We start from the raw sequence: 128,307 nt of genomic DNA, 5'->3' as shown, positions 1-128,307 counted from the left end.
GGAAATAGCTCCAGGTTTGCCACTTATCTTCAGGGTGGAAATGATTTCAGGGGACATAGGATGCAATGCATCAAAATAAGACTTCATGCATAAAGGTGCTAAGATTGTTTAATAATGTGGAAACTAAAGAGCTACAAAAACTGTTCCCTTAAATGTTTTGACTATTCAGCATTGAATTCAACTACAGAATATAGACATATGTATACATAGATGTCCTAATGATTTGAAGCAGGATTGAAAAATATGTTCATGAGCAAAGCCAAAACTTTAACTAGCTATTCACATAAGAGGTCCATAGACAAGGTGAAATTTCTCATCCAGTAACTGTAGTCCTATTAGTCCTTACATAAGTCTCTGGAGCTACTGTATAAAATTACTTGAGTCCCCTCACGTCCTGGTCATGTGAGATCTGTATCTGAAAATTATAAATACCATTTCCAAATGCATAAACACACCAGTTCCTGATGTGCTATGCCAGTTCACAGCACTCTGTAATCTGGGTAAGGAGGGAACACATTGTCATTTATATTGTTATTTATTTTATGGATTACATGTAATGTTAATATTACAATCCATAAGTAATGTAAAGACAATCTAAAATAATAATATATTACATATCACAATGCACAGTGTCCATTATATTACATAATATTTGTAGTGTTCATTTCATTTTTGCAATTTAAGGACATCAACCCATGATGTCGATGGGAAACGTAACATATGTGAAGGACTTTTTCATTGTTGGCTTTCCTGGACTTCACCCTAACTCCTGTGGCCTTGTATCAGCAGCTATGTTTTCTGTTTATGTGTGCACTTTGACAGGGAACGGAATATTTCTTTGTCTGTTTGCAACGGAAAAAAGTCTCCATAAACCTGTATATTATTTCTTTATAAGTCTAGTCATTTCTGACGTACTGTTCAGCACAAGCACTTTACCAAAGATCATTGCCAGATACTGGTTCCAAGCTGGGACCATTTCATTTTTAGGTTGTTTTATTCAGATGTATTTAGTGCATTACTTTGGCACAGTCACTTCACACATACTGGCACTAATGGCCATAGACCGATATGTAGCAGTTTGTTACCCACTTCAGTATCACAATGTTATGACAAACAGAAATGTATTCATTCTGAGCCTGGTGGTCTGGACTATAGCTCATTCCTGTCCCCTTATGATGGCCATTCGAGCTTACCCTCTCCCTTATTGTGGAGCCAACACCATTTTGCACTGCTACTGTGACCACGTCTCAATTACACGACTTGCGTGCACTGACAGAACTCCATATAGTTTTCCAGCTTTTGTTTTTGCCATGCTAGTATTGCTGGGATCTCTTGCCATTATTGTCTTCTCCTATTGCTGCATTATTGTAGAAGTCCTAAAAGTCTCGAGTGCTGGTGGGCGACTGAAGACTTTCTCTACTTGTACTTCTCAACTCATCATAATTGCTCTATACTTTATACCCAGGTGTTTTAACTATGCGGCCGCCTATAGTGGCATCACTTTTAATCCTGATTTGCAAATAGCTATTGTCACATTGTATAGCTTGCTGCCTCCTGTGATCAACCCACTTATCTACTGTTTGAGGACACAAGAGGTGAAAAAGATTTTGATAAGGCAATTACAATGGAATCAAGTGAGCTTGCTGTGATATGTCTGTGTAAAAGTAAATCTTTGAGTAGATAATCAGCTTTGTTAATTTGTTAATTTTATAATGAAAGCTAGTTTTGACCATCTTTACACTTGGTATTAAATGCACCTTTTTCTTGTAGGTTGTCTGCATCCCAGTGTATTTATAAAATGTACAGTCATGCACAAAGTTAGCACATCCAATGTCCAACATTTTGTTGATTTTCTGCATGAGATTTCTTTAGTGCAGAGTATCTATTTATTAACTGATTTTAAGATTTAAAAAAATATATATAACCATATCTTTCCACATTTTGTTTTTTTTTCCCAGTGTGCTAAATTCAGGAAGTAATCAGTAATTGTGCATTAAAATTTGCAATTTATTTTTTTCTCTGTAGAGGATAAGTGAACTCATTTTCACTTAGACAGTCAACAAAATGTCATTTGACAAGGGCCGCCCAACCCTTGTATATGACTGTATGACAGATTTGTTTATAATTTGACTAAGAAATATGGAAACAGAGCTTGATGCAGTGGCTACTGTTAAAGAAGCAGAAACAGATGCGATGGATGACTTGATGATATATGTTACTTTGTTTTTCTTTCAATTTTTTAACACTAATCTAATTGGACTTAATATGTGGTGAAGATGAACTGTGTAGATTCAACTGTATCTAAATCTGGTCCTTCAGGTCTGAAGCTACAAAAAAAGAGAAAAGAACAAAAAATATACTCTGGTAATTCAAGTGCCCTACATTCAAGAGGCAAAATGTAATGTGTTCTGCATAATTAAATGTTGTGAATTTAAATGGGTCCAAAACATATCACATTTGCAAATGAAATGGGTTAAAGAGGAACATGTGGAGATCAGTATTATTTACAATGATAATAATTATATTAATATCCGTCCAACATTTTACACATCTCTTATTATCTAAACAGCTATGGCTTATATACCTAATACATTTGAGCCTTCTTGCAACAGACCCTGCAGTCTTATGTACATCACAAGGCATCAAGCACCAAAACTCACTTTACGCAACATGAAAAAACTTTATTAATTTATAAGAAATGGTGAAGTCCCCATATGCATAAATATGTTTGTTTTTTTATTTTTTTGCTCTAACTTATGAAGGCAAAGCTGTGTTCCATGTTAATGACCCCTGCTAAGACATTGACCTTCATTTCTGGATTCAGGAGTCCCTAACTAAGGTTGTTGCCATGACATTATGTAAAAGACTTCATAATCAAAGAATATTTTATTTCCAGTAGTTAATGTTAACCAAAAATGCTATAAATAAATTTGTGAGCTGACTACATATAAATAATATAATAATGTATAAATAATATAAAAATAACTATAAATGAATAGCTTCATTTACATTAGTCAGGGAGGTTAATATACTTACATTAGTAAGGCCTTCCACCCATTGACTGCTGGGATAGACTCCAGCAACCCCGAGACCCAGAAGGATAAGCGGTTTCAGAAAATGTTTGTGTGTGTGTTTATGTGTATGTGTGTGTGTCTGTGTGTGTGTGTGTGTGTGTGTGTGTGTGTGTGTGTGTGTGTCTACATTAGTAAGTCAATGTAAAGAAAATGTTTTTATTGACCTATTCATCATAACATTTTCACACAGTGTAAAAAGCAGCTGGTATTTACTAGTTTAGTTTAAAAACTGAAAAATAACAAAATCTGAGGCAAGGTTTTGTTCCAACAGTGACAGTGTATTGTTGTTAATCGCAACAAAACTTGAGGGTTCAGGATTTAGATAGGGGGCTGTGTCAGATGAAAACAGCCTTTTTAGCTACAATAAATAACATTCCTACTCGATAATGTAGGCCTAAAATCTCCAAAATGATAAACTAACCTAAGGAGTGGTTTCATAAATTTTACATAGGCTATTTGTAGGCATAATATCATTAAATAGGTTAAGTGAGTTTGCAAAGCTTTTAGACCCTGCAGCTTAGTTTGTATTGATAGGGACATGTACTCACATACATAGGCAGAGGTGGGTAGAGTAGGCTAAACCTAAACTACTAGGTTTTTGGGTAAAATAAAGTATCACGTATACGTAAAAATGTCTTTTTTAAAAATAACTTGAAGTGTAGAAGTACAGATGTATCAGTACTTCACAACCTAAGTACTAAGTAACTTATAACACTACAGTGGAACTTCTTAGAACATCCAGCATCTCTCAGCCTAGAAACTGAAGATTGTTAATCTCTATTCTTCTCTTTTCTGGATCTAGAATAAAATGCTAAAGCTCTAAGGTTAGAGATGTGACCAGTGTCAAGGCAGTAAAGATGCAGCTACCAACAAAACATAATTTGATGTAAATGTACGACTTGATGTAGGACAGTGACTGTTACAGAATCACCATTCTTAAGTTCATAATCTTATCCAAACTCCAGATAAGTGAACAGTATTACAGACAACCCCACAGGTGGTTGTCTAACTTCTGTTTTAACTGTCAGTTTATATAGTTTTTAGGCAATGGTAACAGGCAGCGTAGTTCATTTGTAACGTGCCGAACAGATTCAGATGCTTTCAGAGATAAAATACAAAGTAGGCTTTACTGGGATCTTCACAGTCCACGGTCGTCGTCATAAAACATGCATGGGTGAATTCCAGAAAACAGATCAGAGACAAAATCACAAACATAGCACAAGGCAAACTGTCCCTAAAGGGAAAGGCAAAAACATGGTCAAAATCCAAAATCAGGCAAACAATCCGAAGGGCTAGGCAAAAAGGCAAAGTCAAAGAACAAAGGCAAAGGTCATACCCGATATACATACAAAGAAGTAAACGCTCAGTAGGTCACAGGAATGGATGCAATACCTTGCAACTTCCCTATTCTAAAGCCTGGGCTTATATACTAAACTAGTTTAGTCATATGATCAAGAACACAGGTGACATTAGTAAGTATTCTGGAGAGCGAGAGCACAGATAGGAGCGCTCAGTCATGTGATGAGTCAGGTGACCTGAGTTCTGGGAGTTTGAGTCCGGATAACTCTTATTGTTTGTCGGCTGTTTTAAAGTCATGTGATCTCCCACTTGGAGAATGCGTAACAGTACGCCCCCCCACAGAGTCCTGGGTAGCCTCGGAACGAGACCAACCAGGACGACCACCACGTCCACCGCCGGACTTCCGAACAGGGGCATACCCAGAGCTGCCGAGGCGCTGCAGAAGGGCTCTGCTTACGCAGATCCCTCAGACGAGCTGGGAGTGAGCTGGAGAGACCCTTTCTCGGGCAGCCCCTAGGACGAGGAGCAGGCTTGTCTGGGTGACGACTGTGAAATTCAGATAAGATAAGATAATCCTTTATTAATCCCACAACGGGGAAATTTGCGGTGTTACAGCAGCACAGAAGACAGAGCAGCAGGAAATATACAAACAATATATAAAATAGAATAAATAATAAAAATATAAAGATATATGTATATGTACAAAAATTACAAGAAAAATATACAAAGTATTAAATTTAAATTTAGAAATGTAGAAATGTATGTATTGTAGTGAGTATTGCACAGTGAATAAAATAGCAAATAAATAAACAGTAATAAATGGAGAAATATTGCACTTGACATAATTGCACATAATGGTGGTAAACATATTGACAGTGATTCGCAGTGAATATACTATGCATGGTGGATTGAGATATTGCACACAGTAAAGTGCTGTGGCAGTGATGTTGAGAGTTCTTGCACATGGAAAGTAATTGTAAACTACTGTCTACTGAGTGCCGTGACTGTTATAGAGTCTGACAGCGGCTGGGAGGAAGGACCTGCGGTATCTCTCCTTCACGCACCGCGGGTGCCGCAGCCGGGCACTGAAGGAGCTGCTCAGTGCTGTCAGAGAGCGGTGCATGGGGTGGGACAGGTTCTTCAGCATGTTTGTTAGTTTAGTCCTCATTCTCCTGTCCCCCACCACCTCCACTGGGTCAAGAGGACATCCCAGGACAGAGTTGGACTTCCTGATGATCTTATTCAGTCTCTTCCTGTCAGCAATGGAGATGCTGCTACCCCAGCACACCACTCCATAAAAAATGGCTGATGCCACCACAGCGTCGAGTGAAGGTCCTGAGAAGTGCCCCCTGCATGCCAAAGGACCTGAGTCTCCTCAGGAGATGTAGCCTGCTCTGGCCTTTCCTGTAGAGGGCAGCTGTGTTGTCAGTCCAATCCAGCTTGTTGTTGAGGTGAACACCCAGGTACTTATAGGACTTCACAATCTCAATGTCCATTCCCTGGATGTTCACAGGCACTGGAGGAGAATGTTTGGACTTGCGGAAGTCCACCACCAGCTCCTTGGTTTTTCCTGCGTTGATCTGCAGGCAGTTCCTCTGGCACCATTCCACAAAGTCCTGCGTCAGTTCTCTGTACTCCCTGTCGTCTCCGTCTGTGATGAGGCCGACGATAGCAGAGTCGTCAGAGAACTTTTGCAGGTGACAACTGGCAGAGCTGTACTTGAAGTCCGCAGTGTAGAGGGTGAAGAGAAAGGGAGCGAGGACAGTTCCCTGTGGAGCCCCCGTGCTGCAGACCACCGTGTCCGACTCACCCTGGGTCCTCACATATTGCGGTCGGTTAGTGAGGTAGTCCAGGATCCAGGTGGTGAGGTGATGGTCCAGGCCCATGCACTCCAGCTTGTCCTTCAGCATTGTGGGTTTGATGGTATTGAAAGCACTGGAGAAATCAAAAAACATGATTCTCACAGTGCTCCCAGCATTCTCCAGGTGAGAGAGAGAGCTGTGTAGGAGGTGGATGATGGCATCCTCCACTCCAATGCCAGGTTGGTAGGCAAACTGCAGTGGGTCCATTGAAGAGCTCACCAGGGGGCGCAGGTGGACAAGAAGCAGTCTCTCCAGGGTCTTCATCAGGTGAGATGTCAGCGCCACCGGCCTATAGCTGTTGAGGTCTTTGGGGTGTGGGGTCTTTGGCACTGGCACCACACAGGATGTTTTCCACAGCTGTGGGACTTTCCCTAACCTCAAGCTGAGGTTAAAGATGTACCCGACCACGTCACACAGCTCGTTCGCACAGGTCTTGAGAAGCCTTGAGCTGATGGCATCTGGACCTGCAGCCTTCCTGATCTTCATCCTCCTGAGCTCACTTCTCACCTGGGATGATGTGAATGTGAGGCTGGAGTAAGGGAGAACAGTGCTGGGATGTATGTCAGCAGGAGAGCCGTCTGATGGTGGCTGTGTGTTGAGATGAAGGGGGGTGGGTGCAGGAGAGGGGGGAGGGCCAAATGCTGGTAGTGCCAGACAGGGAGAATTCAGCAGTGATGTGCCTGTGGTGGGGGGAGCGGGCGAGTGATCAAACCTATTAAACAATAGATTGAGTTCATTCACCCACTTGTGGTCCCCCACAGCCCGGGAGTCGGGCTTCTTGAGTCCAGAAATAGTTTTGAGGCTATTCCAGACTCCACTGACATTATTCTGCTGCAGCTGGGCCTCCATCTTTCTCCTGTAGCTGGCTTTCCCCTCCCGGATCTTCCTTCTCAGCTCCCTCTGCACAGATCTCATCTCCTCCTTGTCACCTGATTTAAAAGCCCTCTTCTTCTCTTTCAGGAGGGCCTTTATATCAGGATTAATCCAGGGTTTGTTGTTGGAGAAACACCGAATGGTCTTGGTGGGTACGGTATTCTCCACACAGAAGTTGACATAGTCCGTTATGAAGTGTGTGAGGCCATCAATATCTTCCGCATAAGGATCACACATCTCCTCCCACAGTGTTGTGCTGAAACAGTCTTTCAAAGCCTCTTCAGACTCTGCAGTCCATTTCTTCACTGTGCGGGTGATGGTTGGTTCTCTGTGTACAAGTGGTTTGTACACAGGCAGAAGATGAACCAGGTTGTGATCTGATCTTCCGAGGGGAGGGAGGGGTAGGGAGTTATATGCCTCCTTTGTATTGGCATAAAACAAGTCCAGTATTTTATTGTCTCTGGTGTGGCAGGTGACATACTGGGTGAAGGTAGACAGTGTTGAGGATGGAGAAGAATGGTTAAAGTCCCCAGAGATCAGGAGGAGGGCCTGTGGGTGCTGGGTCAGAATCCTGCTCACAGCTGAGTGCAGGACGTCACAGGCAGCATCAGCGTTAGCAGACGGAGGAACGTACGCAGCTATCGCGATAGCATGCGAGAATTCACGTGGCAAATAGTATGGCCTCATGCTAACGGCTAACAGTTCAATGTCCTTACAGCAGATTTGCTCTTTAATAGAGATGTGTCCAGAATTACACCATCTATCATTCACAAATACTGCCAGTCCTCCTCCTTTCCTCTTACCGCTCTCCGCTGTCCTGTCCGCCCGTACGAGGTGAAAGCCATCCAGAGAGACGAGTGTATCCGGAGTTAGCGTAGTTAGCCAGGTCTCCGTAAACAGCATGACGCTACACTCACGGAATTCCCTCTCGTGCCGGGTCAGCGCCGCTAACTCATCTATCTTATTTGGAAGAGATCTCACGTTCCCCATGATGACAGAGGGAAGGACTGGTTTGTAGCGTCTTCTCGCACGGCGCTGAGCCCCCGCCTCTTCCTCCTCAGCTCGCGGGGGATCTGGGGTCGCTCCCCCGGGAGCGCCGCTGTGCCACTCAGCGCTATCAGCTGATCCCTGGTGTAAACAAAGAGATCCCGCCGGGAGCACGCTGGATCCGCTCTCGCGTGTGAAATGCACGAGAAAAACAACATAAAAAGAAGCGCAAACTTCACAAGTTTAATGTCCATGGTGTACAGACAGTGTGAAAAGTACACAGGTTTACAAAGTACTATAAAAGAAAGGAAAATAAGAGAAAAAAGCTCACGGTGAGCAAGAGCTGCTGTAACAGGCTGCCACTCGCGCGGCGCCGGAAGTTTGACCTCTACGAAGGCAGGATCCTGGATGTCCCTTGCAGGTACCCAGCACTGTTCCTCTGGGCCATATCCCTCCCAGTCTACCAGGTACTGAAGAAGCCTCCTTCATCTCCGGGTGTCCAGCAGCCTACGGACAGCGTAAACTGGTTCCCCTTCTATCACGTCCAGCGGGGGTGGCGTGACGTCCGGAGAAGCCTCGTCCAAAGGCCCTGCAACAGCAGGTTTAAGCAAAGATAAATGAAACAAACGTGAAACATATATATAGAGGGGGCTAAGTCTAACCTATAAGTGACCTCATTGATTCTTTTAACTACTTTGAAAGGACCTATGTATTTGGGTAGAAACTTCTGGTAGCCCGGAGTCTCATTCCTGTGACGGTCAGCTTGTTCCTTGTTCTGTCGCAGTACCTGTTCAGTTCTCTGATGTGTCTGCTCCCACACTTGTTCACTTCTTCGCTTCCAGGAATCGACGGCTGGAACATCAGAGGAAGCCCCGGTCCAAACATCAGAGGAAACTGGTCCATATCGGGACCAGTCTGAGGGATTCTCGAGACAAAAGATACGTAGGAATTTACCCAGTTCCTGATTCATCCTCACACTGGCCATTAGCTTGAGGATGATACCCTGAGGCGAGGCTAATTGATACTTCAATACTCTCAAAGAAAGTAGACCAAACCTGAGAGGTAAACTGTGGTCCCCGGTCTGACACAATGTCCTCAGGTATCCCGAACAAACAAAAAACATAACTGAACATGGCTTCTGCTGTCTGGAATGCACTAGGAATAGACGCGAATGGTACAAATCAGACACCTCTAGAAAAACGATCAATAATAGTGAGTATGGTAGTGTAGCCTTGTGATTCTGGTAAGTCTGTTACAAAGTCTATGGCCAGATGTGACCAAGGTCAATCAGGTACTGGTAAGGGGACTAATTTGCCAGCTGGCAAGGATTTGGATGTCTTACATTGTGAGCATGTAGAGCAGGAAACTACAAAAGTATGTACGTCCTTCTGCATAGACTCCCACCAATATTTGTGTGATAACAACTGGCATGTCCTGGTCTCTCCTGGGTGGCCAGAGGTGATAAATGAATGGGCCCAAGTAATAAGCTGTGTGCAGAAAGAACTGGGTACATAGGTTGTCAGGAGGGCAGTGGCTGGGAATGGCTACGTTGGCTAACTCCCTATTAATGGCTTAATCTATTTCCCATCTAATGGACGAGATTGACACACCTCAGGAAGAATGCAGGTAGCTGGTTCGGGAACTGTCTGGTCATCTTGATAAATATGAGAGAGAGCGTCTGCTTTAGTGTTTCTAGAGCCTGGTCTGTAGGTAATGTTAAAATGAAAACGGGAGAAAAACAGGGACCACCGGGCTTGGCGTGCATTCATACGTCTAGCATTACGTATATATTCTAAATTTTTGTGATCTGTCAGCACCAAAGAGGGATGATTTGCCCCCTCAAGCCAATGTTGACATTCTTCTAAGGCTAGTTTTACAGCCAGTAACTCCCTTTCTCCTATCCTGTAATTTCATTTGGCAGGCAAGAGTTTATGTGAAAAAAAGCTACTGGATGTAATTTAGGAGGATTCCCTGTGCGCTGAGACAATACAGCCCCTATCCCTGTCTCAGAGGCATCTACTTCTACTGTGAAGGGTTCAGATGGATCTGGGTGTTTGAGAATAGGGGCATCTGTAAAAGCTTCCTTTAAGGTCTGAAATGTGACCTCTGCTTGTTCTGTCCACTGTAACTTCTTGGGACCACCTTTGAGTAGGAAGAGGAAGTAGTAAGAGGTGCTGCTATAGTGCTAAAATTTTGAATGAACCAACGGTAGAAATTAGCAAACCCTAGAAACCTCTGCAATTCTTTCACGGAGGACGGAGTGGGCCACTAAAGAACTGCATTTACCTTTTTGTCATCCATAATGACTCCTTGTGCGCTAAAACATACCCTAAAAAGGAAACAGATTTGAGATGAAATTCACATTTTTCTCCCTTCAAAGACAAATTGTTATCCAGCAATCGTTTCAAGACTGACCGAACATGTTCTACATGTGTGTTTTTATCAGGCGAGTATACCAGGATGTCGTCCAAGTATGCGATAACATATTTACCTAACATGTCCCTAAGGACCTCATTGATGAATGCTTGAAAGACAGAGAGGGCGATAGAGAGCCCAAAAGGCATCACCAAATATTCGTAGTGCCCCTAGTGGTCACAAACGCAGTCTTCTACTCGTCCCTTTCCTTGATGCTAATCAAGTAATATGCACTCCTAAGGTCTAATTTGGCGAAATATCTGGCTCCCTTGAGTTGTTGACTAATGGAAGAGGATAGGGGTACGAATGATACGATCAATAACACGGGTGACATTAGTAAGTATTCGGGAGAGCGAGAGCACGGATAGGAGCGCTCAGTCATGTGTTGAGTCAGGTGACCTCTCGGAGAGTTCTGGGAGTTTGAGTCCGGATAACACTCGTTGTTTGATGGCTGTTTTGAAGTTATGTGATCTCCCAAAGGATTCTGGGAGATCGAGTCCGAATTCAGCAAGGCACTTGGAGAATGCATGACATCATTACTAGTATGATGACATTACATTTATTAATGTTGCAAAATGGTTCAATTGAGACACTGCAGTCATGATCTCCACCATCCCCTCTTATGTGTTAATGTTGATAAACACTCATCAGATTAAATATGGCAGTGATGGTGATGGTTTGTCTGTTTATTAGAAAGGATAACATTAGCGTGACCGGTTGAAGTGTTTGAGAAATGGAAGCTGAAACTAATATTAATAATCTCTTACTGCACTTTACGTTTGTTTTTACCTTTTTACCTGTAACTTACAACTTTAACATTATTTTGATTACGTGTATGTTTCAGCTGTGCACAGATCATCAGTTGCTTGGTAACAGACATAACAGTTGATTACTAATTTCAGTTGCATAGGTTATGATTTCCTGGCTTGAGATAATGTGCTGTAAGATTTCTATATTACTTCTGTATACATAATGCTGTAATTTCTATATTACTTCTATATTAAGATAAGATTTGTTTCTGTAATATGAATTTGTAAAAAAATCTTATTTTGACATTTATAGTGAGCTTAATTTACCTTGGATTATCCATGAACTTTGTAGCAACAGCACTCAAAAAGGCTGAAGTTGCTAAATTAGCTTAGCTATAAATAGAACGTAATTTAATATAATTGACGAAATTTTCATAGTCATGAGATGCTAGTACTGCTACGATCCCTTCTGCCACAGACCTCGACTCTTCTCTCCTGAATTCTCCTCAGCCTTCTGCTTGCTCCTTCAGCTGACACAGCCCAGCCAGCATCCAGCTGAAATCTGTTTTCATTGTACCTGCTGCTCTGGGTAGTGTAGCCTCGATAGGATCTGCCCGCCCGGCCAACTTCCTCAGCTACACCTTGGCAGCTCACATGACTCATGCAACTCCACTCTTTCCCTCACACCTGCAAGCCTCGTCCTCCCGGCACCCCTGACCTAACTGCGACCAAACACAAACCACCAGCGCATTTTGTGGGATAAATCGCTTCACCTGGACTGAATCATTCCACTTTGTCTCAGCTCCACGAGAGGTAACCAAGGCTTGCTCTCTGCAGCCATTGCTCAACCATGCAGGCATGTAAACCATGTGAGGCCACCACTGTGTTGATGCACACCCTACGCAATGACATCACCGTATCAATGCGCATTTCTACATGACATGACCTCATCAACAGCTATTCCAAGTGACATAGGCCACCATTTCTCCACTGTTGTTCTTTTTCCTCCATCATGTTGCTTTCTTTTTTGCCTCTTTCCTCATTTTAATCTACCGCTGTACTCGCTAGCATATAGCTGAAATTCCAGTCTGTCCCATACCATGCCTCACATCTATTTAATAGGATGCACTGCCTTCTTATGTTAAGCCTTTTGCTTACTAGTTTGCCATGTCAGTTTATCTGTTGTATGTTGTGAACTTACCTAAATCACTAGTTTTAATCTCGCTGCATGCCAAGCTCTTGGCAAAAATTGCTTAATCAGTTCTTTTGTCTGTAGTGTTCACTGCCAGTGTACTGTTGTTAGCATTAATTGATCTTGATGACTTAACTCCTTCAGATATTTTGTATTCTATGATCCATTGCATATTACATTATGTTTTTACTGTTGCCTCACTGCATGACTGCTCGACCTACTGATCTTATCTTTTCCTATAGTCAACTCCTTTGTAGCACCCTTCTTCATCCCCAGTCCTCCCTTTCCATCTCACTTCTGTCTTCCTTTATCCCTCAACACTCCCTTCCCTCTGCCTTCATCTCCGCCTTCATCTCCACTTCTTTTCTCTCTCTACACCCTCTCTTTACATCCCATCCTCTCTCTCTCTCATTTACCCCTTCATCCTCATCCTTCGCTCATTACCCTTTTCATCCCTCATCACTTACCGCATCTTCAACGCTGTCTCTACCCTGCCATCCTATCCACGCGACTCTCCATGCATCTTCCAGTCCTCTCTGGTCCACACTCATGGAACCTTCTCTTGTTCCACCTCTGGGATGGCTCTATCATTTCTCACATGACGCCACCACCCTTTGTCCCTGGCTGCCCTACCCCTAGTGCTTGACTCATCACTTCCTCATTCCTGCACCCATGGAGCATCCAAGCTGTTTGCAATACCCCTCCACTGGCTCCATAAATCTGCCCAATTTGCACCTTTGAATTCCACCTGCCATGGCCTGATGCTCTACATCTCCTGTAACCTCAATCTGCAGAACCTCAAGACAAGAACTTACACCTTCTCCATGCCCTAACCCTCTTGTGTCTTCTCATTATTGAAACCAGTGAACCTCACTATCTGGAGTGCCTCAATCCATGTGTGTACTGTTTTGTAGTTTCCTAAGCTTGTCCTCTCTCCCATCTACTGGGACATCATTTGACCCATTTGACTTCCCTTCTAGACAAAATGCATCACTGCACATTTTCAGCCCCTGGAGGTGCACCTCCAACTAGGGCTGAAGAGGAGTTGTACTACTCAGAAGTAATCATACACCTACACACTGTGATGCTGTGAACATGATTCATGACCTCTGGCACAACTGAAGGGTAGACTGGCACATTATGCTTCCACCCAAAAACAGTGGATATGATGGTCTCTTTGGCCAATAGGCATCATCACATAGGCAAGCCATCATTCAGCCCAGCTTTCAGCTACAGATTGCCTCCACCCACTCTTACTGGTGCTACCAGAATCTGGAACTACATCATTACATTCTCAAGCATCAAACAGTCCCTCCTGATAAGTGATCCCATAAACTTTGCCACTCACAAAGTGTGGGACTGGTCACCATTGTCCTTTTAGCATTCTCCATTCCTAAATGTCAACCCCCATTAGCTACGGTTTTCAGATTTTACCACAGCAGCTCTCCTCCATCTCACATCTTATCTTGTTGATCTGCCTCAGCGATCCTGCTTGCTGGCTCCATCTCTCATCGTCCCACATCCGATGCTTCACCATACTTCCAAATAATTTTTCTTCTCAGGTTTCTCCTCTGCAACAGCTCAGCTGAGCTCAGCTGCACCTCTTTTTCAACGACGTCCACTTCTTCTCCCCCTGGGTCACCATTGCATCTCACCACAGAGGAACCCTTTCAGTTTTTATTCCAAGCTGTTTTGGAGCATTTCTATTGGCCCATTTGCCATGACATTTTTATACAATGTAAAGGGCAGCTGCTGGTCTTAAAATCATGTCAAAAAAAATAAAAATGGCAAAAAATAAGATTTTTTTTTCATGTTGGATGCACCAAAATTAGAATAAGCACATGAAAAAAAAGAAAAACAATAAAATTACTGGAAACAGTAAATATGTTGTCCTTGTACTGTTGAGAGCTTAAAGTCATCAAAACATGAAACTCATTTGATAAACATGATTAACTGTTTTTAAATCTGGTCCTGTAAAGTAAACAGAATTAGTTGTAATCCATGATTCTCTGAATAATATTAGTCCCCCTTTACCTTGTTCTACAATGGTCAAGACCCACCACTGAGCAGATATTGTTTGGGTGGTGGATCATTCTTAGCAGTGAACTGGCAATGCATTAACATTGGATCAGACACAGCAGCCACTAATAGAGTGCCAGGTGCTTTAGCCAGATCAACATTTCTTCAGTTTGTAAGTTAAAATGTGCATATGTCTACTATACATGCAAGATTTATGTGGAAATAAAGGGCACAAAGGACATAAATTTCAGCTTTTTATCCATTCAGGATGTTTTTGCATTGTGTAGAAACAAAATATTCCTTATGTACAGTTAAAAATGAAATGACAATATATTTCTACATTGTACACATTAGATTACTTGTGAAATCATGTGAAAAGGGGATATTTGCACCAATCAGACGCCAATCAGGGTCTTATGTTGTCCATCAAATCAAAGCTAAGTCAGAAGTCAAAGCTCTTTGTTATCATTTGCACAAACTGCAATGGAATTCTTACTTCAACAGCATAACACAGTGACAATCCAATACGTAATGAATACTAAACAGAATTAAACACAAAACTGAACAACATTATATGAACCCATTTATTTAGTACATGTGGCAAACCAGAATAAGGCCTTCATTTTACCATAAATAGGTATAAAACACCTTTCTGATAACGCTCATTTCTGCATCTGTGAGAGGATCCAGAAGGCCTGGATTTTTAGAAATAAACACATTATTAGTGTTTGATTCCACTTCCTAATTATGTTAGTTGTTAATCTGACACATTAGGCCTTCCATTCTGCTCCTGAAGTCCTAACCAATTGGCTAATAACATACCTCATATAAACTCTGTAAATATTACATTTTTTGCAGAGCTCAAATAGAACAGGCATAATGATTATATTGAACCAGTAGAGAATTTGCATGTCTTATTTTAATGTATTCTGATTTTGGATTGTTTATTTATGAACAATATATTTCACAAATCTGAATTTCTCAGTTAGCCAGACAGCTTAAGCCAGAAAAAGAAGAGTGCGCAATATGAATTTTCCTTTGTTCTTTTCCTATTGGACAATTCTGAATTTGGGCTTAAGTTATCTGGCTAAACTGAGAAACCAATTCTGGTGTCCAGTCCTCTATCAATGAATATCCTTTTATTTTGTATTAGGCCAATCATATGTCACTCTACTCAGTTTCCTAATGAAATTATGCAATATTTAGATGTCATGATAGAATTCACCTATTGTGGTTTTGTTGAAGTACTATTACAAAAGTAGAAACATTATGGAGGAGCTGATAGAGTGTCTGTCATCAAACTGAGGCCTTTTGATTCAGAGAACATAACTAATTACCATATCATGGCATCTTTACCATAATATCATGGTCATTATATTACATTACAGCTGTTTGCTTTTGATAGAGTTTTAAAAAAAAATTAATCATGACCACTATTTACAATTATTGGTCACTTTGTAAGCAACAACATCAGGGCTTTAGGAAATAGCTCCAGGTTTGCCACTTATCTTCAGGGTAGAAATGATTTCAGGGGACATAGGATGCAATGCATCAAAATAAGACCAGCACTGTACCTTAATGGAACACTCCAGTGTTTTGCAGTTTTTCTACCACATCTGCGGTGTATGGTCAATATGGACAATAATTTCAAATTTCTCTGTTTATAGTAAAAGAACAGAAAACCTGTTGACTTGAAACACAATTATAATAGAAGCCAATGAGAAGATGCTTCATGCATAAAGGTCCTAAGCTTGTTTAATAATGTGGAAACTAACAGAGCTACAAAAATTGTTCCCTTAAATATTTTGACCAGTCAGCATTGAATCCAACTACAGAACATAGACAAATGTATACACAGATGTCCTAATGATTTGAAGCAGGATTGAAAAATAGGTTCATGAGCAAAGCCAAAACTCTAACTGGCTATTCACATAAGAGGTCCATGGACAAGGTGAAATTTCTCATCCAGTAACTGTAGTCCTATTAGTCGTTACATAAGTCTCTGGAGCTACTGTATAAAATTACTTGAGTCCCCTCACGTCCTGGTCATGTGAGATCTGTATCTGAAAATTATAAATACATTTTCCAAATGCATAAACACACCAGTTCCTGATGTGCTATGCCAGTTCACAGCACTCTGTAATCTGGGTAAGGAGGGAACACATTGTCATTTGTTTTGTTATTTATTACATGAATTACATGTAATGTTAATATTACAATTTATAAGTAATGGAGAGACAATCTAAAATAATAATATATTACCTATCACAACGCACAGAGTGTCCATCATAGTCCATAATATTTGTAGTGTTCATTTTATTTTTGCATTTTAAGAACGTCAACCCATGATGTCGATGGGAAACGTAACATATGTAAAGGACTTTTTCATTGTTGGCTTTCCTGGACTTCACCCTAACTACTATGGCCTTGTATCAGCAGCTATGTTTTCTGTTTATTTGTGCACTTTGACAGGGAACGGAATATTTCTTTGTTTGTTTGCAACAGAAAAAAGTCTCCATAAACCTGTATATTATTTCTTTATAAGTCTAGTCATTTCTGACGTACTGTTCAGCACAAGCACTTTACCAAAGATCATTGCCAGATACTGGTTCCAAGCTGGGACCATTTCATTTTTAGGTTGTTTTATTCAGATGTATTTAGTGCATTACTTTGGCACAGTCAATTCATACATACTGGCACTAATGGCCATAGACCGATATGTAGCAGTTTGTTACCCATTTCAGTATCACAATGTTATGACAAACAGAAATGTATTCATTCTGAGCCTGGTGGCCTGGGTTATGGCTCATCCCAGCGCCTTAATGATAGCCATTCGAGCTTACCCACTCCCTTATTGTGGAGCCAACACCATTTTGCACTGCTACTGTGACCACGTCTCAATTACACGACTTGCGTGCACTGACAGAACTCCATATAGTTTTCCAGCTTTTGTTTTTGCCATGCTAGTATTGCTGGGATCTCTTGCCATTATTGTCTTCTCCTATTGCTGCATCATTGTAGAAGTCCTAAAAGTCTCGAGTGCTGGTGGGCGACTGAAGACTTTCTCTACTTGTACTTCTCAACTCATCATAATTGCTCTATACTTTATACCCAGGTGTTTTAACTATGCGGCCGCCTATAGTGGCATCACTTTTAATCCTGATTTGCAAATAGCTATTGTCACATTGTATAGCTTGCTGCCTCCTGTGATCAACCCACTAATCTACTGTTTGAGAACACAAGATGTGAAGAAGATTTTGATAAACAAATTTCAAAGGAAACAAGTGAGCTTGCTGTGATATGTCTGTGTAAAAGTAAATCTTTGAGTAGATAATCAGCTTTGTTAATTTGTTAATTTTATAATGAAAGCTAGTTTTGACCCTCTGCGCGCACACACACACACACACACACATTTTCTAAGCTGCTTATCCTTCTGGGTCGTGGGGGGAACTGGAGCTTATCCCAGCAGTCATTTGGCGGATGGCAGGATACACCCTGGACCGGTTGCCAGTCCATCGCAGGGCAGACACACAGACACATACATTCACACCTAGGGGCAATTTAGCATGTCCAACTGGCCTGACTGCATGTCTTTGGACTGGGAAACCCATGCAGACACACGGAGATAATGCACACTCCACACAGAAAGGACACTGGTCACCCGGCAGGGAATCGAACCCAGGCCCTTCTTGCTGTGAGGCGACAGTGCTATCCAATGCACCACCATGCTGCCCCCACCTCTATACACTCGGTATTAAATGCACCCTTTTCATGTAGGTTGTCTGCCTCCCTGTGTATTTAAAAAATGTACAGATGTACAGTCATGTACAAATGTTTGGACACCCCATGTCCAACATTTTGTTGAATTTCTCTGTGAGTTTTCTTTAGTGCGGAGTTTCTATTTAAGACTTTAAGATTTATTATTATTATTTATTTTTTTCCCAGTGTGCTAATTCCAGCAATTACAGAGTAATTGTGCGTTAAAATGTGCAAAAGTTTTTTCTCTGTAGAGGATAAGTGAACTCATTTTTACTTAGACAATCAACAAAACGTCATTTGACAAGGGCTTCCCAACCCTTGTATATGACTGTATGACAGATTTGCTCATAATTTGACTAAGAAATATGGAAACAGAGCTTGATGCAGTGGCTACTGTAAAAGAAGCAGAAACAGAAGCAATATGCATTGAACACAGTAACTTGAGGATAGATGTTACTTTGCTTTATTTCAGTTTTCCCATTTTTTAACACATCTATTTGGGCTTAATATGTGCTTGAAGATGGACTGTGTAGAATCAATTGTATCTAAATCTGGTCCTGCAGGTCTGAAGCTACAAAAAAAAAAAAGAACAAAAACTATACTCTGGTAATTCAAGTTCCCTACATTCAAGAGGCAAAATGTAATGTGTTCTGTCTGTGCATAATTAAATGATGTGAATTTAAAATGGTCCAAAACATATAACCTTGGCAAATGAAATGGTTAAAAGAGGAATGTGTGGAGATCAGTATTATTTACAATGATAATAATTATATTAATATCTCTGTCCAACATTTTACACATCTTGTATTATCTGGAAAGCTATGGTTTATATACATAATACATTTGAACCTTCTTGCAACAAACCCTGCAGTCTTATGTACATCACAAGGCAACAAGCACCAAAACTCACTTTACCCAACATGGAAATACTTTATAAAAGTATAAGAAATGGTGAAGTCCCTATATGCATGAATGTTTTGCTTTCCCTTATGAAGGCAAAGCCAAGTTAATGACCCCTGCCAAGCCTTATGACCCTCATTTCTGGATTCACCCTCAGGCTTAGGACATTTTTAGATTAGGAGTCCCTAGCTAAGGTTGTTGCCATGACATTATGTAAAAGACTTTATAATCAAAGAATATTTTATTTCCAGCAGTTAATGTTAACCGAAAAATGTGAGAAATAAATATGTGAGCTGAGAGAATATAAAAATAACTATAAATGACTAGCTTTACTTACATTAGTCAGGGAACTAAATAATGTTTAAATAATATATTACATTAGTAAGCCCTTCCGCACAGTGACTGCTGGGATAGGCTCCAGCACTCCCCGTGACCCAGAAGGCTAAGCGGTTTCAGAAAATGTGTGTGTGTACATTAGTAAGTCAATGTAAAAAAATGTTTTTATTAATAAAATCATCATGAAACTTCCATACAGTGTAAAAGGCAGCTGGTGTTTACAAATTGGTTTAAAAAATGAAAAATAACAAAATCTGAGGCAAGGTTTTGTTCCAACAGTGACAGTGTATTGTTGTTAATCGCAACAAAACTTGAGGGTTCAGGATTTAGATAGGGGGCACTGTCCAATGACAACATCCTTTTCAGCTACAATAAATAACATTCCTACTCGATAATGTAGGCCTAAAGTCTCCAAAATGATAAACTAACCTAAGGAGTGGTTTCATGTATTTTACATAGGCTATTTGTAGGCATAATATCATTAAATAGGTTAAGTGAGTTTGCAAAGCTTTTAGACCCTGCAGCTCAGCTTGTATTGATAGGGACATGTACTCACATACATAAGCAGAGGTGGATAGAGTAGGCTAAACCTAAACTACTACGTTCTTGGGTAAAATAAATTATCAAGTATAAGTAAAAGTCTTTTTAAAAAATAACTCAAAGTATAGAAGTACAGATGTATCAGTACTTCACTACCTAAGTACTGAGTAACTTATAGCACTGCAGTGGAACTTCTTAGAACATCCAGCATCTCTCAGCCTAGAAACTGAAGATTGTTAATCTCTATTCTTCCCGTAATGTTATGACCATCCAGCATTTAATTCAACGAGAGAACATAGACACATGTATACATAAAGGTCCTGATGAGTTGAAGGAGGACTGAAAACTAGATTTATGAGCAAAGCTACACTTTAACTGGCTAGTCATATAAGAGGTCCAAAGACAAGGTGAAATTCCTCATCCAGTAATTGTAGTCCTATTACTTCATACATAAGTCTCTGGAGCTATTGTACAAAATTAACTGGGTCCCCTCACGCCCTGGTCATGTGAGATCTGTATCAGAAGAATACAAATAAATGTTCCCAGATCATGGGCACACCAGTTCCTGATGTGCTATGCCAATTCACAGCACTCTGCAATCTAGGTAAGGAAGGAACACATTGTTATTTACTTATTTTATTAATTACACGTAATGTTAAAGTATTACAGTCTGTATAATGTTTGTATTTTAAGGACGTCAACCCATGATGTCGATGGGAAACGTGACTTTTGTGAAGGACTTTTTCATTGTTGGCTTTCCTGGACTTCACCCTAACTACTATGGTCTTGTATCAGCAGTTATGTTTTCTGTTTATGTGTGCACTTTGACAGGGAACGGAATATTTCTTTGTTTGTTTGCAACAGAAAAAAGTCTCCATAAACCTGTATATTATTTCTTTATAAGTCTAGTCATTTCTGACGTACTGTTCAGCACAAGCACTTTACCAAAGATCATTGCCAGATACTGGTTCCAAGCTGGGACCATTTCATTTTTAGGTTGTTTTATTCAGATGTATTTAGTGCATTACTTTGGCACAGTCAATTCATACATACTGGCACTAATGGCCATAGACCGATATGTAGCAGTTTGTTACCCACTTCAGTATCACAATGTTATGACAAACAGAAATGTATTCATTCTTAGCCTGGTGGCCTGGGTTGTGGCTCAGTCCTGCCCCCTAATGATGGCCATTCGAGCTTACCCTCTCCCTTATTGTGGAGCCAACACTATTTTGCACTGCTACTGTGACCACGTCTCAATTACACGACTTGCGTGCACTGACAGAACTCCATATAGTTTTCCAGCTTTTGTTTTTGCCATGCTAGTATTGCTGGGATCTCTTGCCATTATTGTCTTCTCCTATTGCTGCATCATTGTAGAAGTCCTAAAAGTCTCGAGTGCTGGTGGGCGACTGAAGACTTTCTCTACTTGTACTTCTCAACTCATCATAATTGCTCTGTACTTTATACCCAGGTGTTTTTATTATTTGAGCGCCCAAATTGGCATTACTTTAAATCCTGATTTACAAATAGCTATTGTCACATTGTATAGCTTGCTGCCTCCCATGATCAACCCACTAATCTACTGTTTGAGGACACAAGAGGTGAAGAAGATTTTGATGAACAAATTTCAAAGGAATAAATTAAGCTGTGATATGTCTGTATAAAATTAAATCTTTGAGAATATAATCAACTATATATATATATATATATATCTTGCTTATGCTGTGAGGCGACAGTGCTACCCAGTGCACCACCATTCTGCCCCCCCTCTATACACTCGGTATTAAATACACCCTTTTCATGTAGGTTGTCTGCCTCCCTGTGTATTTAAAAAATTTACAGATGTACAGTCGTGTACAAAAGTTTGGACACCCCATGTCCAACATTTTGTTGAATTTCTGTGTGAGTTTTCTTTAGTGCTTTTCTATTTAAGACTTTAAGATTTTGAAAAATAAATAACCATAACTTTTTCACAGGCCACATTTTATGTTTTATTTTTTTCCCAGTGTGCTAATTCCTGCAATTACAGAGTAATTGTGTGTTAAAATGTGCAAAAGTTTTTTTCTCTGTAGAGGATAAGTGAACTCATTTTCACAAAACGTCATTTGACAAGGGCTTCCCAACCCTTGCATATGACTATTTGACAGATTTGTTCATGGAAACAGAGCTTGATGCAGTGGCTACTGTTAAAGAAGCAGAAACACAAGTGATGTGTATTGATCACAGTGACTTGAGGATAGATGTTACTTTGCTTTTTTTCAATATTTCCATTTTTAACACATCTATTCGGGCTTAATATGTTCTTGAAGATGGACTGTGTAGAATCAGCTGTGTCTAAATGTGGTCCTGCAGGTCTGAAGCTACAAAAAAAAAGAAAAGAACAAAAAATATACTCTGGTAATTCAAGTGCCCTACATTCAAGAGGCAAAATGTAATGTGTTCTGTCTGTGCATAATTAAATGATGTGAATTTAAAATGGTCTAAAACATGTAACATTTGCAAATGAAATGGGTAAAAGAGGAATATGTGGAGATCAGTATTATTTACAATGATAATAATTATATTAATATCTCTGTCCAACATTTTACACATCTTGTATTATCTGAACAGCTATGGCTTATATACATAATACATTTGAGCCTTCTTGCAACAGACCCTGCAGTCTTATGTACATCACAAGGCATCAAGCACCAAAACTCACTTTACCCAACATGAAAATACTTTATAAAATTATAAGAAATGGTGAAGTCCCCATATGCATAAATAAATGTTTTTTTTTTCTTTTTTCTCTTGTGAAGGCAAAGCCAAGTTAATGACCGCTGCCAAGCCTTATGACCCTCATTTCTGGATTCGCCCTCAGACTTTGGATATTTTTAGAGTAGGAGTCCCTAGCTGTTAATGTTAACCAAAAAATGTGAGAAATAAATTCGTGAGCTGACAGAATATAAGAATAACTATAAATGACTAGCTTTACTTACATTAGTCAGGGAACTAATTAATGTTTAAATCATATATTACATTAGTAAGCCCTTCCGCACAGTGACTGCTGGGAAGAAGGCTAAGCGGTTTCATAAAATGTGCGTGTGTGTACATTAGTAGGTCAATGTAAAAAATATTGGTATTTTTAAATCTTGATTTGCAAATAGCTATTGTCACATTATATAGCTTGCTGCCTCCTGTGATCAATCCACTAATCTACTGTTTGAGAATACACGAGGTGAAGAAGATTTTCATCCATCCATCCATCATCTAAACCGCTTATCCTTCTGGGTCGCAGTGGGGTGCTGGAGCCTATCCCAGCTATCATTGGGCGGAAGGCAGGATACACCCTGGACAGGTCGCCAGTCCATCGCAGGGCAGTGAAGAAGATTTTGATAAACATAAATTAAGCTGTGATATCTCTGTATAAAATTAAATTTTTGAGAATATAATCAACTATATATATATCTTGCTTATGCTGTGAGGCGACAGTGCTACCCAATGCACCACCATTCTGCCCCCCCTCTATACACTCTGTATTAAATACACCCTTTTCATGTAGGTTGTCTGCCTCCCTGTGTACTTAAAAAATGTACAGATGTACAGTCATGTACAAAAGTTTGGACACCCCATGTCCAACATTTTGTTGAATTTCTCTGTGAGTTTTCTTTAGTGCAGAGTTTCTATTTAAGACTTTAAGATTTTGAAAAATAAATAACCATAACTTTTTCACAGGCCACATTTTATGTTTAATTTTTTTCCCAGTGTGCTAATTCCAGCAATTACAGAGTAATTGTGCGTTAAAATGTGCAAAAGTAGAGGATAAGTGAACTCATTTTCACAAAACGTCATTTGACAAGGGCTTCCCAACCCTTGCATATCACTATATGACAGATTTGTTCATGTGTATATACAGTCGTGCAAAATTTGAACATCCCAGGTGAAACATTTTGTTAATTTTGTGAGTTTTCTTTACTGCAGAGTTTCTATTTATTAGCTGACTTTAAGATTGAAAATATAATCATAACTTTTCACTGGCCACATTTTATGATGGTCTGATCTTGCAGTTTTGGAGCTACAAAGATTGAAATCAGAATAAAAAAAAAACAGATAACAAAAAATACGCTCTGGTTTTTCAAGGGCCCTACATTCAAGATGCAAAATGCAGTGTCTTCTGTGTGAGCATAATTTAATAATTTAAATTGGAAAACTATGTCCAAAAGATATAATATTTACTAAAGAAATGGGTATAAGAGGAAACTGTGGAGATCAGTATTGTTTATAACAATAATAATTAAATTAATTACACATCTCATATTATCTGAACAGCAACAGCTTTTATACCTAATGCATGTGGGCCTTCAACTTCTTGCAACAAACCCTGCACTCTTATGTACATCACAAGGCATCAAGTACCATAATTTATTCATTTCCATTAGTCAGGGAAGTAATTGTTTAATATAATAATAAATTTAAAAAAATGTTTATTATTATTCATCATGAAACTTTCATACAATGTAAAAGGCAGCTGGTATTTACAAATTAGTTTAAAAAATGAAAAATAACAAAATCAGAAATGCAAGGTTTTTAGATAGAGGGCAGTATCAGATAACAACAGCCTTTTCAACTACAGTAAATAACATCTCTAATTGGTAATGTAGGTCTAAATTCTCCAAAATGATAAACTAAGCCAGGGAGTGGTTTCTTTTCTTTTACATAGGTAATTTATAGGCATAATATGATTAAACAGGTTAAGTGGTTCTGCAAAGCTTCTAGACCCTGAAGCTTAGTTTGTATTGATAAGGACATACATATACACATAGGCAAAGGTGGGTAGAGTAGCCTAAACCTGTACTTGGATAAAATATTGACGCAAGTATACATAAAAGTGCCTTTTAAAAGAAGAACAGTACAGGGGTATCAGTACTTCACTGCTTAAGTACTGAGTAACTTACAGCACTGCAGTAGAACTTCTTAGAACATCAAACATCTATCAGCCTAGAAACTGAAGATTGTTGGGCTCTATTCTTCTCTTTTTTTGATCTAAAATAAAACGCTAAAGCTCCAAAGTCAGAGATGTGACCAGTATCCACACGGTAAAGATGCAGATACCAACAAAACATAATGAAATTAATCACAAAAAAGGAATTAGAAACTAAATAAAATTGACAAATATAAAAAGTAGATTCCTTTACTTACTAATATACTTGAGCAAATGTAAAAGTATTATGATTTGAAAAAACTCAGACAAGCACAAATCTATCAATATTTTCTTATCTTGATAAGAAAAATCTAGATAAGAAATCTTATCTGTTTGGTCACCATGACAACTTCAGTGAAGACGTAGACCCAATCCCATTTCACCCCTTTCCCCTATCACTTAGCCCTAGTTATGAGAAAACAGTAAAACTGGTAAAAGAGAGACAAAAATGTAAGTGTTTTCTACATTAAACAATACAATAACCATTGTATTGTCTTAGTTTAATGTTGTTTCAATGTATTTTGGTCCTTTTCTTAATAACAAGCATAAAAAATAGCGAATAGTATGCTGATGTCTCAGTAGCTAGCTAGCTAGCTAAATTACCCGCTTCACACCTTAAATACTCCAGCAGTATTGACGCCTGAAGCGCCAGAATGGAACTGCTGCTCCATTTAAGGTGGAACTGGAAAATTCAAACAAGAAGCTGGTGAATAGCTGACTTCAGCTTCATATCACTGAATACTTAGGGGTGGGCAATAATAAATAATTGTCACACCCTGCTCTTTGAAGGCATATAATGCCCTAAATGTAACTATAGCCCAGCAGCGAGGTTGCTGAACTTTACCCTTACCTACAGAGCACTGCTAGTAGCCTGTTAATGAAGTAGTGTTCTGAGGGTCCCATTTCGTAGGGGATAATTTCAACCATTACCTATTCTAACTCAGTTCCAAGGGGCAAGGTGACACCCGAAAACAAGGTGTAGGGGGATAAATAAGAAATGGGATTAGACCTTGATGTAGGACAGTAACTATAACACAATAACCATTCCTAAATTCATAATCTTGTCCTAACTGCGACCAAGCACAAAGCACCAGTGCATTTACCTGGACTGAATCATTCCACATTCCACACGCATTCTACACAATATCATGTTGCTTTCTTTTTTATCTCTTTCCTCATGTTTACTCACTGGTGATGGCAGCGGGCACAGACGCAGTTGCTCTTCGCTCTTCAGCTTGGAGCTTCTTAAGTGTGTTTTTTGTTTGTTTGTTTGCTCGTTAATGTTAAGTTCAGCCATGCGAAAAATAGTTACAGCTGATTGTATATTTTAAACATAGGATATAGATGCAGCCAACCAAAAACAAACATATTTCAGCGGTTGCACAACAAACTGGAAGAGATAGCCGAAACACTGGGCTCTCCGTGGATTGTTATCAGTGGTGGTAAACAAAGTAAGTAAGTAAGTAAAGTTTATTTATATAGCGCTTTTTACAACAGGTGTTGTCACAAAGCAGCTTTACAAGGAAATGAGCACCTTGAGAGGAACCAGGACTCAGAAGGGGAACCCATCCTCCTCTGGTCAACACCGGATAGTAAACATTGTTACAGCAAAGAGGGCGGTGGAGCCACAGAAAGCAAAAGCGCAGATGCCAGTCGGGCATACTGGCTAGGCTAAAGAAACAACCACACAAACCACCTCATCCCAGAATACTTCTCACCAACACCCGATCTATTACCAACAAAATGGAAGAACTACGACTACTGATTTCCATCATAGACTGTTTCATTATACTAATAACGGAGACGTGGCTCAACTCGTTTATACTTGACACTGCTGTGGAGCTAGCAGGCCGCACAGTATTCTGCTGGGAGAGAAGCAAAGACTCTGGGAAGACCAATGGTTTTGGGCTTTGCATATACACTGCCTGGCCGAAAAAAAAGTCACACACTCTAAAATTTCATTGGACCGCCTTTAGCTTTGATTACGGCATGCATTCTCTGTGGCATCATTTCCACAAGCTTCTGCAATGTCACAACATTTATTTCTGTCCAGAGTTGCATTCATCTTTTCCCAAGATCTTGTATTGATGATGGGAGATTTGGACCACTGCGCAAAGTCTTCTCCAGCACATCCCAAAGATTCTCAACGGGGTTCAGGTCTGGAATCTGTGGTGGCCAATCCATGTGTGAAAATGATGTCTCATGCTCCCTGAACCACTCTTTCACAATTTGAGCCTGATGAATCCTGGCATTGTCATCTTGGAATATGCCCGGGGCATCAGGGAAGAAAAAATCCATTGATGGAATAACCTGGTCGTTCAGTATATTCAGGTAGTCAGCTGACCTCATTCTTTGGGCACATAACGTTGCTGAACCTAGACCTGACCAACTGCAGTATCCCCAGATCATAGCACTGCCCCCACAGGCTTGTACGGTAGACACTAGGCATGATGGGTGCATCACTTCAGCTGCCTCTCTTCTTACCCTGATGCGCCCATCACTCTGGAACAGGGTAAATCTGGACTCATCAGACCACATGACCTTCTTCCATTGCTCCAGAGTCCAATCCTTATGCTCCCTAGCAAATTGATGCCGTTTTTGCCTGTTAGCCTCACTGATAAGTGGTTTTCTTAAGGCTACACAGCCGTTTAGTCCCAATCCCTTGAGTTCCCTTCGCATTGTGCGTGTGGAAATGCTCTTACTTTCACTATTAAACATATCCCTGAGTTCTACTGTTGTTTTTCTATGATTTGATTTCACCAAACGTTTAAGTGATCGCCAATCACAATCATTCAAGATTTTTTTTCGACCACATTCGTTCCTCGAAGATGATGTTTCCCCACTGTCCTTCCACTTTTTAATAATGCGTTGGACAGTTCTTAACCTGATTTTAGTATTTTCAGCAATCTCCTTAGATGTTTTCTCTGCTTGATGCATGTCAATAATTTAACCCTTCTGAAACAGATTAACATCTTTTCAATGACCACAGGATGTGTCTTTCGACATGGTTGTTTAACAAATGAGAAGCTACTCACTGCATCAGTTAGGTTTAAATAACTTGTTGCCAGCTGAAACATAATCACCCATGCAGTAATTATCCAATGGGAGGCTCTTACTTATTTGCTTAGTTAAATCCAGGTGGTGACCTTTTTTTTGGCCAGGCAGTGTATGTAAATAACAAATGGTGCATCAGTGCCAACATCGTAGGCAGCCATTGCTCTCCTGATCTGGAGTATCTCATGATCACATGCAGACCATTTTACCTACTCGGGAGTTTACTGCTGTCATTATTACCGCCGTTTATATCCCATCGGATGCTAATATAGCGTACAGCTTCATGCTAAGTGCTATTAACTCAAATCAGAACAAGTACCCTGATGCTGTACACATAATTGCCAGAGATTTCAATCATATGGACTTAAAAGTAGATCTCCCGAAGTTTCACCAACACATTAAATGTGAAACTACGGGAGAAAATACTCTGGACAAGGCCTATTCAAACATCAACAATGGCTATAGGACAACAACACTACCTCACATGGGACAATCAGACCACTTATCAATACTTATCACCCCTGCATACACTCCAATAAAAAAGAAAGCTTCATTAACTATTAAAACTGTCAAAGTATGGCCAGAAGGAGGCTCTGCACAGCTCAGGGACTTTAAAAGGACACACTGAGATGTTTTGAGGATGAGGATTTGGAGGATACCATGACTCAGAAGAATCCATGCAATATGATTAGTCACGTCTGTCTCCAAAAGAAAGACTCTGACGATTAAAAGAGGGCCTGTGCTTGTATTGTGGTGGTGCCGGTCATCTCATTCAGAATTGCAGGACCAGGCCACCCAAAAAATCAGTGCCGACTCCTGGAAAGCATGTGGAGAATACTCCACATGCTAATGTGGTAAGTGTTCCCACAAAGTGGTTGGTTTCAAAATCATTCTTTTTACCATTTCATCAGGTCTCTTTTGTTGTTTCAGCCCTTATAGATTCCTGTGCTGAGGGGAATTTCATCCATGCCCGTTTGTGAAACAACTCCAGAACCCGGTGGAGACCCTGAGAACCTTGTTATGAGTGGCAGCATTGGACAGAGCCCCTGTAGGACTCGGAAATATCTCATCAAAGACTAAAGGAGTGCAACTGGAGACCAGTGCCACTCAAAGAGAACTTCTTTCCTTTCTGATTCTAGAATCTTCTGAATTTCAACTGATCAACTCTTCTGAATCTTCTAAATTTCAACTGATTCAACTGAATTTCTACCCTGTCTAGAAAAGCACAACACTACAATTTCTTGGTCCGATCATGAGTTATTACAATGGTCTGAGTTCTGTTACCAAACCTGTCTTATTACCCCCATGGTAGCTGTCAGATCCACTTCTATTGAAAACCCCAATACAGAAAACTTCACACAAATTCCTCCTGAATACAGAGATCTCATACGCATGTCTTCAGTAAAAGTAATGCTACCAAATTGCCACCTCATTGACCCTATGATTGTGCCATCTTGTAGATAATCCTGTCCTTCCAAAATCTAAAATTTACTCCTTAACTCAGGAAAAAGAACGAGCCGTATAGATATATGGATATATAGATTCAAGAGGCCCTAGATCAAGGTTTCATTAGACCTTCCACATCACCTGCGGCTTCTGGTTCCTTTTTTGTAAGAAGATTGGGGTCTTATTCAGATCACTAAAACTTATCCTTATCCACTTTCTCTTATCCCTGTAGCACTGAAACAGATGAAACGTGTGAAATACTTTACGAAGTTGGATTTAAGAGGCACTTATAATCTAATTAGGATTAAAGAAGGGGATTAAGGAAGTGGAAGACAGCCTTTGTGACCACCAGGGGGCACTATGAGTACTCTGTAATGCCTTTTGGGCTCTCAAATGCCCCTCAGTCTTCCAAGCATAATCATAAACAATGTTCTGAGGGACATGACTGGGAAATTCGCTATACCTTATATTGATGATATACACATGTACTCTTCTGATCTTGACACTCATATCAAACATGTACAATTGGTTCTACAATGGTTGCTAAAAAACAATCTTTTAGTGCTAACCAATCACAAAAACCTAGAGTATTTTCATAACACTAAACAGCTAAATGCTCGCCAAGATCGTTGATCTCTCTTCTTTTCCAGATTTAATTTTAATACCTACTACCCTGGGTCCCAGAATATTAAGGCTGATGCTCTGTCTAGAATGTATCAGGAAATTGTAGTTGAAACCAATCAGTCCAACCATGAACCTATTCTTTCAATGTCACTGTCTCATCCATCCATTGGGAGATAAATGAGACTTCTACGGCCTTAGAAAATACCCAAATACCCTGTCAGTGCACTTCTGACAAGATTTATGTCCCCAACCAGTTCCACAACTGTCTAATAACCTGGGCTGATTTGTACCTCACTACGGGTCACCCGGGTGTAATGCGCACCCAACAGTTCTTGTCCAATTGTTACTGGTGGAATATATGACCAAAGACGTTCATACATTTGTAGCATCCTGTTCCACCTGTTCTCAGTGCAAGACCCCAAAAACTGCCTGCTGGCAAACTTGTACCCCTGCCTGTACTTGCTAGACCATGGTCACACATAGCTCTGGATTTTGTTACTGATCTGCCTGAATCCCAAGGTTTTACCACTATCCTTACAGTTGGTGGATTGATTTTCACGCGGTGTATGATTCATACCTTTTGCCTCACTCCCCACTGCCTTTCAAACCGCTGAGGCTCAATTCAACCAAGTTTTTAGCTTTTTTGGCATCCCCGAAGATATTCTATTTGATCGATGTCCATAATTTACTTCACAAGTCTGGCCTACAAGTCTGGCCTGCATTGTTTGAACATTTACATACTTCCATTAGTTTAACATCTGGGTATCACCCGCAATGCAATGGGCAATGTGAATGTGTCAATCAAGAATTAGATAAATTCTTATGTATGTTCTGTCATAACAACCCAACAGACTGGTCAGGTTATCTCATATGGGCCAAAATAGCTCAAAATTCCTTAATTAGTTCAGCTACTGGTATAACCCCTTTTTATTACATATTAGGCTCTCAGCCCCTCTAGCACCATGGACTGGTATGACTTTATAGGTTCCAGCTGTTGATGCCTGGATGCAGCGGAGTGAGATGGTCTGGGAAGAGACACACTAAAGTATCAATGTTGCCATCCAGCGAACAAGCAGACTGTTGTAACGGGTTTTGCAATTTTTAATATTATTATTGCTAGAACCTTATGTGAGGGTGTGGGGTAACCTGGATTTATTTGAAGTCTACAGACCAGGGCAAGAGAGAGAAACACTCGCACCAAGGATGTTTCAGAAAAGGGAATTTATTGGCTAAATATCAAACTACTTTGGACTACATTCAATGATAAACAAAACAGAAAATAAAACCAGAAAACAAAACAAAACAAAGTGATAGTAATGAAAGACAAAATAGCTCGAGTAAGTTAGAGTGATTCACGGCTAAATGGCATGAGGCAGTGTGGTTTGGGAAGTCACTTGGGAGAGCCTCTAGATAATTAACCTAAGCATGGACGGGAATAACTATATGGTTGGATGTACCTATTAAAATTCTCTTATTAAATAAATTGGTGTCAGGGCCTTGACTGCAAATTGATGGAACCAGCTTACGTTGGAGTCGGGGGCTGACTTCAGGAGGGGTCGTCTCAGGACAGACTCGATCGAAGGCTGGAGCTCACGCGGTGGTTCCTCTCCTCGCTGGGCATGGATGCTGCGTCCCTGTGCGGGCACACGCCTTTCCGTCAGTGATTGGGCGGTGGCGTCTCGTGGCCGTCTGATGGTGGAGCTTGAGCAGCCTTTCGATGGTCGATCTGTTCACAGATCAGTGCGTGGCTCTGGGTGCAATGCTGGGTCTCCGTGGCGTCAGAACCGCTCCCACTCCGCTGGCGAGGTTCAGGTTGCAATCAGGGTTCTGAGGCTGGTGATACTAATTTAACTAACTACCTCTCTTTAGCAGAATCAAAAATTATGGATATATTCTCCCTGGCCAGACAAGAAATATCCACCTTCCTTCTCTGAGGGTGTTTAAACTTAAGGTGTGTAGATGAACAGGCAAGTTACAAAACAAAGGTTTCAAATCTGAAAATTTAGCATTCTAATACTTCTGACCTGTCTTTCTGATAAAGGCCGGCAAAATTTAGAAACTTAGCTATACTCTTGTTGCGAACGCAGGAATCTGAACTGCACCACCGAAATTTGCGGTGCACTCTGGTTTTGCTCGGCTAGAGGCCCTACCCTTTGGAGGTGGGGCCAGAGTGCTGATAAGTTCTCCTCACCTAAGGTTAACTAGCTACTCATTGTTTCCAACTCTGATTGGTTGTGCATAATTTTAGGAATGCCTTCCCCAGAATCACTGCCTCCTTTGTTTCAGCTAGTTTAAACAAAGAAAAAGAAACATTCCTATATCATCAAATAGGTTTAACTTTCAAAATCAAGGAATGAACAACTAGGATATTCAGGTATGTTTCTAAGAGAGAGAGTTTAACCCTTGTTACCTGATACACAACACATGTCAAAGAACACAGGTAATATTTGCCTATCATATCTGAATATGACCCAATGCATAAAAAAAATAAAATCGACAATAAGGAAAAGAACAAAAGAAGAAAAGAAAAGAAAACCACATTCAGGATACATATTGGTCAATGGTCTAAACTCATAGCAGTTAAATGGTTGGGTCTGTCTGTTATCAAAGTTATACTCTATGTATTTCTAGCACTTAATAGTAGAAAAAGATACAGGTAATATTTAGGTACTACACAACAATAAGATTAATACAACAAGTAGTATTACTTACAGATATAAATGTTGATAATCAAGCAGACAAAGCAAGAAGTTTCTTGGGTTCATTATAAGCACAAGTCCTTACGGTGTTGATGTGGTAATTCATGATTTCACCCCTTGGGGGTGCGATGGGTCCATGCTTGAGATCCCTAGGGAATTTAGAAAATTGAAATTTGCTGTCCAAAGTGTCGTATGAGTTCCGTTCTTGGTATGTCTAGTTTAGTTAAAAAGAGTTCTAACGAATGGTTGCAGTTTGGAGTGGACATACACCTTAGAAATGTACTTTCTGTTACTTAAAGATAAAGTTGTCCACAGGACTTTGGAGGGCCATGTGGCCAATATTCCAGGGAGGTGTTGCCCCCTGGGTCGAGGGAGAGGGGTGCTGGTTCTTGGTTCAGTCATAAATTTTGAGAGGTTGAGGGTTGGGAGTGTTAAGTGACAGATTTACACTTTCAACTCCAGACTTGGAGGGAAGTAGAAAACTCCAGCCTAAGTATATCGGCCCCTTTAAAGTACTTAAGAGGATGAATGAAGTGACATATAAATTAGACTTATCTCTCCATTTTAGAGTCCCCCGTTCATTTCATATATCTCTTTTGAAACCTGTTGTTTCAGGGCCTTTGGATGAGGCTATGCCAGAAGTTGTGTCACCCCCTCTGGAGGAGACAGACGGAGCCCCTGTGTATGCTGTCTGTCAGCTGCTGGACTCCCAGAGGCATGGAGGAGGCATGGAGGAGAGATCCAGAACTGAGGAGTAGTGTTGGGTGTCCGTCCAAGACATTCTGGATCCTGGCTTAATAGTTGATTTTCCTAATCAGCATCCGGAGAAGCCTGTTCCTCATCCTAGGGATGGACTCCGTAAGGTACCCCCTAGCTCACTCCCTGGTGGTCCAGGTGGTTTTCTGTATTTTTGGACTTTGCCCTTTTTGCATTTCCTCTCTGGAATCTGTTTGCTGATTGTTATGTTTGTTTATTTGTACTTTCTGTCTCTGTTAGATTTGACCTTTACCTGTTACCTGACTATGATTTTGGATCATGATTTCACAAGTAAAGCTTTCTTCCCTTTTTTTGTCTGCAAGCATCTGAATCATTCTGGCACATTATGGAGGAGTACACTTCAACTGTACTTTGTTATATTAAAACTGTGTTGATAATGTCACTGTTGACAGATGTATCAGACTTCACTCAAACCAGAAACCCTGGATGACAAAGGAGGTCAGTACACTCCTGAAGGCTCAAAATTCTGCCTTTAGGTCCAAAGACAAAGCCCTCTACCACGACGCTGGAGCCAAGCTAAGGAGAGCCATCAAAGGTGCGAAAGCAGACAACAAAAGGAAGATTGAGATCAAAGACTTCCTGACTAATCGCCACCAGAAGGTTACACTAGGTTCTCAGTGCTCCTCCACCCTCACTCTCAGCACTGATGTTCCTCAGGGCTGCATACTCTTCAATATGCCCTCTACACCCATGACTGCACTCCCACTTACCCCACCAAACCATCATCAAATTTGCAGATGACACAACAGTGGTCATCTGAAAACTTGTTGACTTGAAACACAATTACAATAGAAGTCAATGAGAAGTTGAGAAGGAGCTAAACTTGTTTAATTATGTGGAAACTAATAGTGCTACAAAAACTGTTCTCTTAATGTTATGACCATCCAGCATTTAATCCAATTAGAGAACATAGACAAATATATACATTAAGGTCCTGATGAGTTGAAGCAGGATTGAAAAATTGGTTCATGAGCAAAGCCAAATCTCATAAGTCTCTGGAGCTACTGTACAAAATTACTTGAGTCCCCTCACGCCCTGGTCATGTGAGATCTGTATTGAAAAAAATATAAATACATTTTCTTAGAGCATGGGCAAACCAGTTCCTGATGTGCTATGCCAATTCACAGTGCTCTGCAATCTGGGTAAGGAGGGAGCACATTGTCATTTACTTATTTTATTAATTACTTGAAATAATTAAAGTAATGGAGAGACAATGTAAAATAATAATAAATCACCTATCACAAAATATTTTATAATGTTCATGCACAGAGTATCCATTACATTCCACAATGTTGGTATGTGTTGATTTTATTTTTTGCTTTTTAAGGATGTCAACCTATGATGTCGATGGGAAACATAACATATGTGAAGGATTTTTTCATTGTTGGCTTTCCTGGACTTCACCCTAACTACTATGGACTTGTATCAGCAGCTATGTTATTTGTTTATGTGTGCACTTTGATAGGGAACGGAATATTTCTTTGTTTGTTTGCAACAGAAAAAAGTCTCCATAAACCTGTATATTATTTCTTTATAAGTCTAGTCATTTCTGACGTACTGTTCAGCACAAGCACTTTACCAAAGATCATTGCCAGATACTGGTTCCAAGCTGGGACCATTTCATTTTTAGGTTGTTTTATTCAGATGTATTTAGTGCATTACTTTGGCACAGTCACTTCACACATACTGGCACTAATGGCCATAGACCGATATGTAGCAGTTTGTTACCCACTTCAGTATCACAATGTTATGACAAACAGAAATGTATTCATTCTGAGCCTGGTGGCCTGGGTTGTGGCTCATTCCAGTATTCTGATGAATGCCATTCGAGCTTACCCTCTACCTTATTGTGGAGCCAACACCATTTTGCACTGCTACTGTGACCACATCTCAATTACACGACTTGCGTGCACTGACAGAACTTCATATAGTTTTCCAGCTTTTGTTTTTGCCATGCTAATATTGCTGGGATCTCTTGCCATTATTGTCTTCTCCTATTGCTGCATTATTGTAGAAGTCCTAAAAGTCTCGAGTGCTGGTGGGCGACTGAAGACTTTCTCTACTTGTACTTCTCAACTCATCATAATTGCTCTATACTTTATACCCAGGTGTTTTAACTATGCGGCCGCCTATAGTGGCATCACTTTTAATCCTGATTTGCAAATAGCTATTGTCACATTGTATAGCTTGCTGCCTCCTGTGATCAACCCACTAATCTACTGTTTGAGAACACAAGAGGTGAAGAAGATTTTGATAAACAAATTTCAAAGGAATCAAGTTAATTCACCCTGATGTGTCTTTTTAAAAATATAAATATTTAGCATTTTTCTTTCATGAATTAATGAGACCTTGCTTAGGCCATCTTTGCACTTGGTATTAAAAGCACCTTGTCCATAACAGTTGTCTGTACATTTAAAAAAAAATACAGGTATGGAAGTATATCTGACTTAATTATGATTTGACTGGGTTGTTCTGTTCCTGTTAAGGATGCAATCTACTTATGATGCCTGGCTAAGGTGGACATGGCATATAAATGAAACCAAATTTAATTCTGCGCAGAATAACCAAAATATGGAAACAGAGTTTGATCCACTGGTGAAATGGGCAGGCATAGAAGGACTGTGTATTAATCACTATAATTGGATCAGACCTAAATAAGGATAGTTCCTAATGCATTGTGTGGAGAGGGCCTAATATTTTCCATTCTTTAACATGTCTAATAAGACCCAATGAGAAAATAAATTGCTGAGTAGAATCAACTGTATATAAATCTGATCCTGTAAATCTGGAGCTGCAAAGACTGAATTCAGAATAAAAGAACAGAAATCATGTCCTGGTTGTTCATTTTTTAGATACAGCACCATACATTCATGATTAAAATTGCAATATTTTTGTGTAAGCAAAATTAAATTATGTAAATTAAAAAAGGTTTGTCCAAAACAGCTATGTAAAAGAGGAAAGTGTGGTGATCAATATTTTATAATAAGATAATAATATTATCATCTCAGTTTAACATTTTACGTATGTCATATTATTTCACAGTCTGTGTGAGTAAAAGGAAGAAAATAAAAAATGATCAAAACCTCGATTAATTAAGAAATCTGTTTGATAGGATTTGTGAAAACTGTCTTACTTGAAGCTGCTTCGCTAGACAGACTTCTGATCCACAACTTCTATTTATCCAAGTAAACTAAGCCAAACAATGGCATACTATTAACACCACAAAAAACACACACACACACACACAAAGCATAGCTTTGTCTTTTAACTTTTTTTCTCATCTTCTCTATTTTTTCAATTGTTCAGCTCCAGATGGATACAGTGTTTTCTGAGACATAATTTACAAGTTGCTCTTTTTCCCCCTCACTTGAGCAATTTAGACAACATGATGTTACTGTAATAACCCAGAAGTTGTTAGTAGGCTGCCTGGCAGCCACAGGCCCTAAGCATCTGCTTATGTTACTTATTAGGCAGAACCAGCATTGCCTTAACTGCTTGTAAACAATGAGTACATTTTTACATGCATTAAATAATTTGAGAACTGAAGAAAATCTGATTTTATAAGTAATTTGTTCAAAGCATTTACATACACTTAGGTAATCAGATAATGGGAAAACTCCAGGCCTACACAAGTCAGGCAATAATTGGATTTCTAGTGAAGTAAATGTAATATAAATCACAAATGTTATGCTGTGGCTTTTTTATTTAACATTGCATAATTTTTGTGGAAAATATTGTAGCATCAGCACAGAAAAAGATGCAGAAAAGAGTGCTCTTTTATTTTGAACACAACTGAGGCAGATAAATGTGCAGCCAGTGCTTAGAAACACAAGGACGGGATAATGCAAGAGAACATGACACATGGGGAGATACCGCCAACATACTGTAAACCCACAGTCCTTGGTCACATTTACATTAATTAGCAGTGCTACCCCAGTAACACAGTGTATTAGCAACAACAGCAACAAATGTCTTTTTTTACGCCTCCTGAGAGCCACTTTGAAGATTATATAAGAATATAAGAACATTTAAATCTTTTTATTTTGTCAAGCATGTAGCTGGTTTCAGCATCACTCCAAAAGTGTTTTGTTGCCATCTCACAGATGCTGTTGCCATCTTGCCGTTTCCTGGACAGTAGTCTGTTTTTGCTCATGCATAGATGGAGAAAAATGAAAGAAATCAGAGTAAGGGTATACATGTGCTAAAAAACCTGATTACCAAGCTAAAATCAAGGCAATATTGATTGGATTATTAAATGCAAGTAATCACACTCACTGATACAAATGTGTTGTTATGGTGATTTGTTTCACTTGTGAAACATAACTGATGAATACAATTTAAAAAATGCTGTGTCAGGAAAGCAGTTTTAAAATACACTTCATTTGTACTGTGGTATTACATTATTATAACATTGTGACATTGGCTCAGAAGAAAACGAGGAACACATAGCGCATATAGGCAGATGCTCTTTTATTTTGAACAGTACATCAACGGACAGTGAAACACCCCGCCCCACATGGTGGTAACAAAAGCCTGGCAAAGTTGCATAATGCTAAATAAAAACCACCTGGTGGTTTATTGTCAACAGGTCAGTAACATGATTGGGTATAAAAAAGCAACCCAGAGTGGCTGAGTCTTTCAGAAGTAAAGATGGGGAGGGGTTTACCACTCTGTGAAAGACTGCATGATCAAACAGGGCAACAATTCAAGAATAACATTTATCAACATAAAATAGCAAAGAACTTTTGCTTTTCATCATCTACGGTACATAATAACATTAAAAGATTCAGAGAATCTGGAGAACTCTCTGTATGCATGGGACAAGACCAAAAAACAGTATTTGCTGGCCATGATCTTTGGGCCCTCAGGCAGCACTGCATTAAAAACAGACATGAATCTGTAGTGGAAATCACTGCAAGGGCTCAGGAACACAGTAATGGTAAAATTGGTAAAAATGGAAAATGGTAATACAAGAGGAAAAGTGTCCTGTGGTCCGACAAATCAATATTTAAATTCTTTTTGGAAAACCTAGACCACTCAGCTCAGTCACAGTTAAAAAGCCAGTATTCATGAAGGTATAGGGGTGCATTAGTGCACATGGCATGGGTGATGTGCACATCTGTGAAGGCACCATTAATGCTGAACGATACATACATGTTTTGGCAACATGTGCTGCCATCCAGACAACGTCTTTTTCAGGGAAGGCCATGATTATTTCAGCAAGACAATGTAAAACCACATTATGCATATATTACAACAGCATTGCTCCATATTAAAAGGTGCTAAACTGGCCTGCCTGCAGTCTAGACCTGTCACCCACTGATAACATTTGGTGCATTATGAAATTAAAAATATGACAAAGGAGACCCTGAACTGTAGAACAGCTGAAATCCTATATAAAAAAACAGGAAAACATTAACTTTCAAAACTACAGCAGTGTCTCCTCAGTTCCCAAATGCTTACAGAGTGTTGTTAAAAGAAGAGGTGATGAAACACCGTAGTAAACATGTGTCTGTCCCAACTTTTTTGGGACATGTTGTTGTCAAATTTAAAATGGGTATGTATTTTTCAAAAAACAATTAAATTTCTTAGTTTCAACATTTGATATGTTGTCTTTGTACTATTTTCCATTAAATATGTGGTTTGCATATCATTGCATTCTATTTTTATTTACACCTTCTACACAACATCCCAACTTTTTTGGAAATGGGGTTGTACTTCTGTGAAATGAAATGTCCTGTAAGGAACTCAAAGAAGAACAACTGCTATACATTAATTTAACTAACCTGGCAAGGAAACGGATATTAATATTACGTCAAGTAAAAGCTGGTCTCCAGAGTCACGGGAGAGCATTTATATCCTGATGTTTTGGTGAGTCGTCTTTAGTCAGATACTGTCAGGAGGGGCCTCAGAGTTCTCATACTTAGAAAAATTACTGCTACTATTTAGCATACATGAAGGCAAGAAAGCATTGTTTTGACACCTTTTGATTAATGGTAAGCCTAACTGTTCATGGTTTATAACATTTTATATTTTTTGTGTTTCTACTGTAACCGTTTTTAAGATAGAAAATCTGAATACATGTATTACCATGCCTTTATTCTTTTGTTTTTAAATCACATATTAGCTAGGATATAATATTATGACTGGCCTCAATTTTCTTCACTATAGCTGTATCTAATGGCATCAGGATACATGACCCAACATTCTGTTTTCTTTTTGCAATTGCAGTAAAAACAAGTGTTGTATCGAGTGGTTTTGAAACACTGTGGAGAACATGGAGCCATATGTCAATTCAACAACTTTTACCGAATTCTTCCTTCTTGGATTTCCAGGAGTTCTTCCAGAATATTATGGAGCAGTTGGAACTCTTCTTCTCTTCATTTACCTCATACTTGCAGGAGGGAACCTGTTTATTATTGTATTTGTGGCTTATGAAAAGAGCCTCCAAAAACCAACCTATCTTATCTTCTGTAATCTTGCTGCAGTGGACTTTGCTTTTGGAACTGCCACAATGCCCAAAACCATTGCAAAGTACCTGCTTAAAGATGAAACCGTGCCATTATATACCTGCTTTGTTCAAATGTTTTTCATCCATTACTTAGGGAGTGTCACTTCTATCCTTTTGCTAATAATGGCTATGGATCGATTTATCGCCATATGTAATCCTCTCAGATACCCAACTCTGGTTACAAACTACTCTGTTACAATTGTATGTGTAGTGTGTTGGGTGATTCCAGTCTCTTGGATGACAGTGATAGCTGTGCAGACCACAGCTGTACCATTCTGTGACTCCAATGTAATAACTCAGTGCTTTTGTGACCACAACTCGGTAGCTAAATTGGCCTGTGGTGACTTAAGGGCTTCAAGGGTGTTTTCCTTTATTATGGCTATGTTTGTTCTGTTGGTCCCCCTTGCTTTTATCATATTTTCCTACATAGCGATCATCCTCACTGTCTTAAAAATATCTAATGTTCAAGCAAAGTACAAAACATTCTCTACATGTAGCCCTCAACTTCTTATCATATGTCTTTACTATCTGCCCAGATGTGCTGTCTATATTGCTGATTTGAAAGTTCAGATGAGCAATGATGCTCGCATTATGATCAGTATGTGGTATAGTTTGTTTCCCCCATTAGTCAATCCAATTATATTTTGCTTTAGAACAAAGGAAATACGAGAAACTTTAATAATGACATTAAGAAAAAGGAAGATCAGTGATCAACTGAAAGCTGCTTTTAGCTGAACTAAAAAATGAAACTTTTGAGTATGTTATACAGATACACTGGAAATAGTTTTAGATTCCTTTTTCAGATGTTTATCTTTTTTGATAGCTTTTACAAACACAAAAAAAACACTTTCCATTCAGTTAAATTTTGCCCTATCTTTGTTCAGTCTGAGTGCTGCCATTTGTCTTTTTTCAAATATTTGACAAATCTCTGTTATTTTTTGTCTTATTGATTTTGAATACAATAACAATATTTCAACATTATTTCAATACGTGATGAGCAATTCATAGACCTAGGCTTGTGAGACCACGTCTGTAAATTGCTCCTCAAATTTTACCCTGCTGAGGTTTTAAATCAATAAACCTGCCACACATTCTCTGTCATTTACAGAGTTGTTCCAGCTCCTTCTAGATCTTATCTGAGCCTGTATCAGTTCAGTTTTTTTATAAACATACCTTCCCAAGTCTAATCTGACCACTCCAACTGTTCAGGAACTATAATGTCTCCACCTCAACACTAAAATTGTCTCTGTTTCTTTCACTCAATTCCTAAATCTACTTTAACAATTTTGAAATTTATTTGAGTGAATTAGTTAAATGATGTAAAATGATTGGGCTGCACTCTTTGTGCTAGCATTACCTTTTCAAGTCATTACAATCAATTGGAAAGTCTACTGAATTATTGAATACTCATGAATTTGAACAGTACTGTGATGAAGCTAAGGCTGCATGGTTGGGGCCTTGCCTGTATGCTCTTTGGCATTTTGAGTAGTCACCAATACCCTTAAAAATCTTGTTTAATAACCTTTTAATAATATATATTCTGTAAAATTAAACAGTGATAAGTTGCATTTGTGGCCATAGTCAAATAAAGTAAATCACTGGAATCACTGAAAATTTTTTTCTAGTATACAAACCACATTATAAAGTGATATATCATTGTTGTCAGACTGAAACCTCACCTCTTCATTTTTAAACACCAGCTACCCTTTACATATCGTGGACATTTCATGAAGATTTCAGTAAACAGAAATGAAGATACAAGATTTAGTTCAGTCAGCAATAATATAAAGTGAATATAAAATGAAGAGAAGTAAAAAAAAAATACAATCCCATTTCCAAAAAAGTTGGGATGCTTTGCAAAATGTAAATAAAAACAAAATGCAATGATGTGCAAATCATTTAAACCCTACGTTTAATTGAAAATAGTACAAAGACAACTTATCAAATATAGAAACTGAGAAATTTTATTGTTTTTTGAAAAATATAAATCCATTTTGAATTTGATGCAAGTAAAATGACCCAAAAATGTTGGGACAGGAGCAACAAAAGTCTGGGAAAGTTGTGTAATGCTGAAAAAAAAAACACCTGGTGGTTTATTGGCAACAGGTCAGTAACATGATTGGGTATAAAAAAAGCATCTCAGAGAGGCTGAGTCTTTCAGAAGGAAAGATGAGGAGGGGTTCGCCACTCTGTTAAAGACTGTGCAGGCAAATCGTGCAACAATTCAAGAATAACGTTTCTCAAAATAAAATAACAAAGAACTTTTGCTTTTCATCATCTACAGTACATGATAACATTAAAAGATTCAGAGAATCTGGAGAAATCTCTGTATGCAAGGGACAAGACCAACAACCAGCATTTGCTGCCCATGATCTCTGGGCCCTCAGGTGGCACTGTTTTAAAAACAGACATGATTCTGCAGTGGAAATCACTGCATGGGTTCAGGAACACTTCTGAAAAACACTGTCTGTGAAAACAGTTTGTTGCTGCAAAGAAGAAACCATACATAAACAGGATCCAGAAATGCTGCCACCTTCTCTGAGCTAATTTAAAATGAACTGAAGCGAAGTGGGAAAGTGTTCTGTGGTCCAACAAATATACATTTGAAATTCTTTTTGGAAATAATGAGTTTCCAAAAAGTGCTTGCCATAGCAGGCCAAGTTGCTTATAGGAACTAATGGGAGTCAGCGGCTATGATTTCAGATTTAGTGTTTGTGTGACAGATGTGTGAGTGCCACTCTTTCCAACATTGCAACACTGCAACAATGTTCAGCATCGGCAACACTGACATACTGTTGCTTTGTAAAGTAAATGGTTACTATGATGCAGAGTAGCTTCAAATACATCCACCCAAATGCTGTTTCCGTGAAACGAAAATTGCCTATAGGCATCCTGTGTACAATTTGCTGTAGGCCCACAATACCTACTAACTGGGCTGTAGACCCACACTAACTCAACTAAAGATACAAAATCTGGAAAAAAAAAAAAACCTTTCATTCATCCATCCATCCATCCATCCTTCCATCCACCCATCCATCATCTTTAACCTCTTAATACAACTGTCACGCTTCCCTTCAGCTCCCAAGCCGAGCAGAACTCCAACTCCCATGATGCCTCTGACTCCTAACCAGAGTCATGTGACTTACCCACGTTCCCAATCACCCGAATACTGATTGTTTGCACCTGTGTCCCAACCTATTTAGACTCTCATGTTGTTCAGTTCTCTGCCGAGTTTTGACTAGCCATCTAGCATTACAAAGCGTTCATTGTCTGTTTGATTTCGTGTGTTTTGACCTTTGCTTGTTTGTTACTTCGAGTTTTGCCTCTCCCTTTTGTACTCTGTTTTGCCGGTTTTGGATTTTTGCTTCATTATTTGACTATGTGTCTTGGTATGCCCCTCTACTACTTCTGTTTTTTGCTGTTGCTGACCTGGACTGTTTTTGACTACCCCTTCGTGCCTAAGCCCTTTATTCAAAACTCTCATTTTAATCTGCGAGTGTCTGATTTCTGTCCAGTCCTGACAGAAAACTCGGCCACCATGCAGACAGCAGATTTAGATACTGTTAAGACTGCCATAGCTTCTCAGGGTCAGCTACTGGGTCAACACTAGCAGCTCTTGTCCCGCATGGCCCAGTCAGTTGATGAGCTCGCTCAACAGCAGAATCTCCAGCAGCAGCAGCTATCTCAGATACTGGCGAGTATTAAAGACCTTTCTACCCATTTGCAAACCAGTAGTTCTAATGTTATGCCGGCTACTGTTTCAGCTACGGTAAACCCCGTAAGTTCGTTTCCAGTCTGTAAGCCGGAGTCATTTGATGGTAATCCTGATAAGTGTAGTGGCTTTCTGTTACAGTGCTCAGTGTTTTTTAGTAACTCACCACCAAGCACAGACCAAGCTAAGATGGCTTTCGTTGTCTCCTGTCTTACTGGCAAGGCTTTAGACTGGGCTACCGCTGTTTGGGAGAACGTCCATAGAAAAACTTTTTCCCAGTTTTTAACGGAATTTCGTCAAGTTTTTGATCACTCTGCTGAGGGAGTCTAATGGTGAATTGCTCCTGGCTTTAAGGCAGGGCAATCGCTCCGTTGCCTCCTATGCCTTGGAGTTTCGCACGTTAGCTGCAGGAAATGGGTGGAACGAACCAGCTCTAAAGAATGTTTTTCGTCATGGTTTAAATCCTGAAGTTTTGACTGAACTAGCCTGTAGGGATAATGAACTAGCGTTGGAACAATTGATCTCTCTCTCTATACGCTTGGATCAGCTTCTGAGCAAACGCCCCAAGAGATGCGTTAAGCAACCCAATCCAGCAAAAACTACAGTCCAGAACGTAGTTTCCATTCCAGTACCCAGAGTAGGCCTGCCTACTGAGCCTATGCAGTGTGATTCATACTGGCTGTCAAGGGAGGAACGTCTCCATCGGCTCCATCGTGGTCTATGCCTTTATTGTGGAGGTTCAGATCACGTTCGGCGTGACTGTGGACTGTGTCCACACAGAACCCAGGCGCCAACCCCAGGAAAGTGGGTGATGTGGTGAGTATTCCCACAAAGGGGTTGGTTTCCATGTCATTCTTTTTACCTGCCTCTGTATGCTGCCAAAAAACATCTATTTGTGTTTCAGCTTTGATCGACTCCGGAGCCAAGGGTAACTTCCTTCATCAGGACGTCGTTACCCACCTCAACATCCTTGTCAATCCGTTACCTCATAAGCTCACTGTCTTCGCCCTTGATGGATTCCCCGTGGGACAATCACCCATAACACACAAAACCAAACCCATACTATTACAAACTAGTTTCCTACACAAAGAGACAATTTCATTCCTAGTCCTCCCATCCTCCGATTACTCGCTCATTTTAGGTCTACCCTGGTTAGAGGAGCACAATCCGGTCATTTCATGGTCGCAGCATGACATATTATCTTGGTCCCCTTATTGTTTAGAACACTGTCTACTTAACCATCAAGTCTCCGTTAAGTCTACTACCATAGAAAGTCCCAATAGTTCCACACCTATTAATGTTCCTGAGGTGTATTCTGACCTGATCGAAGTTTTTAGTAAAGAAAAAGCTACGAAGTTGCCACCCCATCGTCCATACGACTATGCTATAGACTTGATAGACAATGCTTCTCTGCCCAAGTCTCGTATATATCCTCTTACTCATGATGAGGAACATGCCATGGAGGAGTATATTGAGGAAGCCCTCGCACAAGGCTTCATACGCCCATCTAAGTCCCCCGCTGCTTCTGGCTTCTTTTTTGTGAAAAAGAAGGACGGTGGATTAAGACCCTGCATTGACTATCGTGCCCTCAATGATGTGACAAAGAAGTTCGCTTACCCCCTTCCCCTGATCCCAGTGGAACTTGAACAGCTGAGAGGTGCACAATATTGCACAAAATTGGATCTACGCAGTGCCTACAATTTAGTCCGTATCCGAGAGGGAGACGAATTGAAAACTGCCTTTGTCACCACTAGGGGGCACTACGAATACCAGGTCATGAGCTATAGATTAGCGAACGCTCCGTCAGTGTTTCAGTCTTTCATCAATGATGTTCTACGTGATATGTTGGGTACATTCGTCATCACTTACATTGATGACATCCTGATTTTCTCTCCTGATCTCAAGTCACACATCCAACATGTACGCAAGGTGTTACAGCGTCTGTTAGATAATAGTCTCTATGTTAAAGGTGAAAAATGTGAATTCCACCTCCAGTCAGTCTCCTTTCTGGGCTATGTAATAAGTTCTATGGGAGTGGTTATGAGCGACCACAAGGTAGAGGCAGTCACTAGTTGGCCAGTCCCAAAGTCAGTCAAGGAACTATAACGTTTTCTGGGTTTCGCTAACTTTTACAGACGTTTTATCCGCGACTATAGTTCCATTGCAGCCCCTCTTACTGCTCTTCTTAAAGGTTCTCCCAGGAAACTTGCATGGTCGGTTCAGGCAGACGCTGCTTTTAACAAATTAAAACACTCCTTTACCACAGCTCCTATCCTGAAACATCCTGACCCTGACTCCCCATTCGTTGTCGAAGTCGATGCATCTGACACTGGGGTGGGAGCTGTGCTGTCTCAACTTAGTGGAGATCCGCCTAAGCTCCATCCTGTTGCTTTCTACTCTCACAAGTTATCGCCAGCAGAACGTAATTATGGGATAGGTGAGAGGGAACTTCTGGCAGTAAAATTAGCCTTGGAAGAGTGGTGTCACTGGTTGGAGGGGGCTGCACATCTGTTTCAGGTACTGACTGATCATAAGAACCTAGAACATCTTTGCACAGCTAAACGTATGGACTCTCGTCAGGCACGTTGGTCTATTTTTTTTCTCTCGATTCAGATTTTCTATCACCTATCGCCCTGGTAACCGTAACACAAAGGCTGATGCTCTATCCAGAATATTCCAGGAGGAGAGCAGGGAAGAGGTTCAGGCAGAGGCAGAACTTATTCTTCCACCCTCAGTAACAGTAGCACCCATTCGTTGGGAACTTGATGAGGAGATAGAACAGTCACTAGCTAACATACCCACACCTGAGAGATGTCCTGAGGGTAAATTGTATGTCCCAGAGTGATTTAGAGACAGTTTAATCACATGGTCTCATTCTTCTTTAACTTCCGGTCATCCTGGGGAGACGCGTACACAAAGGCTCATTTCAGCTCGTTACTGGTGGGAATCCCTCAAAGACGATGTACATAAGTTCGTAGCCTCTTGTTCTACATGTGCTAAATGTAAAACTCCCAAGACGTTACCCGCAGGTAAACTCATGCCATTGCCTGTTCCAGCTCGCCCATGGTCGCACTTAACTTTAGATTTTGTCACAGACCTACCTCCTTCGGAGGGTTTCACTACTATTCTCACCATTATCGATCGTTTCTCTCGTAGTGTTAAGTTTATCCCATTTCCATCCCTACCTAGTGCTATGGACACGGCTCTTGCCCTGTACACTCACATTTTTAGACATTTCGGTATTCCCGAGGATATCCTGTCTGACAGAGGTGCACAGTTCATGTCCAGGGTTTGGAGGTCTTTTTTCGAGCATTTGGGTGTGAGTATTAGTCTCACCTCTGGTTATCACCCTCAAACTAACGGTCAATGTGAGAGGACTAATCAGGAATTGGGAAAATTCCTCCATTTGTATTGTCATAAAAACCTTAGAAACTGGTCCCAGTATCTTCTATGGGCAGAGATGCCCAGAACTCTCTAGTTAACTCAACCATTGGTATTACCCCATTTCAGTGCGTCCTGGGTTATCAACCGCCCTTAGCACCCTGGACAGCCACTTCGTCCGAGGCCCCCGCAGTGGATGAATGGATGCGACGGAGTGAGGAAATATGGGAGCAGACCAATGTATGCATTGAGGAAGCCTTGCGACATTACAAGGAGCAAGCCGACAGACACCGTGGTGAGACTCCCTCCTACCAGCCTGGTGACCGGGTGTGGCTTTCGACCAGGGATTTAAGGTTTGAGGGGGGCTGCAGGAAATTGCAGCCCAAGTATGTTGGTTCATATCTGGTTTCTGAGAAAATAAACGATGTTACTTACCGATTGGAATTGCCTGCTCAGTATCGCATGTTCAATGCTTTTCATGTTTCTCTCCTCAAGCCTGTTGTTCCTGGTCCGCTGGAGGAGGTGCTTCCTGGTGACTCGCCACCCACTCCCGTTGAGATGGATGGTTCTCCTGTGTACGCCGTGCGTGAGGTGGTCGCCCTCGTTCTGGGGGGGGGTACTGTCACGCTTCCCTTCGGCTCCCAAGCCGAGCAGAACTCCAACTCCCATGATGCCTCTGACTCCTAACCAGTCATGTGACTTACCCACATTCCCAATCACCCGAATACTGATTGTTTGCACCTGTGTCCCAACCTATTTAGACTCTCATGTTGTTCAGTTCTCTGCCGAGTTTTGACTAGCCATCTAGCATTACAAAGCATTCATTGTCTGTTTTGATTTCTTGTGTTTTGACCTTTGCTTGTTTATTACTCCAAGTTTTGCCTCTCCCTTTTGTACTGTTTTGCCGGTTTTGGATTTTTGCTTCATTATTCGACTATGTCTCTTGGTATGCCCCTCTACTACTTCTGTTTTTTGCTGTTGCTGACCTGGACTGTTTTTGACTACCCCTTCGTGCCTAAGCCCTTTATTCAAAACTCTCATTTTAATCTGCGAGTGTCTGATTTCTGTCCAGTCCTGACAACAACTAGGGTTACAGTAGCAGTTGGGAGAGGAGAGAATCCCAGACAGGAGGGAGAGGAGAGAATCCCAGACAGGCTCCTCCTGGATGACTGAGCTTCTCACCCTATTAAGTAGAGTGTAGCCTGCCACCTTATGAAGAAAGCTAATTTCCGTCCCTTGTATTCGTGATCTCATTCTGAAAACAGAACTTGACCCAGTAAATATACTGAAAAGAGTGGGAACAGAAGCACAGTGTATTGGTCATTGGGATCATGCATCTGGAGGCTGCAAGAAATGCCTAAGTGGTGGCCAAGTGTAGCATCAATTTTGCCCAAACTGGTTTCTGTCCCGTCGGACAGAAACAGGACTTTCTCCTCCTGGGTGCAGCAGAACTCCTCACAACTCAGAGCATCAAGTCCAGAGATACTGGGGGTGATGACAGCAGCAGCAACACTCCTCTCAGGTGCCTTCCACTTTCTCTGTCATCCACTGCATCATTGATGCTTGGCCTACTACACCCATGGGCAGGTGTAGTTGGCCAAGAGGCTGCTTCTGGAGAAGTGAAGGCTAAAGCGAGACCACCCTTCACTTATTTAATTTCATAGTTGACTGCCAAAACTTTTACGATCAGATAAACAGCACTTAAAGCTTTCATATTTAAGAGAACATCAAGCTCCGCTCTTGCTTCAGATCTGAAAAAAATCCACAGGTGCTTCTGTCCATCCTTCCACTGTGAGAAGACAACTCAATGCTATGAGCCTGAAAGAAGGTGTAGCTGTCAGGAAACCCTCACTGAGAAATGAAAACAGGCAAAAAATAAGAAATCTTTAAATCAGACAAAAGAGCTTCCCAAAACTAGACTGCAGTATCATGGAATATGTTTAGGATTACATGGACTGTGAAAAAATCCCTTAAAACTGAATCTATATCTCTGATATTCACACAGTACTGTATCATTTTCATTTTGATGAACACAAATTTGAACAAAAAAGTGATCCTGCTTACTTTATTATTTGTTGCTGTACAATTCAGAAAAAAACATAGCATTAATACACAGCTATTTTAGCCATCTGTGAAATTGGGGCCAAACTGCTATTATGCATTCAGGTGACTGTTTGAGGACAGGAAACAAGAAAAGTACATGATGTAGTAGCAGGTCTCTAGTGTCATGACGGAGCATTCATAAACTGATGCTTGTATCAGACTCTCTCAGTTCTGTCAGAAGGAGCCTCAGAGTTTTCATACTTATTAATGCTTCTAGAAAACTACAGCTACTATTCAACAAACATGTAGGCATGAAAGTGTCCTAGTCTATTTACATACATAACAATTCAAATTCTACAAAATTATATAGAGTTATTTTATTAAGCAATATTGCTTACATCAGAACACTTTACCCAACTTTTGTTTCCTTTTATTTTTTTACAATTGCAGTGAAAACACAAGTGTTTTTTCAGCTGGTTTTGGAACACTGGAAAACATGAACCAATATGCCAATTCTACAACTGTTACGGAATTCTTCCTTCTTGGATTTTCAGGAGTTCCTCCAGAATATTATGCAGCAGTTGGAACTCTTCTTCTTTTCATTTATGTCATACTTGCAGTGGGAAATGTTTTTACTATTGCGTTTGTGGCTTATGAAAAAAGCCTTCAAAAACCGAGCTATCTTATCTTCTGTAATCTTGCTGCAGTGGATTTTGCTTTTGGGACAACTACAATGCCCAAAACCATTGCAAAGTACCTGCTTAAAGATGAAACTATAGCTTTCCATTCTTGCTTTATACAAATGTTTTTTGTCCATTATTTAGGGACTGTAACATCTTTTCTTTTGTTAGTAATGGCTATTGATCGATTCATCGCCATATGGAACCCCCTGAGATATTCTACTCTTGTTACAAACCATTCCATGGCAATTGTATGTGTAGTGTGTTGGGTGATTCCAGTCTCTTGGATGACAGTCATAGTTGTGCAGACCACAGCTGCACAATTCTGTGACTCCAATGTAATAACTCAGTGTTTTTGTGACCAAAACTCGGTAGCTAAATTGGCCTGTGGTGATTTAAGGGCTTCAAGGGTGTTTTTCTTTTATTATGGCTATGTTTGTTCTGTTGGTCCCCCTTGCTTTTATCATATTCTCCTACATAGCGATCATCCTCACTGTCTTAAAAATGTCTAATGTTCAAGCAAAGTACAAAACATTCTCTACATGTAGCCCTCAACTTCTCATCATATGCCTTTATTATCTGCCCAGAAGTGCCGTCTATATTGCTGATATAAAACTTCAGATGAGCAATGATGCTCGTGTAATGATCAGTATGTGGTATAGTTTGTTTCCCCCATTAGTCAATCCAATTATATTTTGCTTTAGAACAAAGGAAATACGAGAAACTTTAATAATGACATTAAGAAAAAGGAAGATCAGTGATCAACTGAAAGCTCCTTTTAGCTGAACTAAAAACAAAACTTTTGAGTATGTTACACAGATACACTGGAAATATTTTAGATTCCTTTTTCAGATGTTTATACCTGTTGAAAAACACATGGCAAAATACATGTTAGGAAAAAAAAAACACTTCTCATTCAGTTAAATTTTGCTCTATCTTTGTCCAGTCTGAGTGCTGCCATTTGTCTTTTTTCAATTATTTGACCAAAACTCTGTGTCTTATTGATTTTAAATACAATCACAATATTTCAACATTTTTTCAATATGTAATGAGCAATTCACAGACCAAGGCTTGTGAGACCACGTCTGTAAATTGCTCACTAATGCAAGCAATATGATCCAAAAATGTTGGGACAGGAGCAACAAAAGGCTGGGAAAGCTGTGTAATGCTAAAAAAAAACACCTGGTGGTTGATTGGCAACAGGTCAGTAACATGATTGGGTATAAAAAAGCATCATAGAGAGGCTGAGTCTTTCAGAAAGAAAGATGAGGAGGGGTTCGCCACTCTGTTAAAGACTGCAAGCAAATAGTGCAACAATTCAAGAATAATGTTTCTCAAAATAAAATAACAAAGAACTTGCTTTTCATCATCTACAGTACATGATAACATTAAAAGATTCAGAGAATCTGGAAATAATGGATGCTGTGTCCTCCAGGCTAAAGACCACTCAGCTTGTTATCAGTGCACTGTTCAAAAGCCAGTGTTCATGATGGTATAGTGGTGCATTAGTGCATATGACATGGTTGATGGGCACATCTGTGAAGGCACTATTAATGCTGAATGATAGATACATGTTTTGGTAACATATGCTGCCATCCAGATGACATCTTTTTCATGGTAGGCCCTGATTATTTCAGTAAGACAATGCCAAACCACATTCTACATATATTACAACAACATGGCTCTGTATTAAAAGAGTCTGGGATCCAAACTGACCTGCCTGCAGTCCAGACCTGCCAACCACTGATAACATTTGGCGCATTATGAAATGAAAAATATGACAAAGGAGACCCCGAACTGTTAAGCAGCTGAAATCCTATACAAAGTAAAAATGGGAAAACATTTCACTTTCAGAACTACAGCAGTGTCTCCTCAGTTCCCAAACACTTACAGAGTGTTGTTGAAGAAGAGGTGATGAAACACAGTGGTGACCATGCCCCGTCCCAACTTTTTTGGAACATGTTGTTGGCATCAAATTCAAAATGTGCATATATTTTTCAAAAAACAATAATATTTCTCAGTTTCAACATTTGATATGTTGTCTTTGTAGTATTGTCCTTTAAAAATATGGTTTACATGATTTGCATATCATTGCATTCTATTTTTATTTACATTCTGCACAGCATCCCAACTTTTTTGGAAATGGGGTTGTAGATTGAAGAAAAATCACCATAATGGTAGTCTAACTGTGTGTTGAATGTGAAATTACATGAGAGATAGTTTATTCATAATTGCTCATAGGAAGGTGCTCTCCATTATGCCAATTGCACAAAGTACCCAGCTCCACATCTCAGATACCACCACCAGTCCTGCAGCGAGTCCACTTACTATCCCTCTCTTTCAATCCTGGCAGGGGTGCAGGCGGCAGTGATGGGGAGGTGGCACAACAGGCTATCTTTCCCTCTAAGCTCAGGTGCTTACACTGCCGTTAATGACAGCCAGCTGATGCTGATCTGGCATTGGCAGCATGGGTGCAGAGAAGGGGTAGAAGGATAGGCAGCAGCATAAAGGATGGGTAAGCCAAAAGCTCACTTGTGAGAAAAAGGGACTGTAAAGTCTAGAAGCCATGGAAAGGTGGCCAGTTTCCATTTCATTTTCTTTGTGTTTTTAATGTGAAAATAAAATAGAACGCTTGCTACAGACTTCTCTCTCATGAAACGAAATAGCTGTAGGCATCTGTGTACATTTGCGTGTAGCCACAATATGTACTAACTGGCTGTAGACCACACTAACTAACTAAAGATTACAAATCCAAAAAAAACAACACTGTTCATTCATCCATCAATGAGAAGGCAATAGTAGTATTATGGAATATGTTTGGGATTACATGGACTGTGAAAAAAAGCAAATCTTCTAAAACTGAACTTATATCTCTGATATTCGCACAGTACTGTATCATTTTCATTCGTGATACACAAATGTTTAGTGATCATGCTTTCCTTTATTATTTGTGATACTGTACAATTCAGCAAAAAACATAGCATTAATACACAGCTATTTTATGCCATCTGTGAAATTGGGCCAAACTGCTATATGCATTGCGTGACTGTTTGAGGACAGAAAACAAGAAAAGTACATGATGTAGTAGCAGGTCTCTAGTGTCATGACGGAGCATTCATAAACTGATGCTTGTATCAGACTCTCTCAGTTCTGTCAGAAGGAGCCTCAGAGTTTTCATACTTATTAAGGCTTCTAGAAAACTACAGCTACTATTCAACAAACATGTAGGCATGAAAGTATCCTAGTCTATTTACATACATAACAATTCAAATTCTACAAAATTGTATAGAGTTATTTTATCAAGCAATATTGCGTACATCAGTGAACACTCTACCCAACTTTCGTTTTCCTTTTATTTTTTACAATTTCCAGTGTGTTTGACACACGAGGTTTTTTCGCTAGTTTGGAACACACTGGAAACATTGAACCAATATGCCAATTCTACAACTGTTACGGATTCCTCACTTCTTGTATTGTCAGGAGTCTTCCAGAATATTATGCAGCAATGTTGGACTCTCTTCTTTTCATTTATGTCATACTTGCAGTGGAATGTTTACTATTGCGTTTGTGTCCTATTAAAAAGCCTCAAAACCGAGCTATCTCTGTCTTCTGTAATCTTGCTGCACAGGTGGATTTTGCTTTGGAACAACCACACAATGCCCAAAATCAGTGCAAAGTACCTGCTTAAAGATGAACACTATAGCTTCCATTCTTGCTTTATACAAATGTTTGTTTGTCCATTATTTAGGGACTGTACATCGTTTCTTTGTTAGTAATGGCTATGAGCGATTCATCGCCATATGAAACCCTCTCAGATGTCTATCTCTCTTGTTACAAACCATTCCATGGCAATTGTATGTGTAGTGTGTTGGGTGATTCCAGTCTCTTGGCTGTCAGTGATACTTGTGCAGACTGCAGCTGTTCCCTACTGTGACTCCAATGTGATAACCCAGTGCTTTTGTGACCAAGTCTCAATAAGTAAACTGGCCTGTGGTGATTTAAGGCCTTTAATATTGTTTTGCTTTTCTATGGCTATGTTTGTTCTAATGGGCCCCCTTGCTTTTATCATATTTTCCTACATATCAATCATCATAACTGTCTTAAAAATGTCTAACGTTCAAGCAAGGTACAAAACATTCTCCACATGTAGCCCTCAACTTCTCATCATATGCCTTTACTATCTGCCCCGATGTGCTGTCTATGCTAATGATGTAAGAGGTCAAACAAGCATTGATATTCGCATTATGCTCATTATGTGGTATAGTCTGCTTCCCCCGTTGGTCAATCCAAATTATATTCTGCTTCAGAACTAAAGAAATACGAGAAATTTTGATGATGAAAATAAGAAAAAAGAAGATCAGTGGTAATCAGGCAGTTTCTTCAGGAGGAAAGATGCAGTAGCAGTACAGGATGTGTAGTTAGAAATATTTTTAGCATTTAGAATTTTCTTTTTTCTTGAAACTTTATGATAATTTTGTGATTTTCTCATAAATTGGCAAAATACTCTCATACATATATTTATTCCTGTCAGATATCCAGTCGGTAAGCATATTAGTTCTGACAACATGTTTACATTAAATCAGTAAAATGTCACTGACATAATGCAGTGAAATCTCTTATTTCTGATAAGAAATAACATGAGCGTTCTGCTCATGTTATGGAAATTTGTCCTATTACCATGATGACACAAAATTGTGTATTCACAGTCCCGGCCACAACATTTACAAAAACTGACGGCAGGCACAGGTTAGTCATGTCTGTAAATTTATAAAAGGGCTTTAAAACACCAGTTTGATCTACATTATATGTCTATATAATAAATATGCCAATGTTATAAAAAATGTAGTGTTACTGATGACACAATTGATTTGAGAGTCTAAGATTATGAAAAACTGATGAAAGTTTGTGACGTTTTAAATTAGTCTTACAGTCAAGTTTGGCTAAAGCTTTCCTGTTTATGCCTGAGTTTTGGAGTATGTCATCAATATATGTATTTGTTTTCACAGCATGAAAAGAAAGGAGAGAAACATAATTTGTCTATCATAGCCACCTACTCACAGTAAACAAAAACTGCTGCCATGAGGTTGTTTATGTTGCCATGGTACAATGACTGCGATAAAAAAAAGTACGTAAAGTCCTGATTAAACTAAGAAATGCATTTTTTAGAGCTTTTAGCTCCATCTCACTATTTTTTTTCAAATCTGCTTTTGTTAATGGCAAAGTCACAAACCTTTCAATATGTATAATATGATATATGCCGATACATACAGATCAAACAAAAATAGAGAGGATAATAGTAAATTGTGTAGTTTTGAGTTTCATTTTACTACATTTTACTGATGATCTAAATATTATCATTGGTTGAATAAAGAGTTTGAATGATATTACATTGTCACTGTAATTATTCAAGAGGATATTTATTAGTATTGCGATGTCATGTGCTTTAGACGAATTCTCTTAATTGAGCTGTCTGTGAGACAACCACCGCTTAGCACTGCTGAAATGGCCAAGACAGCAAGCAGGTTACTTTTAGCCATGCATTTTCCATTCCCGATAGATACTATAGACACATCTAACTTCCTTACTGCCTAGCACAACAAGGCACAAATAACACACAAACACACCTTTAAGCTAACAACACAACTTCTTTACAACATAAAAGGTCGTTTTCTGAGAGTGGCACGTCCCAAGAGCCCATGACTTCTTTGCATGGCCAACAAGCAAGCAGCAGGGTGCTAAACTCCATGAAACCCATGGTGGTTCTTTAACACACTCATCATATTCTTTCCTCATTAACTTTTATAGTTCAAAAGCTACATACATAAGGTGAGTGTCATATGACAGATGTATTGTTCTTCTTTTCATTCATAAGTTATGGACATTTGATGAGATTTGGCTTCAAATAAGCCATGTCCCATTATAATGAAGTATGAAATATAAATTATGATTATAAATATTTATATTATAGGCAAAATTGAACTTCAACCAACATGTCCAAATCATACATCAAATAGGATTATGAACATGTACATCTTTTGAACATGTACACCTGCCCAAGGCATCACTTGAGGGCTGTAGTCAACGACACTAGGTAGCACGTTGCCAAACAGCAGCGGTGACAGCTGCAGTCCAGCTGTTATGCTAGGCAACCACTTGCACCTGCGCAGGAGGACACTACCCATGAAGGTAGACATGCACATACACACAACCCACCCTCCTCAGACACAATTTACGCTTTGCAACTCAACTGAACTAATAACAACCATAGCAGCAACCATAACAACTACAACAAATATACGCCACTTTGCATGGCCACACCCCTTTAGCTCCCTATGGCAGCATGGCCTGTGGTGGACGTCTCAATAAAAAAAAATCTACCAGTGCTTCATAGGTTCTATTTTGTAAGGTACAAACCTAAATACAAAAAAGTAGATAAAAATGAAAAATAAAAACAGAAAGCAGTAATTTGTAAGTTGTCTTTTTATATTCAGACTATTTGGAAATGTTATATTTTTGTTGGAAAAACTACAAAGAAGAGAGATTTAATATTTTACCTTTTTGACTTCACTGATTTTTGTAAACACAGGCCAATTCCAAATTTAAAAAAGTTAGGACAGGGGCAATGTAAGTTTAGGAAGTTTGTGGAATAATCAAAACCAAGACCAAAACCAAGATCAAGACCATTCTTAATTTGTTTGATTTCCAGTTAAAACAACCACTCCGTACAAATTATTCATTCTATATTTCTGAGGAGGTTAGATGTAAGATAATCTAGTTGAATAAAGAAGGGGAAGGTCAAAGAGAAATAAGCAGTTATTTCTCCATTAAAAGATAGAGAGAAAATTATTTTTCTGTCCTTTTTCTAGTTTTCTGTTCTTTTCCCGACCAGGGTCCTTTCTGTGTGGAGTTTGCATGTTCTCTCCGTGTCTGCGTGGGTTTCATACGCCGCGAATGGACATCTGGTTTCCTCCAACAGTACAAAGACATGCAGTCAGGCTGATTGGACGCACTAAATTGCCCCTAAGTGTGAATTGTGTGGATGTATATGTCTGTCCTGTCTGTCTGTCTGCCTGCCCTGCGATGGACTGGCAACCTGTCCAAGGTGTATCCTGCCTTCCGCCCATTGACCGCTGGGATAGGCTGTAGCAACACCCCCCCATGACCCAGGAGGATAAGCGGTTTAGAAAATGTGTGTGTTCTTTTTCCTTTGTTTTAGTTGTTATTCATTGTTAAACAGAATGCTGAAGGGTTGTTTTTGGGACGGCCACTTATGCTCTGTTCCTGCGGTTTGAACAATAACAGCAAATTGCATTTTATGCCTTCTTAAGGACAGAAACAGAACACTCAATTACGACATCAACGCTGGTCTAACTCTGGACGCTTTTAGGACAGGATTCAAGTCTCTGAGAGCATCCACTTCTCTCTTGGGGGTGTGGACATTTAGAATGTAAAGCTTTGGTTCCAAAAACTGGTCTTTACACTGTGGTAAGACGAGGCTGGAAGCAGGTGTACTGAGAGGTCTCTGTTTAATAAAACCGTCATTAATTCTGCGAACCCTGAATATGTGGCAAGATCAAAGGTTTACTTCAAACTTTGTCATTGAGCTTAGTACAGGTACAGAGACAATGAAATGCAGCATCTAACCAGAAGTGTAAAATACAGTGTTATTTTACATATAAAGTGCAAGAAAGTAACCGGCAATTGTAAATATAATATACAGATATACAGAATGAGTGGAGAGAATGCAAATATAGGTAGGGTGTACTGTCAGAGCAGCATATGTAAAATTATAAGTATGCAGAGAAAAAAAAGGTGCAGTAACTGTGTGACAATATGAATAGTGCAGTAATAGACTGTACGAATGTGAATAGTGCAATAATGCTAGAACATAAAGTACAGTAAAAGTGCATTGAGTGCAAAGATGCAGTTAAAGTGGCGGTGTGGAGTTCAGCAGGGTCACAGCCTCAGGGAAGAAACTCTTCCTGAGCGTGCTACTGCGGAAGTGGTGGCACCTGTAACACCTGCCAGATGGGAGGAGCGTAAAAAGTCCATCCTTGATGATGTTCCTCGCCCTGCCCAGGCAGCGCTTATAGTAAATGTTCTCTAAGGTGCATAACTGGGTACCTGTGATGCGTTGGGCAGTTTTTACCTCCCACTGGAGCGCTTTGTGGTCAGATGTGGAGCAGTTGCCGAACCACAGTTTGTGAGTACTGCTGTACTATTGAGATGCAGTTTGTGAGTATGATCTCAATAGTACAGCAGTAAGAGTCGACCAATATCCTGAGACACAGGTGAGCTTTCTTGAGGCTCTGTATAAAATAAAGGTGCTGTTGCACCTTTTTGACCATGATGGAGGGGTTTAGGGACCTGGTGAGGTCATCCAAGATGTTGTTTCCAAAGAACTTGAAGCTGAGACACACTCTACCTCAGCTCTGTTGATGTAGATGAGGGAGTGTGCCTGTCTCCTAACCCTCTTAAAGTCCACTATCATCTCCTTGGTTTTCAGGGTGTTGAGTGCCAGTTTGTTGTCGTTGCACCATGCATCCAGGTGCTTCCACTCATCCCTGTAGGCCATCTCATTGTCACATCTCATCAGACCTATTGCCGAGATGTCATCCGCAAACTTGATTATGGAGTTACAGCCATAAACAGGAATACAGTCACGGTTGAACAGGGAGTACAGAAGAGGGCTCAGCACACAGCCTTGTGTTCAGGGTGATGGGGGAGGAGAAGAGTTTGTATAACCTAACAGACTGAGGTCTGTCAGTCAGGAAGTCCAGAATCCAGTTGCAGAGAGATGTGCTGATGCCAAGCTGGCTAAGCTTTAAGATTAGGTTGGAGGCTTCACCCTGTTAAATGCTGAACGGAAGTCAATGAACAGCATTCTGAGTTTTGACAGTCCAGGTGGGTCAGTACAGCTTGGAGTGCTGTAGAAATGCCGTCCTCCATTGACCTGTTGCAGCAGTAGGCAAATTGGTGTACTTAGAGATGATGGAGGTGAGTGCAAAAGGGCGGAAGACATTCAGGGCTAAAACAGTCGAATGCTTTGGCACTGGCACAATGGTGGCAGTATTGAAGCAAGTTGGGACAACTGCCTGGGCCAGTGACAGAATGAAAATGTTTGTGAAGACCCTGGCCCACAGCTTAGCACAGGCTTTAAGTGCACGACCAGGTACACCACCAGGGCCAGCTGCCTTTTATGCATTCACCTTGCTCAGAGTGTGACAGATATCTGCGGTGGAGAGTGTAAGTGGCTGCTCAATCAGGTGGTAAATCTGTTCTCAAGATCACCTTATTTCCCCTGTTGAAGCAAGCATAGAAGTGGTTGAGCTCATCAGGGAGTGAGGCACAGTGCTGGTGGTTTGAAGTCAGTAATTGCTTGTGTGCTTTGCCACATACGTTGGGGGTCAGAGGAGTTGAAGTGCTCTTCAATCTCCTGTTTGTAACAGTGTTTAGCCTTTGAGATGCCCCTTCTGAGGTTGACTCTGGCTGAGCTGTAAGCCTCCTGGTCTCCAGACCTAAAGGCAACATCTCTTCCTTTGAACAGGAGGCAAACCTCTCTGTTCATACAGGGCTTCTAATTAAAAAAGGTTTTTATTATTTTGTGAGTTGTCACTCTGTCCAAACAGCTGTTGATATTTTCCAGGACAGAGTTGGTGTAAATGAGAGTCTGTGGCTGCCTGGGTTGCAAACACACTCCAGTCTGTGTGCTGGAACTGTTGCTGAAGAAAGGAGTCAGCCCCTTCCATCCAGATCTTGACAGATCTTGTATTGAGTTTCACACATTTGATGACTGGGTTGTACTTGCGGAACAAGACCAAACAGAGGTGGTCAGACTGTCCCAGGTGGGGAAGGGGTGTGGCTTTGTAGGCGTTAGCCACACTGGTGTAAATGTGATCCAGTTTTTTGTCCCCTTCTGGTGCAGGCAACATTCTAGTGAAACTTTGGAGGTACAGATCTAAAACTGCATTGATTAAAGTCCCCAGCGACAGCAAAGGCTCCGTCTGGGTGCACAGTTTGCAGTTTGCTAATAGCAGCACAAAGATCTTTCATAGCCACATTAGCATTAGTGTCTGGGGGGACATACTGCAGCAGCAACAATGCAGGTAAACTCGCATGGAAGATAGAAGTGTCTCCACTTAATAATCAGAAACTCTTAGATCAGCAGATCAGTGGGCATCAACAACGACAGAGTCTGTGCACCAAACTTTGTTTACATAAATGCAAACACCACCACTGCACCTCTTACCCGAAGCTGCAGCTGACTTATCAGCTCTGAAGAGAGTGCGCCCCTCCAGTTCCACCACGCTGTTAGAGACATTGCTGCTTAGCCATGTTACCGAAAAAAAAAACCATGAAACTGCAGTCCATAAGCCTTTTGTCTGTGAGGGTTCAGATCTTTAATTCATCCAGCTTGTTCACCAGAGACTGCACATTGACGAGGAAGATGTTAGGTAGCACTGGCCGTTATGGGTTTAGCCTTAGCTAAGCACGCATGCCTCCGTGCTTACCCTGACTTTGTTTACAGTCTTGACACCAGCGCCAGGCTCTTCCACTCGCTATGAATGGCTTGTTTGGTCTCAGTGGCCTGATCAGCTCCGGAGGTAGCTAGTTGAAGTCGACGGGATGGTGTGTCTGTCTGTCATATCTGAAGTTTCGGAGATAATTTGGTAAATAAGCACTATAATCGCTAACACTGGTAAGACACTGAGCCTCATGATGCACACATGCCACCATCGTGGTCGATCAAAAAGAGACTCCAAAAAAACATGCAAGACCCAATAGACTGCCAAAACTTTTACCATCAGATAAATAGTACTTTCATTATTGACAGAAAGAAGAAAATCAAGCTCCACTCTTGCTTCAGATCTGAAAAAAAGTGTTTTTGTCTATCCTTCCACCGTGAGAAGACAACTCAGCGTTATGGGTCTGAAAGGATGTGTAGCTATCAAGAACCCTTTACTGAGCAAAGAAAATAGACAAAAAAAGAAGAAAATCTTTAAATCAAAGGAGCTGTTGGTGTTCTCAGAACAATGGACTGACCATTGTAGGTTATCTCTGATATTCGCACAGTACTGTATCTTATTCATTTTAATGAACATGAATTTGAACATAAAAAGGTATTAAAGCCATTTCTTGTGATGCTAATTGGATCATGCTTACTCTGTTTGTTGCTGTACAATTGAGAAACAACATAGTTTTAATACACAGCTATTTTAGCCATCTGTGAAACTGTGTTCTTTTAGTGAGCTTGAGGCCGAACTGCTGTTATGCATTCAGGTGACTGCTTGAGGAGAGAAAAAAAGAAAAGTACATGATGTAGTAGCAGGTCTCTAGTGCCATGACGGAGCATTCATAAACCGATGCTTGTATCAGACTCTCTCAGTTCTGTCAGAAGGAGCCTCAGAGTTTTCATACTTATTAATGCTTCTAAGAAACTACAGCTACTATTCAACAAACATGTAGGCAGAAAGTATGCTATTATATTTACATACATAATGATTCAAATTCTACAAAATTGTATAGTTATTTTATTAAGCAATATTGCTTTTAATATATCATCATATGTTTTAATTTAATATATCTCATATGACTCATATTTGCAACAATATATATATATATTATATATACATATATATCTATATATATATATATATCTATATATTAATATGATGGCATCAGAACACATGATTCAACTTTTGTTGCCTTTTATTTTTTTACAATTGCAGTGAAAACACAAGTGTTTTTTCAGCTGGTTTTGGAACACTGTAAACCTGAACCAATATGCCAATTCATGACAACTTTTACGGAATTCTTCCTTCTTGTGATTTTCAGGAGTTCCTCCAGAATATTATGCGGCAGTTTGGAACTCTTCTTCTTTCCATTTATGTCATACTTACAGTTTTGGGGGAAAAAAAATGTTTTTACTATTGCGTTTGTGTCCTATGAAAAAAGCCTTCAAAAACCGAGCTATCTTATCTTCTGTAATCTTGCTGCAGTGGATGTTGCTTTTGGAACACTCACATGCCAAAATCTTGCAGTACCTGCTTAAAGATGAAACTATAGCTTTCCATTCTTGCTTTATACAAATGTTTTTTGTCCATTACTTAGGGAATGTCACATCTTTCCTTTTGTTAGTAATGGCTATTGATCGATTTATTGCCATATGGAACCCTCTCAGATATTCTACTCTTGTTTACAACCAATCCATGCAATGTTTAGTGTAGTGTGTTGGGTGATTCCAGTCTCATGGTTTGTATCGATACTTATGCAGACTGCAGCTGTTCCCTACTGTGACTCCAATGTGATAACCCAGTGTTTTTGTGACCAAATCTCAATAAGTAAACTGGCCTGTGGTGATTTAAGGTCTTTAATATTGTTTTGCTTTTCTATGGCTATGTTTGTTCTAATGGGCCCCCTTGCTTTTATCATATTCTCCTACATAGCAATCATCATCACTGTCTTAAAAATGTCTAACGTTCAAGCAAGGTACAAAACATTCTCCACATGTAGCCCTCAACTTCTCATCATATGCCTTTACTATCTGCCCAGATGTGCTGTCTATGCTAATGACATAAAAGGTCAGATGAGTGTTAGTACTCGCATTATGCTCATTATGTGGTATAGTCTGCTTCCCCCGTTGGTCAATCCAATTATATTTTGCTTCAGAACTAAAGAAATACGAGAAACTTTAATGATGAAAATAAGAAAAAAGAAGATCAATGGTGATCATGCAGTTTCTTCAGGAGGAAAGACACAGTAGCAGTACAGGATGTGCAGTCAGAAATATTTTTAGCATTTAGAATTTTCTTTTTTCTTGTAATTTTATGATAATTTTGTGATTTTCTCATAAATTGGCAAAATACTCTCATACATATATTTACTCCTGTCAGATATCCATATTAGTTCTGACAACATGTTTACATTAAATCAGTAAAATGTCACTTACATAATGCAGTGAAATCTCTTATTTCTGACGTTCTGCTCATGTTATGGAAATTAATCCCATGACCATGTTGACACAAAATTGTATATTCACAGTCCCAGGCACAACACTTACAAAAAGGCAGGGTTAGTTGTGTCTGTAAATTTATAAAAGGGCTTTAAAACACCATTTGATCTACATTATATGTCTGTATAATAAATACTCCTATGTTATAAAAAATATAGTGTCACAGATGAAACAATTGATTTGAGAGTCTAAGATTATGAAAAACTGATGAAGGTTTGTGGCATTTTAAGTTAGTGTTACAGCTAAGTTTGGCTGAAGCTTTCCTGGCCAGCTAATATCACCTAATTATCTAATGTTTAAGCTTGAATTTTGGAATATGTCATCAACCTATGTATTTGTTTTCACAGCATGCCAAGGAAAAAAAACTTACAAAAGAAAGTAAACAGAAACTGCCGCCATGAGGTTGTTTATGTTGCCTGGTACAATGACTGTGATATAAAAAGTACTTGATTAAACTGAGAAATGCATTGTTTAGAGCTATTATTTCCATTTTACTATTTCTTTTAAATCTACCTTTGTTAATGACAGTCCCAAATCTTTCTGTATGTACACTATGATATATGCAGACACCTACAGTCTAGCTCCTTGAGCAAAAAAAAAGAAAAATATAGAAAAGATAGTAAAGATAGTAAATAGTAAGTGTGTCATTCTGTTTTATTTTACTACAATACATTTTTACTGATGATTTAAACATCATTGGTTGAATAAAGTGTTTGAATGATATTACATTGTCACTGTAATTATTCAATAGGATATTTATTAGTGTTGTGATGTCGTGGCAAAAAGGGAGGCATAGGAAACTGCAGTTTAGACAAATTCTCTTTATTGATCATTCGAGAACCACCGCCCAGCACTCCTGAAATGGCCTAGACAGCAGGCAGGTCACTTTTAGCCATGCGTTTTACATTCCCAATGGACATACAGACACACCTAACTTCCCTACTGCCCACCACAACAAGGGACAAATAACACAAACACACCTTTAAGCTAACAACACAACTTTTTTACAACATTAAAGTCTCTCGCTTAACGGGAGTAGCGCCTCCCAAGTGCCTGTGTATGGCCTCTCTGCATGGCCAAACAAGCCAGTAGCAGGGTGTTAAACTCTGTGGAACCACTGGTGGTTCCAAAATGCACTCATGATATTCTTTCCTTCATAACTTTCATATTTCAAAAGCTACATTCATAAGGTGGGTTTCATATGAAAGCATAAAAAAGAAAGTATATGTAGATATAGTATGATGTTAGTATAAGTTTTGGACATTTTTAATATTAGGCTTCATGTCCCTTCAGGCAATCATGGAAGTGATGACGTACTGATGTCATGTCTTATATGGTCATGAAGGGTGGGCCTTTATCTTTATATGACACCACCCATGAGGCTCTAGACCAATAACATACTGAGGAATAGGACTCAGTACGAGAAACAGAGAAAGCAAATAAGAATCCAGAATGCATTTGGATAACAGTATTTGAAATTTTGTATGATTATAAGAATTAAACTTAAGTGTAATCTTTTTGATTTATTGTTGACATGCCTCCTTGCAGTCTGGCTGAGACTACAGCCAACAGGGCTCCAATTCCCAGAACTCCTTGCTCTATCTCATGACTATGGACCTCACCGATCCACCTTTCATTTGTCAGTTAGTTTAGTATATAAGCCCGGGCTTTAGGAAAGATCTTTTGTGAAGTATTGTCGCCTATGTGTGTACTGAGCGTTTCACCAGTGTTTCTGACTGCCTTCTTGTCAGAAACACTTCTTGACCTTGATTCTTGCTGTACCCTGTTTTGAAGTTCTGGTTTTCAACTTTCTGCTTTGGTTTATCAACTATTATTGTGGACAACCCCTTTGGCATTAAAGATCTTCACTCAAGCCTCTGCTGCGAGCATCTGGTTCCATCTGCCACCGTTACAGGATACTTCACCATCATGCAGATGGCAGACATGGAGGCTGTGCAGAAGGTCCTGAACAATCAAGGTCAGCTCCTGGGCCATCATCAGCAAGCACTGGCTGATGTCACTCAGTCAGTCAGCAACGTGACTCAACAACAAGCCAAGCAGCAGGCCCAGCTTTCCCAGATCTAGCTAGAATTAACAACATCACTGCTCAGTTGCAACACCTCACTATTTCCACAACAACTCCTTCAGCTACGCTGCTAACAACCCAGTTTCAGTGAGTGAGACCCCTACATTTGATAGATCCCCTGAAAAATGTAGAGGATTTTTGTTACAGTGCTCTATGTGCTTCAGTAATTTCCCCTCTAGTACAGACTAGGCTAAGATTGCTTTTGTTGTTTCACGGCTTTCCGAGAAAGCTTCAGACTGGGCTACTTCAGGATGGCCTTGATTACAAGATTTATCATGTGAGGCAAATTTCTGAAAGACTTTACCACTGTGTTTCATTATCCTCATGAGGAATGATTCAATGGACAACTAAAGCTGAAGCGAGGTAATTGCTTGGAATTTCATACACTAGCTGCCGGAAGTGGTTGGAATGAACCAGCACTCATTATAGCATTTAGAAACGGACTTACTTATGATGTGCTAACAGGACTAGCTTGCAAAGATGACAATCTGACTCTTGACCAGCTCATAGAACTCTCTATTCGACTAGACCAACTACTTCAAAAAAGACCCTTGCACAAAAGTTCTCCCTTTACTCACACAATCATCAGTTCCTATTCCAGTCACAGCACCAGTTCCAGATTCAGTTCCAGCTCCAGTTCCAACTCCAGCTCTAGGGCAAGTGCTTGTTACCGCTCCAACTCCCATTCCAGTTCGGCTCCAGAACCCATGCAGCTCACCCATGCAGGCTGTCCAGAGAGGAGAGGCTTCGTCGCCTTTATGGAGGTCTGCACATGTCTTGTGGCACAGCTGGTCACGTTCTACGTGACTGTCGGGCTCATCCACACAGACCTCAGGTGCCAACCCTAGGAAAATGCGTGGTGAGCTAATGTGGTGAGTGTTCCCACAGAGGGGTTGGTTTCAAAGTCTTTCTCTTTGTCATTATAGTGCTAATCAAATATGGAGCTGAGGGGAACTTCTTTCGTTCAGATGTGGTCAAGTCCAAGATCTCCAGACACTCAACCCACGCAACTCCACGCTGGATGGAGGACAAGTTGGATTGGATCCCATTTCCTTTGTCACTGAACCTGTTCAGATAGAAGCTAGTTTTCTACACAAAGAACTCTTGCCGTGTCTAGTTATAGACTCCTTCGAGCTCGCCATGATCTTAGGTCTTCCCTGGCTACAAAAATGACCCGCAGATCTCATGGTCCTCCCACAATATAACAGTTTGGTCAGACTATTGTAACTCAAATGATCTCACGTTCCCTCTACTTAGAGTCAGTTCTACCACCACTGAAAGTACAGAAACCACTCTCACTACACAAACTCCCCCTGCATATTCTGACCTACTAGAAGTTTTCAACAAAAAGAACACCACTAAGCTTCCCCCTCACCATCCGTGCGACTGCTCGATAGATATCACAGAAGGTGCCACATTGCCTAAATCTTGTGTGTATTTGCTAACACAAGAAGAGGAGAAAGCCATGGGGGAGTACATCCATGTCCCCTAGCCACTTCAGGGTTCTTCTTTGTTAAAAAGAAGGATGGAGATCTTAGGCTTTGTATTGACTATCAAGCTCTCAATAACATCACCAAAAAAATTGCCTTTCCCTTGCCACTTATCTCTGTAGCCCTCGAACAACTTCATGGAGCCCAACTTTTCACCAAATTAGTTATTCGTAGTGCCTACAATTTAATTTTTGTCAAGGAAGGTGACAAATGGAAAACAGCATTCATCGCCACCAGGGGGCACTATGAGTACTCAGTAATGTCCCCTCTATCTTCCAATCATTCATCAATGATGTCCCCCGGGGCATGATAGGGAAATTTGTGATCGCTTAAATTAATGATATCCTGATCTCTTCTCCAAACTACGACATGCATGTACAATGAATTACAAAGATTCCTGGGGTCGCCAATTTCTACAGAAGGTTCATCCGCAACTTCAACTCGATTGCTGCACCCCTCACAGCTCTTCTTAAGGGAGCGTCTAAAAGTTGACTTGGTGTCTGGCAGCAGAGAAAGACTTTCATGATCTAAAACTTGCTTTTACCTCAGCACCCATTCTTAAACATCCAGACCCATCCAAACCATTCACAGTAGAGGTAGATGCTTCAGAGACTGGAATTGGTGTGGTCTTGTCTCAGCATAGTGGTGACCCCAAAAAGTTGTACACAGCTGCATTCTACTCCCACAAACTAAGTCCCACAGAAACTACAGCATAGGGCTCCTTGTAGTTGAACTTGTCCTAGAAGAGTGGCGTCACTGGTTGGAGGGCACTGCTCACCCGTTCTTCGTCCTCACTGACCACAAGAATTTAGAATATCTTCATTCAGCAAGCCAGATGGTCCCTGTTTTTCTCATGCTTCCAGTTCAGTATCTCATATTGTCCTTTCCTGTAATTCTAAGGCAGACACCCTTTCTCAAATTCACCAGATCGACCTGGAGAGAGCGAGAGTCCACCTGAGCCCGAGCCTATTCTCTCTCCTTCTGTGCAGATCTCTTCCATTCATTGGGAGATTGATGATGAGATAACCATAACCAGAGTTAATGTCCCTGCTACTGTCCACCTAATAAGCTTTTATGTACCCAATTTCATGATTGTTTGGTTACCTGGGCTCACTCATCTCTTAGCTCCCATCATCCTTGTGAGTTCCGAACACAGCGATTACTGTCAAATAGATACGGGTGAGAAACTCTCAAACAAGATGTACACAGATTTTTATCCTCCTGCTTAGAGTTTGTGTACAAAGTAAAACGCCCAAGACACTTCCTGCTGGTAAACTCATGCCTCTACCTGTGCCAGAACACCCTTGGTCCCATAGAGCTCTCAACTTTGTCACAGATTTACTACCTTCTGGAGGATTCACTACAGTACTCATAGTTATTGACCGTTTTTCGAGAGGTGTAAAATTCATTCCATCCAAACCACTTTAAAGCTTTTTAATGCCCCTGGACAGCTATTCCCCTTTAGATATCCCAGCTGTAGATGACTGGATGAAGTGCAGAGAGGAGGTCTGGAAACAGACTCACTGCATCATGGAAGTGGCCCTGCAGCATGCGAAACAAATCAGATCGGCATCAGAGGGAGGCCACCTCCTTTCAGCCGGGCGTTCGGCTCTCCACTCTGGACTTTGGGGAGGGTTGTCAAAAGTTGCAGCCAAAATAGATTGGTCTTTTCCAGATTGTTAAACCGATGAATGATGTCACTTACTGGCTTAATTTACCCACACAATTTCATATCTCACCCTCTTTCCATGTTTCCCTCCTTAAGCCTGTGGTCCCAGGTCCCCTGGATGAGGTGTGTAATGAGCACCGCTGGATGTGGAAGAAAAATCCAGTCTATGCTATCCATCAGATGCTGGACTCCCGACGGCGTGGAGGTAACCTCCAATACCTCATTTACTGAGATGGATATGGACTGAGGAATGTAGCTGGGTGGCAGCCAAGGATGTCTTCGACCCTGGGTTAGTGGCAGACTTCCACACCTGGCATCCAGAGAAGCCAGCCCCCCATCCGAGAGGATGACCTCACAAAAGCATATGCCCAGTCCAGTGGTCTTGCTCCTGTCTGGCACTGGGACAGCTCCTGGATTTTGCCCTCCGACGCCTCCAGTTGGGCTGATGGTGGCCATCCAGGGCTCCTTGGGGGGAGGTACTGTCACGCCTCCCTCCGGCCTGGCTGAGACTACAGTCAACAGGGCCACCCAGGACTCCAATTCCCAGAACTCCTTGCTGCATCACATGACTATAGACTCTCACTGATCTACCTATCAGCGCTCCTCATCTCCGGACCTTAGATTACACTCACACCTGTTCCTTATTTCCTTTGTCAGTTAGTTAGTATACAAGCCCAGGCTTTAGGAAAGGTCCTTTGCAAAGTATTGTCACCTATGTGCGTACATTTCTCCAGTGTTTCTGACTGCCTTTCTTGTGTATGATCCGTTTTCCGTTTTTGACCTTGATTCTTGCTGTACCCTTTTGCTCTGTGCTGATGTTCTAGTTTTAGACTTTCTGTTCTGGTTTATCGAATGTAATTGCGGACATTAAAGATCTTAACTCAAGCCTCAACCAGCGACTGGTTCTGTTTGCCACCGTTACAATTTATTTTGGAATTTTTATGTAAATGCTTTGAGACTGGACAGGTCATAATTAGGTTGGCGTCAAACTAAAAAGGAAAATCTAAAAAATTCCAGACCTATTCTTAGGGTAAAGCCTGCATTGGTCGCTGTTTAAATTCATTGTGTTCTTGGTGGTTCCAGTAAATTTTCCATTGATATTTGGTGAGCATTTTAACAAGTCACAAATGAATATGAGCACAAATGAAACATTGAAAGACCAACATTAATGTTTGTGTTCCTTAAACTATGCACACCAAAAATCTCACAAAAACTGGTGATTTGTTTTGAAAATGTTTCTTAAACAAACACACATACACACACACACACATTTTCTAACCCACTTATCCTTCTGGGTCACACTGGGAGCTGGAGCCTATCCCAGCAGTCGTTGGGCGGACACAGGAAACACCCTGGAGAGGTTGCCAGTCCATCGCAGTGTTTTTTAAACAGTGAAGTAGGAATTTTTAATCATCGCTTTTTGACTTTTCTTCAATGCAGCTAAATAATGAAAGTTTAAAAAACCAGATAACTCCGTTGTAATCTGGGACAGCGGCTTGTCAGGTAGCAAAAAGCACATTTCTCAGATCTTCATTATCAACCAGTGACAATTCTGTGGTAAATGATGTCATCACTTGTGACAAAAACTGTTTAACCAATAACTTTGGCACAAACCAGCGCAAATGCAGCACAACCAAATGAGACTGTTTTGATGCCATTTTAGCATTGATATTAAAAAGTGATATCACTTTTTAAATAATTATTTTTTTAGCCTATAACTTGACAAATACAACAACACAAACATTTCTTTTAATGGCACAATGAGACCATTTCTGTGTGATTTGGACATTGATGAGGGGCTGAGTGACGACATTTATTAAAAAAAATCTTTAGCCTAAAACTTCATCATTAAAAAAATATTTATTTTAATGATACAAACCAACACAAATTTAGATCAAATTTCACAAGTGCAAGTCCCACCTGGAAACCTTAAGCTTTAAGCCATTAGCAAGTTAGCAGTCCAAGGAGGACCCTTTTTCTGAGTGCATCTCCATTATTGTCATTTTCACTGTTATTACCACACAATTGATAAAAACAACAGAAGTTTAGAATTTTGGAAGCCTTTTAGTCCTGCTTAAAATTCAGGATGCTTTAGTAGCCTTGAGGGAGAACAACACTCAGTTAATTGCATGAGGACAGAGAACAAGAACAAACATCACACATTGCGTCATGTAGTAGCTGTCCTCTAGTGTCTTGTAGAAGCATTTAAAAACTTTGCTTTGGAGAGCTATTCTTAGATGGATAGTATTCTTACATTTAAGAGGCTCCAGCTACAATTCAACATACAATTAAACATTAAATGGAAACAAGAAATTGTTATTTTGATAGAATCTAAGTTGAATTTAGTCTAAATCACCTGATTTACAATTTACAAAATGTATAAAATGTTTTAATCCCTTGCCTATTGTATTCTGCTTTTAATCACATGGTTTTGGACTAAACTTTTTGGAAGTCATGAACCGACACATCAATTCAACTGTTACACAGTTCTTTCTCCTTGGATTTCCAGGAGTTCTTCCAAATATTATGCAGCAGTTGGAATTCTTCTTCTCTTTATTTACCTCCCTCTTGCAGGAGGAAACATTTTCACTATTGCATTTGTGGCGTATGAAAAGAGCCTTCAAAAACCAACTTATTTTATCTTCTGTAATCTTGCTGCAGTGGACTTTGCTTTTGGAACTGCCACAATGCCCAAAATCATTGCAAAGTACCTGCTTAAAGATGAAACTTTACCATTTCATACTTGCTTTGTACAAATGTTTTTTGTCCATTATTTAGGGAGTGTCACATCTTTTCTTTTGCTAATAATGTCTGTTGACCGGTTTATCGCCATATGTAACCCTCTTAGATATCCTACTCTTGTAACCAACCATTCCATGGCAATTGTATGTGGAGTGTGCTGGGTGATTCCGATCTCATTTGTGACAGTGATAGTTCTCCATGTTGTAAATGAGCCCTACTGTGACTCCAATGTGATAACCCAGTGCTTTTGTGACCAAGCCTCAATAAGTAAACTGGCATGTAGTGATGTAAGGAATGCAAAGTTGTTTAGCTTTTCTATGGCTATGTTTGTGCTGTTGGGCCCCCTTGCTTTTATCATTTTGTCCTACATAGCAATAATCATAACTGTCTTTAAAATATCCAATGTTCAAGGCAAATACAAAACATTCTCTACATGTAGCCCTCAACTGCTTATCATATGCCTTTACTATCTGCCTCGATGTTCTGTGTATGTTGCTGACATAAAGGGTCAAATGAACATTGATGCTCGCATTATGATCAGTATGTGGTATAGTCTGTTTCCCCCGTTAGTCAATCCCATTATTTTCTGCTTTAGAACAAAGGAAATTCGAGAAGCTTTAATGACAAAAATAAGAAAAAGAAAGATCAGAGATCAACTAAAAGGCTGAAACAAAGGTGTTTTTTTAGTACATCTGTGCAGTAGGCATATGCATGCTGTTCTTTTTTTTTTTTTTTTTTTTTTTTTAATTGGCATTAGAACAAGTCCATTTTCAGACAGTTAACCCTCTGGCAGTCCATAGAGAATGTTGCATAAAATACTCTTATTGCAAAATATATGTTGAAAATGTATTTCTACCTGTTGATTGTAAATGTTTTCTCATAGACCTTAATGTCTACAAATGTGTAGTAAAACCCAAATGCCACATAATGAAATCTGTTATTTTCCTAATTTTATAGAGTTTTCAGTCTAATTATACGTTTTGATTATATTTATTGTCATGTTACAATTTACACTAGACAAAAAGTTCAAAATGTGAAAATTCTTAAGCGCATATCCCCAAAAACAATACAGTTACAGTTAAAATAAAGAGAAAACATTAGTTGTATGATGCATCAGTGCTAATATAAATACATAGTAACAATGTGAATCAGTGTAAAACAATGAAGCAACATGCTCACTAAACAAGTGAAGTGAAGAATGCAGCAGTGTAGTGCAATCTAAACATCATGTCATCATAGATGTAAAGGTAGGTGATGGGTCATTTATGGAAACATCGATTTTTGTGTCCCTAGCGTTTACAGATATGTTACACTTGAAAAACATGTTAGGGTTGCAATTTATTTATATTTTAAAATAAAACAATACATTATTCTAACAATTACACCTTCTTGAGCCTCAATTTAGCAATATTGGTTTTTAAATCAATTATATAGAATTTCAAGCAGCACAGAAGAGTTCATTCTCACAGTCATGTGTGAAGGGTGAGGCCATATTTTGAGGTAAAAACACGTGCAATTTTAACTGCAATGATCTATACATGACTATGAAATATATAAATTAAATAGCATAAAGAAAACAAATGCCAAATATTAAATAATATATAATGAAAGTTGTTGTCCCCAGAAGTCGTGTCGCTGGTGTTACTGCACAACAAAAAATCTCTTATTTTGAAATAAAAATCAGACTGATGTCATCACTTGACTTCTTTGGCCTCTTTTCTGAAGATCTATGTAGAAAAGCACATGATAAGTTCACTGTGTCTTTTCAGTTATCAGAGATTTTCTCATTTAGCTCATGATTTCATATGAAGCTTTTAGCTGAAGTCACTAGTGTGACCTACTTTATTCTTAGGTAATTGTGAAAAAATAGAATACAAATGAATTAAATTACATCTTGTAGTGGATATTCCATGATTGACAGAATGTGGTTTGATGTTTTGTAACAGACATTCTGTAAAATGCATTTTAGTTTCCTAACACAACTTCATAGATTTTTAAATCTGCACTTTATAAGTATTTTTTTTAATTGAACAAAGTAGCTTTACTCAGGAGTCAGCAGAAACAAAAAATACTATGTACTATATATACTATACTATAAATATAATTTAAAAGTTAGAGGTGTTGGGCCAGATTTCATGAAATTTCTCAGATCACTTCACATCTTTGTGTATTAACATCAGAAGCACAGACTCAAAAAGCAGCTCAGGCTCGATGTTTAGATCTCAAATGTAAAATCAGCATTATACTGATGAAGATGACAACAATAGATAATTCACTCAAATCCTTCTCTTTGCATGCTCTTTCAACGCACTGGCAATCATCAGATTCATCCAATCGGGTAAGGGGCCCAAAGCACAACTGATGTTATAATATGTTTTGGCACTTGGTCTGTGCATTTCCACATTTCCACCAGAGAGGTCTCTAAATCCCCAAAACTTACATAGTGCAGTGAAACCCTACTTCTAAGACTCAAACATTGAACAAAATATGTCCAAACACAGAAGGAAAACAAGAATTGTAGAAGTAATATACTGCAAACTTTGCTATATAGATGGTGTTTGATATGGTATTTGCAACATATTTCTGATTTTAATACTTTATGCTTATGGATTTTATGACACTATTTAAAAGCTTTGGCCAAAAAAGTATCTCTGGTAGCGCTGATTTTCAGTTAATAGCTATATATTGATGTTACATAGTGTGCATATGTGCGGACTGGCTTTTTGAATACCCCTTTAAATTGGTAGTAATAAATCATTGCATGTCTCTATGGATACTTACATTTGAGACCTTTGGTCTCTATTCATTTCTTCATTTTTCCTATACCCAAATGATCTTCCTACATGTTTTTAATTACTGGACCTGAATAACATGCTCTACAAGTGGATACTGGACATCCTGACTGGGGCACCTCAATCTGGCAGAACCAGAAAGACCACCTCCAGCACCACCATACTGAATAGCAGTGCTCCACAGGGCTGTGTACTCAGTCCCCTGCTATTCACACTGCTGACTGCATGGCTATGCTACAAAGCACAGCTTAAACCACTTCCTAAAGTCTGCTGTTGATACTACAGTGGTGGGTCTTATCAGCAACAATGACGAATCAGCATTAAATCACATCTCAAAGTTTGTTGTTGATATCAGAGTGGTGGGTCTTATTAGCAGCAATGATGAGTAAGCATTCATAAGAGGTGTAGCAGCTTTCAAACCATTGCAAGAATCAGTCTGTCAATGTTGATGAGACGAAAGAGATTATCGTTGACTTCAGGAGGAAACATGGTCATTACTCTCCACTGCACATCAGTGGTTCAACTGTGGAGAGAGCCAAAGGCTTCCTTGGTGTGTACATCAGTGATGACTTCACCTGGACCCTCAACACCACCTGTCTAGCCAAGAAAGGCCAGGAGCGACTTCACTTCCTCCCCTCCTACCATCCTAACTACATCCTACTAGGAGACAATAGAGAGCATCCTGACCAGCTGTTTTACTGTCTGGTCCAGAAAGTTAACCTTCTCAGAAAGCAACACCCTTCAGCAGATTGCAAGAACAGCTAAGAAGATCAATGTGGTGTCTTTACCCACCATAGACACCTCCTACTACAAGCGACAAGCGCAAGGCTACCAGCATTGTGGACAACCCCTCCCACCCCTTGCATGGACTTTTCACCATTTCACCATCACTAGAGTCTATATATATATATATATTATATATTTCTGACCTGGCCACCCTTATTGGCCCCCCTGAACTTCTGAATTCTTCTGAAATAAAAATGTGTTCTGAAACATATTTGGTCAATATACACTCATATTCAATACACAACAGCTAGGGGTAAAAAAAACAACTATTTAAAAAAGTGATAAGGATAGAAATATGGACATGACACAATTATTTGCATCCTTTTGATGAATTACAGTGAGATTATACTCACCTGTAATAAATGAGGGCTTGCATGACTAGAATTAACCAACTATGAATATTGGCTTTAATGCTTAAAAAGTCCACTTGCTTTGCCTGACCCCTTTTCACAAAGGTGAAGATAAGAAAGCTGTCTAAGAACATCAAAAGTGCTATTATCTCCAAACACAAGAATGGTAAAGAGTACAAGACCGTCTCCAAAGTCCTTGACATCCCTGTTTTAACAGTGCATAATGTATTTAAGAAGTATACAGCTCATAGAATTGTCAAAAACCTCCTAGGACATAGGCCAAAGAGGAAAATCAGTGAGAAAAACCTTCAAAGGTTGGTGCAAACTGTGGAAAAAACACATGTGTAACATCCAAAGAGCTAAATTCAGACCTAGAGCAATCTGGAGTGATGATTTCAACCCATACCATACGCCACACACTAAACCAAGAAGGACTTTTGGATAAGGGCCAAGGGAGACTCCATTGCCAAAAGAAAGATGTAGGAAGGCACAGTCCTGTTTTGTGGAAAGCCGAAACAAAAATAGAGCTCTTTGGCAATGCAGACCAGTGATTTGTTCATAGGAGACGAATTAAAGCTCAAAAGCAAAAGAACACCCTATCTACAGTCAAACGTGGTGGTGGATCACTTATGTTGTGGTGTTTCTTTACTGTCTGAGGTACTGGAGGCCTCAGCCGAATAAAAGGAATATCGAGATGGGAAGGTCACCAAGGCATTTCAGAGTGAAATGTGCTGCCTAGTGTATGGAAGCTAGGTTTGAGTCGAAGATCATGGTATCAAAGAGCATGATAAAGACCCAAAACACACATCAAAAAGCACAACTGAATGGCTACAAATGAAGAAGTGGACTGATTTAAACTGGCCAGCAATGAGTCCTCATCCCAACCCCATTGAAAATGTTTGGAGAGAGCTGAAATTTACAAGAGCTTGAAAAGTTTGCAGTGGAGGAGTGGGGAAAAACTACCAGCAGACAGGTGCAAGAAGCTTTCACATGGCTACCAAAATGTCTGGACGCTGTCACAGCTGCCAGTGGGTTTGCAACAAAATATTAGGAAAGGGTGCCATTAATACCGTCCATGCCATTTTCTTTTTGTTTCTTTACTTTAAAATCACTTCCTACAAGTTGAAAAGACATGGATTTTTGTTTAATAACTTTAGACATGTATATTTGTATATTTCCATTTATTTATGAAGATGATATAAATTTAAAAGAAAAGGGTGCCAATAATGGTGGCCAGAACTGTGTGTGTGTGCGTGGCATTCTGTACGTGTGTGTGTGTGTATATATATATATATATATATATATATATATATATATATATAATATATATATATGTATATATGTATATTATATATATATAAAAAACAAAAGACCATTTGACGACATCAAAGCACACACTATTATGTCAAACAGTAGCTGGTCTCTAGTGTATTTGAAGATCCTTTATAAATTGTTGCTTTGGTGAGTCATTCTTAGTTAGGGACTGTGTATCTGAGCACTAAGTTCACTGCTAGTCATACATGAAGGCAAGAAAGCATTGTTTTTTGATAGCAGTAGCTGACTAAATCAATGTCACTGGGAACACATTGTTTTATGATATACCAAATTTTATATAAATCTTTTTGCTCTATTTAGTTGCTTCATTTGCTGTTTTTAGGAATTAAAATGTAAGATATATGACACAAATTTCTGTTTCCTTTTTTAAATTACAGTGAGCACACAAGTATGTTTTTAGGTTGTTTTGGAACACCATGAAAGTGTGAATCATGGATCAATATATCAATACAACAACTACTAGGCAATTCTTCCTCCTTGGATTTCCAGGAGTTCTTCCAGAATATTACGCAGCAGTTGGAATGCTTCTCCTCTTCATTTACATAACACTTGCAGTGGGAAACATTTTCACTATTGCATTTGTAGCTTATGAAAAAAACTTACAAAAACCAACCTATCTTATCTTCTGTAATCTTGCTGCAGTGGATTTTGCTTTTGGAACAACCACAATGCCTAAAATCATTGCAAAGTACCTGCTTCAAGATGAAACTTTACCATTTCTTGCTTGCTTTGTACAAATGTTTTTTGTCCATTATTTAGGGAGTGTCACTTCTATCCTTTTGCTAGTAATGGCTACTGATCGATTCATTGCTATCTGTAACCCTCTCCGATACCCTGTTCTGGTTACAAACCATTGTGTTACAATTGTATGTGTAATTTCTTGGGTAATTCCGATCTCTTGGGTAACAGTGATGGTTATCCAGACCATAGCTGTACCCTACTGTGAGGCCAACATAATAACTCAGTGCTTTTGTGACCAAAATTCAATAACTAGACTGGCCTGTGGTGATGCAAGGCCTGCAAAGTTGTTTGCCTTTTCTTTGGCTATGTTTGTTCTGTTGGTCCCCCTTGCTTTTATCATTTTCTCCTATATTGCAATAATCATAACTGTCTTTAAAATATCCAATGTTCAAGGAAAGTGCAAAGCCTTCTCTACATGTAGCCCTCAACTTCTCATCATATGCCTTTACTATCTGCCCCGATGTGCTGTGTATGTCGCTGACATAAAGGTCCAAATGGACATTGATGCTCGCATTATGATCAGTATGTGGTATAGTCTGTTTCCTCCTCTTGTCAATCCAATTATATTTTGCTTTAGAACAAAGGAAATTCGAGACGTTTTAATAATGAAATTAAGAAAAAGAAAGATCAATAATCTTTCAGTCTGAAAAAAAATGGTTTGAGTCCACACTATTGATCTTGTGGTCACATGTTGATTTTTTCTCGTTTGGTCAATAAGCATAGAAATAAGTGCATTTATATGTATTTTGCCCAAATGTCAAAATATGGCTAATCAGTAAACTGGAAATTGTTAGAAACCTATATTACATTGTAAGGTTTGTATGAATATGGTCAATTAAAAGTTACCAGTATAGAATAACAGATATGTGTTTTCTCGCTCTTGGTCAGCGAACCAATTTTTGTTCATCCGGTGCATTTTTGGTTTGTTGCCTTAATAACCTTTTGTTATTATTATCATTTATCTATACAATTTAAATGTAATTACACAAAAAAATGTATATTTATGTAATTAATCACGTTAATTTTTTATTTGCGTCCTGTATAGACAGTTTCAGGCCTGCTTTTCGAAGTCACATAATGGCAAAACATGACAAATGACAAATGCAGAGCAAAAATATAGTAGATTTTTACAGTATCAACAACATTTCAAGAAATAATAATCAAAAGAACTACCACAATGCTTCTGTTTTTGTTGCCAATAACTGTGACTGAAAATTCGTATGCATATTTGGAACAACACTGTACTGTTGTAGAATATCTAGGACCATGTTGCCAAAGTTGAAGCTCATAAAAGTTTTTTTTTCTTTCAATTTGTTGAGTTTCTACCTCAGCATTTTGTGCCTTCTGCCAAAAAGTAGGAGCTCATATTTAGGATAAGGGCAAGCACTTTCTGTGCTCCTCTGAGCATGGATCATTCATAATAGGACTAAGGGGACTTTTATTCCTTTTTCTCTATGGCCTTTTATTTTATTCACCCTGAAAGATTGCCATAATGCATCAGACTAATGAGTTTTTGCAAAACAAATAAATAAATAAATAAATAAAACTAACCTCTACTGTAGTTTGGAGCATAAACTGGGCATCAGTATAGGCTCTTCAGGTGAATGTGCAGCATTTGTAGTTGCATACCTGATTAATAATAGTATCAGGGATAATCACAGAATTGTGGGAACTGTGAGGCAACAGGATCGAATACCATCTCTTCTGTTTTTCTCACATTCAAAATGAGATAAATAGCCTCACACCACTTCACAAAGTGGTCTGTTTCAGAATGGTAACGTGATATTTCATAATATTTGTATAATAGGCTGAAAAAGTTATCATTCCTCCAACTCGAGTATGTGATTGTTTAAGTATACACCCTCATTCATATACAGGCTAAAGACAATAGGTGGGCTAAGACCACCCTGGGAAGCACCCATGTTAATAAATCTGGGGAACGAGTGAATGTTATTGACATTTACACTCATACGTCAAAGCACCATTTTCAATGTAGATTAATACAATGTTGTTATGCTAGTTATGGTGAACTATGCTGCCTTTTACTACCTAAAATGATACAAGCAGATGGTTAAAGCAGACATGAAGATCTCTGGGGTTGTCTTAAAACTAGGACAGAATTTAGGAAATTTTGTGTAGTTAGGATATTTATATAATACTGTTTTCTTATCTGAAATTAGGATTAGATTATGAACTTAAGAACTTCTGTCCTAAATTCAGTCCTTATTGAAGTTGTCATGGTGATTAAGCAGATAAGATTAGATTTCAGAAGTTTCTGTAATACGGCCCCTGGTCTTGTTTGGCTGGCACTTCCAGCTCGGCCAAACCTTGTGAGTTGTAAGCCAATACTATCAGACCGGGGGGAGGGCCTATTGATTTACTCACTCTGCAACATTAGTCGGCATCCGCTGAAGCTGAAGACAGGATTTTGGCTAAAAACTCACTAAAGTAAACAATGAACCTTATTCACAATCTATAATAAACAGTAAGTAGTTACAGATTTACTGTCCACCTACAATATGGATTTTTGACAAATTACTCAGTTGCTTGTTAGCAAGCCAAATAGGGTTTGGCAAAAAGGGGTTAAGCTTACACTAACATTAGCTAGCTGACAGACCACCAAGTTTAAAAATTTTAAGGGACTTCACAGTGAGAGTATGAACCTGTGACAGATAGAAAAAAACATTGTCAGCTGTTTATGTTCTTTGTCTTTATATTTCTCTTACGTATTTGGAAACAATGTCACCAGTATTTACCATATATTGTTCTTTACAGTAAGGTAATGTCAGTGAAAAGGTCTTTTTTATCCCTCAAATCCTCAACCTGTAGATGGAAATTTTAAGGCCCAATCCCATTTCTTCTTTTTTACCCCTACCCCTTATTTTTGAGTGTCACCCTAACCACTTGGAACTGAGTTACAAGCATTAGTGGTTGAAATCTTGCCATACAAAATGGGACAACCCTCAAATAACATTAATTCATTAACAGGCTATTAGCGGTGCTCTGTAGGCGACCCGACCTGTCTTCAGTGATAGCAGAGACATACAAAATGCATACTTGGTTGGGATTTCCTCATGGCAGCCAGGGCTGTGCTCAACCTCAAGAAGGAAACACTGGGCTTGGAGATGGGACAAGTGAAGCTGCTTGCAGCAGTTAGTTATGGACCCAAGCCAGAGAACCAGGGCTCCCTGGCAGTATGGACTTCATTGCCTGTGGCAGTAGCTACTGCCTCTGGAAGAGCTGCATCAGAGTCGGTTGGTGGATTCCCAGGGTGGGGCAAGCTGTCAGGTTGAGGGCACCACACCTTTCATGGGTGAAGCCACCGGTGCTAGAGGAGCTGAACACACAGCAGTAGAACTGGTTGGTGGGACCCTGAGGGCCATGGGTAGTGCATATGTGCAGCAGTTTCGCCAGAATTGATGACAGGGTGGAAGCAGGAAGTGACTGAGAAGAGTGCCACTGCTGTCATTGGCCCCAGTAGCACTGGACTTAATGCTGTGAGCTGTGAGATGTTCCGTCACTCCCAGTAGGAGTGCACAGAGTACTTTGGGGCATATTCATGGCTCCAGGCAAGACAGAAAGCAAGTTGGGCAGATGTGACATGCTTCATGCTGGCTGTGATGGTCTCTGGATGCACAGCAAAATGCTGTAACGCATGTGGGAGGAGCAAGTGCCTGGGTGTAGCAGCTGTGAGTGCCGTGCAGCCTGAGGAAGATGGTATTGGTCGCGGTGCATGTGGCCGTTCGCCTGGGGCGCCGCGGCATGGCCAAGACACCGAAGCGGTTGCAGCAGAGGTTCTACTGGCCAGGCCACTACATGGAGCTATACCTGCATTGCTGTGAACAGTGTACAGCAAAAAAGGATCACCACAGCACTCACATGCCTCAAACAGCCTCTCTATTTTTGAGCACCGATGGAGTAGATACCCACGGAGCTGGTTTTCAGCTGCCTGCCAGAGCTAGAGAAGGACAGCACACCCAGATTCGGGTGCACTGAGGAGCTACTGTGCCAAGGACATGGCCCAGAGAATGGGGGCATCTGTTGCTGACAAGCACGCACCTTGCAGCATTTGTGCTGGCCAGGATAGTGGACAGGCTGGGACTCCGTGGACCCCAGAGTTTGGGGACTTTGTTAAGGCTGTGTGGGCCCCCAGAATGGCCAAACCTTTGCGGGGCGTTGGGGAGGGGGATGGCTGTGTGGCGTATGCCATTGGCAGTGTTGCCATGGGGGGCTTAGGTGGCAGTTATTCAGTATTCGGTGGATTGGAGGGGTTATGGACCATAGGAGAGAGGTTGGGTGCCCCCGCATGATGTCTTGGACCTGGCATTAGTTGAGGAGTTCCACCGCCATTTCCCTTCTCATCCCATCCAGCACCATGCCCTAGAGGTCGTCCTAGATGCTGCTCTCCAAGTCCTCCCTTGAACTGCCGTCGAAGGTCTTCCTGGGAAGAAAGCCTCTGTCCAGCACCACGGCAGCTCCATGAGTTCACACAGAGATGCCTTCGGAGGCATGGGTGGTGTTCGTCACAGTCATCTGTGGGTACCCCCTACTGTCATGTCTCTGGTTTTCATCTCTGATGTCATTTATGTTGCATTTGGGTTGTTGTGTTCATGCAGGGTAGGCTTTTTGTGTGAGTTTGTCCACCCTACACATGTCGTGTCCTCCCATGTTACCCCCTCCCTGGGTGGGCATTTCTAGTTTTTGAGAAGACTAGCTACTGAAGTGCTTGTTAAAAATAAAAGAGCGTTTGCCCGCATGCACAATGTTTTCTGTATCTTCTGTTGCACCAGTCCTACAATATAGTATGCCCATTTGAATAAACATTGGTTTGTTGTCCTATCTAGTATTTATTGTCATGTGTATTTCTTGTTCTGTTTATTTATTATCTGGTGTATTCATTGTATATTCTGTATTCATTTCATACCGTCATGTACCTGCACTCTGTGTAATTCTATTTAATGTGCTGCCGTTGTGTGTTGCACCATGGAATTGGAGAAATGACATTTTGTTCCAATGCATTCAAGCTGTTTTGAGGTTTGACAATGAAGACCACTTGACATGAAATCAAAACATATATTATTACATCAAGCAGTAGCTGGTCTCTGGTGTAATGGAAGAGAATTTATAAACTGTTGCTTTGGTGAGTCATTCTTAGGTACTGTCTATATGAAGACGGTCACTGCTAATCATATATGAAGGCATTAAAGCATTGTTTTGATAGCGTGACCGGTTGACTAAATCAGTGTCACTGGGAACACATTGTTTTATAATATACCAAATTTCTCAGAAACCTTTTTTGATGTACTCAGTTGCTTTATTTGCTGTTTTTATGAATCAGAATGGAAGATAAATGACCAAAAGTTCTGTTTCATTCTTAAAATTACAGTGAGCACAGGTTGTTTTGGATCACTGTGGAGGTGTGGGTCATGGATCAGTATACCAATACAACGATTCCTCAATTCTTTCTCCTTGGATTTCCAGGAGTTCTTCCAGAATATTACGCAGCAGTTGGAATGCTTCTCCTCTTCATTTACATAACACTTGCAGCAGGAAACATTTTCACTATTGCATTTGTAGCTTATGAAAAAAACTTACAAAAACCAACCTATCTTATCTTCTGTAATCTTGCTGCAGTGGATTTTGCTTTTGGAACAACCACAATGCCTAAAATCATAGCAAAGTACCTGCTTCAAGATGAAACTTTACCATTTCTTGCTTGCTTTGTACAAATGTTTTTTGTCCATTATTTAGGGAGTGTCACTTCTATCCTTTTGCTAGTAATGGCTACTGATCGATTCATTGCTATCTGTAACCCTCTCCGATACCCTGTTCTGGTTACAAACCATTGTGTTACAATTGTATGTGTAATTTCTTGGGTAATTCCGATCTCTTGGGTAACAGTGATAGTTATCCAGACCATAGCTGTACCCTACTGTGAGGCCAACATAATAACTCAGTGCTTTTGTGACCAAAATTCAATAACTAGACTGGCCTGTGGTGATGCAAGGCCTGCAAAGTTGTTTGCCTTTTCTGTAGCTATGTTTGTTCTGTTGGTCCCCCTTGCTTTTATCATTTTCTCCTATATTGCAGTAATCATAACTGTCTTTAAAATATCCAATGTTCAAGGAAAGTGCAAAGCCTTCTCTACATGTAGCCCTCAACTTCTCATCATATGCCTTTACTATCTGCCTCGATGTGCTGTGTATGTCGCTGACATAAAGGTTCAGATGAACATTGATGCTCGCATTATGATCAGTATGTGGTATAGTCTGTTTCCTCCTCTTGTCAATCCCATTATTTTTTGCTTTAGAACAAAGGAAATTCGAGACGTTTTAATAATGAAATTAAGAAAAAGAAAGATCAATAATCTTTCAGTCTGAAAAAAAATGGTTTGAGTCCACACTATTGATCTTGTGGTCACATGTTGATTTTTTCTCATTTGGTCAATAAGCATAGAAATTAGTGCAATTATATGTATTTTGCCCAAATGTCAAAATATGGCTAATCAGTAAACTGGAAATTGTTAGAAACCTATATTACATTGTAAGGTTTGTATGAATATGGTCAATTAAAAGTTACCAGTATAGAATAACAGATATGTGTTTTCTCGCTCTTGGTCAGCGAACCAATTTTTGTTCATCCGGTGCATTTTTGGTTTGTTGCCTTAATAACCTTTTGTTATTATTATCATTTATCTATACAATTTAAATGTAATTACACAAAAAAATGTATATTTATGTAATTAATCACGTTAATTTTTTATTTGCGTCCTGTATAGACAGTTTCAGGCCTGCTTTTTGAAGTCACATAATGGCAAAACATGACAAATGACAGTGACAAATGCAGAGCAAAAATATAGTAGATTTTTACAGTATCAACAACATTTCAAGAAATAATAATCAAAAGAACTACCACAATGCTTCTGTTTTTGCTGCCAATAACTGTGACTGAAAATTCGTATGCATATTTGGAACAACACAGTACTGTTGTAGAATATCTTGGACCATGTTGCCAAAGTTGAAGCTCATAAAAGTCTTCAATTTGTTGAGTTTCTACCTCAGCATTTTGTGCCTTCTGCCAGAAAGTAGGAGCGCATATTTTTAGGATAAGGGCAAGCACTTTCTGTGCTCCTCTGAGCATGGATCATTCATAATAGGACTAAGGGGACTTTTATTCCTTTTTCTCTATGGCCTTTATTTTATTCACCCTGAAAGATTGCCATAATGCATCAGACTAATGAGTTTTTGCAAAACAAATAAATAAATAAATAAATAAAACTAACCTCTACTGTAGTTTGGAGCATAAACTGGGCATCAGTATAGGCTTTCCAGGTGAATGTGCAGCATTTGTAGTTGCATACCTGATTAATAATAGTATCAGGGATAATCACAGAATTGTGGGAACTGTGAGGCAACAGGATCGAATACCATCTCTTCTGTTTTTCTCACATTCAAAATGAGATAAATAGCCTCACACCACTTCACAAAGTGGTATGTTTCAGAATGGTAACGTGATATTTCATAATATTTGTATAATAGGCTGAAAAGGTTATCATTCCTCCAACTCGAGTATGTGATTGTTTAAGTATACACCCTCATTCATATACAGGCTAAAGACAATAGGTGGGCTAAGACCACCCTGGGAAGCACCCATGTTAATAAATCTGGGGAATGAGTGGATGTTATTGACATTTACACTCATACGTCAAAGCACCATTTTCAATGTAGATTAATACAATGTTGTTATGCTAGTTATGGTGAACTATGCTGCCTTTTACTACCTAAAATGATACAAGCAGATGGTTAAAGCAGACATGAAGACCTCTGGGGTTGTCTTAAAACTAGGACAGAATTTAGGAAATTTTGTGTAGTTAGGATATTTATATAATACTGTTTTCTTATCTGAAATTAGGATTAGATTATGAATTTAAGAACTTCTGTCCTAAATTCAGTCCTTATTGAAGTTGTCATGGTGATTAAGCAGATAAGATAAGATTTCAGAAGTTTCTGTAATACGGCCCCTGGTCTTGTTTGGCTGGCACTTCCAGCTCGGCCAAACCTTGTGAGTTGTAAGCCAATACTATCAGACCGGGGGGAGGGCCTATTGATTTACTGACTCTGCAACATTAGTCGGCATCCGCTGAAGCTGAAGACAGGATTTTGGCTAAAAACTCACTAAAGTAAACAATGAACCTTATTCACAATCTATAATAAACAGTAAGTAGTTACAGATTTACTGTCCACCTACAATATGGATTTTTGACAAATTACTCAGTTGCTTGTTAGCAAGCCAGTTAGGGTTTGGCAAAAAAGGGGTTAAGCTTACACTAACATTAGCTAGCTGACAGACCACCAAGTTTAAAAATTTTAACTTTTTATTTATTAGCTGGTGTATCATTGTATATTCTGTATTCATTTCATACCGCCATGTACCTGCACTCTGTGTAATTCTATTTAATGTGCTGCCGTTGTGTGTTGCTCCATGGAGTTGGAGAAATGACATTTTGTTCCAATGCATTCAAGCTGTTTTGAGGTATGACAATGAAGACCACTTGACATGAAATCAAAACATATATTATTACATCAAGCAGTAGCTGGTCTCTGGTGTAATGGAAGAGAATTTATAAACTGTTGCTTTGGTGAGTCATTCTTAGGTACTGTCTTTGTGAAGACGGTCACTGCTAATCATACATGAAGGCAAGAAAGCATTGTTTTGATAGCGTGACCGATTGACTAAATCAGTGTCACTGGGAACACATTGTTTTATAATATACCAAATTTGACAGAAACCTTTTTTTGATGTACTCAGTTGCTTTATTTGCTGTTTTTATGAATCAGAATGGAAGATAAATGACCCAAAGTTCTGTTTCATTTTTTAAATTACAGTGAGCACAGGTTGTTTTGGATCACTGTGGAGGTGTGGGTCATGGATCAGTATACCAATACAACGATTCCTCAATTCTTCCTCCTTGGATTTCCAGGAGTTCTTCCAGAATATTACGCAGCAGTTGGAATGCTTCTTCTCTTTATTTACCTAATACTTGCAGCAGGAAACATTTTCACTATTGCATTTGTAGCTTATGAAAAAAACTTACAAAAACCAACCTATCTTATCTTCTGTAATCTTGCTGCAGTGGATTTTGCTTTTGGAACAACCACAATGCCTAAAATCATAGCAAAGTACCTGCTTCTAGATGAAACTTTACCATTTCATGCTTGCTTTATACAAATGTTTTTTGTCCATTATTTAGGCACCGTCACTTCTTTTCTTTTGCTAATAATGGCTACTGATCGATTCATTGCTATCTGTAACCCTCTCCGATACCCTGTTCTGGTTACAAACCATTCTGTCACAGTTGTATGTGTAATGTTCTGGGTGATTCCGATCTCTTGGGTGGCAGTGATAGTTCTCAAAACCATAGCTGTACCCTACTGTGAGGCCAACATAATAACTCATTGCTTTTGTGACCAAAATTCAATAACTAGACTGGCCTGTGGTGATGCAAGGCCTGCAAAGTTGTTTGCCTTTTCTATGGCTATGTTTGTTCTGTTGGTCCCCCTTGCTTTTATCATTTTCTCCTATATTGCAATAATCATAACTGTCTTTAAAATATCCAATGTTCAAGGCAAATACAAAACATTCTCTACATGTAGCCCTCAACTTCTCATCATATGCCTTTACTATCTGCCCCGATGTGCTGTGTATGTCGCTGATATAAAGGTTCAAATGGACATTGATGCTCGCATTACGATCAGTATGTGGTATAGTCTGTTTCCTCCTCTTGTCAATCCCATTATTTTCTGCTTTAGAACAAAGGAAATTCGAGAAGTTTTAATAATGAAATTAAGAAAAAGAAAGATCAATAATCTTTCAGTCTGAAAGAAAAAATGTCTCGAGTCCATACCAGTAACATGTCCACATGCAAATGTTTTTAGAATTAACATTTCAGAAAAGACACCATGGTCACTTGTCTAAGTTTTCCTTTCCTTTTTTTGTTAGTAACATAGAAATAAGTACATTTATATGTAATTTGTTAAAAGCAACACTCAAACTCAAATTCTCTGCACCTGCACATGACATATCAAGATATATAAACATGGCAAATAAGTTATCTATTGTCAGAAACAGATATGTTTGCATATAGTCAATTAAAAGTCACCAAATTAGACTTATAGATATGTATGTTCGTTGCTCTTGCTCATAAAACAATTTTTGCTCATGTTCATCCTGTGCATTTTCAGTTAACTGCCTTAATAACCTCTAGTTATTATTGACATTTTTCTATATGATCCAAATGTACTTGCATAACAAACTGCATAGTTATGTAAGTAATCACATTTACTTTTATAAAACATGGTAAATGATAAGCAATGACAAAAGCAGAGCAAAAATTGAAATAATTTGTTTAATTTGATCAACATTTCAACAAATAATAATTAATAGGATTACCACATGCTTTATTATTTTTCTGCCAGTGACTGACTGAAACTGCTTATGCACAATTAGAACAATAACACTGTGCTGTTGTAGAATATCATGGAGCATGAGGCCAAAAGTAAAGTTCTTAAATGGTTCAAGGAAGCTTACACAATTTGTTTTTGTTTTTGTTTTTTTGTTTTTTTATGAAAGTTTGTACTTTGTTAAGTCAAGGAAATTTATATAGCACGTTTTACAACAGGCATTTGCACACACAGCAGCTTTACAGAAAATTCTGGTACAATCCCCAAAGAGCAATCGAAGAGTGACAGTGGCAAGAAAAACAATGAGAGGAACCAAGACTCATAAGGGGAACCAGTCCTCCTCTGGTTGACATTGGATAGGAAAACACAACAAGAGCAATATGAATAGAAAATAGGATTTTACAGTTAATATACAATTTTGAATACACAACCCCATTTCCAAAAAAGTTTGGATGCTGTCTACAATGTACATATAAATAGGATGCAATGATATGCAAATCATGTAAACCATATTTTTAAGGAAAATACTACAAAACAACAAATAAAATATGCCAATTTTAAATTTGATGCCAACGACATGTTCCAAAAAAGTTGGGACGGTGGCATGTTTACCACTGTAAACATGCTTGCCAAACGTTACAGTGGCTCTTGGGAGGTGCCACACTCCTGGTGAAAGAAGGATGTTCTTTGTAGCTGTTGTTATTTTGTGTGTTGCATTTGGGTTGTTAATTGTGTCCATGCAGGGTAGGCTTTTTGCGTGAGTTTGTCCTCCTTACACATGTGTCGTGTCCTCCCATGTTACCCCCTCCCCAAGTGGGGATTTCGAGTTTTTGTGAAGACTAGCTATTGCTTGTTGAAAATAAAATAGCAAGCAAGCAAAGTTTATTTATATAGCGCTTTTTACAACAGGTGTTGTCACAAATCAGATTACAGAAAGAAATCCGGGTCCAAGCCCCCATGAGCAAGCCAGAGGCAACAGTGGCAAGGAAAAATTCCCTAAGAGAAATAGGAAGAGACATTGAGAGGAACCAAGACTCAGAAGGGGAACCCATCCTCCTCTGGTCGACACCGGATAGCAAACAGTGTTAGTATAAAGTATTATAGTACAAAAACGGGGAAAACAGGTGGAGCAAATGATTAATTTGATTAGTTTAGTTTATGCAGCAGCAGCATCAGTGTGGTCAGGTTGTGAGGGTGAGGTTTGCACAGCGTTGTACAGCATGAAGCTCAATGGTGGTCAAGCCGGTCCAGAGGGCTGGCAAGAGCATTTGCCCGCATGCATGATGTTTTCTGCATCTTGTTATGCACCAATGCTACAATATATTATGCCCATTTGAATAAACATTGGTTTGATATCCTGTCTAGTATTTATTGTCACATGTATTTCTTGTTCTGTTTATTTATTATCTTGTGTATCTATTGTACAACCCCATTTCCAAAAAAATTGTGCCGCTCTGACAAATGTAAACAAAATGCAATGATGTGCAAATCATTTAAACCCTACATTTCATTGAAAATGCTTGAAAGACATCATCTAAAAAAAAAACCTGGTGGTTAATTGGCAACTGGTCAGTAACATGAGTGGGTATAAAATGAGCATCAATCTATAATGAGCCAGCACCTTGTGACCTAAATACACATGACAGTTCATAATAAGACATATGTTTACTCAAGTACTGAGGGGCAAGGCCATTTAGGCATTTATACACTATATTGCCAAAAGTATTTGCTCATCTGCCTTCACACGCATATGAACTTGAGTGACATCCCATTCTTAATCCATAGGGTTTAATATGATGTCAGCTCACCCTTTGCAGCTATAACTAATTCAACTCTTCTAGGAAGGCTTTCCACAAGGGTTAGGGGTGTGTTTATGGGAATTTTTGACCATTCTTCCAGAAGCGCATTTGTGAGGTCAGACACTGATGTTGGATGAGAAGGCCTGGCTCACAGTCTCCGCTCTAATTCATCCCAAAGGTGTTGTATCAGGTTGAGGTCAGGACTCTGTGCAGGCCAGTCAAGTTCTTCCAAACCAAACTCGCTCATCCATGTCTTTATGGACCTTGCTTTGTGCACTGGTGCGCAATCATGATGGAACAGGAAGGGGCCATCCCCAAACTGTTCCCACAAAGTTGGGAGAATGAAATTGTCCAAAATCTCTTGGTCTGCTGAAGCATTAAGAGTTCCTTTCACTGGAACTAAGGGGCCGAGCCCAACTCCTGAAAAACAACCCCACACCATAATCCCCCCCTCCACCAAACTTTACACTTGACACAATGCAGTCAGACAAGTACCGGCGGCGCTTTCCACCACTGCATTCAACGCTTTGCATTGCGCTTGGTGATGTAAGGCTTGGACGCAGCTGCTAATCTGAAGGCCACATGAAGTTTGGAGGTCTGTAGTGATTGACTCTGCAGATAGTTGGCGATCTCCGCGCACTATGCGCCTCAGCATCTGCTGACCCCGCTCTGTCATTTTACATGGCCGACCACTTTGTAGCTGAGTTGCTGTCGTTCCCAATCGTTTCCACTTTGTTATTATACCACTGACAGTTGACTGTGGAACATTTAGTAACGAGGAACTTGCACGACTGGACTTGTTGCACAGGTGGCATCCTATCGCTGGAATTCACTGAGCTCCTGAGAGCGACCCATTCTTTCACAGATGTTTGTAGAAGCAGTCTGCATGCCTAGGTGCTTGTTTTATACACCTGTGGCCATGGAAGTGATTGGAACATCAAATTCAATGATTAAGATGGGTGAGTGAATACTTTTGGCAATATAGTGTCCATAGCAGAATTTTGTACTCAATCTGGAATTTCACTGGCAACCAATGTGGTTTGATAAAACTGGGCAATTGTCAGAATTTTTGCTGGAATATCCAGAGAGGAGGTCATTACAGTAATCCAACCTCAAGGTAATAAAGGTGTGAACTAGCTTTTCCACATCTGGTAGAGACAGTGCCTTCTTAAATATTACTTATATGTACCAAACGACAGACTGGGATAAAAAGTTTTTCGCATATGTAACTAAGAAGTTATTAAGATTTAGCATTAAATTAGTAATTTTTCTCTAGCAGTGTTTAGGCCAAGAAGAAGAAGAACCTCTTTTTTAAGTGTTAGGCAGTTACTTTTTTACACAGTCCTCAGTCTTACTCATTTGAAATGTATCATCTGGTTTGGCCAATATATGCAATCAGTGTAGCATGAAATTGATGGCATGTTTACTGATAACACTACCCGGTGGTAGCATATATAATGTGAATAAAAGAGTTCCTAACACATAGCCTTGTGGTTGAACTACTTAATCTCCCATCTCTAATATATTTTTCTTTTCTGCTTTTCTGTTCCAGATGTGGAATTATGTACTTTCTTTTAGGACAAATACAAATCACTTTCTCCTCTCACTCACCTTAGACAACATAATGGCACAGTAATTACCCAGCAGTTGTTTTGAAGTTCCCTGGTGGCCATGGAGCCCTGAGCAGTAGCAGTCACTCGGTGTGTGTACTGTGCTATAATGCTTGACATGTCGTATTTAATGAACACAATATACACTTTGGCCATTTTTTCCCAATATATGTGGGACTTGGATTAATTCAGACAACTATCAGACATACAGTATTCATGTTCATGGCCTTTTGTGCGCCATTTACATGTCCACCCTCAGTAACTTTTATAAATGTATTTAACAGACATTCCACAGAATGTCTATTATCATGTATTTGATACTTACAGCTTCAGCAGCCTATTACCAAGTGAACAGACAACAGTGTGTAGTGACATTGAGGAAAGAAAGTGAGCTTCCACAGGCAAGAGGAGATAAGCAGGAACTAGTGAAATGAGTAACACACTGGATAGCCCATGTGTAGATAAGACATCAAGATTTCAAGATGATGTTGCAGCCATTCAAGGAAGTACCCTATGAAATTTGTGGTGACCAGGCACATTGGAGGATGGATAAATGTAAACATTACTGAATATGACAAGTACAACTAGATTGAATACAACCTGTATTATTAGATATAGCATTTTTTTGAGCACTAATATATAAATAAGCAATAATCTAGCAATAATTCTAAACATAAGCACTTATTTCTTCTTCATATCCTCTACTTGTATACTAAATCCAATTCCTATGAGTTTATTACCAGATATGCTACCAGAAATAATCAGACCTCTGTTAACAATAATACATTTTTCTCCCAGACTTGATTCATCAAAAATTCTTAAATTAACCTCTGTTCAACAAAATAAATGAACATTTCACTTATAGTTCACCATTATAACTTACAGCCTAACTGTAGCACGTAGCTCATATCTGCATAAGAGTCATAAAAATCTTTTCTCATTATAGTATAGAGGCAGCATTACTGAAGATAACGAGGGAAGATTTTCTCAATTCTGAGCAGGTTTTATATCTTTGCTTGTCTTATTTGAACTCAGTAGCATTTGGCACCACTGATCACACAGTTCCACAAGACAACAAAGAAAAATAAGAGTCACAGGAAGGGCCTTCTCTGTAATTTGAACAGGGTATTTGCAGAAGGCTAGTTTTTGTGACTCTAAAATCACGTCTGAACATAAAAACATAAAAGAATGTTAAAAAGTATCCTAAAAGCACAGCTAGTCAATGCAGTTCTTGTAAGATCCCATGTGACCGACTACCATCACATTCTCATAAAAAATGTCACTGGGTGGTCACCTCCATGTCACTGGAATGGTTCCCTCAAGGACACATCTTCAGTGCCTTTAGGTCGGGAACATAATTATTTAAATTCTATTTTTAAGTCGCATTGATACCAGCCACCTAATTTTGAGTGGCAGAGAGGCGGAACAATGAGCTCTCATCTTGGCTCAGGTGCTCACGCTGCCCTTAATGAGAGCCAGCTGATTGTGATCTGGCTGGCAGTATGAGCCCCCTTTGAAACCACCAAAAAATGGCCAGCTTAGCTTTGGTTTGGGTTCATTGTTGTGTTTGTTTGAAGAGAAAATGAATGAAATGGCTGCTGCAAATATTTCTCCGGCCCCCAGTGCCCTTCCTGAGAGCAGGGAGGTCCCAGAACATACCGCCAAATATAACTCACTGCAAATGGAAACAAAATATTTTCTTTGAAGAAGTGATCCTGGCTGAAATTGAGCATTATCGTTAGTTCAGGCAGGCCACAAAATCAAGCTCAGGCCTCAATCTCAAATCACCAGCTGTAATCAGCTGATTTCAATCAGCTGACGGCTCAGCTGATTGTCTGTTACACATGATTGGCCAAATTCATCAGGGCATTTATTTAAGTTACGTTTATTTAAGGTGGAATGGGACAATTCGAACAAGAAGCCAGCACATAAGTAGCTGAATGTCAGTGCCAGAATGTAGCTGCTGCACCATTTGAGGTGGGATGGGAAAATCTGAACAAGAAGCTGGCGAATAAGAAGCAGCATTATAGTTTTAATGCTTGTAGTATTTGTGATAAGGAGATTTGAGCGATCCTGCCTGGACTTTTACGTATGGAGCTACCAATAACTACCAATAATTGACATTTTCAACAAGAATTCTTCTTTTTATGTCTTCCAGCTGGTGCTGAAGTGCCATTTCAAGCTGCCACTTCAGTGTAAAAACACAAAACACAAAAGGTGCTATCTAGAGCCAATGTTTGGTTTGTCCATTCTGGGATACTGTAGCAACATGCATGGTAGCCTCTGCTAGAAAAGGACTCGTAGATTTGAGGCTCATTTTAAGCTAATGAAAATGCAATTCATAGTTACAGGTAATTATATGCTAATGAAAACTATTTTGTGTACTATATTCCATTTTGGCTAATAGACTCTGCTCCTTTAAGGGATGAAATGCAACCTTAGTAATATTATTCAAACAGAGATCAGCACTGGTTTTGTATTTTGGGGCATATACTATGTATATATATTATACGTATATATCATATGTTTAGGATGATTTGATGTCCCAGGCAGTCCCTTCTGGCAATTTCAGCAATAAAAACAATGCAAATTTGCAGAAACATTATCTGCCAAACAGCACTATAGTCCAGTGATGTAAGAATTTCATGTATCATCTGATGTCTCTAAGGCCTTGCTCCATTGTGAGTGTTATTCATTACATCAAACAATTGTTGAGGTCTCAACTGTTTTATAAAAGCCCCATCCAAGCTTAGTCTACAACCTCTGGCTTGTGGATACAAGAACAGCAAGAGGACACATCAGAATTTTCACAAAGTATGTTTCTTCTCAGATTCTCACTTAAGGCAGAATTTGTTTTAAACCAAACGTTTATGAAGGTTTTTATAGCATGTATTGTAAAAAATGATGTTATTTATTGGTTGTCAGATGGTGTCTGGCAGTACTGAAACATATACAAACAGCACAGCCAACATCCCTGAGTTTGTCCTCCTAGGCTTCCCAGGACTCCCTCCTCAGTATTACGGACTGCTAGCAGTCGTTTTCTTCTTCATCTACCTGGTTTTGGCATCTGGGAACATTTTCATCATTGTGTTCGTGGCCTGTGAGAAAAGTCTTCAAAAGCCAACTTACATCATCTTCTGTAATCTTGCCATAGCAGATCTTGGATTTGGGACTACAACTGTTCCAAGAATCATTTCTAGGTACTGGATGTCAGACAAAATCATATCATTTAATGCTTGTTTTACTCAAATGTACTTTGTCCATTTCTTCGCTTCTAGCGGCTCTTTTTTTATGGCATTAATGGCCCTTGATCGTTTTGTTGCCATATGCAACCCCCTCAGATACCCAGCACTGATTAAGAACTCCACTATTGCAATTTTTTGTTCTGTGGTTTGGATTGCAAACCTTATCTCATTTGGTGCACTGACTGCACAGGCCCTTAGTGTGATTTACTGTGGTCCAAACATCATAGCTCAGTGCTACTGTGACTACATTTCACTAACTAAACTAGCTTGTGCAGACATAACAACCATAAAGGCCACTTCTATTGCCGTTGCTATGTCGGTGCTCTGGGGTCTCTTATTTTTTATCATATTTTCTTACATATCAATCATTATTTCAGTCATGAAAATCTTAAGTAAGGAGGGCCAATACAAAACCTTTTCAACGTGCACTCCTCAACTGTTTATCATCTGCCTGTACTATCTCCCCAGAACTTTTGTGTATATGGCACATACTTTGAGCTTTGATTTGGGAATCGATATCCACATTATGTTAACAATGATGTACAGTCTGTTTCCTGCTCTTATCAATCCATTCATATACTGCTTTAAAACCAGAGAATTTAAAGAAGTGCTAATGAAGAAATTAAAGCAAAGACAAGCGGAAGTGGATGGAAAACTTACTTTAACTTAAAGTACATAAGAAAGAATACTTGATTAATTGATTCATTACAATAAAGAGTACTTTAAATTGTAGAGGTGTGTGTACATTTAGAGCTAATATGATCTTAACATCAATAATGTGAGCTGAACATCAAGGAAACATATCCCTATGAAACATACATATACATTCATATTAAATATTAAAATATAAACTGTTTTTTTATTTTAAAAAATGAATACTTTAGTAATTGCTGTTTTCTGCCATCACTAAGTACTAAAGCACTAAAGTACTTTTTTTCCTTCTTTTTTCAGAGGATTGTAATGTTTCAAGTATAAATGATAGTAAACAGCAGTGCTTTCATCTGGTGACCTGGCATGAACTATTAGACCACACAGCTACTCTATATGTCTGTGATGTAAAATACATTTTATTTTATAAGAGCTTTTAGGTTTACAACATCCTTTTAATACTATTCATGTTTGAATGCTTCAGATATCAGCCTCTAGATACTATGAATATAGTCTTTACTGGAGCTTCAGTGACCATAATATGAATTTTGAAAGAGAATCACTAATTTGTATCATCACTCATGCACCATATCGCTGTTGTCGGAAGAAAATCTTGTATCTCCAAAATGGTAACTTTACAGGAGAAGGAAAAAAAACTACTTTACTTTTAATGTAAGTCAATGGAACCAGACCCCCCCCCCAAGTCATTCTGGGCCGTTTCTTTGGGTCCATTCTTCATGAAATTTACACACAATGTGAAGAACAACAGGCATTTTCAAATTATGTCAAAAACTGAAAAATGGAGATACAAGGTTTTCTTCTGACAACATAACGCCCACAAACCTTCTCCAACTTGGTGCACTTACTGCAGAGGCCCTTACTGTCACCCAAACTTCATAGCTCAGTGCTACTGTGACTACATTTCACTACCTAAACTGGCTTGTGCAGACATGACAACCATACAAGCCACTTCTATTGCCGTTGCTGTGTCGGTGCTCTGGGGTGCTTTATTTTTTATTACATTTTCTTAGGTATCAATTATTATTTCAGTATGAAAATCTCAAAATCTGGTTGATACAAAACAAAATACACAGTGTGTCCTCTTTAACTGTTTATCATTTGTCGGTGCTATCGGCCCAAATGTTTTGTGTTTTTGGCACATATTGTTGGCTTTGATGTTGGAACCAATATCCACATTATGTCAGCAATGATGTACAGTCTGTTTCCTGCTCTCATCAATCCATTCATTTACTGCTGTAGAACCAAGGAATTTTTGGATGGATAGGATTGTGAAGTTTCAAGTATTTCTAAATGACAGTACTTTCATCTGGTGATCTCTGCATGAAATATTATTATAACACATAGCTAATTTGTATCTATGTAACTTTATTTAACCCTTAGAAGTCTTGGGTTATTTTGGTCATCTTTGAATACTTGTGATTTTACCTTAATATACCACATTAAAAATGTTTACCATACCAATGTTTGGTATCTTTTTTTAGTACATCGCCTGTATGACCTGACAATAATTTTTTCAATTTCAAAAATTATTTTGAAATGACACTCTGAAAACTATTATTAAAAACATAAGCATACTCAACGAAGCATTTTAAAGATTGATAGGTTGCAATGTAAACATATAATGGCAAAAAAAGAAAAAAAAATCTATATACAACTACTTACAACAAAAACTAGGTGTGGCCATAGGTGTTTTTCCTTTTAGCTGTGCAACTCTTCAAAACAGTTTCTGTCATCAATGATACATTATAGGATCTGATTTCCATGGTATGAGGTTCCTTTTTTGTCCACTTGGTGGCAGTGTAGACAGGTCCTGTGGCGATGGTGCCAGCCCCATCCCATTTTGCACTTTTATGCGTGTGTAAATTTTTTTTTATATCAAATATAATCGTCCCATCTCCATTTCTCCTTGGTCTGTCAACACCAAACAAAAACTAGTGTAGAGTTTCAAGGCAGCACTTTTGACAGTATGACAATATGACTTGCTTTTTATGTTGTGATGTCTTAAACCAGTCACGTGTATTGATTACGCGGCATAATCTGTGACTTCAGAGGGTTAATAAAAAGCTTTCAGGTTTTTAAAACTATTCATGTTTGAATACTTTAAATACCTTTAAAGTCTAGTTACCATGACTGTAGTCTTTATTGCAGGCTTCAGTGACTACAATTAGAATTTTGAAAGAATATGTTATTACTTACTTGGATCAGCACTAAGACTTAATGTCATACAGACACTGATCTTGTTGAGTGAGCCTATGTCCTGAATTGCCCCTCTCATGACAAGATTCTTCCCTGTGACACCAGTGATGTAACAGGGAATCATCAATCCTTCACATGTCACTCCAGAACACCAGCCGAAAGTGGGGCAGCAGTGATGTCCCTGGGTGCAGAACAGGGTGGCTGCTGTCAGGAGAAAGTTCACATTCACAGTCATGAAGACACATTTGGCCACAGGCATGGTGGCCAGAAAGGGTCCAGGCCACAAGCAGAATGTTACTGTGGTGGCTGCTCACCCCTTTATCTCTTCTACTGCATTATCAGTGGCCAAGTAAAGGTGACTGACTGGTAGACCAAGGTAGCGATGGGCAGTGAGACGTACTCAAGTACAGCTGTTCATGATGGAGTGGCTGCAGGCCACATACAGAATGTCGGTGACACATTCGGTGTCCACAGCATGTGACCTTTACTATCATGTCCTCAGCAGCCAAGGTTTCAGTGGCTTGTTTGGCTGTGAAACAAGTGCAGGAGAGGCAGCAGGCGGGGACACCAAGTGATGGGCATTTTTTGCCATTTGAAATCTCAAAGGCCTTTCTTAGCTGTGCATGTTATTCATGACGTCAGAGTCTGAACAGTAAGGGTTTAAAAACTCCAGCCAAGTCAGTTCTACACCTTCTGTCCTGTGGATTTGAAAACAGCATTGTACGAACACAGGTCAAGGCAAAGTATGTTTCTGTTTTCTTCTCACATCTTTAAGAGATTTGTTTATGCAGATGGTGAATTTAGTAAATGGATACAATGAACAATTAATATCAATGGTTTTACTAAATTCAACATTAATCCTAAACTACAAAATTGAGACTTTTGTTCATATGTAGAATTTATTTATTTATTTGTTTGTTTGTTTGTTTATTTGCTTTATTCCAGATGTTTTCTAGCAGTACCGAAAAAGTCATATTCACAAACAGTACGACCAACATCCCTGAATTTGTCCTCCGAGGCTTCCCAGGACTCCCTACTGAATATTACGGACTGCTAGGAACCTTTTTCTTCTTCATCTACCTGATTTTGGCATCTGGGAACATTTTCATCATTGTGTTTGTGGCCTATCAGAAAAATCTTCAAAAGCCTACTTACATCATCTTCTGTAATCTTGCCATAGCAGATCTTGGATTTGGAACTGTAACTGTTCCAAGAATCATTTCAAAGCACTGGATGTCAGACAAGATCATATCATTTAATGCTTGTTTCACACAAATGTATTTTGTCCATTTCTTAGGAGCTACCAGCTCATTTCTTATGGCGTTAATGGCCCTTGATCGATTTGTTGCCATATGCAACCCCCTCAGATACCCAGCATTGATTAAGAACTCCACTATTGCAATTCTTTGTTCTGCAGTTTGGATCGCGAACCTTATCCAGCTTGGTGGGATTACTGCTCAGGCCCTCAGTGTTACTTACTGTGGCCCAAACATCATATCCCAGTGCTACTGTGACCACTTTTCAATAGTCAAACTGGCTTGTGCAGACATAACAGCCATAAAAAACACTAGTTTTGTTGTTGCTATCTTGGTACTATGGGGTCCTTTAGTTTTTATAATATTTTCTTATGTATCGATCATTATTTCAGTCATGAAAATCTCAAATAAGGAGAGCCGATACAAAACCTTTTCAACGTGCACTCCTCAACTGTTTATCATCTGCCTGTACTATCTCCCCAGAACGTTTGTCTATTTGTCAAACACTTTTGGCCTTGATTTGGGAACCGATACCCGCATTATGTTGACTATGATGCACAGTTTATTCCCTGCCCTTATCAATCCATTCATATACTGCTTCAGGACCAAAGAAATTAAAGACACATTAATGAAGAAATTAAAGCAAAGACAGGTGGGAGTACATGGAAAACATAATTTAACTCAACTTAAATGACATAGTTGTAAATATTTTTTTCTTTTGATGAAATGAGCTCATGATTTGGCCAGTAACGTAAAAAGTATGTCTAGTTGTAAATAAAAATGGTAAAACTGTATTTGCTTTGTGAATATGAATATGAATATGTGCCAGCTATATTAACTTTAATGGAGTAACAGATACTATATTAAACTGAACAATCAAGTTTGGTCACAATCGCTAAACTGATAAACCAAAAATATTGTTGGTATTTGGAGAGCAAGCCAAAGGAACAAACCTGTGCAAAAATTGTCCTGTCCTGTCTTTCTGCTTCAATTGACTTTGTACATGAGTTTCTTAGGATGGTTTTCCTCCAGGATTTTTAAGACAAGATTTTTTTCAGCCAAACAGCTGTAAAAGAATTATTTTCCTAAACAACTTTTGTGGGTCTTAAAAATAGCACTGCTCAAGATTTTGCTATTTAATTTTTGAAAAGTGTAGTGTCGTCTTCATAAATTCTTTCTGCACCATAAGAATATTTTAAAGGGCAGTTCCACCAAGGTCACTCAGAGTGGTTTGATGCGAAATGCTTTGTTCTAGACAAACTTACCCAGTCAGAATTGGTCACACTGGTGGTGATAGGAACCAGACGTCGGAAGTGCCCAAGGTGCTTTTACAGAAAGATATTACACAAAATGGTTGTGAATATGCTGCCTGATGCCCGAGACATTGTTTTATGATATTTTTTAAGTTGATCTAAAATGTTTTATTTTTTTCCATTCCTGGTGAAGAGTTACATGCAGGGTCTTGTGCCCAAAGAAAACTTAATTTTTCAGATTTACCACCATTTTCAATATTACATGCCTAAGTAAACTCACATAGCTTCTCTGTTGGTTTTGGACAGTAAAAGAAAAGGCTATGTTTTTGTTGTAGACATGCTGACTCATAACCAGGGTTCTCTACTATACACCATTTCCCATCAAACCACTCTGAATGACTGTTTACATCTCAACAAATGAATTATGCAGCACTTTTTGAGAAGCTCTGGAATTCACCTTTTATTCGGAGAGCTGCCGATAAATCACTGAAGATGGTTCTTCAAGGATTTTTTTAAGTAAAGAAAATTTTTGCATCATGAAAGCATTTTTAGACTAAAGGAAAATGTGCTGTAGATGGCTCTATACAGAACCCTTTTGAAAATACAGAAAATGGTTCTATATAGAACCATGAACACTCAAAGAACCCTTTGCATGATTACAGTTTTTTTTTTTTTGCATCATGAAAGCACTTTGGACTGAAGGAAAATGCACTATAGATGGTTCTATACAGAACTTTTTGAAAAGGGTTCTATATAGCACCCAAAAGGGTTCTTCTGTTGTTATTATGTCAAGCTTGTGAGAATAGAAGAACCCTTTTGGGTGCTATACAGAACCCCATTTTAAAAAGGTTCTATATAGAACCATCTATAGCACATTCAAGCAAATTTTCCATCAGTCTGAATAACCCTTTCATTATGCAAAGAACGCTTTAATCATGCAAAGGGTTCTTTGAATGTTCATGGTTCATTTTCTTCACTAAAGAACCATTGAAACACCATCGTTTTTAAGAGTATATGAAAGAGGGTGGAGGACCTACAGACGGTTTCAGACACAATAAGGGGTCAAATATTAAAACATATTATCAGTTGAGCCAGGTATGTTATTGCGTAGTAGGAACCAAAGCTTGGGCCCCCGCTGACCCTTTGTGGCCTCTGCAGTAGTTGTCAATCATCACATGACACAGATACAAGCACAGCTGCCAGTTGTAAAACATTTAGACTTCATTACTCAACCAGGCTTTGAAAAAGTAAAAGAAGCCCAGTGCATTATCAGAATGTGAGCAGCAGATGGCACTGTGGGGCCATGATTAATCATCAAAGGAGCTTTCTTTTAAAATCTCTTACTCAGAACTAGTTCAAAACTGCAATAACATAGGGAAACACCATATTATGGCTGTAGCTGTCCATGCCTGGAAATAGAGATAAGGGTATGCACGTTACATCACAACTGTCCTATACACATGTTTCCTTGCAATTTGTGAACATTCTTCAAGAAAAGAAAAAACACTAAATGATATATGATATAGGGAGATCCACCAGTTTCACAGCTCTAAAAAAGGAATAAAGCTGCATTTTCTGCATTTTGGACAGTAACTACAGTTGCATGCAAAAGTTTGTGCATTCCTGGTCAAATGACATGTTTTTGTTAATTTTCTAAGTGAAATTAAGTTAACACACCCTCTACAGAGAACACACTTCTGCACATTTTCATGCACAGTGTTACTGCATTACTGTCACATTGCTGTTTACTTGCTGAATTTAATGAAAAAAAAAACATAAAATCTGGCCTGCACAAAGGTTATGGTGCATTTTACATTTTATTTTCTCCAATATGTTAAACACAGCAAATAAATGGAAATTATGCACTAAACTTTGCAGTCAAATGTCATTTTTAATTTTGTGTAAACTTATTTCCCCTTGGAAAATCAACAAAACATGTCCTTTGACCAGGGGTGCCCAGACTTTACCATATGACTGCATATCAGAGAACAAAAGAACATTCCTAATTTCATTGTATGTTGATGTGAAGAAATAAAGAAGGAATGTAAATATACACTAGTAAGATAGAAGACTGAAGGACTGCTTATATTGGTCATTAACAGCTGCAAAAAACACTTCCAGTTGTCTGGAACATTGATCAAGATAATCTTTTAGTCGTCGTAAAGAAACAGACAGTTTTCCATATATATAGATTTTCCAAATAAATAAAAAATCACAATGACTAAATGCAAAGTCTCACCAGAACTGAATATGTATGGTTTATGTATTTAAACAATATGTATTTATGATTTTAAACAATGTGTTTTTATGATGGTCAAACACATGTTAAGGAGCGTCTTACAGTAAGACGACAACTCAAGCTAAGCTAACCTAATTTATTACACACTGATTTATCTAAAAAAAACAATATTACACACTGTGAAAAATAATATGAAAAATACTGATAAAGCCTCTTGAGAATGAAATGATTCTATGATATAGGGTTTATAAATGGTTTAAAGTTTATTGATGGTATTAATTAGGTAATTAACACCTTAATATCATCAATAAATAGTTATAACTGTTTTGCGAAGGATAGAGTTTATATTTGTTATCTTTAATTATATATATATATATATATATATACACACACACATACACACACGGCGGCATGGTGGCGCAGTGGGTTGCGCAGTTGCCTCACAGCAAGAAGGGCCTGGGTTCAATTCCCGGCCGGGCGGCCAGGGTCATTTCCGTGTGGAGTTTGCCTGTTCTCCCCGTGTCTGCGTGGGTTTCCTCCGGGTACTCCGGTTTCCTCCCACAGTCCAAAAACATGCAGTCAGGCCAATTGGACAGGCTAAATTGCCCCTAGGTGTGAGTGTGTGTGTGAATGTGTATGTCTGTCTGCCCTGCGATGGACTGGCGACCTGTCCAGGGTGTATCCTGCCTTCCGCCCAATGACAGCTGGGATAGGCTCCAGCACCCCACCGCGACCCAGTGGGATAAGCGGTTTAGATGATGGATGGATGGATATATATATATATATATATATATATATATATATATATATATATATATATATACAGTAATAATTAGCAGATTGTAACATTATTAAGTAATTAATATGGTTAATGACTTTGACTGTTAATTCTCTTCTTGTTACCTCTATTCTTCAGTCCTTTCTTCAGTTCTTATCTTATCCTAATACAAAGTAAGATAAATAACCAGAAAAATCTGAGGTTTAACAGTATAAATGAATGTGGGTTTACACTTAGGCACACAACAGGTCACTGTTGCCCTTTTTTATTCATGTGTTGCAACTGCTTATTAATTATTAATTTTAAGGTGTTTATGAACTAATTAATAACCATTAATAAACTCATTTTAAACCATGTGTAAACCCTTTATAAGGCTAGTCTTGTTCTAAAGTGGTACCAAAACATGCAGTTAAACTCCCCTGTAAACAATATAAAAGGTCAGTTTTTCCTTTTCTGTATTTCTATAACACTGTGAATGTGATAAGATCAGTGTTTTAAAGGTATTTGTATTATTCCTGTATTGTCCAAGAATTTCTTTTTTGAAAACTGAAGCCATTAAAAGACAAAGGAATTGTTCTGTATCATTTTCTGGCTCTCAACAGGCATCAAAGCACATTCATTTACAGATACAGGTATTTAGAATAAGTTGGAGCTATTTATTTTAAGAAATTACTTTACATTTACATGTTTTTGTCCAAAGAAAAATTAGTATCTCCAAAATAGTAACTTCACAGGAGAAGGCAAAAACACTCTTTACTTTAAATGTGAGTTTATGTGAAGAGATTTTATTTAAAGCATTTTTGGGGTATTTCTATTGGTCCAGGCTTCATGAAACGTTCACCCAATGTAAATGACAGCTGCCACACTCAAATGATGTAGAAAAGTAGAAAAGAAAGAAAAAGGAGGTACATGTTTTTCTTTGGACAGTGACAATCTTTTTCTATAGGCTTTGTTTCTCTGTATTATAGAGTGAAGTATGGGATATTTTACATATTTTACATAAATACAGCAGGATTAAAGTACAAGACCTGGAATCTTTGCAATATTGCCTTTACAGTTAAGACCTAACACATGATCCTAAAGCACAGCCTTTTAATATGGGGAAGCAATCACGTGTACTATCAGAGCCCTGCCAGCAGATGGCACTGCACAACCACCAATGACAATCAAAAGAACTTTTTCCTAACCATTCAATCATCTTCAAAATGTAATTATAATATCTGTATTTATGGCCTCACAGTAAAACTGGTCTGGTACAGCTTAAAAAAACACACTTTCCTTTCTGTGTGTCTTAAGTAATCTGTAATCTGTAAGTAATCATAGCCTCTGAAAAAGGTGAAGTAAATGAGAGCAACGTAGTTACAGTGTGTAGAGAGCTTTAAAGTTAGAGTTTATGACTGAGCAACTGTGTGTATCAGAAAGTCTTACAGCCTTAACATTTTCAAATAATCTGCTCTTCTTCACTGTGAATGTCACAGTCATACGCCTGATTAACAGGCAGGCTCGCGATGTCCTCAAAAACGTCTGAGTAGGTATTAAAGTGGATCCTTTGATTTAAGAGGCTCTCCCATTGCTGGACGGCTCCAGATCCAGCTGTGTCTGAAGGTGTCTGGACGTCTCTGAAGGGTGAGGGGACAGCTAATATGAGCTGTCCTCTGGACAAGTCTGAAACACAGAAAGAAGAGTCCAGTGGATCAACAAACAGAACAAATAGAAAAACTGATTTCTAATTGAGTGGGTAAGTTAGAGTAATGATACTAAAAGATGTTTGTGTGCTGGATGAGGGAAAGCACATGAATATGTATGGTACGGGAAAGAGGACCCCTGAGCTATAGTGCCTAATAATACACCTTCAACGTGGACCAGTAAGGTAGCTGTATCTGCTAAACTGACCAGTAAGCTTCAAGCACTGCCCTGTTTATGCAGTCAGCTCCAGAATTATTCAGACCCTTCATGGAAATGGGCTAAATTCAGTATTTTAAATATGCCACGCATGTAAGAAGTGATATTTCAGGCTTAAACAAATGAATAAGCTGCATATTTTTGTTTTTAAGATGTGTTTTGAAACATGTAAAACAGATTTTAACCTGTTATACAGAATATTAATCCTTGTGTTCTGTTGGCGTTTGACTTTGCTGCCTTGATGTTTGGTGTCCCAGAGACCTCAGTGTTTTGTGGGCAAAATAAAATTACAATTTTGAGTTTAAAATTAACCATTTTTCTTCCATATTTTGTTATATCAGTCTATACTAAAGACATTTTAACTAGTACACTGAAAATAAGCGTATTTTCAAATTTCACGAAGGTGAATAAATGTGTAAATTACCATGACGATTTATTCGCAGGGCAAACAGGGGGACAATTATGCTTGAAAGGTTGTGAACCCTTTAGAATTGTCTCTATTTCTGCATTAATTTGACCTAAAACTTCATCACACAAGTTGTAAAAGTAGATAAAAAGAACCTAATTGAACAAATGAGACAAAAAATATTAGACTTTCCTCAATAAAATGAATAATAAGTCTAATATTTTTGTCTCGTTTGTTGAATTTGATTCTCTTTGTCTACTTCCAAGACGTGTGGAAATCTGATGAAGTTTTAGGTCAAATTTATGCAGAAATATATAAAATTCTAAAGGGCTCATAAGCTCTCAAGCACCACTGTATATGAAATATTTTCTGACACTTGAACATGTATTTAGATTCTTTTCATTAGTAAAACTCATTTAGAGATTAGAAAAATTATATTATCCTGGAAAATACAAATTTCTCTAGGGGGTGTTTGGAACACAATATCAGTAGAAACACATTGTTCATTTGCAACTTCCATAAAATTAGGAAAAGCCATGAAGTACCAAGCTGATTAAAAAGGCTAAGGATATTTTGTGAGCTGCTGAAGAGGCACTGAGGTCTCAGGGAACCCAAACAGAACATAATGGTTAATATTTGATGAAGCCTACCCCGACGAGAATAACTGAGCAGCTTTCTCTAATGCTTAACAATGTTGAATAGCTGTTAAGGGATCTTGGTCCACTCAGTGGTGCTGCAACTGTACCGATGTTGCTCAATATAACTACATTTAAACTTCAATTACATGTAAACATTTATACCCTGTTTGCCACTGCATTGTCAGAATGACCCATCTACTCTGTGTGCCCCTACCTTCAGTTGCCTGACCGTGCCTGTTGTCCTGTGAACAGATACAGCAGAGTTCCCTCTCGCAGTCATATTCAGAGCAAGTGAAAGAGCTGTGACTTTCACTCTCTGATGAGCTCTCTGTCACCCTGGCTGCATTGAAGGGTCTGGGAGGGTTTTCAGGTGGTCCTGGAGTGTCTCGTATTTGATCAAGTCTCTTAACCTCAGCTTCTGTGAGAAAACGAGGAGGATCTGCCAGTTCGGGGCTCAGCTTTTTCTTGGAGTGCAAGTGAGTTTGACGGATCCTGTACTGACCATCATCCACACCACCACCACTTCTTTTGGTGTGAGGTTTACAGTTCCTGAGAGCAGAGGGTTCAGGACAGGTTTGGGGCTGTGGCTTTGTGGGTTCTTGCTTTTCTCTTTCACACATGGATGGAGAAACTTGAGGGCTCACTCTTTGTGGAGATGGTCCTTTCATTCCTTTTCCCCATGGTACTAAACTAAGGGAGTTAATGCCACAACCATCTTGTTTTACTTGCTCTATATTAGAAGAGTACACTGTATATGTACTGTCAATCTCATAGTACTCCAGTTCACTTCCTCCAAACCCTGTTAGATGACTAGATAGACCACCTTCGCTACAACTCTCAACTCCCCTCATCAACTCCCCTGGCATTATCAGATCAGGCTGCTTGCTGCTTTCATTGGAAACGTCCTGGGGACCACCATCACCATGGTCCAGACTGAATGCCACATTGTCCATGCCATACTGTTTAGTTGGAAGTGCGTGGCATGCTCGACTCCTTTCTTTCGCATGCCTAAGTTTCCCCTGCCTCTTTAGGACAAAGCAAAGGATAACAATTAGCAGAATGAGGGTTAGGGGAACAACGACAGCGATGATCCACAAGGGTGTGCTTTTTTGGGCCTGGAGACAAGCATCTCTGTGCTCAGTGGCAGACGAGCACGTTCCACACAATGAAGCAGAGACATTATGTAGACAGACGCACCAGCTGTCCTCTGAGGGAGACACAATGCAATCACTGCCACTTAGACAAGACGGAGCGAGACAGGATTCCTTAAAGCAAGGGGTCAAAGCACAGTCATCTGCAGATGCACAGTCCTTCTGGAAGAGTAAAGGACTGGGTTTGGCCTCAACCATCTCACTGTGGCCGCTGAAAGGTAAGATCTGTCCATTGAGTTTGACGAACTCCACACATCCTACAAATCCTGAAAAATAAAAATTAGCAATGACAGCAAAATGAGAAAAGTTTGCAAATAATGTTTGAGTAAAACTAGAGGGTAACATTGTTTAGGGAGCTCATACACATGGGAGTTAATTAACGTCTTGTTCTTTGTTCAAGTTAGGGGGCATTCAGACCACATCTTTTCAAACTCTCTCAAGCACGCTTCTTTTCACTGTTGCCTAAGGAGCAAAGCGCACCACAACTGAGAAGTTTCAAACCACACATTTAAGTGAAAAGACCATCAACTTTTCTCCTGAACGATAAAAAAATGCCATTCACAACTTACCAGTCAATATCAAGGATGCCATCTCTATAGTTACCAAAATGGAGAAAAAGCTGTTTTTGTACTCCCAGAGCTGCACAACAACAGTCAGTTGATCGTGTGTCTTTCGTGTTTTCTCAAATCACTTTCTTGTGTTTGCCTACTTGTCAGTCAAATGCATCAAGTCACCCCCTTAAGAAGCAACCTGGTTCTTTTTAAGCACAAGACACAGCGTCATCATCTGAACACCATCTTAGACATTTCTAGATGGTTTATTCACCAGACATTAAGCTTTGCTAACCTGTATTAATACATAATGAAGTCTGTTATGTGAAAATTGCTAATAATTGCATTATATTACTAACTGTGCAAATCCGATTTTCTGCCGTAATACGACCCAGGTCTGATGTTTTCAGAGCTGTGTGGACATGCAAATCTGATCCTTTCAAATCAGATCTGAGCCACTTTTGCTATGGCTTTGGTTTGCATTACAAGCCTCATTGCTCTATTCCAATTTTTTGCTCAGATCTGATCTTGATGGTTCACATTCATAAGTGACTCAAATCTGTCATTTATATGAACGAACCTGCATCCTGAAACAACCTTATCAGTAATCAATAACATCATGCAAATTAACAACGTGCATCATGAGCAACAAACTAACCAGCAGAACAAGCCTTCATCACAAATGTAATTTGCTGTGAACAGCTCTGAGCTGTTTTTTATTAGAGCAAGATGAAGGTGAAAAAGGGTCACCTCAGGTTAGGCACTGCTGCATGTTAATGCACTGAATGATGATGCATGCGCAGTTAAATAAACACATCAATTATGATTGCTTTGTAACCCTTTCCAGACTGGTAGATTTCAGTGACTTTGTTTCGCATCTGTATTTGAATGCCTTTAGAATGTGGCATCATGTGCTGCTTTCTGAGACCTTCTAGCTGCTTCACATTGCCAGACAGGTTCTATTTAAGTGTTGTTTAGATTCAGCAGGTCTGGCAGTAATCATGCCTGGGTGTGGCTATTAAATTAAATCCCTAGTATTCAATTGAATTTGGTTAACTGGTTGATTTAGTAGCTAAGGGGGCAGTTACTTTTTCACATATGGGCCGGGTAAGGCTGAACAGCATTTTTCCTTCAATAAATAACATCATCATTTAAAAACAGCATTTTGTGTTTACTTGGGTTATCTTTATCTAGTATTAAAAGTAGTTTGATGATTAGAATTGTTAAAGTGTGACAAATATGCAAAAATAGAAGAAACTGGGAAGGGTTCACAGCACTGTATATAATCCTCAACACATATATTATTATTATATTTATACATATTCTATTCTATTCTATTCTATTCTATTATATATCAACTAAGGTAATACATTTTAAGTAAATTTAATGCATTATTTTTTCAGTATGATTCCAGTTACAGCGGTAATATCAACAGAGAGTACTGACCTGATTGAAGATCTCCTGAGTCAGCAGGTGGAGCTGACCCCAGCATGATCATCTCTACTATGAAAGTAATGTGGCTAATAATGCTATGAGAAATGTCCACAACTGGCCGCTCATCCAGGAGCAGGACAGTCCTTTGCCCGTGTCTGCGCAGAAGAAGAACATGCCACCGTCCATCTGACACGCTTCTGTCCACGCCCAGCTCCCACTGCTGTCCAGATGTGACATTTGTGAATATGTACAGAGGTTTTCCATCAGATATCTGGAAAAAAAATGGAGAGACCAGTCCACTTTTACGACCAAACTCAGCATGTGCAATCGTATGCAGAAATGTTGACACCCTTGGGTGAATTGCATGATGAGTTAACACATCCTCTACAAGAATCAAACTGAAATTTCTTTTTTCTGCACAATTTCTATTTATTTGCTGTGTTTAAAAATATTGGAAAAAAATAAAACTATAATAAAAATAAATATATAACTTTTGCACAGGCCACATTTTATGTTTTATATTCCTAAGTATGTTAAATTCAGTAAATATAAAGTAATTGTGCAATAAAATGTGCAGAGGTATGTTCTCTGTAGGGGTTGTGTTCACTTCGTTATACTTCCAATCACTTTTCAACTCAACAAACGTCATTTGACCAGTAGTGCCCAAACTCTCTCGACTAACTGTATGGCACTTTATTTATCTTTTTAGTTTCAGTTATTATGGCAAAGATACTTAACTTACCTCAAGTTTTAAGGACAATGTTCTGCCCCAGCAAAAAATTAAAACACTGTCCTGTTTGATTGTCCTGAATTTAATCTCAAAGCTGATGAAACCTTTAAAGGTGCCCTCCTTCCCATCAATAAAGGCTTGAAGCAGCTGGTTCCTGATGTAGCTTTCCTTGACAAAAAACTCAATGTAGGTCCCCTCGGTGAGTAACAATGCATGATCTTCTGATAGACCTATTAAGTAAATAGATGTAGTTCTGTTAATCCAGAATGGAGCTTATCTTGTTGTAACCGTAAAACCAGGCAAAGAAAATGGCATTACTGTTGGCACAGTTGGATCCAGTGAAATTCTCAGGACACTGGCAATAGTGATAGGACCAGAGATCTTGGCAAACCCCTCCATTCAGACACATGGTAGTACTGCAGGGAGCAACATCTGCTCGTGGACATCTGTAATAAGCAATAAGAAAAAAGGTATCACGTTATGATGTTATAAGACTAGGATTTAAGATTCCCCTTTTAAATGACTAAGCATAACTACTGCACCCCTCCTCAGTCAGATGACTATTTGTTTCAGTGTTTACAAGCAATAATGCGTTACTGATAACCTTTGTGGCTTTAGAATATTGTTATTCATGTTTTACCTATTGGTTCTGTAGTTCAACGCTTATCCGTAACAGGCATATGACCCAGCACTTTTCAGAGTCATGGGGCGATGCCCCACCAATTTTTGATTTTTGAGGTCTCCCTAACTACATGGACCACTGACTTATAGGCACAAACATACAGATAATCAACTTCAGGAGCAGAACCAATTAAAATCTCCATTTCAGCTACAGGGTGGGACATTTCCACCAAAGTGACATCTGCATGCTTCAACTGTGATTTACTATGATATAGGTACAATTGTTTTTCACCAGTCACCCCATCCCTTGCTGCTGTCCTGCTTGTCCTAGCCATTTAGCCATTCATGCCTTCCGAAAGGCACAATACCATCCCTGAATGAGCTTAGAGATTTTCTGAAGGCCACATGCTTCAGTGCCTTTTATCAGTGATCCTTAGGGAGCCCTTTTTTCTTGATTCCAACTCCCAACACAGAGGGATACAACAACAATGTGGACCATTTTGGGGTTCAATAAAACATACCTCTCAAGTATCTTGCTGAATGTCAGGACTTTTGAAGCATCAAGCAGGACATTATTCACTTTTATATTCCTCATACATCCAACAAAGTCATGAGTCCTGACTTGAGATGGCCTCAGCAAAATTATATCAATGGCCTTCACACCTCCAATTGTCAGGTTATTGGTCCTAACATCCAAAGTCCTGTCCAAAGTTCAAGTACTGTTAGTGAGATGTGATTGAATAATAACAGTCAGTGATAAAATGTAAAAAACTGATGGTTAAAAAAAAATTCTAAACAAAGAAGTATAAAGAATGATACCACATCCTACCTGTAGCTTCCCGTGCCTTCATGTTGTGAGAAACAAAAGTCTTTGGGCTCATCAGCAGAGCAGCTGTTCACCTCTAAAGATGCTATCTGCCAAAGACACAAACACATCAGCAGAGGAAAATCACATAAAGTATGGATAAGATGTTCCCAATTTTTGTTACGACTAGGTAACAAATAAAGCTTTGACAAACACCAGCCCTTCAAAGATAAGGCTGGGGGCATCTCCAAATTTGAAAAATCGTTGTGAATGTAATAAGTGTGGTGCAAAGACAAATGGCGTACATTTCCAGTTCTTCTAACAGTGATATTGTGGAAGCTCCCATCAGCCACTGGTTTTCCTGTCTCCAGCCTTGCAACCCCTGAGCCAAGATTATAGGAGAGGCATATCCTTCCATTTATAATCTCAAGAGCTAGAAACTCTGAAGTTGATGGGTCACCAGGGTTGTACAAAAGTAAAGAGTTCTGTTTCATGGTTGCAAACTCCAGAGAGATGAAGTTGTATCTGGGATCTAAAGGAGGAAACTCCATGTAGGACAACTCTTCAAAGCCATAACTATGCTCTTCACAGTGAACTCCAGAAACACCTGAGGATGAACAGGATCATTAAACTCTGAAACATGAACACAGTGTAAACATATGCCATATAAGTTAAACTTTTAAGCCAAGTGTAATAAATGCATCTTACCAAATGGACAAAGGCAAGTGTATCCAGTTAAAATATTTGAGCAATTGCCAAGTAGGCAAGGGGATGATGCGCAATGGTCTATGATAAAGTCGCAAAATCTTCCTATGTGAAAATACAAAAAAAAACATTATTTGTAGCATCTTTGACTTAGTTAAAGGTGAACAGTCACACTTGGCTAATCAGAAGATGCCAGAAGTTTGAAGGAACAAAGGCATTTCAGAGACAAAGGTAAGGAAAAAACAGACCAGTGTCGTCTTTGGTCATGTATACAACAAAGAGCGGACTCAGCTCACAAGAATCACTGTGGTGGCATAATGTGCATGTCTGTGTATCCCTATACACTTGCTCAACCCCTTCACACTCACATATACTGACACTCACATACAACATAAATGGTATATCCACAACTATCCACTAGTCCCATCTACTTCAAATTCGCAACTGAAATGACTGCCTTTTCTGTCTTACCGACAGGACTAGCCACAGCAGCAATTAAAGCAAATTGTACATATATTTATTCTAGCCAATCTAGTGATGGATTTACATTTTCAGAGAAATTCAGAAGCAACCATAAAACATTTGGAACCATTGTCTTATAAGTGCAAAATAAAATTTACCTCAGTATATTTTGGGTAACTTTGCTGAGACGAGATGACTATATTGTAGTATTGTCAAGTGAGCACTCTTTCTATCAGCTAAAGCAGTGTCAGCTTAGTTAGCCCCTTAAAATCCCAGGCTTTTTACATACTAAAGCTTATTATTCAGTAACTACAGGGACTTACAGCAAACTGGTTGGGTTATTCTTAGGTTACATAAGTGTGTAATAGAACTTTGGCCATGTAAGGGGTTAATACTGACATCCTACCTCAGCTCGGGTTTTCTGTTTCTGTCAAGTGTCCATGGAAATACTAGTTCCAGTTTGGATTTGATGTTTAAAATTAAACATTTTTGAAGTCTGGATTTAATGCTGGTTCAAAAGCCAACCTTTGAATCCTTCCTGATTTCTTCTGGCTTGTGTATTCTAACACACATAAATGTTGCTTAAAGCAAATAATGTACTTCACTGCAGTTCAGGTTATTTATAGTAGCAGCAACTTTTTAACTGTTACCTCTTTCATGTTCTTTCAGCAGCGTTGGATAAAGACTGGCTCTTCCTCCTGCATGCTTTGGACATATTGACTGACTTTTAAAACTATTAAAAAATATTTATTAATTTAAAATAAAATATAGATTCTACTGAAGTTGCAATGGTAAATGTGTCTCAGTAGAAGAGGGGGCTTGGCCATGCCCTTGCAGTGCAGATACAGCTGCAACCTCACCAACTGAAATGATGCAAAGGCACTCTGGGAGCTGTAGGAATCTACAGGTTCTGGAATAGAATGGTTCACTATATCTGGAACTCAACTGCAAAATATCATAATTTTTGTTCTGAAGATTTAATTAGAGGGCTGGAAAACTGTACAAGACTGACAACAAGACTGGTCCCCTTTAAGCAACGTTAAAACCAATTAATTCACAAATAAGACAGATATAGACATGCTAATTACCTTCATATCCAGGTCTGCATTCACAGAAGAACCCTCCTTGTATGTTCCAGCAAGTCCCACCATTTGAACATGTCACTGTCTGACATTCATTATCAACAGTGGAACAATGGATTCCTGAGAAGCCGTCTGTGCAGTGGCAGAGGAACCCTCCAGGGTTGTTATAGCAGCTCCCCCCATTTTCACAAGGGTTCTCCATACATTCATCTATGTCAGACTCACAATTAGCTCCAGTAAACCCAGCTGGGCAGGAGCAGTTAAATACCTCAGCATAATAGGGGGACACAAATATGAGTTGGGAACTTTCTAACACAGCAATGTCCTGACTGATGTGGATGTTTTTGTTGCAGGTTGCACCATTTTGGCATGGTTTGAGTGAGCAAGGGTCACTGGTAATTTGAGATATAGTCACATTACTTTGTGCCTCGAGCAGCTTCTTGTGCATACTGGAGATGCCACTTGCCACTTCTCCTGTCAGATACAGTCCGTTATAGCTTTTTACTGCTGCCAGAAGAAGCATTTTATCCCCTTGAAATTTCATCCCGAATACATGAGTTTTAGATGCCTGCAAATTGAAGAGGCTGTCCAGAGCTTTGACAAACTTCAGATATTTAAGTGACAGAAAGTCCTCAAGAGTCGACAAAGATACATAGAACAAGACACAACTGTCCAAAGATAAATTGGTAAAACCTTTATAACTCACATAGATGCTGTTGTTTACTGATGGGTGGAACTGGTCACTTGCTTCTACTGTGATGTTGTATGTTGCCTCTCCTTGAAATGGAGAGGACCACAAGTCACACTTCCCAAACGGAAAACCAAACATTCTTATAGGCCCACTTCTCAGACTGCAGTTGAACACATCTGATTCATCCAGATCATCAGGGCTGACATTACCAATTAGTCCTCCTGGGAAGGAATTGCCATAATACTTAACCAAAATATTGATATTCCTTTGTACTGGTGTATTGTCATTTTCATCCAGAATCTTAACATGAAACACAGTGGTGGAGGACAAGGGAGGGGAACCAGCATCTTGGATTACCACGTGTAACTGGAAAAGAGAATTCTGTTCACGATCCAGTGGTCTTGAAGTGAAGAGAACCCCATTAGATGTGAGCGTAAAACTGTTTCCCATTGTTGGCATCATCAACCAGTAGGTGAATGGCCCTTGGTTTGGCGGGAGGTCATCATCTGTGGCCGTCAGTGTGGCCACTAAGGTGCCATGTGGCTGGTTTTCCCTAACATAGCCCTCTGTTGATGTAAGTCTCGGGGCATTATCATTGATGTCAGTGATGGTAATAACCACAGTTGTGCTGCCTGTTACAGGAGGGGAAGCCTCATCAATAGCAACCACTGTGAGGTTATAAAAAGACCACAGCTCTCTGTCTAGCAGATTGTAAACTACAATAATCCCATTAACAGGGTCGATACTGAAGGAGTTGTTATAATTTCCACTCTCTATGCCATAGGAGAACCTGCTCCATTTCAGTACTACATCCTGGTCTGAAGCACTCACTTTGAATACAGAGGTCCCAACTGAGGTGTCCTCACGTACAGTTACTGTGTAGACAGGAGACTCAAATTCTGGAGGATCATTTTCATCGACTACATGTACGTGAACAAGGGCCTCGTCTGTGTTGAAGCCAGTAATGCTTCCTCTATTCTTGGCAAGTATGCGGAGAACGGCGTGATTCTGCCCCCTATTCTTCAAATCTTTGGACGTATATATTTTTCCACTGCTTTCGTCCACTGCAAAGCCTGCCTTTTTACTCTGACCAAAAAGTAAGTAGATGACCTGACCGTTAAGCCCTAGATCATAGTCGATGGCCTGTACGTGTCCGATTTCAGTTTGTAGAGGCACAGTCTCAGGCACAGAGAAGTTGTAAAGATGCCTCTGAAAAGTAGGTATGTATTCATTTACATCAATAACTAGAATGTGGACACGAGCTATATCATGTAAATGACTATCTGTGTTAGAGGCCTTGATGGTAAGTTCAAAACTCTGCTGTTGCTCAAAATCAAGTATCTCCAGAGTGGTCAGAGTGCCATTTCTGGAATCCAAAAAGAAGACTTCTGCATTTCCAGACAAAAGCAAATATGTTATCTGAGCATGACTTCCAGAGTCTTCATCTGTTGCTCTTACCTGAATTACTGATGATCCAATTGCTGAGTTTTCTGAGATAGAAGCTATGTATTCAGAGGACGTGAAGACTGGCGGATTATCATTTACATCTGTAACATTTATTGTGACATTAATTCTCCCAGTCTTAGAAAACCAGCCACCATCCTTGGCAATAATAAGAATGTGATGTGTCTCTACCTTCTCAAAGTCAAGTGGTTTAACTAGCTTGATTAATCCTGAATGAAGCCCCACAGAAAACAGTACATTGTCATTTTCACCTACAATAGAGTAAGAAAGCAATCCATTCACACCATCATCTTCATCTTTGGCTTGAACTTTCCCAATGACGGAGCCCAGAGGTAGGTCTTCAGGGAGTGAAAATGTAACATGATTTTCTGAAAAATGGGGCGTGAACAGATTTTCCAATGTTATGTCAAACTTAATGTCCGTTTGAGACGAAAGAGGAGGTAATCCTTTGTCTTTTGCTGTGACCACAAGAGTTGAGTAAGTACTGAAGCTTTGCCTTAAAGTTCTACTCAGTCGTACCCTCCCAGTGTGGAGGTCTATCGTAAAGTAACGTGACGCATTACCTCCACTGATGATGTACTCAACACTGTCGTTCTTTTCTGGAAAGTCTTGATCTACTGCTTTAAGCTGGAGAACCTCTGTTCCCTCAGGCAAGTTAAAAGGGATTGACAAAAGAGGTCTGAAGGGCAAAAAAGATGGTGGAAAGTAGTTGTACTGAACAAAAGTCACTGTGACAGTGACTGAGCTGTTCAAAGGGATAGCACCACAATCAATGGCCACAACTGTGAAATTAAAGCTTTGAGGATGAGGCCCAGCAAGAGCAACGGGTTGTTTTGTTAAAATGTCCCCTGTGGATGCATTAATGATAAACATCTCACTTGGGGGGTCTATAAAGAAAAGGATTTGCGCATTTTGTCCAAGGTCCCTGTCCACAGCATTAACTTGTAAGAGGAAAATTTCCGGGGCTTTTGTCTCGGTTATGGTGACAAAGTAGCTGGACTGAGAAAAGACTGGTGGATTATCATTGATGTCTCTGATGGCTATGGTGACATCTGTGCTGATGCTCCAAGATGAATCATTGGCAATAACCCTCACAATATAATGGTGCTGATGTTCTCTATCCAAAGGGCCCACCACCACTATAGTTCCACTATTTTTATCAATACTGAAAGGAATCTGCTCAATCTGGTCTGGAATGGTGTAGGAAATGATAGCATTACCACCAATGTCCTCATCTGTGGCAGTTATCTGAATGACCGGGGATCCAATAGGTGCATCCTCAGAAATTTCAGTGATGAAAATTTCAGAGAAACGAGGTGCATGGTCATTTGTGTCCAGAACAACTACATTAACTATTGTAGTTGAAGTGTGACTGCTCTCATCTTTATCTATAGCTTTAACAATAAGTTTGTACTTTGGTATGTCCTCTCTGTCTAAACTCATTGTTGTTGTCAGAGTGCCATGAGTTTTATCTATTTTAAACACACCATCAATGTTACCTGACAAAATAATATATTCTACTTGTCCAAATGCCTCAGAGTCAGCATCAGTTGCTAACACATCACATACCCGCCTTGCAGGTATGTTTTCAGACACCTCACACTTATACTCCTCTTGTGTGAATATAGGTGGGTTATCATTCACATCACTGACATTCAGATGAATTTCAGCATAAGAGGAATAAGGTGGGAGGCCCGAGTCTCTTGCCTCAACCAGCAGATGGAATTCTGTGCTCGTCTCAAAATCCAAAGATCTTGTCAGGTTTATCTCACCAGTTCTCTGATCCAGTTCAAATACCTCTCCAGTGTTTCCAGATGCCAGGTAGAAAGATACAGGTCCACTTCTGTGTGTCTCTGCAGTAGCAACTGCCACCATAGTTCCAGGAGGAGTGTCCTCAGGGAGTGACTGCTGAGGTACATGCACTGCAACACGAGGGAAATCTGAGGCATTTTGAAACCGCACTGTCAATGTGGTCGAATCCATTTTGGGGTTGGTGCCTCCATCCTGCACATGAACACTGACCGTAATGTCTTTGGTTCTTCTGAGGGCTTCCATGGCGAACACCGTTCCCCTGTCAGAGCTGACTGTAAAGAGATGGGCATGTTGTCCATGCAGGGAGAAATTCAACTGTCCATTCTTTCCATCATCGTCATCTTTGGCCATCACTGCACACACTATTGATCCTGCAAGACATGAGCTCATGAAGTGTAATGGCATAAAAATCACAAAATATAATATGCAAAACACTGCTTGCACATTAGTAAGCTATTCTGAAAATACTGTACTGTGTAAAATTTACCACTTTATTCATTTCATTTCCAGTAAAACTGCTATTAATAACAAGTTATTTCTTTTACAGGATTCTGAGGAGGTTATATATAAAATAATTCTCTCGCACAAGTAAGGGGAATTACCTGAAAAAAAAAGAAAAACAAAAGAAAATAAGTGAAAAAACAGGAGTTTCAAAAAAAATTATTAAAAGACAATGAGACAATTTGACTCCTAGCAACCAAAAAGACAATGCTATAGATCTGAAAGGATGTGTAGCTGTCAAAAAGCTGTTATTAAATAAATACGGAACAGACAAAAAGAAGATTTGCAAATCAAAAAAAATAAAACTTCTGGTGTTCTCAGACAAAAAAGAACTGGCCAACCTACCGTCCAGACCTCAACATGACTTTGGAACTACTTGGAACAAAAAACGTAACCAACTTCTAAGACTGAACTTTGGAGGTGTGGAAAAATTATACCATATTTAGTTATTGAGGCTTCTGTGTAATGTGCTGTTGAATATATATATATATATATATGTATATATGTGTGTGTGTGTGTGTGTGTGTGTTTTCTGTTTGTTTTTTTACCTGATGCTGAATAATGAATAACTTTATATGCCATTTTGACTAGAAATTAAATAAATGAAGGGTGGTCTCAGACTTTTCCACAGTATTATATCTACACAGGATGTATCCTGTCACTGCTGTAACAAAAAACTTTACAGGCAAAACCTTTTTTTAATTTAATGTAACACAATTTTATTCAATTTATGAGTAATTTTAGTTAATTGTGTGGACAGTTTGTGTTTTCAAATGGTGTCAAACATAAAAACAACTAAAAACAATGGAAGTATGAGGTATTCGTGTAACAGGCTGGATATATCACTCCAAATAAATTAATTTCTAAATGTATGCTAAGCCTAAAATTGGACTACATATAATTTTTTCACTGAAAACACTTCACAATTGAGATTTAGGGACAAGTAAACACACTGCAATTAAATGACTATGCCAAAAATTATTCTTAATTCTTACCTTTGGCCAATTCAGCAGGAACATTGGCCACATATGGTCCATAAAGAAATTGCGGTGAATGATCATTCACATCTCCAACTGTCACTAGTACAGTGGCTGAACTTGAGAGAGGATGTCTGGGGTCTCCATCACAAGCAACTACAGTAACACTGTAAGAGGCCTCTGTCTCTCTGTCCAGGGTACCAGTGCTGAATAACTCTCCAGTTGTTTCGTTGATGGAAAATGGTACATCCGTTTCTTCTAAAGAATACCTTCAATTTCAAAAAGTAAGTGTTATTAATATGCAGCATTCAGTGGCAGAAGTGTACTCAAATTGTATTAACAGAAAGTCCTAAGAATTAGTTTATGTTACCTTATTTGTCCATTCAGACCAACATCTCTGTCTGAGGCAGTAAGTCTTGCAAATATAGTACCAACTGGGGCATCTTCTAATACAAAAGCCCTGATTTTATCTTTGTCAAATACAGGTCTATTGTCATTAACATCGTCAACAATAATAAGTAGAGTTCCAGTTCCTGTCAGTGGTGCTGGACCTAGAAAGGAAATGTAATATGAACAGGATGTACATCAAAATCCTTAAACAAGTGTCTCTCAGATGAAGTCCTGAAGGCTCCCTTAATGTAGAATTTTAGGTTTCACGGACAAGTAATACGCCTGATTCAACTCAGCTGATTACTCAGATGAATCAAGCCCATTTTAGGCGAATCATAAGTCTTAATTAAACCCAAAATACATACTATCATACTATACATACTACACTAATGAATGCACTGCTGATAGTGGTGTTATTTTTACATACTATTTAATATGGTAGTGTCTGATTTTAGATGTAGCTCTAGTTCAAGGAACCTCCAGGACTGGATCTGGGTACTTGAGTAAAGTAACACTTACTGTAAAGTGACACTATATTTGAATTATTTTAATTATTTATTCTCTTGTTGTGTGTAGAAGATTGCAATAATTTGTAAAGCAACTTTGTAATTATGAAAGGTGAAATATGAATAAATCCGTAACACTTTACTTGAACCCTGCTACACAACATTGACACAACATTGTCATGAGTTGCTACGATAGATTATGTCTAGTAATATGGGAATGTCATGTTATTATTTATGTTAATTGTTGTGACAGATGTCATAATGTTTGATGTCATGTTGGCTGTGACAGTGTGTCAGTGGCACTTTATTTTGAGTGGTCCTTTTTAGATGAAACAAACACTCAACGGACTCTCAGTAACATGTCAAAACATATGAGGGTTAGGATTAGGTTTTGGGTTGTGATTGAGGTTAAGATTAGGATTAGGGCCAGGTTTAGGGTTAGGTGTTGGGTAAGGTGGTTAAGGTTAGGTTTTGCATAATAGAAGTAACATATTAACAACACATCTACTTAATGTAAGTAATGTATCAACAGAACATCTACAAGATATTTACTTCAATGTATTCAGATGCTTCACTACTGCTACTTCACTGATATGTTGTTGATGTGTTATTGATACTCTGTTAAGAGTTTATTAATCATCTACAAAAGACCACTTCAAATAAAGTGTTACCAAAAAAACAGCTGTCATGACAAATAAATAAATAAATACATTCCCAGTAATGGTAATACGACACTGCCTTATTTTTAGACATAATCTGTCCTAACAACTCCTGACACCATATGCCATCTGCCATGACACATTTATTGCATGCTTATGTCAGTGTTATGTAGTAGGGTTCAAAGAAGTTCTGTATTATTAGGTAGTATACTGTAATATTACCTTTGCTTACAATGTGACAAGATGCTTAATATCAATCAACGCAGTACTCTGCATCTACTACTTATTCTATTATTGCATAATTTTTTATTGCATGTTCTATGTTGTATGAAAAGAAAATAAAGCAACTGATTACCTGAGTCAACAGCAATAATCTTTAATGTGTGGTGACTTTGTACCTCCCTGTCAAGATTTTGTAAAATCCAGAATGTTCCGTTTGGATGCAATAAGAAGGGCCCCTCTGAATTTCCATTCTCTATAAAGTATGTTAAAAGACCATTTAATCCCAGGTCATCATCAAATGCTGATATCTGGAAAAGAGATGTTTTTAAATTATACCGGTAGTACATTGTTTCAGTGAAGTCACTATTATTTTTAATATTTACCATATGCTCGAAATAAATGATTTTGAAAGAAATGGTTTTGGAGAAGGAGCAGATACCTACCTGATGCATGGTCTGAGTGGGGTCCTCTCCATTTTCCAATACGTGCAAAGTCAGTGGATCCTGAGAGAAGACAGGCACGCAATCATTTATATCCAGCAGTGTGATATTGATGGTGGCTGTGGCAGATCGTTGAACATCTCCTTTGTCCACAGCTGTAACAGTGAAAGAATATGAAGACTGCTTCTCTCGGTCCACTTGGTCCATTACTGAGACCACTCCCAGCACTGAGTCTATCATGAACCCGCTCTCAGACATGTAATACCGCACTTCTCCATTAGGCCCGGTGTCTTTATCATGTGCTTGCACTTTCAGCAGACTTGTTCCACGAGGAGTGTCTTCATATACAACTACACTGTAGAAGGTTTGTGAAAACTCTGGATCGTGGTCGTTGACGTCCTCAACAAGCACTGTGAGGTTCGTGGAGCTTGCCAGCTGAGGTAAACCCTTATCTCTGGCTGTCAAAGTTACTATAATTATGTCTTCAAGCTCCCTGTCCAACGGCCTCTGCAGGTATATGACTCCAGCTGTGCGATTGACCCTGAATGATCCCCCTCCTGGATTATCTATACTGTATACAATTTCACCGTTAGATCCAGAATCTGCATCTACTGCTTGTACAGATGTAATCACAGCCTGAATTGGGGTGTCCTCTGGACAGGTAACAGTATTATCTGATATGAAGTATGGGATGTTGTCGTTTATGTCTTCAACATGGACAGAAATGCGGACAGTGGCTGTGAGACGCGTGTCTTCAGGTAGAGAACGGTCATTGGCCTGAACTAACAGACTGTACATTGCACTTCTCTCTCTGTCTAGTTCTCCTTTCAGGCACAAATGACCCTGTAGGTTCACTGAAAACTTTTTCTCGTTGTCTCCTGACATTATAGCTACATCCACCTCCCCATTTATGCCTGCGAAATACAAGAAAAGGAGAAGATAAAACAAGTTAATGGGCCCGTATCATGGAAAACTGAATGTTTCTTACAATTTTCAAATAAACCCACCATTTACTCCTTAGTCTACATAGTCCATAAATGGAAGATAAGCTGTTAAAAAAGCATATTTTAATTCATTGTTCTTGTGATGTCACAAAAAAACAATGTATTTACATGTATCTGTCTATTCAGCCTATAACATTTCAGCATTGCCTTGTCCACACTGACATTATAAGGAGTAGTTCAGCTCGGTCTGCAGGACTGCCAATCAGAACAGAGACGATTGAGATACACAGAGATATGCAGAAGTTTGAACAGCCCTGGATAAATTTCGTTTTGTTGACTGTCTATGTGAAAATTACTCGACCCCTTTCTGCAGGCCTGCCTCCTAGTGGGCATTCTGCCAGTGGAATGAAGATCAACTCATTTGATACTAGTATTATTATATTATCAATTAAATAGTTTCATCCAAAAAGAAAAGTAAATTGAAATATTTGAAAAGTTTTAGTATTTTACATTCAAAATATTAAAATTCGAGGCTGTGAATTTCCTTCTGCGATTAATAAAGTGATCTATCAATCTGCACCTCAAAACAGGCTAAAAATAGCATTTTATGGCTACTGAGAAAATGGGTTAACACATCTTCTACAGGCAAAATTGCTGTTATTTGCTAAGTTTAACATATTGGAAAAAAATAAACATAAAACATATGGGGTGCCATTACTTATGCATAGGCCACATTTACATTTTTATGTTAAAATTTGGCAAAAAAATAAAAAATTGCCATTGAAATCAGCAGAAGTGTGTTCTCTATGGAGAATGTGTACTTATTTTCACTTCAACAAAACAGACCAGAGACGCAGAAACGTTTGCAGTAGTCTTAAAGTCACAGTAGCAAAAACAGTCCATTTAATCCTGAGCGATACAGAGAGGCTGGAAAACGGTCATGTAAAAGTCATACAAACATTATAAGGGGACCTCAGGGTAAAGAAAAAACAATAAAAATGTGGGATAGGATATGAGCCCTTTAATATACTTCAGACTGTTAAACACAACATTAGAAGACGTACAATCCCAGCCCACTGACAGATGCATGTGCCATCTGTGAGTAACCCTGTCTGGCCTCTCATCTATTGCCTATTACGCCAGACAGAATGCTGAGGGGATGCTCTCTGGGGACTCCTCTCTCATCTCTCTCTCCTAAACCAACACCATCTGAAATAAAGCCTCAGAATCTCATTTCACACTAACTACTTTTCTCGCTTACTTATTTCCTCGAGATGAGCCCTTGGTCTGTTTGTTCAAAAATTACGCTGAGTTCACAGTGCACCCCCAGCCGCCCCACCCAAAGACAACACAAGGGAGATGGAGGGGCCTTTCAATTATTAGCGGTGGCAGCCAGTTCCCCTGAGACAGCTCCTCTATTCATCTTTTTCTGGGAGGTTACAAAGGATGCGTGACGTAAGACTTAATGAGGCTGCTTCTGCTATTCTGGCTGGCCTGTGTCTTTCAACCCAATGTGTGAACCTTGTGCTTTTATGTCTGACAGCTGAATGAGTCAGCTACTTAAATCTTGGTGTTACTGCACTAGCTGATGTGAGTTATTGAGGGGAAAAAAAAGAATTGTAAAGAATTTTTCATTTTATAAATGCTAAGAAAGGCTGAGGTTCCAAAATTTGGAAAAAAAATCTTGGAATAAGGCCTCCGTGTAATGGTACACCCCTCTGTACTAACCGTCATCAGCATCTGAGACATTCAAAGTGAAGAAACACATGCCAACAGGAGCATCTTCAGGCAGGGATACAGAGTAGGCATTCAGTTTGAAAACTGGCGGGTTGTCGTTGACGTCAGCCACGTTGAAATACACACGGACTCTAGCAAGCTGACCGTCCCTGTGCTGAACCGCCGCTGTAAGAATGTAGAATCGCTCGGCCTCAAAATCCAAAGCGCGGGACAAAAGGAACTCTCCGGAATGTGGGTTGAGAAGGAAAAGGCCATCCCCGTCATCCTCCAGCACAGAATACACTAAGGTCTTGGGTTCTTCATCATGTGCTGCTTCCACGAGTCCCACGATCGTTCCTGTGTCAAAGGACAAATAACAGAGAACTCCCTTTTAGATGCTTTGCTCTGCGAGGGCATTCAAATGGCTTAAAGCTGGAGTAGGTCATTTTGTAGAAACCTGGAAGTGTATCTTTAGTCAGGGAACATAATTGTATCATAATCCACTGAAATGATATTTTCTAAGTTGTACTAACTCCACACACCCCGTCTCGTCTCCAGGCTTTTTATTTTATTGTTCTGTTTTAAAACATTAGATTATGAAAAGGTACAAATTCATACTTTTCCCCTGGAAAGAAACTTATTTAAGGTACACAATTGGACTTTAAAACCACTGTTGAACCTTTAAGGGTACATTTATATTGTTTGTACCTTGATGAACAAAAAAATGTACCTGTACAGAACCTTTATTTCTAATAGTGTAGGGTTGGACTAATACATAATATAGCTACCTACAACAGAAAACTAGCAACCTTGGCTTTCCAGGCCTTTCAGCTCCCTCAGGTTTCGCCACCAGTGGAAAGCGACACTGATGTTCACTCTAGCTTGACCTCTTGCTTTATCCAACCCTTTTCTACTTCTGTCTTTCTTTTCTTTCTTTAGCGTCCAAGCGGTTGTAGGCAACCTCCTCTACCATTTTTGTAAACCTAGCTTGCTGCCTTTCAGGTGTGTGTGTGTGTGTGTGTGTGTGTGTAGAGCTGTATGACAGACTCCACACATGCGCAAATGAGTACACATGCAGAGCAGGTGCATTTGGGCAGATTCGTACTGCATTAAAATCATATATTTCAGAAGTAATTACTCATATTACAGCACCTCCCCAAGTAAAACTAACCCAGCTCAAATAGGGCTTTAGTGTATACTATGATCATGAATAAATTAAAATACACATTTCTTCTTTTCAGGCAGCACGGTGGCGCAGTGGGTAGCGCTGTCGCCTCACAGCAAGAGTGGCCTGGGTTTGATTCCCGGCCGAGTGACCAGGGTCATTTCTGTGTGGAGTTTGCATGTTCTCCCTGTGTCTGCGTGGGTTTCCTCCGGGTACTCCGGTTTCCTCCCACAGTCCAAAGACATGCAGTCAGGCCATTTGGACATGCTAAATTGCCCCTAGGTGTGAGTGTGTGTGTGAATGTGTATGTCTGTCTGTCTGCCCTGTGATGGACTGGCGACCTGTCCAGGGTGTATCCTGCCTTCCGCCCAATGACAGCTGGGATAGGCTCCAGCACCCCACCGCGACCCAGAAGGATAAGTGGTTTAGATGATGTATGTATGTATGTATGTATTTCTTCTGGGAACAAATATGATTCTAAGCGCATAATACTCATAACATATCCATATTGCTTTCACTATTGATTTCTTGATGACATTCAGAGAGCATTCATAATGGAAAAGAAACCAAATGAATGACAATTCACATTCCTACACATAACATGAACCTGTGCACGAGTTTCATAAAATATTCATGAATATTGTATCCTGAGTGATAATGTAATTTTACTGCAATACCACAGTTAACAAACACCACAAGAATATTTCATAGATGAGTACACTCTCAGAAATAAAGGTACTAAACTGTTACTGGGGCAGGACCCCTCTTGTCACTGGGGTGGGACTCTCAAGGGTACATCTCTGTACCTTTAGTCGGGGAACATAACTGTACCATAATCCATTGAAATGATATTTTCTAAGTTGTACTGACTCCACACACCCCGTCTCGTCTCCAGGCTTCTTATTTTACTGTTCTGTTTTAAAACATTTGGTTATGAAAAGGTACAAATACATACTTTTCACCTGGAAAACCTATTTAAGGTTCACAATTGGACCTTAAAACCACTGTTGTACCTTTGAGGGAACATTTACATTGTTTGTACTTTGATGAACAAAAAATGTACCTTAACAGAACCTTTATTTCTAACAGTGTACATATTGTAATTTGCATAATGAATGTAATTTGGATCTCTCTTGATTAGGCTTGCCTTGTGTTTTGTATTGTTTATTCCTTTAAATGGATTTTAATGTATTCATGAACATATAATAAAGTGTACACTAAACAACAGTGAGTGTTTTCAATCCACTCTATATACATGTCTGTTACCCCTTCAAAATAGTTATGTAATCGTAATAGTGTTACTGTAATGTTTATGAATATGCCAGGAATACTTTACGTACATGTAGTTGCTGTAAAGCATTATAAAATTGTGCATGTAAGCAACATATCCATGGGTGATGAAACCAGGGGTCACAATGTCTACAACACAAATATAGCCATTTTATTTACTATCTAAAATCACGAATGAACCTACATGTAAGCTCTGAGGTTTATATGTGATGTTAATAATGGCAAAATAGTGGTGAATCTGAAGGAGGAACATGGCTGAAACCCCTCCTTCTTCCAATCTAACGCCCTATAAATTCACATCCTCACCTTCCGTGACAAAGTGTTTGCTATCCACACCGCCACCCCATCTCCTCCCTGTTCCTCAGTCCTGCATCAGTCCTACAACAGCTATGGCCTTCTAGCTACAGGCAGAAGCTGCCCAGAACTCCAGCCCAAGTTCTTGGAGTTCTCCCCCTCCCTCAATCAGTCTTCCCTCATACTACCACCACCATGTTGAAAGCATGGTCTGAACTCACAGAATAATCAAAAACAATGTCTCAGACAGATGACAAGGCATTTATGACCATTTCATGTTATACTTTTCAGTGAGGGAGCTTTCAGAGGCATTGAACACTTTGGATATGTGGTTCCTACAGCTGTATGTTGGATGCAAAGGTTTGGGCGTCCTGTTCAAATTACATCCTTGATTTTCTCAGTATAAATAAGTTAACACATCCTCCACAGAGAACACACTTCAGCACAGTTTAATGCACAAAATGTGGCCTGCACAAAAGATACCACACTTTGAATTTTATGTTACATTTTTTCCAATATGTTAAACTCATACTGGTTCTCTGTAGAGGGTGTGTTAAATTATTTTCACTGAGAAAATCAACAAAACGTGTCATTTGATCAAAGGTGCTGAAATTTTAACCTATGACTGGATATTCACCGCTGACTCTAGAACGGAGCATTTCATAGCAAACACTCCCAACTACTTGTTTATATTTCATTTACATTATGCAGAAATTGGATTTTGGTGGTGAATTAGTTAAATTTGTAAGCCTAAGCATATAATGCTCAGTAGGGGACAGCACTCAATCTCATGGGGAAACAATGGTTTGAGTTTGTGGAATGCTAACACCACATACACGGGCTGCAGCACAGCATTAGCCATGCTTTATAAGTAACCCAGGATACAGATACAGTTAGGCAGTGGTGTTCTAAGGGACAAAACCTCTAGTCCTATTAGCACTCAATGTACTTTGCACCTTCAAAGCAACATACAATGAAATTTAGCGACCTACCTGGCTGTGTATCTTCCTTCACGTCAAAGGAATAGACAGATTTGGAGAATGACAACCGAGAGATGCTTCTGCTCTCATCTGTGCCAGGTTTGCTCTTAGACAGCTGCTCCGAGATGTTCAGCTGATGTTTTTCATTGCTGGGAAACACCGGACTGTCTAACAGATTTGTGGATTTCACCCCATACGTGGTCAGTGTGCAGATAATCTATGGAACCAAGAACAAACACCGAAGAACAGACGTTAGAAGACAAATTATTGAACATTTTAAAACTGACACCACCTCCGTGGGAAATCTACAGGTTTGCTGGACAACATGGCAAACCGCACACTGTAACGTTTGTGGCCACTAATTCCCAAATGAGGTGAAGAAAAGGGTCTTTTGTGAGAGACCTTTTCTAAAGGCAGCAACACTATACCTTGATTTGTAAGGTTTCCTCTTTGGGAGCCCTTGTTCCTTCCACTCTTTCACAGTATCCCTCACCAACCTGAATATGTTCTTTGAAACCCCAAAGCACCTGGAAGGCACTTCATTCAAAGGACATATAAAGGCAGGTACTTTGGGAATTTTAAAACGTAATCAGGAGTTCTCAGATGTCAATTCGGACATGTTGTTTAAAAGACATGAATAAGGTTCCCATTTACATTGAAAATACTGATGAATATTCTGTAACTATGCTTCATTACCGTAATAAAAAAAATTGCTGGTGGATATTTCTACAGTTAAATCTGTAACTGTAATATGAAATACAGCAAACTTTTATACCGCTGGCTTTAAAATATTAACTCGGCCATGTCCCAGGTCAGAACAAATGAAGGATAGAATACAGCCTAAATCTCAAAAACCTGACCCTAATCAGCCTTAGATTGGCACAACTGTGAATATACTATGTTACTAACGAAGAGAACCGATATTCTGACCGGTCATCATACTCACCAAAGGACTGCATGAGAACCGTTAATCCAAAAGGTGCCATTTTCTGCATGAATCCATTTACCTCTCGATGCAGGCATGAAAAGTTTTCAGAACTGAAAGACGCAGCAACGTCCAAGTGTTCTGGATCTTTACCATCTTTCCAAACCAGATCAAACAGAGTCACTACAGAGCTGGGATGGGATGTGAGGCGCTCAGCAGTGGGACCAGCACTGTGCAGGAATGCACTGCTGCCTGTCAGAAAAAGGGGGGGATGTGGCCTTTACAACTCCGCCCACAGAGACTACAGAGCTAAACTACTGCATGTAATCTGAGACAGGGGTGGGTGTAGTGATTTTGGGCCATCAGGTAATGGGGGACACTTTCAGACAATCAATTTTTCGCAATTTTAGCAGATGCTTACTAGTGGATTACATGGAAGCC

The 128,307-nt window shown here is 39.4% G+C and overlaps 10 protein-coding genes and 3 pseudogenes across 10 annotated transcripts; 12 read left to right on the top strand and 1 right to left on the bottom strand.

The window, feature by feature from the left end:
• Positions 1-695: 695 nt before the first annotated feature.
• LOC118826458 (olfactory receptor 2AT4-like) lies at positions 696-1,649 on the top strand. Its single transcript, XM_036597441.1, has one exon. It carries the CDS (start codon positions 696-698, stop codon positions 1,647-1,649), a length of 954 nt encoding a protein of 317 aa, XP_036453334.1.
• A 15,166-nt stretch (positions 1,650-16,815) lies between these two features.
• LOC118826451 (olfactory receptor 2AT4-like) lies at positions 16,816-17,769 on the top strand. Its single transcript, XM_036597430.1, has one exon. It carries the CDS (start codon positions 16,816-16,818, stop codon positions 17,767-17,769), a length of 954 nt encoding a protein of 317 aa, XP_036453323.1.
• A 2,940-nt stretch (positions 17,770-20,709) lies between these two features.
• Positions 20,710-21,672, top strand: LOC118826441 (olfactory receptor 2AT4-like). Its single transcript, XM_036597418.1, has one exon. It carries the CDS (start codon positions 20,710-20,712, stop codon positions 21,670-21,672), a length of 963 nt encoding a protein of 320 aa, XP_036453311.1.
• A 13,234-nt stretch (positions 21,673-34,906) lies between these two features.
• LOC118796829 (olfactory receptor 2AT4-like) lies at positions 34,907-35,860 on the top strand. Its single transcript, XM_036555961.1, has one exon. It carries the CDS (start codon positions 34,907-34,909, stop codon positions 35,858-35,860), a length of 954 nt encoding a protein of 317 aa, XP_036411854.1.
• A 3,985-nt stretch (positions 35,861-39,845) lies between these two features.
• Positions 39,846-40,814, top strand: LOC118796821 (olfactory receptor 52K1-like). Its single transcript, XM_036555949.1, has one exon. The coding sequence runs from the start codon at positions 39,846-39,848 to the stop codon at positions 40,812-40,814; it is 969 nt and encodes a 322-aa protein (XP_036411842.1).
• Positions 40,815-49,711: 8,897 nt separating this feature from the next.
• LOC118796814 lies at positions 49,712-50,681 on the top strand (annotated as a pseudogene).
• A 1,725-nt stretch (positions 50,682-52,406) lies between these two features.
• Positions 52,407-54,296, top strand: LOC118826429 (annotated as a pseudogene).
• A 16,310-nt stretch (positions 54,297-70,606) lies between these two features.
• LOC118826418 lies at positions 70,607-71,562 on the top strand (annotated as a pseudogene).
• Positions 71,563-76,588: 5,026 nt separating this feature from the next.
• LOC118796806 (olfactory receptor 2AT4-like) lies at positions 76,589-77,545 on the top strand. The gene has a single exon (XM_036555924.1). It carries the CDS (start codon positions 76,589-76,591, stop codon positions 77,543-77,545), a length of 957 nt encoding a protein of 318 aa, XP_036411817.1.
• A 4,779-nt stretch (positions 77,546-82,324) lies between these two features.
• LOC118796797 (olfactory receptor 2AT4-like) lies at positions 82,325-83,278 on the top strand. Its single transcript, XM_036555912.1, has one exon. The coding sequence runs from the start codon at positions 82,325-82,327 to the stop codon at positions 83,276-83,278; it is 954 nt and encodes a 317-aa protein (XP_036411805.1).
• Positions 83,279-93,692: 10,414 nt separating this feature from the next.
• Positions 93,693-94,682, top strand: LOC118826400 (olfactory receptor 2AT4-like). The gene has a single exon (XM_036597364.1). The coding sequence runs from the start codon at positions 93,693-93,695 to the stop codon at positions 94,680-94,682; it is 990 nt and encodes a 329-aa protein (XP_036453257.1).
• A 3,140-nt stretch (positions 94,683-97,822) lies between these two features.
• On the top strand, positions 97,823-98,827 carry LOC118826392 (olfactory receptor 2AT4-like). Its single transcript, XM_036597352.1, has one exon. The coding sequence runs from the start codon at positions 97,823-97,825 to the stop codon at positions 98,825-98,827; it is 1,005 nt and encodes a 334-aa protein (XP_036453245.1).
• A 4,341-nt stretch (positions 98,828-103,168) lies between these two features.
• Positions 103,169-128,081, bottom strand: LOC118804675 (protocadherin Fat 4). Its single transcript, XM_036565260.1, has 17 exons — positions 127,888-128,081; positions 126,954-127,158; positions 123,225-123,569; positions 120,556-121,466; positions 120,246-120,420; positions 118,706-118,886; positions 118,354-118,604; positions 112,897-117,228; positions 111,350-111,451; positions 110,947-111,248; positions 110,666-110,751; positions 110,358-110,537; positions 109,534-109,661; positions 109,228-109,445; positions 108,498-108,756; positions 105,564-106,766; positions 103,169-104,068 (listed from the first exon to the last, which is right to left on the bottom strand). Exons 3-17 carry the CDS (start codon positions 123,262-123,264, stop codon positions 103,845-103,847), a joined length of 8,592 nt encoding a protein of 2,863 aa, XP_036421153.1. The 5' UTR covers positions 123,265-123,569; positions 126,954-127,158; positions 127,888-128,081; the 3' UTR covers positions 103,169-103,844.
• Positions 128,082-128,307: the final 226 nt, after the last annotated feature.

Source organism: Colossoma macropomum, unplaced genomic scaffold, assembly GCF_904425465.1.
Source record: "Colossoma macropomum unplaced genomic scaffold, Colossoma_macropomum, whole genome shotgun sequence".
Classification (NCBI taxonomy): domain Eukaryota; kingdom Metazoa; phylum Chordata; class Actinopteri; order Characiformes; family Serrasalmidae; genus Colossoma; species Colossoma macropomum.
The sequence above is the reverse complement of the archived record's forward strand: the minus strand, read 5'-3'. Positions and strand labels throughout refer to the sequence as shown.

What these genes read in the sequence shown, in the direction of transcription:
- LOC118826441 (XM_036597418.1), top strand. Translation starts at nt 20,710, where the DNA reads ATGATGTCGATGGGAAACGTGACTTTTGTGAAGGACTTTTTCATTGTT.
- LOC118796829 (XM_036555961.1), top strand. Translation starts at nt 34,907, where the DNA reads ATGATGTCGATGGGAAACATAACATATGTGAAGGATTTTTTCATTGTT.
- LOC118826400 (XM_036597364.1), top strand. Translation starts at nt 93,693, where the DNA reads ATGGTGTCTGGCAGTACTGAAACATATACAAACAGCACAGCCAACATC.
- LOC118826451 (XM_036597430.1), top strand. Translation starts at nt 16,816, where the DNA reads ATGATGTCGATGGGAAACGTAACATATGTAAAGGACTTTTTCATTGTT.
- LOC118796821 (XM_036555949.1), top strand. Translation starts at nt 39,846, where the DNA reads ATGGAGCCATATGTCAATTCAACAACTTTTACCGAATTCTTCCTTCTT.
- LOC118796806 (XM_036555924.1), top strand. Translation starts at nt 76,589, where the DNA reads ATGGATCAATATATCAATACAACAACTACTAGGCAATTCTTCCTCCTT.
- LOC118796797 (XM_036555912.1), top strand. Translation starts at nt 82,325, where the DNA reads ATGGATCAGTATACCAATACAACGATTCCTCAATTCTTTCTCCTTGGA.
- LOC118826458 (XM_036597441.1), top strand. Translation starts at nt 696, where the DNA reads ATGATGTCGATGGGAAACGTAACATATGTGAAGGACTTTTTCATTGTT.
- LOC118804675 (XM_036565260.1), bottom strand. Translation starts at nt 123,264, where the DNA reads ATGTGTTTCTTCACTTTGAATGTCTCAGATGCTGATGACG. An exon ending in TGTCTCAGATGCTGATGACG is followed by an intron (nt 121,467 to 123,224) that starts GTTAGTACAGAG and finishes TGTATTTCGCAG; the next exon opens with GCATAAATGGGGAGGTGGAT. An exon ending in TTCAGCAAGATACTTGAGAG is followed by an intron (nt 109,662 to 110,357) that starts GTATGTTTTATT and finishes TGCTTATTACAG; the next exon opens with ATGTCCACGAGCAGATGTTG.
- LOC118826392 (XM_036597352.1), top strand. Translation starts at nt 97,823, where the DNA reads ATGTTTTCTAGCAGTACCGAAAAAGTCATATTCACAAACAGTACGACC.